The sequence below is a fragment of the Pelobates fuscus genome, chromosome 6, assembly GCF_036172605.1.
Source record: "Pelobates fuscus isolate aPelFus1 chromosome 6, aPelFus1.pri, whole genome shotgun sequence".
NCBI classification, from domain to species: Eukaryota; Metazoa; Chordata; class Amphibia; order Anura; family Pelobatidae; genus Pelobates; species Pelobates fuscus.
This window is the reverse complement of record NC_086322.1, coordinates 28,345,773-28,489,951: the sequence shown is the minus strand read 5'-3', so window position 1 is coordinate 28,489,951 and position 144,179 is coordinate 28,345,773. Positions and strand designations below refer to the sequence as shown.

Here is a 144,179-nt window from a genome sequence, read left to right as displayed (position 1 = left end):
AATCACAATGGGGGGGGCCTACTTTCCTCCCCCCCGGCCCCCATCCCTGCGCGGTGGGTGAGGGGCATAAATCACAATGGGACGGACCTACTGATAGGAGTGGAGTATTGTTCATATCAGTTTAATACCTTCCGCGTCTCCTATCAGTGGACGTGTAAATGGCAGAGATTTTTAATTGTTGAATCACCTCCCCTTTTTAGGCCAAGGTGGGAAGATGCTTAGACCACTGGTATATTGGTGCCATCTTGGAGGATTTTAATTTTTGGTTTGGTTTTTGAAGCCACAGTGCTGCACCAGTGGGCCTAAAAATTAGGCATGTACACATGCCTGAAAAATTTGGTATTGTTGCAGCCGCTGCTGTAGCAGCGGCCAGAAAAATTGATGTTTGTTTCACAGGCAGAAAATGCCCTCAAACATGGCGGCTTGAACCCTAGTTGGTGGCGGATAAGTCACGCAAGTCAAACGTCATTCAGAGCTAAAATACAGCAGCGTGTGGACCATTTTTAGCCCAAGGCAGCTCATCTCATCAGGCCTTTTTTAATCGAATGTATCGCCCAGTGTCAGTCCCTTCGGGATCCATCCCTCATTCATCTTAATAAAGGTGAGGTAATCTAGACTTTTTTGACCTAGGCGACTTCTCTTCTCAGTGACAATACCTCCTGCTGCACTGAAGGTCCTTTCTGACAGGACACTTGAAGCGGGGCAGGCCAGAAGTTCTATCGCAAATTGGGATAGCTCAGGCCACAGGTCAAGCCTGCACACCCCCCAGTAGTCAAGGGGTTCATCGCTCCTCAGAGTGTCGATATCTGCAGTTAAGGCGAGGTAGTCTGCTACCTGTCGGTCGAGTTGCTCTCTGAGGGTGGATCCCGAAGGGCTGTGGCGATGCATAGGACTTAAAAAGGTCCGCATGTCCTCCATCAACAACACGTCTTTAAAGCGTTCTGTCCTTGCCGGCGTGGTCGTGGGAGGAGGAGGAGGAGGATGACTTCCACCTCTCCCCCTGTTAGATTCCCGTTGTGCTGTGACATCACCCTTATACGCTGTGTAAAGCATACTTTTTAATTTATTTTGCAAATGCTGCATCCTTTCCGACTTGTTGTAATTGGGTAACATTTCCGCCACTTTCTGCTTATACCGGGGGTTTAGTAGCGTGGACACCCAGTACAGGTCGTTCTCCTTCAGCCTTTTTATACGAGGGTCCCTCAACAGGCAGGACAGCATGAAAGACCCCATTTGCACAAGGTTGGATGCCGAGCTACTCATTTCCCATTCCTCCTCCTCACTGATGTCATTGAAGGTATGTTCTTCCCCCCAGCCACGTACAACACCACGGGTACCAGATAGGTGACAACGAGCACCCTGGGATGCCTGTTGTGTTTGGTCTTGCTCCTCCTCCTCCTCCTCAAAGCTACAATCCTCCTCTGACTCCTCTTCCTCACAATCCTCTTCCAGCGTTGCCGCAGGTCCAGCAAGCGATGCTGATAAGGCTGTTTCTGGTGGTGATGGTGACCACAACTCTTCCTCTTCCTCTTCACGCTCATCTACTGCCTGATCCAGCACTCTTCGCAGGGCACGCTCCATGAAGAAAACAAATGGTATGATGTCGCTGATGGTGCCTTCGTTGCGACTGACTAGGTTTGTCACCTCCTCAAAAGGACGCATGAGCCTACAGGCATTGCGCATGAGCGTCCAGTAACGTGGCAAAAAAATTCCCAGCTCCCCAGAGGCTGTTCTAGCACCCCGGTCATACAAATATTCATTAACAGCTTTTTCTTGTTGGAGCAGGCGGTCGAACATTAGGAGTGTTGAATTCCAACGTGTAGGGCTGTCGCAAATCAAGCGCCTCACTGGCATGTTGTTTCGCTGCTGGATATCGGCAAAGTGAGCCATGGCCGTGTAGGAACGCCTGAAATGGCCACACACCTTCCTGGCCTGCTTCAGGACGTCCTGTAAGCCTGTGTACTTATGCACAAAGCGTTGTACGATCAGATTACACACATGTGCCATGCACGGCACATGTGTCAACTTGCCCAACTTCAATGCCGCTATCAAATTTTTTCCGTTGTCACACACCACTTTGCCGATATCCAGTTGCTGCGGAGTCAGCCACTTTTCCACCTGTGCGTTCAGGGCGGACAGGAGTGCTTTCTGCTTTCAAGCAAGTCAAACCCAAGACGGCGTGATACTGCTGTATCCGGGATGTGGAATAGTACCTGGGGAGCTGGGGGGGTGCCGATGATGTGGAGCAAGAAGCAGCGGCACAAGAGGACTCAGCCGAGGAGGTTATGGAAGAGGATGGAGTAGGAGGAGTAGAGGAGGTGGCAGCAGGACTGCCTGCAATTCATGGCGGTGTCAACAACTCCTCTGCAATGCCACGCATTCCTTGCTTGTCAGCCGTCAGCAGGTTTACCCAATGTGCAGTGTAGGTGATATACCTGCCCTGACCATGCTTTGCAGACCAGGTATCAGTGGTCAGATGGACCCTTTCCCCAACACTGTGTGCCAGACATGCCATGACTTCCTTTTGCACAAAAGTTGGGGATTGCCTTTTGTGAAAAGAAATTCCGGCCGGGTACCTTCCACTGCGGTGTCCCAATAGCTACAAATTTTTGGAACGCCTCAGACTCAACCAGATTGTATGGTAAAAGCTGGCAGGCTAATAGTTCGGACAAGCCAGCTGTCAGACGCTGGGCAAGGGGGTGACTTGGTGACATTGGCTTCTTACGCTCAAACATGTCCTTGACAGACACATGACTGTGGGCAGATGAGCGGGAACTGCTCAAGGCGGGAGACGGAGTGGCGGATGGTTGAGAGGGGGCAAGAAGGACAGCAGTGGTTGACGTGGCTGAAGATGCTGGACCAGGAGGAGGCGTGCTGCTTGTACTCATGTGTTGATCCCATAGGCGTTTGTGATGTGAGATCATGTGCCTACGCAAAGCAGTTGTACCTAGGAGGGTGTTGGACCTCCCACGACTCAGTTTCCTTTGGCACAGGTTGCAAATGGCATCGCTGTTGTCCGAGGCAGACACACAAAAAAAATGCCACACTGCTGAGCTCTGCAATGACGGCATTCTGGTGGTGGACACAGCATGCGTTGATTGGCGTGCTGTCGGGCTGACCCCGGGTGCCGATGCATGCTGTCTAACTGTGCCACTAGCTCCTTGCGACGACCCCCCCCTGCTTCCAACTCGTCTCCTCCTCCTCCTCTCTGTCTCCCCATCTGAACTTTCGCCCTGTTCTTCTTCTTGCCGAACGGGCACCCACGTGACATCCATGGATGCATCGTCACCATCAACCGCTTCGCTTGTATCTGACAACTCAGAAAAGGAAGCAGCAGCGGGTACAACATCATCATCATCACACCGTACCTCCATGTGTTTAATGCTGCCTGCCTGAGACATATCCCTGTTATCTACATCCTCTAGCAATAATGGTTGTGCATCACTCATTTCTTCAAACGGGTGTGTGAATAACTCCTCTGACATACCAAGTAAAGCGGCTGTGGTGCTAGTTTTGGTGGTGGCGGCAGGCGGGTGAGTGCTATCTTGAGAGGTGCCTGAAGCTAAGCTGGAGGAGGATGGTGCGTCAAGGTTCCGAGCGGAGGCTGTACAAGATTGGGTGTCCTGTGTTAGCCAGTCAACTAAGTCCTCAGAACTTTTCAAGTTCAGGGTACGTGGCTTCTGAAAACTGGGCATTATTCTAGGGCAAAAGGGAATCACAGCACCACGACCACGACGGCCCCTGCGGGGTGGCCTGCCTCTGCCTGTCATTTTTTGGGGGATTAGTGGTACTATGCATGCAAGCTACTGTGAGACCAGATATGATTGGCAATGTGCACTGGAACAGTTCTGCAGAGCACACGCTGAAGGAAGGACTGACAGAGCCGCTTGAAGACAAGTAACTGCTATTCAATCTATAACAGTGAAAAACAAATTTTGGTTTTAAAAGCACGCTATAGAGACACCAGATATGATTGGCAATGTGCACTGGAACAGTTCTGCAGAGCACACACTGTAGGCCTGAGACACCCGCTTGAAGACAAGTAACTGCTATTCAATCTATAACAGTGAAAAACAAATGTTGGTTTTAAAAGCACGCTATAGAGACACCAGATATGATTGGCAATGTGCACTGGAACAGTTCTGCAGAGCACACACTGTAGGCCTGAGACACCCGCTTGAAGACAAGTAACTGCTATTCAATCTATAACAGTGAAAAACAAATTTTGGTTTTAAAAGCACGCTATAGAGACACCAAATATGATTGGCAACTGTCAAAGCACGCTGGAACAGGTCTACAGAGCACACGCTGAAGTAGGCCTGAAACACAGACGCTTGCAGACAACTAACTGATCTTCTATTACAGTGAAAAAAAAATGATTTCTTTAAAATCTAAAGCTTAAGCTATTGTTAAAACAGATTCGAGTGGTGGCACTGACTGTGCAAATGGGCAAGGCATCCAACCTCACACAGAAGCTGGCAGGCAGGCAACTGCTCTTCTATTACAGTGAAAAAAAATATTTATTTTAAATGTAAAGCTTAACCAATTGTCAAAACAGATATGAGTGGTGGCACTGGGCAAATAGGCACAGTATCCAATGTGAACCTCACACAGAAGCTGGCAGGCAACTGCTCTTCTATTACAGTGGAAACAAAATTTTGGTTGTAGAAGCACGCAATAGAGACACAAGATATGAGTGGCAACTGTCAAAGCACGCTGGCAGGGTTGTGCAGGGCACACGCTGAAGGAAGGCCTGACAGAGCCGCTTGAAGGACACTGACTGTCTGCTATTAGCTTACACTGGAAACCTTTTTTCTTTGTAAAAGCACGCTAAAGAGACACCAGATATGAGTGGCAACTGTCAAAGCACACTGGCACAGGTCTGCAGAGCACACGCTGAAGTAGGCCTGACACCCAGACGCTTGCAGACAACTAACTGCTCTTCTATTACAGTGGAAAAAAAAATATTTATTTTAAATCTAAAGCTTAACCAATTGTTAAAACAGATATGAGTGGTGGCACTGGGCTAGTGGGCACAGTATCCAATGTGAACCTCACACAGAAGCTGGCAGGCAGGCAACTGCTCTTCTATTACAGTGGAAACAAAATTTTGGTTGTAAAAGCACGCTATAGAGACACAAGATATGAGTGGCAACTGTCAAAGCACGCTGGCACAGGTCTGCAGAGCACACGCTGAAGTAGGCCTGAAACACAGACGCTTGCAGACAACTAACTGCTCTTCTATTACAGTGAAAAAAAATATTTATTTTAAATCTACAGCTTAACCAATTGTTAAAACAGATATGAGTGGTGGCACTGGGCTAGTGGGCACAGTATCCAATGTGAACCTCACACAGAAGCTGGCAGGCAGGCAACTGCTCTTCTATTACAGTGGAAACAAAATTTTGGTTGTAAAAGCACGCTATAGAGACACAAGATATGAGTGGCAACTGTCAAAGCACGCTGGCACAGGTCTGCAGAGCACACGCTGAAGTAGGCCTGAAACACAGACGCTTGCAGACAACTAACTGCTCTTCTATTACAGTGAAAAAAAATATTTATTTTAAATCTACAGCTTAACCAATTGTTAAAACAGATATGAGTGGTGGCACTGGTCTAGTGGGCACAGTATCCAATGTGAACCTCACACAGAAGCTGGCAGGCAGGCAACTGCTCTTCTATTACAGTGGAAACAAACTTTTGGTTGTAAAAGCACGCTATAGAGACACAAGATATGAGTGGCAACTGTCAAAGCACGCTGGCAGGGTTGTGCAGGGCACACGCTGAAGGAAGGCCTGACAGAGCCGCTTGAAGGACACTGACTGTCTGCTATTAGCTTACACTGGAAACCTTTTTTCTTTGTAAAAGCACGCTAAAGAGACACCAGATATGATTGGCAACTGTCAAAGCACGCTGGCACAGGTCTGCAGAGCACACGCTGAAGTAGGCCTGACACCCAGACGCTTGCAGACAACTAACTGATCTTCTATTACAGTGAAAAAAATAGATTTCTTTAAAATCTAAAGCTTAAGCTATTGTTAAAACAGATATGAGTGGTGGCACTGACTGTGCAAATGGGCAAGGCATCCAACCAGGGCCGGCGCGTCCATAAGGCGGCACAGGCGGCCGCCTTAGGGCGCACCGGCCCGGGGGGCGCAAATGTCGGGGTGACCGGCAGGAGGGAAGCGCACAGCTCCCCTCTCCTGCCGGTCACTTCTTGTAGCGTGGCTGAGCGGCAGCAGCATCCCCACAGACCAGTTTTCCTTCCTGCCGCGGACTGTGTGGAGGGTGCGGGGATATGAACACGTCATATCCCTGCTCCCTCTGTAGCACACAGCGCGCCCAGCAGGGGCAGAGCTACCGCTGGCCACCTTCATGTGAGCATGGGAGGACTTCCTCCCAAGAAGACTGCAGATAGGAGGGGGGCTGGGCAGGACTAGCTCCAACTCCCAACTACCTGAGCCAGCAGTCCCCAGGTAAGCCACCCTCCTGTCTTTGGCTAGAAAAGTGTATTTTTTGATCAGCATGTGTGTGTGTGTATGTCTGTCTGTTAGTGTGTCTTTGTGTGTGTGTGTGTGTGTGTGTGTGTGTGTCTGGCAGTGTGCCTGTATGTCTGTCAGTGTGTCTGTGTGTGTTTCTGTCTGTCAGTGTGTCTGTGTGTGTTTCTGTCTGTCAGTGTCTTGTGTGTTTCTGTCTGTCAGTGTCCATGTGTGTATGTCTGTCAGTGTCCATGTGTGTATGTCTGTCAGTGTGTCTGTGTGTGTCTATATGTCTGTCAGTGTGTCTGTGTATGTCTGTCTGTTAGTGTGTGTGTGTGTGTGTGTGTGTGTGTATGTCTGTCAGTGTGCCTGTATGTCTGTCAGTGTGTCTGTGTGTGTTTCTGTCTGTCAGTGTGTCTGTGTGTGTATATATCTGTCTGTCAGTGTGTCTGTGTGTGTATATATCTGTCTGTCAGTGTGTCTGTGTGTGTTTCTGTCTGTCAGTGTCTTGTGTGTGTATGTCTGTCAGTGTCTTGTGTGTGTATGTCTGTCAGTGTCTTGTGTGTGTATGTCTGTCAGTGTGTCTGTATGTCTGTCAGTGTGTCTGTATGTCTGTCAGTGTTTGTGTGTATCTGTATATGTGTGTCTGTCTATCTGAATGTGTATCTGCATATGTGTCAGTGTGTGTATCTTCGTGTATGTGTATCAGTGTGTGTGCGTGTGTGGCAGTGTATGTGTATATGTGCATACATCTCAACATTCAAACACCAACACTACACACAAATAACCACCTGCATGCAAACTTCAACACTACATACAAACACCCCTGCATTCAAATGTCAACACTACATACAAACACAGACACCAAAAATATATATATAAACAAACACCTGCATTCAAAAACCCAACACTACACGTAAATGCATGCTTGCATTCAAACGCAAACACTACATACAAACTCACCCCTACATTCACACAAACATACTCTATACAAACACATGCTTACAGTCAAACACACAAATACTGCAACGTGCTAAATACAATCCTGCAAGCATGGGGAATCGGTAGAGCCCCAGCTTTCAAAGCATTGTTGAAGTTGCACGACAGATGGGGATCTATCTTTTAGCCATCCTGTGTACATACACAGACCGTCATACAGTCTGTATGTCTCTGTATGACGATCTGTGTATTTATTCAAAAGGAATAAACGCAGGCAACACTATAATAGTAATAATGGTATATTTATTGATAGGTGAACCACCCCAAAGAAAGTGCAACGTTTTGGCTCAGCAGAGCATTATTGCATGATTAAGGCTCTGCTGAGCTGAAACGTCACACTTTCTATGGGGTGGTTCACCTATCAAGAAATATACCATCCTTACTATTGGAGTATTGCCTGCGTTTATTCCTTTTGAAGACTTTACCGGTGGATCCAGCGATGACTGCCTGACACGGAGCATCTATCACTGTGGATGGCCGGAGCATTTACACGGTATCAGTGTGCAGGGTTCTTTGTTTGTCTGTGTATGTATGTCTCTGTATGCCTTGTCTGTATGTCTCTTTATGACTGTCTGCGTATGTATGTCTCTGTATCACTGTGTATGTATTTCTCTATATGTCAATCTCTGTTTCTTTGTCTGTGTCTGTATTTTTGTGTGTGCCTGTGTCTGTATGAATGTATGTTTGTGTTTGTACGACAATGTACCTGTATGTGTAAATTGTATGACTGTGTTTGTTTGATTGTGTGCCTTTTATGACTGTGTGTCTGTATATCTTTGTGACTGTGTGCCTGAATAATTATGTCTGTGTGCTTGTATGGCTATGTGTCTGTATGTTTGTGTATTTGTGCATGTATGTATTTTTGCCTGTATCTATGTCTATGTCTATATGGGAGAAAAAGAGAGATAGAAAAGGACTGGGGGGAAGAAAGGGGCTGACGGGGAAGAAATACATAAGATGGGTTGTATGAGACACACTAAAGGGGGGTGCATGCACAAAGGGACCAGAGGGGTAAGAGAGTGGATATGCAACACTAATGGGGTAAAATTCAAAAGGGGGGCTACGAGACACAGAGGTGAAGATGCATTGGATTGTTTTGGGTGCGGGGGAGGGGGGCGTCAAAATGCATCTTCGCCTGTGTAGTCAAAAATCCTAGCACCGGCCCTGCATCCAACCTGACACAGAAGCTGGCAGGCAGGCAACTGCTCTTCTATTACAGTGAAAAATCTAAAGCTTAACCAATTGTTAAAACAGATATGAGTGGTGGCACTGACTGTGCAAATGGGCAAGGCATCCAACCTCACACAGAAGCTGGCAGGCAGGCAACTGCTCTTCTATTACAGTGAAAAAAAATATTTATTTTAAATGTAAAGCTTAACCAATTGTTAAAACAGATATGAGTGGTGGCACTGGGCAAATAGGCACAGTATCCAATGCGAACCTCACACAGAAGCTGGCAGGCAGGCACCTGCAATTACATTACACAGGAAAAAAAAAAAAAAAGCAGCCTGATGTTATAGCCCTAAAAAGGGCTTTTTGGGGTGCTGTCCTTACAGCAGAGATCAGATGAGTCCTTCAGGATTGTAGTGGACACTGAATACCCTAGCCTAGCTATCAATTTCCCTATCTAATCAGCAGCAGCTAAACTTTCCCTCCTCTCACTAAGCATGCATCTTCCGAATGAATCGAAAATGGATGCTGGGAGGGAGGTTGGAGGGTGTGGAAGGGAGGGAGTGCTGCTGATTGGCTGGAATGTGTCTGCTGACCGAGAGGCACAGGGTCAAAGTTTGCCCAATGATGACGAATAGGGGGCGGATCGAACTGCGCATGTGTCCACCCGCCGCGGCGAACGCGAACACGCTAAGTTCGCCGGGAACTGTTCGCCGGCGGACAGTTCGGTACATCACTAGTCACTAGATTGTACAGCATAGAGTGCAGGTTTTTATTTTTTACTGGAATGTCCTCTGAGGAAATTAGGTGACATCCGATTCCGAGGGGCCCTCTGAGGCTGGTGAGTTTACCGCGTGTTCGTTGCCGGAAGTGGTTCCGTGATTTTAAGTTGCCTCGACAGTACCATGTGGACCACTGTGTCTTGTAAAACAATTAGTTTCTGAGATCTGTTTATCTCGCAATATGCATTATGGGCTCTGTGAAGTTACTCCATGTGACTTACGGATACTAGTTTTGAGATCAATCTGTCATCATAAAAGACTAGAAAAAAAGGTTCTGTTCCTGTAGGTATTTCTACTGCTGTGTATAATACTCAAAATCAACCACTAGATGGTGCAAGTTGTACTGACTAGCAATATTTGTGTGTTAGAAAATGTTATCAGAAGAACAGATGGAGAGTAAAAATGTTTAATTATTATTATTATTACTGTTATTTAAATAGCGCCAGCATATTCCGTAGCGCTTTACAATCTTATCAAAGGGGGAGATTTAACAATAAATGAGACAATTACAAAAACAATATATTGAAAAGGGCATTGATCAAACAAGCTTACAATCTATAAATAATTCTACTTACAATACAGATCCATCCTTAATGTTAGAAATAGTATATATGAATACCCTGTGAAGTCAGATCATCAGCAGAAAAAAAGGTAGAATAAAAAGAAAGTGCACAGAAACACTAATGAAACAAGTTTCGCCCCTTAAGCATGGAGGCAATTGTACAAGCTCAGATTAAAATAAAATCAAAACAACTCCTGGAATTTGACTATATGTTAGTTCAACCATATTTTTCCTCTTTCATATTAAATATACTCATACATATTATATATAATTGTGTTAAGGAGAAAGAGGCCTTTCATTTCCCATTAAATATTAAAATATGAAATATAATTTTATATGAATAAGATCTAAAAAAGTGTGATAATGTTGTTATTTGTTTAGTTGTTCTTGGAATTTTAACTGTGAATGTCACAATACTGTTAACTTTTAATTCAATAAAATACACATACTTGTGTTCCGGGATGTCTAATGAGTAAATTTGTACTCACCCATTGTAGATTTTTTATGTGGTTTTGAAAATGTACAGGATCAAATATAGGGCTTTTCTGAATTTACACATTGAATTTTCCCAGATTGGTTATGTTGCCTTTGAGACCTTATGGCAGCCTAGGAATGAGAATTACCCTAAGCATGGCATACTATTGGCAAAAGTAGGGTATTCAAAATGGGGTATGACCAGTCATTTTTAGTAGCCACTTCGTCACAAACCCTGGCCAAAGGTTAGCATTTATATTTGTCTTTTGCATTTTTAACACACAAACAACACTTTCATTGATTATATCATCGTCATGATACGTTTTACATATGTTTTACTGTTTTAAAACGCTTATATTTGTGTTCAGCGAAGTCTCCCTAGCACAACAGTAACCCCAATGTACAGGTTTTATGGTGCCTCTGAAAGTTAGGACGTGAAAAAATTTATATTCTCAGGACTTTCTGCCTGGGTTGTTAGGCAGGTCCTTCAAATTGTGACTAATAAATGTACTTACTTATGTAAAAACATAATTTATATATATATGTAGATACACACATAATTTATATATATATATATACATAATATTTATATATATATATATATATATATATATATATATATATATATATAGAGAGAGAGAGAGAGAGAGAGAGAGAGAGAGAGAGAGAGAGATAGTTTAAGTAGAGATTGTAGACGTATTAGTCCTTGAGAAAGGAAGGTTCTCCTGAAAGCTTGTCATTAAAAAATTCTGTTAGTCCAATAAAAAAATATATTACAAGCTAAGACTAAGGGAGGGAAAAATCTAAATAAAACAAAACACCAAACTAGTACCTAAATTGTGTATTAAAAAAACAAATGTGAACACATCAAACAGAATATAAATTAAATATTTGAAAAAGAAAGAACACTTTTTCCAAACTCATTAAGCTGGGCAGATCTAACAATTGATAATGCTTTAGGATAGTATTATTAGAGGACCACGTGATGGCCCTAGAAATAATGTCCAGCAAAACTTTTGCTGCTGCAGCCCAGGAAGATGAAAGGGCTCTGGTAGGGTGGGCTTTAAGTAGCTGAAACTATACATTGATCTAGGACTTCTTTAGAGGCACAGAGTCCTTTTCTAGCCCCACTAGGAATCACAAACAGTCTCTTGGAATAAGTCAATTTAGATGATCTGTCCACTTATATTTTCAAGCATCTGACCAGGTCTGAAGATAAAACATTTTAAGAATCTTCTGGATCTTCTCATTAACATGAAAGGATGATGGAACTTTAGGTCTAAATTCTGGGACCGTTCTTAGAACAATCTTGTTATGGTGAAAAACTGTAAAGTGCCATCAAAAGAACTGTTTTAATAGTCAATAAGTGAGGAGAAATAAGGGTTCAAATGGGTTGGATTTGAGACCCTTTAAAACCAAAGGAAGAGCCCAAGGTGCATATACTCGTATAAACGGAGGATGAATCTTCAGGACTGATGACATGAGTCTAGCAACATTGTAATTAAAATTAAAAGCCCTTTTAACATTGGTCAGAGCGGACAGAGCTGAGACATGCACTTTCAAGGTGTTGTAGCTTAAGCCTTTTTCCAAGCCTGCTTGCAAGAAATATATATTTTGTGCAAGGAATAAGGACATTCAGAGAATTAGGTTGCGCCCTGGCAAGAAATGAATCCCATACCCTGTAGCAGGTGGATGAAGTAGAACACTTGCATCATTATGTTTACTACTGCTGGAGAAAAAACTTTATTGATTAACCTCTCCCTTTCAACCTCTATGCCTTAAAATTTAGAGATGAGGTATTCAGATGATGTACTGGGCCTTGATGTAGAAGCCCTGGTGATTGTGGAAGATTCCAAGGAGGTTCCAGGCACATGCTCTCAAGCATTGGGAGGCCAGAAGGGGACTATTAAGATGACTCTCACCTCCTCTTGGCATAATCTCCTGAGGAATGGGGCTGACAGGGACACTGGAGGAAAGGCATAACACAGAATGAAGTCCCATTTACAGGATAGTGGATCCTTTCCGCTGGCTCGAGGTTCAAAGCTTCTTGAGAAGAATATTGGGACCTTGCTGTTCTTGGAGTTAGCCATAGAATCTATTTGAGGAAGGCTCCATTTCTTGACTAGGTATAGAAAGACTTTGCAAGAAAGATATAATTTCCCTGGTTGATTCTCTGTCTGCTCAGATAATCTGTGCTGTTTAAACCTGGAAGATGAATAGCCACTAGTCGGGTAAGATTTCACACAGGACATTATAGTTTTCAGAATGTTCATCATCCAATGACTCTCCGTACCTCCTTGGTTATTTATTTAGACTACTACTGTCGAATTGTTTACTCGTACCTTCACCCACTTTTGATAAAGGAGATTCATTCAACGTCCGAGGTTGATGTTTTCTATTTGCCTTGAACTATCTGATCTTGGAGATCAGTGACTGGTGTCTGTTGTCAAGATGATTCAAAGAGCCTCTCCTAGGGGGTGCAACGTTTATGGGGTTTTATGTGTTTTTAAGGTACTTTTTGGGGTTTCATAAAATTTTATGTTTTTCTGTGCTTAGAGATAATTGGGTTAGTACAGTTCCTGATTCAATTATCTACCAGGCACAGAGGAGGGACTCTATTGTTTGTGTATCGGAGTTTCTCACTGTATGACTCTGTTTTATTGGTTTATTCACTTTGTGTCACTGTGCCCAACAAGGTCAACCTGGGTGTCACCCTTGTTGGGAAACTTGCATAAAAGGCCAGTGTGCCTCCATTAAAATCCTGTTCCTGCTTACCCTCAATATAGAGTCTTATCTCATGTGTGGGAAACGACTGTATCTATCCTGGGGATTGCTATATCACTATATTCCCCAGGAATTATAATTACTAGCTCTTATAAGAGCTGTTCCTGCTGCGCTCTCTCAGAGTAGGAGAGGTCTGCCCACTGGAATCTGGATCCTGGTCTTGGGTCCAGGGTTGGTGCAGGACGGCGAGTCCCTGGAGCAGCTACATTGTTGGAAGTGGGGTCTGCAGTGCTTATGGTGTCTGGTGGAGTGCTAGAATTCCTTGGTGAGCACTAGGAGCATTGATTGGTGGAGTGCCAGGTGGTCCATCACATGGGGTTTCCCTTTTTTCTTATTTCTTCTATGAGGCTCACGATGACTTTGGTGAAAGTACATGGGACAGTTCTCAATCCAAATAGAAGGTATTCCTCTACTGCAAACCTTAAGAATCTTTGATGTTGCATGGCAATAGGGACATGGAAATACGCATCTTGCAGATCTATAGACATCATCCTTTGTCCCGGAAATATCACCTTCAGGATAGTGTGTAGGGATAGATTGTAGGGATTCCAGGATAGATTGTAGGGTATATTGTAGGTATTCCATCTTGCATTTTCTGACATTAAGATATTTGTTGAGTATGTGCCGGTCCAGAATCGGTCTTCAACCTCCAGATGCTTTCTTTGTGAGGATAATATGGGAATAGAACCATGTGTTATTTCTTCTTCTTGAACCTTTATAAGGACATTCTCTGATTGAAGCATTGTAATGAACTTCTCAAGAGCCTTTCTTTTTACTATGTCTGTGGGCCATTTTGTGACCTGAAAGCCATGTCTTGGAGGAGATTTGTCGAATCCCAGGACATCTTTCCACAATATTCAGTGCCCATTTGTCTTTTATAGTGTTCTCCCAGGCAGGAAAGAATAAAAGCAGATGGGACCCTATTCCTCCAACCTGAAAGTGTAGACCATCATAATGTTCTAGAGCTCTTAGATGGAGCTGATCCCCTGGATCTATTTCCTCTGGCGACCTCCTCTTCAAGATTGAGAACTCCCATACTCTGTGCCTGGATGGTAAGCTCTCTAGTCTTGGACAGACTAGATGGGCCGAATGGTTCTTATCTGCCGTCACATTCTACGTTTCTGTGTTTCTATGTCTCGAAAGGAAGATCCCTCTGTAAATCTTCAATCTCTGAAACTCTTTCTAGGTCTGCTATCCTGAGGTAGGAAAGCCTTCCTACCCTCTGCTGCTCTTTAAATGCAGTCATCCAGTTGTTTCCCAAAGAGCATATCTGCTTGTAAAGAAAGGGAGCAAAGGCAATTTTTAGATTATGCGTCTTATGTCCAATTTCTTAGACAGAGACCTCTTCTAGCAGACACAGAGAGGACCATATTTCTGGATAGGACTCTAACCAAGTCCAACTAAGTCAATAATTGATTTTCAGTTTCTTCCTTCTCTCAGATCTTCCTCTATATCTTCCACCCACAATATTAGAGCCCGAGATAAAGAGGTAAGGACTATGATGGGATGAAAGTCAGTGCTAGCTGCAATATGAGTTTTGGCCAAGTTCAAGTCCATTTTACAATCCATAGAATCACATATGGAGCCTGCATTGTCTAGTGGTAGAGTAATAGGCTTGGCCCATCTGACTATAGCAGCGTCTACTTTAGGAGAAAAAAAAACATGAAGCCACTTCAGAGGACTGTAAGGGGTATAGGCGTGAAATCCTGCCATGTGGAGAAAACATATGTTCTGTCTTAGTCTATTCCTCCATAATAAGAGCCTCTATAGTCTCATGAACTAGAAAGGTAGGATTTTTCCTTCTGAGAGCTGATAAGAAATTACTTCTTTGGTTGGCTCTTTCAGATCTTCTAACTCTAAAAATCAAGTGATTCACAATAGCTGAATTTAATTTATAGGGGGATATAGAAGAACTTCCTCTGAAGAAAATGACTCCTGCCAGCATTCTCTATCCATTTCCAACTCTGAGGAATCCTCATTAGACCATTCTGGTTCATTGTATCTGGGCTTTTTGTATGACTTACTGGCCTCTGTAATACCCTGTGACACCGCTTTATTGATGAAATTCATGATGTCAGAAGGATTGGATGGGCCTGCTGCTGCCTCAAAGCGACACTGTCATGCAGAACTTACCTTTCCCCAATCGCTTGCTCTTCTTTCTCAGGATCTGTTCTTCATTTCTTCCTCTCTGCTCTAGTTTTCTTTAAAACATAAGACAAAGTAGGGACAATTTTGTCTTATGCATTTTTCCTACGTTTGACCCACTCTGACCCAGGGGAAGAGCAAAGTCGGACCTGAAATAAGTCCAGGACAACATTATATACTCACAACCTTGCCATATGTGAGCAGTTTCAATATGAGATCTATGAAGGATATAATAAACTCACCTAAATAGATATAGGTGAACTGAAGTGCTCCATGTGAGATAAAGATAATGTACATAATGAGGGATTAAAATTACCCCATGCGATTGGCCAAATAAGGGTCTTAAGGATAGGTATGTTGTTGATACCATGTAGTATAATGGGGTAGTATGCAACCCCTGTAAGACAGCTGTAATGCAAATAAAAATTGCCAAAATTAGGTGCCGAATTAGGACGTGGCATGTCTCCCACTGTGGGGCATAGGACTGCAAATTGTAAAGGCCTGGTGAGGGCCATGAGTAGGAAGTTGCGTATAATACCAGAAGGTGTTCCAATTTGGGTCCTGAGTTACAGGGTGGCTGGGCAGCTGTGTTGGGATTAATGCAGGTGAATAAGATAATTTTATCACATGACAGGAGGCTTCGTATTTTGCATAATCTTTCTTTACTAACTCCATAGCAGCAAAGAAAAGAGTGACATAACTTTTAACCAATCACAATATAGAATAGGGTATAAGAGGTGTGACCTATGACATCATTTCCTCTTTCTTTGCTGCTCCATCACAAGCTAAGTACTATATTTTGTGTCTCTATACTTGACATATTTTATTCATGCATTTGTACTATTACTGTACCTTTTAATATTTACACTGTTACTTACTCATACCCTATCTGTATACCATGGGACCCTGACTGGCTCCCTAGGTGTCTTTCACGGCTTCACCGCCGTCTATATTTTCCCTCCATGTCTCTATTCCTGCCAACGGCTTTTCTGTGCGCTCGCGCACATCATTTTCGGTAGTTTTCTACCGAACGCGTTGTTCGGTAGTTTTTGCGCATTCGCCTGTTTTATGCGAATGCCGTGGTTCTTCTATGTGATCGCTCATTGACTTTCGTTTCTTTCTACCGAACGCTTCGTTCGGTAGTTTGACGCGTTCGCCTGTTTAAGGCATTCACATCCTTTTTACAGTTCGCACGTTCGGCAGTTTAACTATACGAACGGTAAACTTTCAGTTTTGCCGCCCAAACTAGGGGAGGTACTATCCTCCCCACACTAAGGCTGTCAGTCCGGCGGCCATCTTAAAGGGATTAACTGTGCCTGATTTTTCTGCTCCAGCAATCCTGCAAGCATTTGAATATCTTGGATCTTTTTCATTCAGTGGGACCAGGTTAGTGCCTTACTTTAGGGGTTGGTTTAGCCAGTTGGTCTACACCTTATTCTGGCCGGGGTGAGCCCCCATTTTTTGCTGCTAAACGGACCTGTTTAGGCAGGATTCCTATTACCTGGGTGAGCCCCAGTAAACAGCCCTCTCTTCTTTACGACCTACCGGTCTCTAAACTCAGGTTATTTAGTCCTGATACTATACCACCCCGGTCCCCAGGCCTCTCCACCTATTGTGCCTAAGTGCCCTCACGCAATTAATCGGGTGAGCCCCGAATTCTCATTATTTATAATGGAGGAATCACAAACCTCAGACCTCCAGGCCATGATAACAGCAGCCGTGGCTGCAGCTATGGAACAAGCCGCTTCCAAGTCGCTCCAGACAGACTCTGAAGTCCCCAAGCCCATCTCTAAACGGGTTCATTATAAAGCGGACTCCGACTCCTCCGACTCCTCCAGGGAGCGTTCACAGCGGCGAAAGCGCCATTGGAAGGGCAATGTAACCCCACGCAAGGCTAAAGGGAAAGCCCCTGCTGATCGCAGGAAAACCACGGTTCGTGCAACCCACGAGCTCACACAACTTTCCTCAGGTGAGGAAGATGTAGAACCCACCCAGGCATGCTGGATGAATGGCAGGCGGCAGCCTCCGACCAAGGGGACTCAGACAGGGATCCCACGGCCAACTCTGACCCTTACTGTATAAGGGAACAAGGTCTGGGTGAGCCCCAGGACTCCATGGCAACACCCATGAATAACCCACAGGAGGGCATGGAGATTTTCCTCGATAATTCGGGACTCCAAATGTTTGACCCACGAAACATCCGGCACCCCCGTTCGGAAGAATGGTCACCACCTGAGCATCTGGCAAGGTTTATGCACTTCTGGCTCAGAAAATCGTTGGACAAGGAAGTTAGAAACCGGATGAGATCCGAATGCCCTCGGCCTAGTCTCCCAGACAAAATAACGCACACCCCCGAATTTGACCCGCTCATGACTACATTCATGTCCCGAGGGTGTCGGGATCCGCGCAAAGGCATAGAGCGCGGTTTCAAAGGAGCGCAAGACAAACTGCTAGATGCCATTGGGCCACTAGCCAGAATAATGGATATGGCGGATGAAGCCTACGAGAGGGCTGATACTTTTACCCCAGATACGGTGCGTGAATGGGCACGAGATACCCGGGAATGGGCACAAAGGTGTTTCTGTTTCCTAGGGAACACCAACGTAGCGCTCTCTTCGGAGAGGCGCCGAGCAGCACTTTACCGTATCGACGAAAAACTGGTCGAACTGGGGGACAAGGAATTAGGACCCTTAGCACAGGGTAAATTATTTGGAGAGGCCTTCCTTAAGGAATTAAATAAAAGGGTCAACATATTCACATCCCTTAACAAGGCACAATCTTCGATGCGGAAAGTCTTCCGCGGCTCTCATACCCGTGGTGTTTTTGGAAGGGCTGGACGGCAGAGGGGCCGTGTCGCCAGCCGTTTTTGGCCATCTGGCCCCCGTACAACAAGGACTCAGCAAATGTACTACCCGGATTCATCTACCCGACATAGATTCCACCAATTCCGGGGATCTGATCGTGGCCGAGGCAGCCGAGGACGCTCACGGGCAAGATTCTCCAACGGTAAGTCGGAATCTTACTCTGTCTCTAACCTCCTGTCTTATCGCAGGTCGTGTTTCTCTTTTTTTCCAGAACTGGAAAGAACTATCTTCAGACGCGTGGATACTCCAGACGGTGCAGGGCTATCGAATAGAGTTCGACTCGAACCCGCTCCAGCGGGCCCCTCCACGCCCGATTCAGACTACACGGGCAGATGCCCGCCTCATAGACGCGGAACTCCGAGAACTTCGCTCCAAGGGTGCCATCCAACCGGCTCCGGATGCCACCGGTTTCTACAGCAATATCTTCCTGGTCAGGAAGAAAACTGGCGAATTTCGCCCTGTCATCAATCTCAGGGAGCTCAATTCTCACGTGGTATACCGTCATTTCAAAATGGAAGGTATACATCTTCTCCGGGACTTGCTTCGACGCGACGACTGGTTCACTCGTCTGGACCTCAAAGACGCGTAACTTACCATTCCGGTACACCGAAGCAGCCGTCCCTACCTCCGCTTTTTCTGGCACGGGATTCCCTGGCAGTTCACCTGTCTCCCGTTTGGCCTCAGTTTGGCCCCGTGGTGCTTTACCAAGATTATGAAGCCAGTAGTGGCGAAGCTCAGATCCCAAGGCATAAGATGCATCATCTATCTCTACGACATCCTGATCTTCGACGAGGATGCAGAGACTCTTCGGAGACACACGGAAAACACACTACACCTTTTGGACTCTCTGGGCTTTGTCGTCAACCATCCCAAGTCAGCATTGACCCCGGCTCAATCAGTCCAATTCCTCGGATTCGTAATAGACTCCACATCATGCACTCTCCATCTCCCGACTACCAAAATTACAGAAATCCGCAGGGAGATCCGAAAAGTTCTTCGTCGGACTACCATACCTCTACGATTACTGGCACGGATTGTGGGCCTTCTCTCCGCATCCATCCAGGCCATTTTTCCCGGACCCCTGCACTACAGGGCCATGCAGCGCCTCAAGGCAAGTTTCCTTCGGAGGCAACCAACATACGACCAACCGGTTCCAATGTCGGCCGAGGTTCGGGAAGAACTACACTGGTGGCTGAACTGCATGCAGGCTTGGAATGGCAGGGCCATATTCGGGAACCAGCCAGACTTCGTGCTGGAATCGGATGCCAGTCGTTCAGGCTGGGGAGCAACAGACGGGACCACCTCCACAGGAGGAGTCTGGACTCCAGAAGAGCTCTCGATGCACATAAATTGCCTGGAACTCTTGGCCGGGTCCTTCGCCATTCGCAGCCTGGCAAAGGATCGATCCAACTGCTGCATCCTACTCCGCATGGACAACGTCTCAGCGGTCAGATACATCAACCGCCTTGGAGGCACTCGTTCTCGAGCACTGGCGGATCTCACGAAAGAGATCTTCGATTACTGCCTTCCACGCAACATCACCTTGCTGGCAGAGCACTTACCAGGAGACTCCAATACGACGGCGGATTGGTACTCACGCCACAGGCGGGACGCCAGCGATTGGCAGCTAGACCCTCATATTTTCGCACTACTGGATGCACAGAGGGGCCCTCTCTCCATAGACCTATTTGCGTCCCACAACAATCGACAAACAGAGGTTTTCTTCAGCTGGCTCCCAGACCCAGAGAGCCTCGCAACGGACGCGTTTCTCCAACAGTGGCCAAGGGACGGTGCCTACGCATTCCCTCCTTTCACAATGATAACGAGGGTCCTTCACCGGATCCGTCTACAGGGAGTGAGAATATTTCTCATCACGCCGCTCTGGCAGAGCCAGCCATGGTACCCGGACCTTCTGGAACTTTCAATCGAAGATCCCCTCCTCCTTCCAGCTGCCCCAACCATCCTCAGGAGCCCATTGGGCCTACCTCACCCACTAGTCCTGCAGGAACGCTTGCCCCTTGTGGCCTGGACTCTTTCCGGGGCTCCTGGAGAACCGAGGAATTATCGCAGGAAACTAAGGACCTGCTATGGGATTCATGGGCACCAGGAACAAGGAGGTGCTACTTATCAGCATGGTATTCCTGGACAAGTTGGTGTATGGGACGGGACCTCAATCCCTTTACTGCACCTACTCACTCCATCATGAATTTCCTGACCTCACTCTTCACTGCCGGAAAATCATACCGTTCCATCAATGTGGTACGGTCGGCCATCTCAGCGGCTCATATTCCGACTCAGGGGACTCCTGTTGGTAAGGACCCGCTCATCTGCAGACTGCTCCGTGGCATGCGCCTACGGCACCCCCCGGAACCCAAAACTCTAGACTTTGGGACGTTGGTGTGGTCCTCCAATTCTTACGAAATTGGCCTCCCAACGAAGAACTGTCACTCCGCCAGCTTACCGCAAAATTCACCCTCCTGCTCTGTCTGGTTTCTTTCCGACGGGTATCGGACGTACGCGCATTTGATGCCAACGCGTTTACCTTCTGTCCGGCGGGTGTCACCTTTCGGATCTCACGTCGCACTCAAGTCCAACTCTCACTCGGTTTTCTAACCTTTCTTCCCTTCTGACCCTCAACTCTGCGTGGTCTCAACCCTCCGTCAATACATGGAAGCCACCGCGACGTTGCGGCAGCCTTCCACTCATCAGCTTCTCATCTCTTACGTCCGCCCGTATGGTCCGGTTTCGGTCACTACACTGGCCAGATGGGTTAGATGGCTATTATCCCTTGCCGGTATTGACCAAGCTTTCGGAGCACACTCCGTGCGTGGGGCAGCGGCCTCTTCCGCTTATGCGGCAGGCGCGTCCCTTTCGGACATCTTGCGAGCAGCGGACTGGACCAGAGAATCTACCTTTAGGACATTCTACTTTCGTCCTCTGGATAACCCAGCTTTTTCGTTTCTTTCACAGCGTTGAAATTGCAAAATACGAAGCCTCCTGTCATGTGATAAAATTGAAGATTATGCTAGCTTTAGTGTACAGATAATTTTAATTTTAATAATGACAGGAGGCGAGTATTTTCCCTCCCTGTTCTCTTTCGTTCTTCCCTCCCTTTCATTTTCACCTCTACTTATGACACTTGACTCTCTCATATGGGGGTATAATGCCTGACTCGGTAACACTTGTTGCAATGCCTTATTTTCATTCACTTATGGTTCTATATATATACTGTTTGGGGTGGGATACTTATGTAACACATTAGGGGAGGACGTTTAGTTTATTCACATTTATTAGTCAATAGTGAGTTGAATTAAGGGACAGACACTCATTGTTTTTAGACAATCATTTCTGGACTCTAACGCACCTTATACTCTCGTTTCAGCTTAAACAGAAGTTACACGGAATCATTAAAGTCTCCATACAAGATGTCTTCATCATCGCATCAGGAGATTTATCATCAGGTCTAGGGAGACCATCATTTGAAAATGGGATGCCTTCATCTGCATTCTACCTGTTCCGGTTCAATTTATTCTGATTGAGTTTCCAGTTTCTTATTTTATGGACTTTTCTAATGTTCTGTTATTTCTACATTATTACCTTGTGATGTCGCAATTTTAAAGAGGAAATGATGTCATAGGTCACACCTCTTATACCCTATTCTATATTGTGATTGGTTAAAAGTTATGTCACTCTTTTCTTTGCTGCTATGGAGTTAGTAAAGAAAGATTATGCAAAATACGAAGCCTCCTGTCATGTGATAAAATTCTCTTATTCACCTGCATTAATCCTTTGGACAGTTGCTGCCTCTTGAGTTCATAATTCAGGAGTAAAGTGCTGTGGGGGGTTTGGAGTGCCCCTTTGAGGTAGATTTCCCCTTTGAGTTAGTTTTCTCTCGTCATAAGCAATTTACAAGTGAGAAATAATAAGCCCTACATTACAAGTGTCTTAATGTGCTCTACAGGGCTTCTACCACATGGTATGGGCTTTCTATTTGAGTACTGCATTTTATGATTTGTCTGCTATGGCCTCATTCGACAACACAAGCACATCAATTTTCCACCTTCCATAAACTCGGCTTGCATTCCACAGCATAGGTTTTCCTTATACAGTACAACCTCATCCACTTTTTAGACTCGGTTAACATTTCGGCCTATTTAGGCCGCTTGTTTAATCGGTTGCACTAACATGAGTCAATCATGTTTGGCCATATTAGGCCAGTCCAGGTATTGTGATTACTTTCACTCTCTTATTTGTTTGCTCTACATGCATTACTTAAACCTCATTCAGCCATGTTCAGTTTAAGCATGAAGTTATACCTGATGTTAATATTACTGAGATATTCTACCATTGTTCTAGCATTTGCCATTGCTTTCAACCCTATTCTTCCAGCTGTGCATGCATAAGTGTTTATCATCCTCCTAAGCATTCCGCATGTAGGTCTTTTTAACATATATCTTATATCCCCTGTCTCTTCCTATGTATTTTGTATGGTTGTCATGGCCAATAGCCTGTTCAGCCACTGTGGCATTCCAGAGGCATTCAGGCTATGCTCCCTTAATATTAGGGAACTGGTGAAGTATGAGGGACCTCCAGTGATGCAATTCTGGATAGAAAGTAATGAATATTCTTGCCCACTCAAAATAAGAGGAAAAAATAGATAGTGCAGATTGCATAAAAATGTGACAATTTATTATATATATATCACTCACAATGTTTAAAAGCAAAGACAGCATGTCTCCACACCGAGGTGGTATCCACGTGTGTCAGCCAATATAATCATGTCAAAAAGATGCAAGCAGCACCAGCAACGATTAAATAAAAATAAAAGTTCATATGAACAAAATAAACAACTCCAACGCGTTTCGTCCTCTTCTGGACTTCCTCAAGGATGTATGTATTTAATTGTATTACAATAGTTTTATATTTCTCCCTATAGATATATATCTTAGGTAGAACACATCTACGTTATACAGTTTGTATTATTATCACTTTGTGGTGGATAACACAGTTGTTTCCCTTTGTTTTTTTTTTCATTTTTTTACTATTGTATCTTGAGTGTCTGTAAGGGAACACTTTAAAGACCTTTGGTACTCTGTTTAATACATATCACTAAATGTTAACACTTTGTTTTTTGTATTGAGAAATTTTAAATAACTATTTCTCCTCCGTATATATAAGGAACAACCTATGGCAATAGAGATGCAAATGATTGCTGCAAAAAACATGCAGAAAAATTGTTATCAGCAAAAATCAGCATGTTTTTATGAAGCACAGGTCATGTCAATCTAACTTGATTGCATTCTACGAAGAAGTAAGTAGAAGTATAGATCAGGGTGTTGAAGTGGATGTGATCTATTTGGATTTTGCCAAGGCATTTGATACAGTTCCAAACATTAGATTAGTGTTCAAACTCAAAGAAATCGGTCTAGATGAAAATCCTTGTTCCTGGGTAGAACATTGGCTTAAAAACAGAGTACAGAGAGTTGTCATTAATGGTACATTTTCAAGCTGGACAGAGGTGGCAAGTGGTGTCTCTCATGGTTCCGTTTTGGGACACCTATTTAACATATTTATAAATTGTCTTGAAAAAAGCATTGAAAGTCATGTTTCAGTGTTTGCAGATGACACAAAACTCTGTAAAGTAACACAATGTGAGCAAGATATTACTTTGCTGCAGAGGGATTTAGATAGACTGGGGGACTTTGTAGAAAAATGCAAAGTTATGCACTTCGGCATTAAGAATGCACAAGCAACTTATACCCTTAATGGAAGCGAATTAGAGATAACCATACACGAGAAGGACTTGGGAATTGTTATAGACAACAAACTATGCAAAAAGAAAAAAATAAATAAAATGCCCACCCCAATTTTACACGCTTAACATACCTACACACACACGCTGCATTCATTATATACACATATTTCACAAACACTCATGGCACAAACACACATACTACACAAACACTACACACACACACTCTGAATTCACTATACACACTACATACACTGCATTCACTATGCACGCACTACACAAACACACACACTGCATTCACTATATACACATTACACACACACACTACACAAACACACACACACACTCTGCATCCACTAAACAAACATACACTGCATCCACTACACAAAAACACTGCATTCAATAATCAAATACTCTCACTGTATGCACTACACAAAGATGTATTCTTGAAAACATAAACAATTCTGACTGTATTTTGTACATTTACCTTAATAAAAAAAAAAAATTAAATGGTAAATGTATCTCATCCATTCCTGGGACATCTGGTCCACCCAGAGCAGGTGAGTTTCGTCCCTGGATGACAACTCTTTGAGAATACGCAACGGAATATCGACCTAATCTGGAAACTGATGACATCACGAACGCCTTCTCTGGTGCTGTCCCTAGACGCCGCAAAGGCGTTCGACAGAGTGACGTGGCCCTTCATGTTCACCCTACTGGAGCATTTAGGATTCCTGGTTCCCTACATCATGGCAGTGAAAGCACTGTACACGAATACAGCAGCACAAATAAAGATCACTGTAGTGAACGCCAGACCCTTCCCCTTGACGAACGGGATGAAGCAGGGATGTCCCCTATCACCACTACTGGTTATCGTAACACTGGAACCCCTGCTCCAGTCCATCAGAGAACACCCAGAGCTACATGGAGAGGATGTAGCGGGACAGCAATATCAGGTTGCGGGCTATGAGGATGACGTCCTTCTCACACTGACACAGCCAGTGGACTCCCTGCGAGCCCTATCATCACTCTTAACCCCTTAAGGACCAAACTTCTGGAATAAAAGGGAATCATGACATGTCCCACATGTCATGTGTCCTTAAGGGGTTAACTACCTATGGAACACTCTCCGGGTATAAAATAAATATGGAAGAATCTAGTGCGCTCCCAACACGGCACTGGTACGAAACACTTATCAGGTACCATTGGCACTCAAATCCATCAAGTATCTGGGTATCAGTATCTGGGTATCAGGCACTCAAATCCATCAAGTATCTGGGTATCAGACTACCTGCAGACCCCACTAAACTATATATGCGCATGCATATTAATTTGAAGTGCGTAGTTATAGTGAAATTTAGCTTTGAGCAAGGTTCGAACATGAAGATACACCTGCAAGCTTCCTATAGGTTAAGATGTGAAGATAAGATAGATGATTTTGTTAGGATTGGATAATGCTTGTAAGACCACCCCTGTTTCCCTTTTGAACATAAACTGTTACACAGCTCATTAAATGAGAGAAGTCACTTTGAACCTTGTTTTGTATTGTTCATTGGGGGCTCCTCACCAGCTGGTTTGGGGACGAGGAGAAATACAGAGAGTTGCAAATTGATACAAAAGACCATGCCAAGGGAAAATTCCTGACAGAGAAAATTCCTCGCTATCAATCACCCCCATCAAACCATAGTAGACAACCCAGGGTATTTTAAATTGTGGCATTTTAACACTTTTCATGCATAGAATTTACCACCAGCCTTTGTCAAACTTTGGGGTAGTAATTTGGGTAGTAATTCTACTTTAGGCATGAATTAACATATCCTGTTATGTACCGTGTTTCCCCGAAAATACACAGTACCCCGAAAATAAGCCCTAGCTGGATTATCGGGGTGGGCTTCAATAAAAGCCCTACCCCGAAAATAAGACCTAGGCAATCTACGTGAAAAACTTTTTAAATGATTGCTATTGTTTCCCTTTTGCTCCTATATGTAAGAAAAACTTGTTTGCACCCACCGCTGCCCTGCCGGAGGTCCTCTTCTCTCCTCCCGGCTGATGTCTGCTGCTGCTTCCTCCTGTGCGCGCGTCAGCCAGGGATCTTGGCTATTCTGTTTGCTCCCCTCCTCCCACAGCACACTGGCTCTTCTTTTTCCTCCTCTCCTCCCGCGGACATCTGCGCCCCCTCCCTCTTTAGTGCACGGAGCGGGCTGAGGAGTGCGCTGACGTCATCACAGCCGAACTTCTTCTTCTACCGGCACGGTAATCATCAGAGAAGAATAAAGCTGTTAAACAGGTACCGTTACCGTTATGTATGCACTGAACCACAGTACCAGAATTGATTATCAAAAAAACTGAGAATGTAAAGGGTGGTGGGGGGAGACCTGAGGGGAAGACAGGACACAGAGTTTTTAGATTTTAACAGGTTTTTTTTAGAAAATAGAGAGGGATAAATGACACAGTGTTGTTTATCATGCGTTAAAGGAACAGGATTTTTCTTAAAGCAACAACCAGCCAGACTTCAGACTTTATGCGCACTTTATGCGTACTGTATACGGTATTAATACAGTACGGTATTTTGATCCCCAGCCAAGATGAGTGCAAAGAGAAAGAGCTATTCTGTCGAGTACAAGAAAGGAATCGTGGAGGACTCCCACAGCAAGAATCTGACCACTTTCTGCAAAGAGATGAAGTTAGATCTCCGAATGGTCCGAAAATGGCGAGCAGAGTATGGTAACCTCAGTCAAAAGGTGGACGAGGGAAAGGCTAAGAAGCGCAAGTGTGGATCAGGTCGCCAGCCATTATATCTTGAGCTGGAAGATGTCATCTGTGAATGGATTGCTGACAAGAGATCAAAGGCTTTGGTTGTGCGCAGGGCTGATATTCAAGCATTTGCCCTTGAAATGGCATCACAATTCGACATATCCCCAGAAGATTTCAAAGCATCACACCACTGGCTGGATGGCTTCCTTAAGCGATATGAACTGTCTCTAAGAAGATGGACAACACTGTTCAAGCTGGAAGATAATGAAGTTGTTAAACGTGCACTTGCATTCAAGTTCTGTATTGATGGCATAGACTTTTCTAAATACCAACTCTCCAACATGATTGCGATGGATGAAACTGCAGTGTATATGGGTCAAGGATCTCAAACGACAATTGATCAGAGGGGAGCCTCCTCAATCTACGTTCCCTCCACTGGTTATGAAAGTGCACGTGTTACTTGTGTTTTGGCAATTCGTCTGGATGAAACAAAAGCCACACCTCTAATTATCGCAAAGGGCAAGAAAGATAAGATTGAACGCGTTTTAGGCATTTATGTTCTTGAAACAGAAAAAGCCTGGTGCACACAAGCAGTTATAAGAAAGTGGATCGATTTAATGCTGCCACTTGTTCTGAGAGGTGGCCAAAGAGGTCTGCTAGTCTGGGATTCAGCCAGCACTCACCGCGCAAAAGACATTATTATTATTATTATTATTATTATTATTATTATTATTGCCATTTATATAGACCCAACAGATTCTGTAGCGCTTTACAATATTTTGAGAGGGGGGGGGGGGGGGGGTGGTATAACTAGGACAATTACAAGAAAACTTAAAGGTACAATAGGTTGAAGAGGACCCTGCTCAAACGAGCTTACAGACTATAGGAGGTGGGGTATTAGAAACATTAGGACAGGAAATATCAAGTAGGAGTGAAGCAGAGCTGGAGGAGAGAGCAAATCACTGTCCCATAGGAGAGAGCAAGAGACAGGTATGTAAGGTAGAGATTACTCTGGGAGGCCATAAGCTTTCTTGAAGAGATGGGTTTTAAGGCCCTTCTTAAATGATTGAAGTCTAGGGGAGAGTCTGATGGCAGCAGGCAAGCTATTCCATAGGAGAGGAGCCGCCCGCGAGAGGTCCTGCAAGCGTGAGTTGGCCGTACGGGTGCGAGCGGTCAGGAGGTGGTCACGGGCGGAGCGGAGGGTACGAGGAGGGGCATACCTATGGATCATTGAAGAGATATAAGAGGGGATGGAATTGTTCAGTGCTTTAAATGTATGGGTTAGCACTTTGAATTGACTCCTGTAGGATACAGGAAGCCAATGTAAGGACTGGCAGAGGGGCGAGGTGTGAGAGGACCGACTAGAGAGGAAAATCAGTCTAGCTGCAGCATTCATTACACACTGTAGCGGGGCAATACGGCTTTTGGGGAGAACAATCAGGAGAGGGTTACAGTAGTCCATGCGGGAAATTACTAGAGCATGGACAAGCTCCTTGGTAGCATCTTGCGTAAGAAAGGGGCGAATGCGGGCTATGTTTTTGAGTTGGAACCTACAGGACTTGGCAACAAACTGGATGTGAGACTCAAAGGTGAGACCAGAGTCAAGTATGACGCCAAGACAGCGCGCTTGCAGGGATGGACTTATGTGGATATCACTGACTTGAAGGGAGAGCGAGAGAGGAGGATCAGTATTAGTAGGAGGAAAGACAAGGAGTTCAGTTTTAGAGAGGTTAAGTTTGAGAAAGCGTGAAGACATCAAGTCAGAGATGGAGGAAAGGCAAGCAGTGACACGTTGGAGGACGTCAGGGGAGAGGTCTGGGGAGGAGAGGTATATCTGAGTGTCATCAGCGTACAGGTGGTAGTGGAATCCAAAAGAGGCAATACGTTTTCCAAGAGAGGCAGTATAAAGAGAAAATAGAAGGGGACCAAGGACAGAGCCTTGGGGAACTCCAATCGAGACAGGACGAGGGGAGGAGGTATCCTAGGAAAAGGAGACACTGAATGAGCGTTGGGAGAGATAGGAGGAAAACCAAGAGAGGACAGAGTCACAGAGACCGAGCGATTGAAGAGTTTGAAGGAGGAGCGCATGATCAACGGTGTCAAAGGCAGCAGAGAGGTCAAGGAGAATTAATATGGAGTAGTGACCTTTGGATTTAGCAGAGATTAGGTCATTAGTCACTTTGATAAGAGCGGTCTCAGTAGAGTGGAGAGGGCGTAAGCCAGACTGAAGAGGGTCAAGGAGAGAGTTGGAATTAAGGAAGTGAGACACACGGGTAAAGACAAGTCTTTCCAAAAGCTTTGATGAGAAAGGGAGCAGGGATATGGGACGATAGTTAGAGGGGGAGGATGGGTCAAGAGATGTTTTTTTCAGGATAGGTAATACAGTGGCATGTTTAAGGTCAGCAGGAACAGTGCCAGAAGAGAGAGAGAGCAGTTAAAGATGGTGTTAGGGTAGGCACAAGACAAGGGGAGAGAGATCTGATGAGGTGAGATGGGACAGGATCGAGCGGGGAAGTGGTGGGGCGAGATGAACGGAGAAGCGCAGCCACCTCTTGTTCAGTAGCTGGGGAGAAAGTCTGGAGGGCAGGGAAAGCATGATTTACGTGTGGTTGAGAAAGAGAATGGCAAGGAGGGGAGAATTGTTTCCTTAGCTGTTCAATCTTGTCAGTAAAGTAACATGCAAAGCTATCAGCTGTAAGGTTAGTTTGGGGGGTGGCTACAGCAGGGCGGAGAAGGGAATTAGAGGTGCCAAAGAGACATCTGGGATTGCGGGAGCATGAACTAATGAGAGAGGAAAAGTAGGACTGTTTGGCAAGGGCAAGGGCTGTGCTGTATGAAAGCATGAATCTATAATGGAGAAAGTCTGCCTGGGTGCGGGACTTCCTCCAGGAGCATTCAGCACAACGGGAGCAGCTCTGCAGATAGCGTGTTAATTTATTGTGCCAAGGTTGGGGTCGTGTCCTCCTTGAGGTGCATGTTTGGAGTGGGGCTGCAGCGTTCAAGGCAGATGTGAGGGTAGTGTTATATGTGGAGATAGCCAGTGAGGGACAGGAGAGGGAAGGGATGGATAGCAGTTGTGAATCAATGTCAGCTGACAGCTTCTGGAGGTCAATAGAGTTAGGGTTCCTCCTGAGCTGAGGGGGGTTAGGCTGAGGTTGTTGGGTGAGGGGGTAATTGAGAGCAAACGATAAGAGGTGGTGATCAGAGAGAGGAAATGGGGTGTTGCAGATATTAGATAATGTACATGAATAAGCGAAAATAAGTTCAAGGGTATTGCCAGCTACATGAGTGGGAGAATTAGCCCACTGCAATAGTCCAAGGGAGGAAGTAATTGAAATTAGTTTAGAGGCTGCTGGAGTTAAAGGTGGGTTAATGGGAATATTGAAGGAAATATTTTATGGGGCCTAGGCTCTGCAAGAACAGATCAAGTAATGATTCCCGCAGTAATGACTGCTTATCTCCAAACTCTTGATATTGCAATAAACAAACCATTCAAGGACCATTTGCGCACGGAAATCAACGAATACACTGAAAATAGATTGGTCAGAAATCAGCGTGGAAACTTTGTGAAGCCTAAACTGCTAGAGGTCGTGACATGGGTGAAGAATTCATGGGATAAAATCACTGACAGCTGTGTTGCCAAAGCACTACGAGCAGGCTACACGGACAAGAAGTACTCGTTTAAGGAGAGCTATATTGCTTTACATGAGAGATTAGGCCCAATGGTTCAAAAGGAAATGGAGATGCAAGAAATTCAGGCTGGCAATCAGAGTTTGGAGAGTTATGATGATATTCCAGAAGAAGATGACATGATTGTAATTGAATAAATGTTGTTTACGGTAGGGAGAGCTACTGTACCATATATTTCTGTAAATGAGAGATTAGGACCAATGGTTCAAAGGAAAATGAAGATGACTGTACCGGTATTTGAAGAAATGTTGCTTAAATGTTGTTTAAATGTTGAAAAAAAATTATATACTTAGATTATATATATATATATATATATATATATATATACAGTGGGACCTCGGTTTACGAATTTAATGCGTTCTCCGGGACGTTTCGTATTGCGAAAAATTCGTAAACCGAAACACGGTTTCCCATAGGAATGCATTGAAAACCAATTAATGCGTTCCGGAGGTGAGAAAAAAGTCAAATAAAGTATTTTATCTGTTCAAAACTCTTTATAAAGTGCACTTTAAAGGCATAAATACTGTACAGGGACATGATTACTCAAGCAATAACATTTCAAACATCCAACTTTATGTTTTAAAACATCACGCATCAACACACAGTAAAAGGCATGCAAACAACTAAGCTCAGCTCCCTACCTTTCCACTTCTTGAGATGCACCAAAAAGGCTCCAAAACCTGCTGCAAATGGCTCCAAAAGGCTCCACAACTTGCTGCAAATGGCTCCACAACTTGCTGCAAGTGGCTTCAAAAGGCTCCACAACTTGCTGAAAATGGCTCCAAAAGGCTCCACAAGGCTCCACAACTTGCTGCAAATGGCTCCAAAAGGCTCCACAAGGCTCCACAACTTGTGCAAATGGCTCCAAAAGGCTCCACAACTTGCTGCAAGTGGCTTCAAAAGGCTCCACAACTTGCTGAAAATGGCTCCAAAAGGCTCCACAAGGCTCCACAACTTGTGCAAATGGCTCCAAAAGGCTCCACAACTTGCTGCAAGTGGCTTCAAAAGGCTCCACAACTTGCTGAAAATGGCTCCAAAAGGCTCCACAAGGCTCCACAAGGCTCCACAACTTGCTGCAAATGGCTCCAAAACCTCTCCAACACCTCCACACTACACACTCACGTGCTACCCACACTTCAGTATGCAGGGGGCGGAGCTATAAACTGGGACACTTGTTTCGTATTGCGAGAAAAATACGTAAACCGAGGCATTTTTTTAAATGAATTTTTATACGTAAACCGAATTTTTCGTTTACCGAGGCATTCGTTAACCGAGGTTCCACTGTATATATATATATATATGATCTAAGTATATATATATATATATATATATATATATATATATATATGATCTAAGTATATATATATATATATATATATATATATATATATACAAAAATATATTAATGTACAGGCACTCTTATATCCATATTGGTGCAAAGTATCAAGGTGGCCCATTAACCTCCAAATAATATAATACAATACAATAATTGATACTGCACTCAAAATAAAGCAAAAAGATAGTAGGTATTTAATCATGGATAGTGAATCAATTTCATATATATTTAAATATGTACAAAGAATGTGAAAAAATGGCTACTGTGAATGACAAGTATCCTATGGCAACCAGTGTAATATCATGTAAAATACACAGTATCCTCACAAAAGTTAAATTCATATAAGTATAATAGACATTGTAGTAGTATGAGCAATTCTCAATCTGGAATATTGACCAATGTGGACAGAGAAGTATATACAGTATATACAATATATACAATAATGGAAAAAATGAAAAAATGGAAAAAATTCATAAAAAGAAAAAATCCAAAAAGGAAAAAAGAAAAAAGAACAAAATGAAAAAAATGTATATACAGTCACCAGTGTGTACACACTATTGTATATGGGTGGATCTCACCAATATGTTCTGCTGAAAAAAGGGGAAAATCCAGTTCCAGATGAAGCTGTCTTTGTTGTGGATTGTAGACTGTTCCTCCTCTGTTGGTTTGAAGTGGTGGATGTGGCAGATACTTGGTAAATCCTTAACTGGTCCGGGTCAGATATATCCAGGGTGTGGACGCTTGTGTAGGATAAATGGGCTGCGCGCTCGGGACCCTTCAGCCCCTTCAATGGCCCTGTGTAGGAAAGAAGGAGTGATGAGTCTATATTTATGTCCGTTTTCGGCGCGCCCGCTTGTTCGCGCGGGTCGCGACCGAATGACGTAATGACGCACATGACGTCATTACGTGCTCCTCTCCATGTGCGCATACATGTGGTAGTTTCACCCGCGCATGTGTCCTCCCGCTGACTGCGCTATGCCGGAGGAAAATGTCTTCAAGCAAAGTACATTATACCAAGTTTATGATATTAAATACTATAAAATAATGTTTAATAATGCAAAATACTAATGTATCAGAATACGAGGTATAAAGAAATAAAGTATAAATCAAGAGGACTTAAAGAGAACATAAATACACACTTTTAGTATATTATTTATAAAAACAAAAATACATGACAAGACCTGCAAATTATTTGCAGGATATATAGAGGGGTATTTCTTCAAATATGAGAAGAAATCCACAGTGGCAGTATTTGTTTATGGGAGGGGAGGACAGTCTCCTCATTCCCCAGGGGCAGAATGTGTTACTGGGAGGGGAGGACACTCCTTCTTTCCTACACAGGGCCATTGAAGGGGCTGAAGGGTCCCGAGCGCGCAGCCCATTTATCCTACACAAGCGTCCACACCCTGGATATATCTGACCCGGACCAGTTAAGGATTTACCAAGTATCTGCCACATCCACCACTTCAAACCAACAGAGGAGGAACAGTCTACAATCCACAACAAAGACAGCTTCATCTGGAACTGGATTTTCCCCTTTTTTCAGCAGAACATATTGGTGAGATCCACCCATATACAATAGTGTGTACACACTGGTGACTGTATATACATTTTTTTCATTTTGTTCTTTTTTCTTTTTTTCCTTTTAGGATTTTTTCTTTTTATGAATTTTTTTTTCACTTTTTCCATTATTGTATATATTGCATATACTGTATATACTTATCTGTCCACATTGGTCAACATTCCAGATTGAGAATTTCTCATACTACTACAATGTCTATTATACTTATATGAATTTAACTTTTGTGAGGATACCGTGTATTTTACATGATATTACACGGGTTGCCATAGGATACTTGTCATTCACAGTATCCATTTTTTCACATTCTTTGTACATATTTAAATATATATGAAATTGATTCACTATCCATGATTAAATACCTACTATCTTTTTGCTTTATTTTGAGTGCAGTATCAATTATTGTATTATATATATATATATATTATATATATATATATATATATATATATATATATACACACATATACATACACACACATACACTGTCTAGGTGTATTTTACTATTAATATATATATATATATATATATATATATATATATATATATATTAATATCAAATTACATGTAGACTGATACTGATTAAATATATATATAAAATTATTGTTATATGTATATTTATATATACTATAAAAAATTTAAATACGTAAAAAAATAAAATTAAAAAAATAATTAAAAATAAATAAAAAATATATAGATGTGTGTTTCATTATAACTGTATTTTGATATTAATATATATATATATATATATATATATATCAAAATACATGTAGAACGAAATAATATATACATAAATATATACGTATATATCACTATATATACCAATATATAAATAAAAAAATATATAAAAAAATAAATATATATATATATATATATATACATAAATATACACATATGTGTATATATATATATATATATATATATATATATATATATATATATATATATACATACATATATTAATTCTACACATATATTTATGTAATATTTTTACATAATTAGGTATCCTAATTAATTACAATTAGTGGGACCTGCCTGACAACCCATGCCGAAAGTATAGGGAATTTAATTTGCTAGCACTATATTTAACCCTATACCTTTCCAAGACACCATAAAACCTGTACATGGGGGGGTACTGTTGTACTCGGGAGACTTCGCTGAACACAAATATTAGTGTTTCAAAACAGTAAAATGTATTATATGGTATCTGTATGATATCGCCAGTAAAAGTAAAGTTTTTTGCATTTTTCACGCACTAACAGCACTTACAAGGATGATATTATTGCTGTGATACTTTTTACTGTTTTGAAACACAAATATTTGTGTTCAGCGAAGTCTCCCGAGTACAACAGTACCCCTCATGTACAGGTTTTATGGTGTTTTCAAAAGTTACAGCGTCAAATATAAGGCTTGTGTTTCATTTTTTTCACATTCAAATTCGCCAGATTGCTTACGTTGCCTTTGTGACCCTATGGTAGCCCAAGAATGAAAATTACCCCTATGATGGCATACCATTTGCAATAGTAGACAACCCAAGGTATTGCAAATGGGGTATGTCCAGTCTTTTTTTAGTAGCCACTTAGTCACAAACACTGGCCAAAATTGGCGTGTTTTGCATTTTTCACACACAAACAAATACTAACGCTAACTTTGGCCAGTGTTTGTGACCAAAAGACTACTAAACAAGACTGGACATACCCCATTTGCAATACCTTGGGTTGTCTACTATTGCAAATGGTATGCCATTATGGGTGTAAATTTATTACCTGGGCTATTATACATTCTCAAAGGCAACGTAACCAATCTGGCGAATTTCAATTTCAAATGTAACATGCTATATTTGACCCTGTAACTTCCCAAAACACCATAAAACCTGTACATAGTTGGTACTTTTTTACACGTGAGACTTTGCTGAATACAAATATGTGTATTTTATTGCAGTAAAAGCAAACAGTATTATGACATTGACAGTTAAAATGTCATGTAGAACTAAAAAAATAACATTTCTTATTTTCTCCCATTTTTTTCATATTAAATTATGTTTCATAGTTAAATGTTTGATATTAATTGAAAGCCCTGTTTCCCCTGAATAAAATGATATATAATAAGGGGGGGGGGGTGCATTTAATATGAAAGTGATACCGGAGAAACTGACGGAAGCCAAGCACAGAGAGATGGACACAGGTTTCTTCAGGAAGGAAGAGATTCTTTATTGGATCACCGATCGGGACTCAGAGGGACTAATGCCACCAAAATACAGCAAGTTCTGAGCCCCGGACAATAGTGCAGGCTCCTTATATAGGCACATAACTCCTCCCATATTAAGCTCCACCCGCACATTCTCTTGACCAATCAATACCAATAAGAATTAACTTCCTGCTTGACCGCATGGCCTGTCCAGCCCAATGGAGGAGGGGAATACTACATCCTGTATTCTTGCACATGCTCCGTACACTACTGATCGTATCTTGCCTCGTGCAACCAACTGATCGATACGTCAGCATATGCACGTACACATGCCACGTGGTAATCTCGGCCTACTAAATTTATTTTTACCGAGATTCCACCACAAAAGAGGTGAATTACGGTTGGACAGACATATAGCGCAAATGCCAGGTTTTGTTTATGTTTTGTTCTGTTCACAACGTGTACATTTGGCTCAGTCCTTAAGGGGTTAATTAAATTGTTTTACAGACTGCTAAGTCCTGCTGTTGGGTCTGTTGCGGTCACATTCGGTATAATTGTTAACAAATATTTGTTCCTACAGCAGTACTTGCACCCATTCTGGATATTGGCAGCTTATATCAGCTGCACATTCAATTGGTGCTTATAAGGTATATGTTTTGGCCTTCTATGGCTTCTCTAATTTTCTGGCTACATTGCATTACATACTACATACTATTTTGGTTCATACAGATATTAATTTATTTGCATGTTTATTATCATGGATACTCCCATGCCACTGCCTGCTGGAGAGGCATAACAGATAGCCTCCTGCCCACAGAGTATGGGCCTGGTCAAAGACATTAAAATGATATATAGGATGTGGGGATACATTGTGTTATTGTTGAGTTATCATGTAAAATGTTGAGCAGGAAATTAAATTATCATATCTTGATCTAGTTATGTCCCAGACACCAAGACACCAGGGAGTGGTTTTCATTGTTCTGGTTGTGTGTTGGAGGATAAATACATTTGATTACCCTGAAATAAACAGGTCTCTTGTTTTACCTAGCAATATTCCAGAGGGCTTTATTCACTGTATGCTGAAGCAGAAATTCAAGACCGTAGGAGGATTGAAGAAGCGGTGACCAAGAGACATTAAGATATCTTAGTACCAGTGACACTGGTGTCAAAAAGTGGTATCCTCCATGCAAAGCAGTCCAGACGAATGTTCAGCAGAAAGTACAGCACCCAGGATGCAGACAACTATAGGTACCTGGCCATCCTAGCCCTACGGGAGCTACTTGCTCACAGCGCTTACAATCCATCAGGGCTAAAAAAAAACCTGAGCTAATCACAGCCCTAGTAGACCTAGACCAGGAAAAGGCTAGCCAGCCCTCCCAGCGAATCACCGTTTTCAGCACAAGACAGGATGTGCTCTCACAGAGGGCCATCTGAGCTGGTTGATCGGATTATGGTGGTTGCGGAGACAGAGCAAGCCGAAGAACTTGCCATAAGCCTAGCTGAAGCCTTTGGCAGTATTACCGTGGATATCGATCAAGCTAGCGACCCTGCAGCGTCCTTATACGAGGTAGAGTTCCTGTGCAGAGCTTTAGAGAGATGCCCCTACTTTGGAGGCAATCCCTCAGGAGATGGAGGAGTGCATAAAACCTAGGTTCCTTACCTCAGAGTTTCAGCAGCGACTACAGGAAGCTCTGTTCCAGTATAATGGCACAATCCTTGGATAGTGTGAGAAGGTACTTAAGGACCAGATCCGAAAGCAACTCTGGAGTGAGGTTCTCAAGGTTGTACAGTTTCTCTGGAAAGAATATATCCCAACCCCAGAACAGCGATATCAAGGTCAACTGAATATGTGGATGTTTTTTCTGGGAGAACAGCCCCTGGGGGAATGGGTGACTAAACTGGAGAGACTGGTCTGGAGAGAACTGTGGCTACACAACAGGTACCGGGACTTAAGGTGGTATGCGGTCCAGCAGTACCCGTGGCTCGCAGATGACCCTTCGGAGGGTGATGACTATATTGGCCCTGGTTGCGAGGCCTTTGAGGAGAGGAAAGATTTTGGAAGTTCAGCACTGTTCTGATTCTGGGACATCTGGAAACTTAAGGGAGACCTGCTGGATCTTGCAGCAGCAACAAACCTGGAGCCCAATCTGAACTACTCAGCCAACCAGGAGTGGGATCGCAAGCAGGACTACAGGCAACTTATCGACTCTGTACAGCAACAGCAAAGTATTTTCCTAGGTCAGGAAAGGGAGGTCAGTATCCTCACTCCCCAGTGCCAGAATGTTTACAGGAGAAGAGAACTGGAGCCTTACTTCACAGCGGCAGTATTTGTTTATGGGAGGAGATGACAGAACCCTCGATCCCCAGCGGCAGGATCTGTTCCTAGGGAGGGAAAGGGAGGTCAGTTTCCTCATTCCCCAGCACCCGAATTTTTTTGGGGGGAGGGGAGGAAAGTACCCTCACTTCCCAGGGGCATTATTTGTTTATGGGAGGGAAGGACAGTAAGCCCACTCCCCAACGGCAGGATGGGTTCATAGGAAGGGAAAGGGAGGTCAGTCTCCTCACTCCACAGTGGCAGTATTTGTTTATGGGAGGGGAGGACAGTCTCCTCATTCCCCAGGGGCAGAATGTGTTACTGGGAGGGGAGGACAGTACCCTCACACCACAGTGGCAGAATGAGTTCACCAGGGGGGAGGACAGCAGCCTCACTCTTCAACAGCCGGATCTGTTTACAGGAGTGATGGACCAAACCCTCATTCTCCAGCCAAATAAGATCTTTCCACGAGGAAAGGACAGTAGCCTCACTTCACAGTGGTAGTATTTGTTTACGGGAGGGGAGGAAAGAACATTTACTCCCCAGCAGCAGGAAGTGTTCCTAGTGAGGAAGATCAGATTCCTCACTCCCCAGTGGCAGTATGCATTCCTAGCGTGGGAAAGGGAGGTCAGTCTCCTCACTCTCCATCGGACGATTGTGTTTATGGGATGAGAGGACAGTAGCCTCACTCCCCAGGGGCAGTATTTTGTTTACGCAATGGCAGGATGTGTTCCTAGGGAAGGAAAGGGCGTTCAGTCTCCTCACTCCCCAGTGACTGAATGTTTTTATGGGAGGGGATGACAGTAATCTCGCTTCAAAGCGGCAGCAATTGTTTATGGGAGGAGAGGACAGTCTCCTCAGTCCCCAGTGGCAGCATTTGTTACTGGGAGGAGAGAACAGTCCCTCACACCACAGTGGCAGAATGAGTTTCCAGGAGGAGAAGACAGAAGCCTCACTCTCCAACAGCCGGATGTGTTTACGGGAGGGAAGGACAGAACCCTCACTTGCCAGCTGAATAAGGTTTTTCCAGGAAAGGGAGGACAGTATCCTCACACCCCACCGGCAGTATTTGTTTATGGGAGGACAGGACAATAAATATCCTCACTCCCCAGTGGCAGTATTTGTTTACAGGAAGGGAGGACAGTACACCCACTTTCCAGTGGCAGAATGTATTTTCAGGAAGCAAGGACAGCATCCTCACTTCTCATCAGCAGGAGAAATCCCAAGGGCCAAAGGCAGTCGACGTCCCATCCCAACAACACAGTGGAGCTATCAGGGGGAGTTTTGTCTAGGAGGCTGCCCATGTGGATTTATATTTTCGGGCCTGACTATTTAAGGCACAAGTAATTTGGAGGTATGGTACTGTGTTAGTCTACTCTTTGGGGGGGAGATATGTCATGGAAGCTTGCATGTCATGAGCTGACCCATAAGGAAGAACATAACAAGGACACATTGTTCTGGACTGAATACTGCCATACAACACGACCTCGATAGACGTCTCTAGATAAGACTTTCTCGTTTTACCCACTTATTTTATCTGGACTAGTCACTTAGTTTTATAAGGTGCAGCCCTTACTTTTATTTGCTTTTTTCTGTGTTGTGTCTAAGGGTTCTTGAGGGATTCCCTTATAGGGTAGCTGCCGTACTGTGTTATCTAGCGCTTACTCGTTGTCTTGCTTTTTCCCATGTCACTGCCTGCTGGAGAGGCATAATGTCAGGATTGGGAGAGGGATCCAACACGCAAAGTACAAACAGGACAGGGTACGTATACCGGACCTTAGAATGGCCGGACTAACGTACGAGAGTAAAGAGAATGGTCAGAAACAAGCCGAGGTCGAGGGAACGAGAGGACAGGTGAGCGAGGAACAAGCCGGGTCAAGGATACCAGAGGAAAACAGAGTAAGTCAAACTAGCCGGGTCGGAACCAAAGGAATAACTGAAATCGCCAGAGCACTGTGTGACTAGACAGGCTAGAACCACGACAGGGCAATGAGTGAATGGGAGAAACAGGTTTAAATACCCTGGTTACAGTGAGTATGCCCGCCTCCGACGAGTCCTGAGTGGCTTCCAGTCTCTTGAGTGACAGATTGGTCCGGACTGACGTCATGACGTCGGGCAGCGCGCGTGACATCATAAAATGAGACGGATCCCTCGCGGCCGGCGTGAGAGTGTCTAGAGGAGCCGCGAGGGATGGAGGGAGCCGACCTGCTGGAGGAGTAAACTACTAAGTCTCTACCTCTTTCGGAGGTAGAGGCTTCAGGTACCCTGACAGTACCCCCCCTCTCAGATACGCCCACCGGGCGGAAGGAACCGGGACGAGACGGAAAGCGTGAGTGAAACGCCCTGCGAAGGCGAGGAGCATGAACATCCTCTTGTGGTACCCAACTTCTCTCCTCAGGACCATATCCCTTCCAGTCGACCAAATATTGTACTCTCCCCCGAGAGATACGAGAATCAATGATGGAGTTAACCTCATACTCCTCCTGACCCTCCACCTGAACAGAGCGAGGAGGGGCGATCGTGGAGGAGAATCTGTTACAGACTAGGGGTTTCAACAATGAAATGTGAAAGGAGTTAGGGATGCGTAAGGCAGCTGGGAGAGCTAGACGATATGCCACTGGGTTAATTCGAGTCAAGATCCTGTAAGGACCAATATATCGAGGAGCGAATTTCATGGAAGGAACTTTAAGCCGAATATTCCTAGTGCTTAACCATACTCTATCGCCTGGAACGAAAATCGGAGCCGCCCTTCTACGTTTATCGGCGTGTTTCTTAACCAGCATAGAATTGTGTAGAAGAATTTGTCGAGTCTGATCCCACAACTTCCTCAAATTGGCAACATGTACATCAACCGCCGGTATACCTTGGGAAGGAGAAACCGAGGGAAGAATAGATGGATGAAAGCCATAGTTCATGAAGAAGGGGCTTGAATGAGTAGAGTCACAAACGAGATTGTTGTGCGCAAACTCCGCCCAAGGAATCAAACCGACCCAATCGTCCTGGTGTTCGGAAACAAAACAACGTAGATATTGCTCAATCTTTTGGTTAGTACGTTCAGCAGCTCCGTTAGACTGGGGATGATAGGCAGAAGAGAAATTTAATTTAATACCTAGTTGAGAACAAAAGGATCTCCAAAAACGGGAAACAAATTGGGACCCTCTGTCAGATACGATTTGGGAAGGTATCCCATGTAAGCGAAAAATCTCCCTCGCGAATATCTCTGCCAACTCTGGGGAGGATGGAAGTTGAGGCAAGGGAATGAAGTGGGCCATCTTGGTGAATCTGTCAACCATGGTGAGGATAACAGTCTGTCTTTTAGAGATAGGTAGATCGACAATAAAGTCCATGGCCAAACAAGACCATGGTTTCTCTGGTACCTCTAAGGGATGCAGGAATCCACTTGGGAGCGTATGAGGTTGTTTGGTCTTAGTACACACTTCACACGCAGCGATGAAATCTTTAGTATCTTTACGTAAAGCAGGCCACCAGAAGTCTTTAGAAAGAAAAAGCATACGTCTTGCGGATACCAGGATGTCCCGCCATCTTGCTGTTATGGAAACATTGCAACAGCTCCAGTTGAAGAGTAAGAGGAACGAAATGTCGACCCTCAGGAGTCTGTTTAGGTGCTAGATGTTGCAGCTTAATGATCTCGGCCAGTAACGGGGAATGAATCCTGAGATTCGCATTAGCAACAATCTTGCATTTAGGAACTATAGAAGAAAGAATCGGTTCAGATACAGTGAAAGGTTCATATTGTCGAGACAAAGCATCGGCCTTAGAGTTCTTAGAGCCAGGTCTGTAAGTAAGCACATAATTGAAATGAGTCAGGAATAAGGACCAACGAGCTTGCCTAGAGGACAAACGCGTAGCCTCCCCAATATAGGACAAGTTCTTGTGGTTCGTCAAAATAGTAACCGGATGTAAGGTGCCCTCCAATAGATGTCTCCACTCTTTCAAGGCTTTAATGACTGCTAACAATTCCCTGTCTCCGATGTCATACCTGCTTTCAGGACCAGAAAGTTTCTTGGAAAAAAAACCACAAGGATGTAACGGTTTATCCACCCCCAACCTTTGTGAGAGAACGGCACCTACTCCTGTCTCAGAGGCATCGACCTCAAGTAGGAACGGCAAGGACGTATCAGGATGGACTAATATTGGAGCAGAAGCAAAAAGTTATTTGAGATTTTTGAAAGCAACGAGAGCTTCAGTAGACCAAGTCTTAGTATCAGCCCCTTGTTTGGTCATATTGGTAATAGGCGCAATAATAGAAGAGTAACCCTTAATGAAGCGCCTATAATAATTGGAGAACCCAATAAACCTCTGGATAGCCTTGAGTCCCTTAGGCAATGGCCAATCTAGAATAGACTGGAGTTTGTCGGGATCCATCTTAAAGCCTTCCCCAGAAATCACGTATCCAATAAAATCTATCTGGGTCTGGTCAAAGCTGCATTTCTCCAATTTGCATTATAAGCCGTGTTGTAGAAGTTTGTGTAATACCTTTCTGACTTGTCTATGGTGGGTCTCAATCTCTCTAGAGTGTATGAGAATGTCATCCAGGTATACAATAACACAATCCTGTTGAAATTCCCTAAGAACTTCGTTAATCAGATCCTGGAATACTGCCGGTGCGTTACAAAGGCCAAAAGGCATGACCGTGTACTCATAATGCCCGTAGCGGGTATTAAACGCAGTCTTCCACTCGTGACCTTGCTGAATTCTCACCAAGTTATATGCCCCTCTGAGGTCCAACTTGGTGAAAATCTTAGAACCTTTTAGCCGATCAAAGAGCTCGGTAATCAAGGGGATCGGATAGGCATTCCTAATGGTTATTTTATTCAAACCTTGGTAATCAATACATGGTCTGAGTGAGCCATCCTTCTTTTTAACAAAAAAAAATTCAGCCCCGGCGGGAGAAGAGGATCTCCTAATGAATCCCTTGTCTAAATTCTCCTGAATATACTCCTCTAAAACAGAATTCTCTTTAATGGATAGAGGATATACATTACCCCTGGGGGGCATGGTGCCGGGCAAAAGATTAATTTTACAATCAAAGGTCCTGTGTGGGGGTAGTGTATCAGCGTTCTTCTTATCGAACACTGCTTTTAAGTCTATGTACAGAGGAGGTATCTGTCTCCCTGTAGACTGGGTAGAACTATCTGGTGTGTTAATCATAGCCAATGGAGACACCCTGCGTAAACACCTCTCCTGACAACCCTGGCCCCATGAGATTATCTCCCCTAATTCCCAATCGATAATAGGGTTATGTCTCTTTAACCATGGGTAGCCCAGGACTATGGGAACAGAAGGAGATGAAATGAGCATAAGTGATAAGTTCTCCTCGTGTAAGATACCAATAGTTAAGTTAATGGGTATAGTCTCACGAGAGATAACAGGCTCAAGTAAAGGTCTACCATCTATGGCCTCGACGGCCAAGGGTGTATCCCTTAACTGGGATGGGATAGTGTGTTTAATAGCAAAGACTTGGTCGATAAAATTCTCAGCAGCTCCGGAATCTATCAAGGCCATGGTCTTTAGCATTCCCTTCTCCCACGTTAAAGAAATTGGTAGCAGAAGCCTGTGATCTTTATAATTATGCGTAGAGGACAAAATAGAAACACCCAAGGCCTGTCCTCTAGAGAAACTTAGGTGCGGGCGTTTCCCGAGCGAGTAGGACAATTCAGACGCAAATGACCTCTGGCTCCACAATACATACATAAACCTTCCCTTCTCCTGTACTGCCTCTCCTCTTCAGAGAGGCGAGTATTGCCTATCTGCATAGGTTCAGGATACAGTGAGGTATTGGAATCAGGACTTTGAAATGTAGGGGCTAATTTAAAGGCAGGTCTGAAGTTCCTCTCCTTAGTGTTCTGTCTCTCTCTTAAATGCTCATCAATACGAGAAATGAACGAAATTAAGTCCTCTAAATTCTCAGGAAGCTCCCTAGTAGCAACCTCATCAAGGATAATATCTGATAGCCCGTTCATAAATACCTCTATATAAGCCTGCTCATTCCACTTGACTTCTGCCGCCAGAGACCTGAACTCTAGTGCATAATCCACAAGCGTCCGGTTCTCCTGTCTCAGGCGCAACAGTAATCTGGCTGCATTAACCTTTCTACCAGGAGGGTCAAAAGTTCTTCTAAATGCAGCTACAAAGGCATTATAATTATATACCAATGGGTTATCATTCTCCCATAGTGGGTTGGCCCATCTCAGAGCTTTTTCAATGAGTAGGGTGATAATAAATCCAACTTTCGCCCTATCTGTGGGATAGGAGCGAGGTTGTAGTTCGAAGTGGATACTAATCTGGTTCAAAAAACCATGACACTTCTCCGGTGAACCACCATAACGTACAGGTGGGGTAATACGAGAAGAGGCACCTACAGTGGCTACCTCTAGACCAGAACTTACAGGAGAGATGGAAGTAGTATGGATCTCCTCAGGTGGGTTATTGGCATGAGATAATAGCGCCTGTAGTGCTAGTGCCATCTGGTCCATTCTGTGTTCCATGGCGTCAAACCTGGAATCAGAGGGACCAACCTGACTGTTTGTACCTGCAGGATCCATTGGCCCTGTCGTAATGTCAGGATCGGGACAGGGATCCAACACGCAAAGTACAAACAGGACAGGGTACGTATACCGGACCTTAGAATGGCCGGACTAACGTACGAGAGTAAAGAGAATGGTCAGAAACAAGCCGAGGTCGAGGGAACGAGAGGACAGGTGAGCGAGGAACAAGCCGGGTCAAGGATACCAGAGGAAAACAGAGTAAGTCAAACTAGCTGGGTCGGAACCAAAGGAATAACTGAAATCGCCAGAGCACTGTGTGACTAGACAGGCTAGAACCACGACAGGGCAATGAGTGAATGGGAGAAACAGGTTTAAATACCCTGGTTACAGTGAGTATGCCCGCCTCCGACGAGTCCTGAGTGGCTTCCAGTCACTTGAGTGACAGATCGGTCCGGACTGATGTCATGACGTCGGGCAGCGTGCGTGACGTCATAAAATGAGACGGATCCCTCGCGGCCGGCGTGAGAGTGTCTAGAGGAGCCGCGAGGGATGGAGGGAGCCGACCTGCTGGAGGAGTAAACTACTAAGTCTCTACCTCTTTCGGAGGTAGAGGCTTCAGGTACCCTGACACATAACAACTGCCCACACACTAAAGGCATGATCAAAAACTTTAGAATGATATATAGGATGTGGGGATTGGTTGTGGTATTGTTGAGTTATAAAGTAAAATGTTGAGCTGAAAGAAAGCTATGGTCTTAGCGTAAAAAGCTCTGTACAATGTGTCTTGGTGTCCAGCAGGAAATTAAATTATAATTTCTTTACCTAATTAAATACCAGACACCAAGACACTAGGGAGTGGTTTCCATTGTTCTGGCTAAAGACCACCTGTTGGGTGTCAGAGAAGTTATTGGCTTATGGCGGATCTTTGTCCTAAATTGTCCTATCTCGTAACACTCATAAAGCTTACAACAGGGCTATGGCCATATTTCTCAGAATTACCACAGATTTTCATATCAGCAATAATTATCCACTTCAAACTATAGTTTGCTTTGCTGCCTTTGGCCACTTTTATCTCAAACTGTCCCATAACACCATTAAACTTTATCTTACAGGCATTCAACACCATTTACTTAGCTCCTTACCAAATCACAAATCTTTTCTCTCTGCCTATCCAATAAAACATTTCCTAAAAGGGATATAAAAAGAGGAACGCCTCGCTATTTCCAATAGACTCCATATTGATGGACCAAAATATGTCTTTGTCAGACTTGCTGCATTCCAAGCTATTTGAAATTAAAACCAACAAAGTCATAAAGGATGCTATTTGCAAAGCTTTTTATTGATTCCAAAGACCAATGGAATTTACAGTAGTATCCCAGAGAGATACAAACCTAAGTCTTAAAATAGATGACATTAAGAAAATCACAGATCACTATGTAATAATCCTTAAACGTTCTAAGGCCAACCAATCCAGTCAACCATCAGAATTACCGTTGTTTCTCACAGATAATACTGTATTTACTTGAATGTAACGCGTACCTCCATTTTTGAAATCTGGAAGCTGAAAAATCTTTTTGCTGGTGAATGTAATGGGCATTTATACAAGACGATACTACTAGACAACATTGTGCTACAATGAAACTGTTTATTGGTATATACCATAGTAACATTGATGCTATTTCAATTTTAGTGTTACATGTTAAGTCTATTCTTTCTTAAACACAAGGACGTATATATAAACCCAAAGGTGATATATACAAAATAGAGGGTGGTTAGGAACAATACAACCTGAATATGGCTGGTAATAAACGTGGAATCTACAAAATAGTAAAATACAAAATATGGTGAAGTAAATAGGGCAAAGATAAATGTTGCAAGTGGTAGAGAACTTACAAGAGAGACATAGTCATCGCGCCTGTCACCCTGTCAGGGGTACTTTCCACACCGAAGATCGGGTATATATGATGAGGACTGGCAATGTCACTTTTTCTTCAGCTCAGGAATAAAATATCCCTTTTTTTCCTTGGCTCAGGAATAGAAGAAAAAAATAGATAGTGCAGATTGTATAAAAATAACAAGATTTATTCCAAATATTGCACTTACAAGAAATCAGAAGTAAAAAAGCATACCTCCATAATGAAGTAGTGGCCAGGTCTCCAGATGAAGGTGGAAAGAGATACCAGAATGGAGATACACAAAATAATAAAGATAAAAATAAATGGACTATAATGCTAGTAATTAGCATAAAAAGTCCAAGGTAGTATCCAACGCGTTTCGTCACTATGGTGACTTCCTCAGGGTTATAGATGTGTTGTAATCTTCATGGTTTATATACCATGCCAAATTTTCAAATTCGCGGGGAAATTTGCGATCACGTGTTACTTCTGGTTTTCGGCCATTCGGCTTCCTGCGTTCCACCTTGGAACGCATAACGTCACTTCCGGTTTCTGGTCTAATCCAATTGAGAGGGCTTCTTGCGTTCCACCTTGGAACTCATGATGTCACTTCTGGTTTCAGATCTAATCCGATCGAGGGGAGCCCTCCTCTGTTAGCACTAATAGAGGTGCAGCAGAAAAAGCTTCCCCTCTGGAGCTACAATAGGTTCCCATTGTACAAATATGGGACAAAAAAGGGAATAGAATGACCCTGTAATATTGTGGGAATAATGGAGTATGAAAAACCTTCTAGCAGAATGAGAAAGGGGATGACTATAAAATGGACTGGGTGAATATAGTATAATCCAGACTAATGTATGTCAGGTATAAGACATGACATGTAAACATAATGGAAAGGGAGAATTATAGTACAGTAAATATTCTGTTATGTCAGAATACATAATTATTGTATGTATGAAGCACCAAAAGGGTACAAATTGAAAAATGATGAAATAAAAATATATACAATGCAATTTTAGCCCAATTCATGTATAATGGGAACAGCATACACAAATATTTAATAATAATAACTAAACATGTATCAAAGATAATATATATATATATATATATATCTCAATTATAAAATATATATAAAAAAAATTAATTAATTAAATAAATACAATGAAACAATATACAAATGTAAAGTGGAATAGGTTCAGCATCCATCTATAAGATAGAGATATGGATTAATATCCATATAATACATGTAATACAATATATCCAGATATGGAACTTATATAAGTGAATATAGATACATTCCAAACTGTTATCACTAAGACCAGAATATAGAAAAGAGGAAAAGCAATCAAAGAAATTTGGAAGGTGAATAATTATTAAATTAATTTGTATATCATTAAATTAAACCGGTTAGATCAATATCTTGATTTAAACCGGTTATGAGTGTTCTTAGATTATATATCCATTCTGCTTCTTTTTTAATTAACTCTTGCATTCTATTACCTCCCCTCCACCTATTTTGTATATATTCCTTGTGTTTACTTTGTATAGTGTGTATGATGTACACTTTTTTAGGGGTGTGTTCTTCCAGTGTATTATATAGTAAGCATATCCTTTTTCTCTATTCTTTCTTAAGCCCTCTTTCAGGAACAAAATATGCCTGTGTGAATTCGCCAGTTTGAATTTGTCTGTGTGATTTCACCAGTTTGAATTTGTCTGTTTGAATTTGTCTGTTTGAATTTGTCTGTTTGAATTTGTCTGTGTGAATTCGCCAGTTTGAATTTGTCTGTGTGATTTCACCAGTTTGAATTTGTCTGTTCGAATTTGTCTGTTTGAATTTGTCTGTTTGAATTTGTCTGTGTGAATTCGCCAGTTTGAATTTGTCTGTTTGAATTTGTCTGTTGAATTTATCAGTTTTCACCAGATGTATGAATTTGCTTGAATGCAATTTGTTGGAAAAATGTAAATTTTTGCCCCGAATTTAATGTGGCATGGATTCTAATGGGCATTTAAATGTTGGAAACTTCCAAAAAAGGTGTGCATTAGATTCGAGTAAAGTGTTAGACCTCTACTGACAAATCATTTTGCATAACCTACCTAATACACCCTTTTTTACACTTCAAAGGTTATCCACTCTCCACATCTAAATTCACATTTTATGTTAGGACTCTGTTCCTATGACTTGATCTGAACCTTGCTTCTTTCTTTGGGCATTCCTTCAGAATTTGGGGCAGCATCAGCAGCTTCCAGTGTTGATACCCTGGTTTATATCATTATAAGACTGGGAAGATGGAAATCATTAGTATATAACCATTGCAGAGTTCAGGGGAGCTTTAAAATGATTAGCATTATACAGGGCCGGACTGGGAGAAAAATTCGGCCCGGGCATTTTTTTATCCCAGCGGCCCACTAAGAAGGGGGCGGGTCAGAGGAGGTGTGTTTTGTCATCACTAATGACAAGCACGCCCCCTCTCAAAGTGAGCATGTTGGTTCAATGCTCTTCCAGGGCAGACCATGCGCAGAGCTCTGCTGAAGAGCTCTAGCATGAGAATAAAAAACCTGTATTTGTTCTGCACAGTGCAAGCAAATTTAATAACATGCTTGCACTGTGTTTCCTTGCAACTTGTCTCTGGTGTCTCTATAACTGGATACCAGGAGACAAGAATGCCAGGAAAGAGTATTGTGCATGTGTTTGGAGTCTGCTTGTGGTATTGCGTGTGTGTAGAGTGAGCTGATTGTGGTGTGGTATTGTGTAATAAGGTTAGTTTTAGACATGTTGTGTCTGTGGTGTATGTGATGCATATGTGGCTAGGGGCTGTAGAGAATGTATGTAAAGGGGATGTAGCATGTGTGCAAACAGGCTATAGAGTGTGTGTATAGGTGATGTAGTGCTTGTAGAAAGTGTGTGTTTAGGGGTGTAGTATGTGTTTGCTTACAAGGAATCTAGTGTGTGTGTGATTCAGAGTGTGTATGTTAAGAGTGTAGTGTGTGTGTGTGTGTGTGTATAGGAGTCTAGTGTGTGTTTGAAGGACCCAGAATGTGTAAGAGATCTAGTGAGTGTGTGTTTATAACGGATTCAGAGTGTATATAGGGATCTAGTGTGTATATGTGTGTAGATGATCCAGAGTTGGGTAAGGGATCTAGTGTGTGTCTGGAATGTAATGTGTTTAGGGGTGCAGTATGTGTGTGAGGGGTGCTGTGTGTGTGTATGTGTGTATATATATATATATATATATATGTGTGTGTTTGGAACTATTGTGTATGTGTGTGGTGCAGTGTGTTGGGGGGGTTCTGTGTGTATGTGAGGGGTGCAGTATGTGTGCGTGATGGATGCTGTGTGTGAGGGGTCCTGTGTGTGAGGGTGCGGTATGTGAGGGTGCGGTGTGTGATGTGTGTGAAAGTGCTGTGTGTGGTGTGTGTGAGAATGCTGTGTGTGATGTGTGTGAGAATGTGGTGTGTGAGAGTGCTGTGTGTGATGTGTGTGACAGTGCTGTTTGTAATGTGTGTGAGAGTGCTGTGTGTGATAGTGCTGTGTATGATGGGTGTGAGAGTGCGATAGTGCTGTGTGTGAGTGCTGAATGTGCTGTGTGAGAGTGCTGAGTGTGATGTGTGTAAGAGTACTGTGTACGATGTGTGTGAGAGTGCTGTGTGTGTGTGAGAGTGCTGTGTGTGATGGGTTAGAGAGTGCTGTGTGTGAGAATGCTTTGTGTGATGGGTGTGAGAGTGCTGTGTGTGATGGGTTAGAGAGTGATGTGTGTGATGGGTTAGAGAGTGCTGTGTGTGAGAGTGCTGTGTGTGTGTGTGTGAGAATGTTGTGTGTGAGAGTGCTGTGTGTTATGTGTGTGAGAGTGCTGAGTGTGATGGGTGTGAGTGCTGTGTGTGAGAGTGCTGTGTGTGATGGGTGTGAGAGTGCTGTGTGTGAGAGTGCTGTGTGTGAGAGTGCTGTGTGTGTGTGAGAGAATGCTGTGTGTGAGAGTGCTGTGTGTTATGTGGGTGAGAGTGTTGAGTGTGATGGGTGTGAGTGCTGTGTGTGATGGGTGTGAGAGTGCTGTGTGTGAGAGTGCTGTGTGTGTGTGAGAATGCTGTGTGTGAGTGCTGAGTGTGATGGGTGTGAGTGCTGTGTGTGATGGGTGTGAGAGTGCTGAGTGTGATGGGTGTGAGAGTGCTGAGTGTGATGGGTGTGAGAGTGCTGAGTGTGATGCTTGTGTGAGAGTGCTGAGTGTGATGGGTGTGTGAGAGTGCTGAGTGTGATGGGTGTGTGAGTGCTGAGTGTGATGGGTGTGTGAGTGCTGAGTGTGATGGGTGTGAGAGTGCTGTGTGTGATGGGTTAGAGAGTGCTGTGTGTGATGGGTTAGAGAGTGCTGTGTGTGAGAATGCTGTGTGTGAGAGTGCTGTGTGTTATGTGTGTGAGAGTGCTGAGTGTGATGGGTGTGAGTGCTGAGTGAGAGTGCTGTGTGTGATGGGTGTGAGAGTGCTGTGTGTGATGGGTTAGAGAGTGCTGTGTGTGATGGGTTAGAGAGTGCTGTATGTGAGAGTGCTGTGTGTGTGTGTGAGAATGCTGTGTGTGAGTGCTGAGTGTGATGGGTGTGAGTGCTGTGTGTGATGGGTGTGAGAGTGCTGTGTGTGATGGGTGTGAGAGTGCTGTGTGTGAGAGTGCTGTGTGTGTGTGTGTGTGAGAATGCTGTGTGTGAGAGTGCTGTGTGTTATGTGGGTGAGAGTGCTGAGTGTGATGGGTGTGAGTGCTGAGTGTGATGGGTGTGAGTGCTGTGTGTGATGGGTGTGAGAGTGCTGTTTGTGATGGGTGTGAGAGTGCTGTGTGTGATGGGTTAGAGAGTGCTGTGTGTGAGAGTGCTGTGTGTGTGTGTGAGAATGCTGTGTGTGAGTGCTGAGTGTGATGGGTGTGAGTGCTGTGTGTGATGGGTGTGAGAGTGCTGTGTGTGAGAGTGCTGAGTGTGATAGTGCTGAGTGTGATGGGTGTGAGTGCTGAGTGTTATGGGTGTGAGAGTGCTGAGTGTGATGGGTGTGTGAGAGTGCTGAGTGTGATGGGTGTGTGAGTGCTGAGTGTGGGTGTGTGAGTGCTGAGTGTGATGGGTGTGAGTGCTGTATAAATGTTAGAATGGATTTTGTTTGTAGGGGGGTGTAAACAAATAATATAACAGGCATTATTATGTCCCCCCTCCCTTCTTACCTTTAGCCTGGAAGGGGGGACTGGTACCTGGGGCTGAGAGGCAGAATGGCAGTGTTCCCTGGTGGTCCTCGTGGTGAGTGAACTCTAGCCTGCGGGCTAGAGCTCACTCTCGCGAGATCCGGTCGTTGCCATGGCAACGCTCCAGATCTCGCGAGAGGAACCCGGCGGAGCTGCAAGTTAGAGCTCCGCCGGCTCCTCTCTCCGGGAGGGCTGGCTCCCTCCCTCTCTCCCCGCCGGCGGCCGCATATCTATTCAAGTGGGCCGGTGAGGGAGATCTTTGATCTCCCCACCGGCCCTCCATGGAATACAGCGGGGCCGGCGCTCGGATAGTGCCGGCCCTGCATAGACCGGCAGGGGAAGTCCTGGGACCTTCCCCTGCCAGCCTCGGCCCCACGGCCATCGCGGCCCACCGGGCATTTGCCCGGTGTGCCCGATGGCCAGTCCGGGCCTGGCATTATGCACTGCTCAAAAAATAAAGGGAACACTTAAACAACATAATGTAACTCCAAGTCAGTCACACTTCTGTGAAATCAAACTGTCCACTTAGGAAGCAACACTGAGTGACAATCAATTTCACATACTGTTGTGCAAATGGGATAGACAACAGGTGGAAATTATAGGCAATTAGCAAGACACCCCCAAGAAATGCAGGTGGTGACCACAGACCACTTCTCAGTTCCTATGCTTCCTGGCTGATGTTTTTGTCACTTTTGAATGATGGCGGTGCTTTCACTGTAGTGGTAGCATGAGACAGAGTCTACAACCCACACAAGTGGCTCAGGTAGTGCAGCTCATCCAGGATGACACATCAATGCGAGCTGTGGCAAGAAGGATTGCTGTTTCTATCAGCGTAGTGTCCAGAGCATGGAGGTGCTACCAGGAGACAGGCCAGTACATCAGGACACGTGGAGGAGGCCGTAGGAGGGCAACAACCCAGCAGCAGGACTGCTACCTCCGCCTTTGTGCAAGGAGGAACAGGAGGAGCACTGCCAGAGCCCTGCAAAATGACCTCCATCAAGCCCCAAATGTGCATGTGTCTGCTCAAACGGTCAGAAACAGACTTCATGAGGGTGGTATGAGGGCCCAACGTCCACAGGTGGCATTTGCCAGAGAACACCAAGATTGGCAAATTCGCCACTGGTGCCCTGTGCTCTTCACAGATGAAAGCAGGTTCACACTGAGCACATGTGACAGGTGTGACAGAGTCTGGAGACGCCGTGGAGAACGTTCTGCTGCCTGCAACATCCTCCAGCATGACCGGTTTGGCAGTGGGTCAGTAATGGTGTGGGGTGGCATTTCTTTGGGGGGCCGCACAGCCCTCCATGTGCTCGCCAGAGGTAGTCTGTCTGCCATTAGGTACCGAGATGAGATCCTCAGACTCCTTGTGAGACCATATGCTGGTGTGGTTGGCCCTGGGTTCCTCCTAATGCAAGACAATGCTAGACCTCATGTGGCTGGAGTGTGTCAGCAGGTCCTGCAAGACGAAGGCATTGATGCTATGGACTGGCCCGCCCGTTCCCCAGATCTGAATCCAATCGAGCACATCTGGGACATCATGTCTCGCTCCATCCACCTACGTCACATTGCACCACAGACTGTCCAGGAGTTGGCAGATGCTTTAGTCCAAGTCTGGGAGGAGATCCCTCAGGAGACCATGCGCCACCTCATCAGGAGCATGCACAGGCATTGTAGGGAGGTCATACAGGCACGTGGAGGCCACACACACTACTGAGCCTCATTTTGACTTGTTTTAAGGACATTACATCAAAGTTGGATCAGCCAGAAATTTGTTTTTCCACTTTAATTTTGAGTGTGACTCCAAATCCAGACCTACATGGGTTGAAAAATTTGATTTCCATTTTTAAATTTTTGTGGGATTTTGTTGTCAGCACATTCAACTATGTAAAGAACAAAGTATTTCAGAAGAATATTTAATTCATTCAGATCTAGAATGTGTTATTTTTGTGTTCCCTTTATTTTTTTGATATGTAATATGTCAAATAATAAAGTGTGTTTTCTTTGCAACCTTTTTTGTCCTCTTTTATTTACAGGTCTAACCAAACGTTGGTTTCAGCACACGACAACTGACTTGCACTACTATTAGTCTACATTATGTTTCTGACCACACATTTTAAGGCCATAAGCCTGTATTTATGGAAGGAGTTTTTTTAATTATAAAAACCCAATTCCACCATTCTGTTCAGGTCATTCCACCCACCTCCTCCCTTGTTTATTTTACTTAGATTTATTCTATATTACAGCTTTATGTTTCCAACCACAAATATATATTTGATGTGAAAGAAAAGTCCTGTTTCTCATGAACAAAATTATTTATAATAAGTAGGGGTATACGTAATACAAAAAAGGTAAATTATGGTTGAACAAACATATAGCTCAAATTCAAGGTTTTATTTTGATCAGAACTTGTACAATTGCCTCTGTCCTTAAGGGGTTAAGTATAGATGTTTTACTTTCACTTTTGAAAAGCAAAAATAAAAAAAATAATAATATTGGTAAAGTGGGAAAAAATGGTTAAAGATTATGTTAAATTATTGTAATGGAAAGGAATAGCGGAATTGGTCCAGGCACTCAAGGATGACTTATTGGCCGTTTTAATGATGGAAACTACATATTACAATTGGGTAGCACATTTGATAAAGACCTCATTTAGAGGTTGAAACATTGCTGCGGCTTTTAAAATGCATTGAAATCCATGAAAGCTACCATTTATCTCTGCTGTTCTAAGTATGTATGGGGTTTGCTAGCCTCGGTCTGTAGTTGCACCCTTTATTGATAATTTTGAAGAATGAGGACTCATTCGACTTCAAACCAACTTGATTTTGAAATGAGATATCCAACAAACTCATATCTGTGTGATGGTGCGATGTTTGGCCGCATACATGTATTTACATAGTGTAGCAATGTTTCAGTTACAACATGGATCTTTAGTAAGGTTGTGCAATTAATTATGTAACCATATCTGTAACTTTTTTCTTTCCAATTTTTGAAGTAAAGGTCTGTAAAGGCTTTATATATGTATATTACATATATTTATTATCCCATGTAAATGTTACTGCATTTAAAAAAACAACTAAATAAAACTTGACAAGTTTAAATGCAAGCTATGATCATGTTTGTAGGCACCATTGGGGCCTGAGTACAGCTGTGACAAACATCCTGATTACTGTATTTATCTTTACATTTTGCTAACTTGTATCATTCTGTAATACAGCATAAAAATGAACCAGCATTCCCCAGACAATAAGCATGTCAATCACTCCTCCATACCTTCAGGTGTATTAACTGGTAACTCTATAAAATGAGGGGAGATGGTTTGATTTCACTTTAGTCTCACACGCATGCTATATATTTCACTGCATTGTGTTATGGCTCCTCTGTTAGTATGCATTATATTAGGTTACTTTTTGTTGTTCAAAAGAACAACCCTGAAATCAACAGCTTTGTCCAATTCATGTAAAGTTCTGAGGTGTCTCATAGTCATTTATGTTACACCTGTGAGCAGAATCTCAGCATCATTATGCGAACTTCAACTAAGAAAGGAATACAGACAAGATTGTAAATATTTTCAAGACGGAGACATCATTATCGGAGCAGTGATGGGTGTAAATAAATTCTCAATAGATAAAAAGTCTCCAGATGATCCTATTTATTGTATGGGGTAAGTAACTTTCTTTTTAAATATCAGGACCTTTGTTAAAAATTAAGTTGTGTATGTATTTATTTTATTTATCTATTTACCTATTTCTAAGTATTATTTGATTTATAGGCAGTTTGAATGGACTTTTTTTTTTTAATATATGATTTGATTGCATTTAGTTGATGTGGACATTGTGCTCAAATGCAGACATTCTTTTTACATTCTATTGGCATTTTTAGTAAGCTGTTCTACTAGTATTGCTTCAGGGTTCTTACACATAGTTATAGAGCTACTGTATGCAAGAAATTTGCAATTTCTGTGTTATACTAACTGAGTGTACTAACTGTACACGAAATGAAACACAAAGCGTTACATTTTCCAAATATTTTTAGAAAGGCTGAGTGAGTGAAAAAAAGTTAAACTTTACATAATTAAAATTTTTACATAGAAACATAAAAACATAGAATGTGATGGCAGATAAGAGCCATTCGGCCCATCTAGTCTGCCCAATTTTCTAAATACTTTCGTAAGTCCCTGACCTTATCTTATAGCAAGGATAGCCTTATGCCTATCCCACGCATGCTTAAACTCCTTTACTGTGTTACCCTCTACCACTTCAGCAGGAAGGCTATTCCATGCATCCACTACCTTCTCAGTAAAGTAATACTTCCTGAAGTTATTTTTAAACCTTTTCCCTCTAATTTAAGACTATGTCCTCTTGTTGTGGTAGTTTTTCTTCTTTTAAATATAGTCTCCTCCTTTACTGTGTTGATTCCCTTTATATATTTAAATGTTTCTATCATATCCCCCTTGTCTCGTCTTTCCTCCAAGCTATACATGTTAAGATCATAGAAATATAGAAACATAGAATGTGACGGCAGATGAGAACCATTCAGCCCATTTAGTCTGCCCAATTTTCTCACCCCTAAATACCTTTCCTCAGATGTTGAGGTTAGGACTCTATCAAATATTCTGTACTCTGCCCTTGGGTTTTTAACGTCCAAGATGCATTATCTTGCACTTATCCACATGAAATGTCAGTTGCCACAACTCTGACCATTTTTCTAGTTTACCTAAATCATTTGCCATTTGGCTTAACCCTCCTAGAACATGAACCCTGTTTCATATCTTAGTATCATTAGCAAAAAGACATAACCTTACCATCAAGACCTTCTGCAATATCACTAATAAAAATATTAAAGAGAATGGGTCCAAGTACAGATCTCTGAGGTACCCCACCGGTGACAAGCCCATGCTTCAAATATACTCCATTGACTGCAACCCTCTGTTGCCTGTCACTCAGCCACTTCCTTACCCATTCAACAATATGGGAATACAAACTTAAAGAGTGCAGTTTATTGATAAGCCTTCTATGTGCAACAGTGTCAAAGTCTTACTGAAATCTAGGTGAGCAAAATATACTGCACCTCCCCTGATCTTTTATTTTAGTTACCCAATCAAAAAAATAAATACAATTAGTTTGGCACGATTCTCTGAAGTAAACCCATGTTGTCTCTGATCTTGAAATTCATGTGATTTTAGATGTTCAACAATCCTATACTGTAACATGGTTTCCATTACTTTCCTCACTACTGAAGTTACAATCTTCTGGGACTACTCCTTATTAACAATGATTGGTTAAATACATCTGTCAATGGTTTTGCTAGTACACAACTAAGCTCTTTTAATAACTTTGGGTGTATTCCATCAGGTCCCATTGACTTATTTGTCTTTACTTTTGACAGTTGAAATAGAACATCTTCCTCTGTAAACTCACATGTAACATGTTTTTGTTTTTAATCTAACTAATCCTTGTTTTACTTTCCTTTTCTCATTTATGTATCTAAAAAATGTTTTGTCACCTCTTTTACTGACTGTGCTATTTTCTCTTCTGTGTGTGATTTGGGAGCTCTTATAACTTGCCTTTTTCTGCCTAATCTTATAGACCATTCTGTCTTCCTCACTCTGGGTTTTTTATATTTACTAAATGCTAACTTTAGTTTTTTACTATTTTGGCCACATCTGCGGAGTACCACAGTGGTTTCTTGAATTTTTTGCTTTTACTGAAAAGCCTAATACAAATTTTTGTTGCTTATGGCAGTGCAACTTTTAAATAATCTAATTTCTCTTGGACTCCATTTAAATTGCTCCTTTAATCTTACCTTGTAAGTTTTATCCTGTATTCCATGAACCAGTTTAGTAGTCCTTCTCTGAACTCTCTCTAAGGTATCAGTATCCTTCTGGAGATAATGTCTCCAGTACTTCGTACAATACTCCAAGTGAGGTCTCACTACTGTACAATGGCATGAGCACTTCTCTCTTTCTACTGCTAATACCTCTCCCTATACAACTAGCATTGTATTCTGCTAGTATTTCCTGCTGCTCTATTACATTGCCTGTCTTCCTTTAACCCCTTAACGACCGCTGACGGTTCAGGACCGTCAGCGGTAAAATGTGCGTTTGGACCGCTGACGGTCCTGAACCGTCATAACGGTTTTGGGCTACTTACCTGATCGCCGTCGGTCCCACGGCGGCGATCAGCTCTCCTCCCGGTCCAGGGGGGTTGCCTGTCTGCCCAGGCAGTCCCCCCTCGGCAGATCAGGACCCCACGGCCATGTGATCACTCGATCACATGACCGCAATAGGGGTCTGTGTATCTGCCTGCAGGGGGACTGTCTGTGCTGACAGGCAGTCTCCCTGCAAGTGAAAAATCAAAAAAATAAAGTTAAAAAAAAACAGTGTAAAAAAAAATTAATAATATGTGTATATATATATGCTATATATACATGTATTATATCTATATATACCTATATATAATATATGTATATATATCATATATATAATGTCACACTAAGTGTATTTTTATATTTATATATACGTATATAATTATAAAAATACACTTATATTTAAATTACACACGAATATATACAATATATATAATAACTATATATATGGTATATATATATTATTATAAAATACAAATAATATGTTAATAAAAATAAATAACAAAAAAAAAAAATAATTTTTAATAATTAAAAAAAAATTATATATATATATTCAGTTTTATTCTAACAGTATTTTGATATTGATATATATATATATTTATATCAAAATACACTTAGAATGTAATGATATATATATCTATGTATAAATAAATAAATAAAAATAATACGAAATATACATATGTCCACATACATAATTACATAAATAATTTCCTAAATATACACGTAGACGTCAAATATATAAATATGTATATATATTAAAATTCTACGTGCATATTTATGTAATATTTTTACCTAATTAAGTAATTTTAATGATTGCAATTTGAGGGACCTGCCTGCCAACCCAGGCCAAAAGTCCAGATAATTTAATTTGCTAGCACTGTGTTTAACCCTGTAACTTTCTATGACACCCTAAATCCTGTACATGGGGGTACTGTTTTACTCGGGAGACTTCGCTGAACACAAATATTAGTGTTTCAAAACAGTAAAACATATCACAGCGATGATATTGTCAGTGAAAGTGAAGTTTTTTGCATTTTTCACACACAAACAGCTCTTTCACTGAGGATATTATTGCTGTAATATATTTTACTGTTCTGATACACTAATATTTGTGTTCAGCGAAGTCTCCTGAGTATAACAGTACCCCACATGTAGAGGTTTTATAGTGTTTGTGAAAGTTACAGGGTCAAATATAAGGCTTGATTTTACTTTTTTTTTTTTAATTGAAATTTGTCAGATTGGTTAGGTTGCCTTTGAGAGCGTATGGTAGCCAAGGAATGAGAATTAGCCCCATGATGGCATACCATTTGCAAAAGAAGACAACCCAAGGTATTGCAAATGGGGTATGTTCAGCTTTTTTTAGTAGCCACTTAGTCACAAACACCGGCCAAAGTTAGCGTTTTTTGCATTTTTAACACACAAACAAATATAAATGCTAACTTTGGCCAGTGTTTGTGACTAGGTGGCTACTAAAAAAAACTGGACATACCCCATTTTGAATACCCTGGGTTGTCTACTTTAAAAAAATGTACATGTTAGGTGTGTTTCAGGGATTTATGACAGATAACGGTGTAACAATGTCACTATTGATACATTTAAAATATATATATATTGAAACAGCAATTTCCTACTTGTATTTATAGGCCTATAACTTGCAAAAAAAAGCAATAAAGCATGTAAACACTGGGTGTTTTTAAACTCGGGACAAAATTTTGAATCTATTTAGCAGTTTTTTTCATTAGCTTTTGTAGATAAGTAAAAGATTTTTCAAGTAAAAGTCCAAAAACATGTTTTTTTTTTTTTTTCACCATATTTTATTATTTTTTTTAAATACAATATATGACATAATATATATACTGGTATGTAAAGAAAGCCCTTCTTGTCGTGAAAAAAACAGTATATAACTTGTATGGGAACCGTAAATGAGAGAGCGGAAAATTACAGCTAAACACAAACACCACAAAAGTGTTAAAACTGCTCTGGTCCTTAACGTACAAACATCGCAAAAACAGGCCGGTCCTGAAGGGGTTAAGTCATTTTCTGCAAAACAATACATAAACAAATTGCTCTGTTATGATATGTTTATATTGTATGTTTTATACTAGCAATACACCCTGAATTCAAAAACATGTTATGCTAATATATATTTTTTTTTTTTTAAATTCTTTATTTTTGACGTGCATGAGATTTACACGAATTCACACTTCGCCATACCAGTAAAAGCAAGACACATTTTTACATTATGCTGAACAGTGGTGGCATATAAGAAATACTGGTGCACATTTTTTTTTTTTACAAGAATCAAGATTGGTACATCTGTAAATATAGATATAATATGAATATAGACAGCAACCGATTAATTAGCTAACACGCTTGTACGTAAATGTGAGTAGCTTGACAGGGTAAGCTACGTTTTTCTAGAAGTACTTCACACACGAATGTTTAATAAGGCAGAGTAGCGTAGTATATATAGCACAGTGCTGGACACTTTAAGACACGTTAAGGGAAATCTAGTTGAGAGGGACAGCTTACACTTGAGGTTATGCATGCTTGATTTAAGTAAGTGTGGCATAGACCTATAGGTAAATGCACAGGGTTTAATACACAGAGATTGCAGCCAGATAAAACTAATGTTGCATGAATATGGTAGTGCCTGAGAGGTCATGGATCTGCTAAGTTGGGACATGTTAAATTAAACATCAATATGCGGTGGATGTAGGAGACAGAGCCCCAGGCAGAGCTTTAGTCCACAGATCATTACAATGTCCCGTAGAGTGGCCAGCTGCTCAAGCATGTCCCCAGCTCCACATAACTCACGTCCCATCTCCTTTCAACTTATGCCCGTGGGGTTTACCGGAGTGTCCAGCATGGTGATGGTCTGCCTGTCCGTGGCTCTCCCGCTTGGTGAGTGGATGCCTAGGTCCGGTCTGCTGAGGGGGAGGCCAGGAGGTGGTCAAAAGCCGTTTAGCAGGGCGTCCGGTGTGGCGGTCGTAGGGCCCGCTGTGGCAGTGGTGAGTGAGGTCCTAGTACAGTCCCTGGGAGTTGTGGATGTCGCAATTCTTGCCTGGTTAGTGCTTGTCCCGGTGGGCTGTTCAGCCAGTGCCCCTTAGTGGGAGGCCGCCGCTGTTTAACTGCCACAGTCCAGTTGTGTTGTCTCCCTTGTTGCAGGTAAGTACAGCAGTATGGCTGAGGGGGAGGTGAAGGTTATGGAGTGGGTCCAGAGGAGGCCTGGAGCACGCTGCCTGAGCCTCTTTGCTGGTGCCGGTCCTCCGATGTGCTGGTCCACCGTTGGGCTAGGGCTTTTTGTGGCAGCCGCTGCGTGTTGTGCACAGGATGGGTGCTGGACGGCCATCTTGGGATCCTATGTACGGACCTCGGTGCTCGGTGTGGCCGGAGCGAGGGTGGTACGGTTTGCGGTGGCCGCTGCCCATGGATACCGGGATGACCCCCCCGGTCCAGAGGGGGGGGGGGAGCAGCCGACCGCCGGCCAGAGAACCGGGAGAGCGGCCGTCTCTCTCGGCTCAAGCTCGTAGGCCTCAGGCCTCGGCCGGGTTACTGTGGCGCCTTTGTCGGTCCTGTTGGGTATCCCCTGGATCGCAACCGTCTTGGTGGTGCAGTGAGCACGGTGTCAGGTCGGTTTCCCGCAGTTGGCTCCGGTATTCCAGCTCAGAGGCCGGAGCTCAGACAAAACGTGTCTGATCCGACCGGCGGTCAGGCCCCGCCCCCCTCTATGCTAATATATTTTTAATCAAAAAGTGCTTGGTGGTGAAGGGGTTATAAAAATATTTGGTAAATCAAATCGCTTTGACTGTATGCAGGGTCCTTAATCTTGTAATGTTTTACACATTGTCTGAAATGTTGGTAGCAAAGCAAAAATGCAATTGTCTCTCTTAAAGTATGTCAAGAAATAAATGTGAATTATGTGTTGAGGTCTTATTGAAATACTAATGTAATAATATACAGGCATAGTCTTGTGAATATTAATCGCAAATAATCACAGTTTCTAAAGAATAAAAGCAAAATACTTTCACAATGAGGTAACACTATACATAAAAGTATGAAACAATTACGCCTAAATGTAATATTTTTCTAAGTAATTAGATATTTTTGAAAAAAAAAATATTAAAGAGACACTATAGTCGCCTGAACAACTTTAGCTTAATGAAGCAGTTTTGGTGTATAGAACATGCCCCTGCAGCCTCACTGCTCAATCCTCTGCCATTTAGGAGTTAAATCCCTTTGTTTATGAACCCTAGTCACACCTCCCTGCATGTGACATGCACAGCCTTCCATAAACACTTCCTGTAAAGAGAGCCCTGTCAATCAACGCCAGGGGAGGAGTGGCTAGGGCTGCATAAACAGAAACAAAGTGATTTAACTCCTAAATGGCAGTGAATTGAGCAGTGAAATTGCAGGGGAATGATCCATACACTAAAACTGCTTTATTTAGCTAAAGTAATTTAGGTGACTATAGTGTTCCTTTAAAATTATTTATTATGAAAAATATTTAATTGTGTTGGTATCTATATATCTATCTATCCACTAAAACAAATATATTTTTATATAAATTGGCCCCAGCAGCATCCCATTTATGCATGTTCAGGTAAGTGCAGCCGGCCCCCTGGTTTCATGTATATATTTGGTAGTCTAGGCCAACTCCTTGGAGTCACAGGTGCCTCATCCCATGTCCCTATTTACCCTTGTACTGCAGAGAGCCCCAGATGGATTTGTCCCCCCAAGTAAGTGGGTTAATCTCAAAAGAGCAGACATTAGGCTGTTAGAGTAGGACCCTGCCAAGGATGGGGTACATGGACGTTGTGGCAGGCGTATGCAATGTATGATCATATACTGTAACTAAACCCCCATTAATATTATATATAAAATTATTTTGCCTAGATTAGGTGTTAAAAAAAAAAAAAAAATACTATCTGTTATCTTTGAAGTTGCTATTTACTGGATGAGCGAATGCACTGAATTTTGTATGAATTGGCCCCAGCAGCACCCCATTTATGCATGTTCAGGTGAGTGCAGCCCCCTGGTCTCATATATATATATATTTATATATGTAAGTATGTATGTATGTTTTTTTGCCTTGATTAAGTGTTTTTAAACAATATCTGTGAGCTTTGAAGTTGCTGTTTAGTGATGTCCCGAATGGTTCGCTAGCGAATGGTTCCAGGCGAACATAGTGTGTCGCGTTCGCCATGGATGGCGAACATATGCAATGCTCGGTCCGCCCCCTATTCATCATCATTGAGTAAACTTTGACCCTGTACCTCACAGTCAGCAGACACATTCCAGCCAATCAGCAGCAGACCCTCACTCCCAGACCCTCCCACCTCCTGGACAGCATCCATTTTAGATTCATTCGGAAGCTGCATACATTTTTTTTTTCATCATATTTTTTAATTTTTTTTTTTTTTTAAATTCTTTATTTTTGTAGTGCATGGAGGTATAACAAATGAGCATGTGGTACCCCAACGGCATTCCTCATGCTTTTCAAGTAACAATTGTAACAATAGGGTATATGTTAATACGTGCACATTTTATATGTTAAATTATTATGAGGTTTGTCAGTCAGATTTAACAACTTGGTAATGTTAAGACAGGCTTAGACAATTTAAGAACATCTTTGAATCTAAACAGGCTTAAGCTTACGTCATAGTGAATATGTTATATTAAGCAGTGCGTGAGTATATATATCTACATTTAGATAATTTAAGAACATCTTTGAAATTAAAGCGGGACTGTCATGCCGAATCCCGTTTTTTTTTTAACCCCCCTCCCGCCTCCACTACATCCAATTGACCCCTTAGTCACCCCCAAATGCCCCTAAGCCCCCCAGATTACCTATTTATTAATCTGTATTTTCTGCCCCGATCTATATTCAGGGCGCCACCATATTTGTGTAGGTAGGTGAAGTCCCTGTGGCCTTCCCCCGCCCTGCAGAGCTCAGTCTGCGCGGAGCCCTCGATGGGTGAAGATGGATTAATTTTTTGAGCGTCGGGTTTTTTTCTTTTTCGTCAGGAATTTTTTTTTGCGCTCAGGTTTTTTATTTTATTTTTAAGTTCGACGGGTATGATGGCTTTTTATTTGGCCTTTTTTGGGGCTGAAAAATGAAGATTTTAGAAATAAGAAGACGTTGAATGGTAAGTTGAATTTTACTTTACAGGGTAGTAATTTTATTCCCCCCTCACTATTTTTTAGGGCGAGGGGGGTAGGTAGAGGCTTTTTTATTTGGGTGGGGGGGGGGGGTGACTAGGGGCTTGGGGACCCCTAGTCACCTGTGATGGGGGGGATTAATTTAAATATTTTTTATAATATTGAACCCTTTAGCATTTTTTATATTATTTATGTTTTGATATTGTAATATGTTGAAGAACATAGCGTGGAGACACTCTGTATTGAAAGTACCTATGGCCATCTAAGTGACTGCAACTAGAGGAAATACTAGGCAGAAATGTACAAACTGCTTTTTTATCTAAAAAGGCAGCATTTACATTGAAAACATCATGAAGCTGTATTGGCTATGGTGACTATAGTGTCCCCTTTAGGATCCAATGATAATTATGTTATGTACATTTTTACCAGCAGAGACTATTTCCCTGTTGGTAACAGGGTGACCCCGGATATAACTGATATGCAAGGCTGACATCTGTCAGCTGGAGTCAGAATTCATAATTCCATGAAACCACAGTGATCTCTGCTCTTTAAATGGGGATGTAAATACCCTGCAACACAGCAATAAACCTCAAGATATATGATATGAGATACCATGTAGTCTTTACTTTTGCAAATAATATGCATGTATGGGGTAATTTAAATTGTCAAATTGCTACAATTACCCAAAATGAGACATAGGCCCATGATTCAATAGCTTGTAGAACCAATTTAGCAGCAATAACTTGAAGTATTCATTGTATGCATATTTTTATCTGTCTCTCACATAGTTGTGTTGGAATTGTCCCGCTCTTTTTTACAATGTTGCTTCACTTCATTAAGGTTTCTGGTATTTATTTATGCACAGGTCCTGCCATAGCATTTCATAATAGGTCTGGACTTTGATTGGGCCATTGTAACTTTGATTCTTGACTTTTTCAGCCACTCTGTTACATTCAGTTTTTTGCACACGGAAATTTGCCAGACTACCGTATATACTCGAGTATAGGCCGAGTTTTTCAGCACATTTTTTGTGCTGAAAAACCCCAACTCGGCTTATACTCGAGTCAATTGTCTGTATTATGGCAATTTGCATTGCCATAATACAGACTGGGGCTGTGGGGGCTGCAGAGAGATGTTACTTACCTTTCCTGCAGCTCCTGTCAGCTCTCTCCTCCTCCGCCGGTCCGTTCAGCTCTTCTGTCAGCTCACAGTGTAAATCTCGCGAGAGCCGCGGCTCTCGCGAGATTTACACTGGGAGCTGACCGAGGTGCTTTTCTCTCAACAGGCACGACAGTATGAAAGACCCCATTTGCACATGGTTGGATGCCGAGCTACTCATTTCCCGTTCCTCCTCCTCAGTGATCTCAATGAAGGTATGTTCTTCCCCCCAGCCACGTACAACACCACGGGTACCATGGCTGTGTAGGAACACCTGAAATGGCCACACATCTTCCTGGCCTGCTTCAGGATGTCCTGTAAGCCTGTGTACTTATGCACAAAGCGTTGTACGATCAGATTACACACATGTGCCATGCACGGCACGTGTCAACTTGCCCAACTTCAATGCCACCAACAAATCTGTTCCGTGGCACCAACCACTTTACCAATCTCCAGTTGCTGCGGAGTCAGCCACTTTTCCACCTGGCCGTTCAGTGCGGATAGGAGTGCTTGTCCGGTGTGACTCTCTGCTTTCAAGCAAGTCAAACCCAAGACAGCGTGACACTGCCGTATCCGGGATGTGGAATAGTACCTCGGGAGCTGGGGGGGTGCCGTCCATGTGTGTAATGCTGCCTGACTGAGACATATCCCTGTTATCTACATCCTCTGGCAATAATGGTTGCGCATCACTCATTTCTTCAAACGGATGTGTAAATAACTCCTCTGACAGATAAAGTGAAGCGGCTGTGGTGCTAGTGTTGGTGGTGGCGGCAGGCGGGTGAGTGGTATCTTGAGAGGTGCCCGAAGCTAAGCTGGAGGAGGATGGTGCGTCAAGGTTCCAAGCAGAAGCTGTAGAAGATTGGGTGTCCTGTGTTAGCCAGTCAACTCTGTCCTCAGAACTTTTCAAGTTCAGGGTATGTGGCCTCTGAAAACTGGGCATTATTCTAGGGCAAAAGGGAATCACAGCACCACAACCACGATGGCCCCTGCGGGGTGGCCTGCCTCTGCCTGTCATATTTTTTTGGATTAGTGGTACTATGCGTGCAAGCTACTGTGACACCAGATATGAGTGGCACTGTGCACTGGCAGAGGTTGGCAGAGTACACGCTGTAGGCCTGACACACACGCTTGAAGACAACTAACTGCTATTCAATCTATAACAGTGTAAAAAAAATGTGGGTTTTAAATGCACGCTATTGTGACACCAGATATGAGTGGCAATGTGCACTGGCAGAGGTTGGAAGAGAACACAATGTAGGCCTGACACCCACTTGAAGACAACTAACTGCTATTCAATCTATAACAGTGTAAAAAAAATGTGGGTTTTAAATGCACGCTATTGTGACACCAGATATGAGTGGCAATGTGCACTGGCAGAGGCTGGCAGAGTACACGCTGTAGGCCTGACACCCGCTTGAATACAATTAACTGCTATTCAATCTATAACAGTGAAAAAAGTTTTGGGGTTTTTAAATACATGCTATTGTGACACCAGACCATATATTAATTGCAATGTGCACTGGCAGAGGTTGGCAGAGTACACGCTGTAGGCCTGACACCCGCTTGAAGACAACTGCTATTCAATCTATAACAGTGAAAAACGTTTTTGGGTTTTTAAATGCACGCTATTGTGACACCAGACCATATATTAATTGCAATGTGAACTGGCAGAGGTTGGCAGAGTACACGCTGTAGGCCTGACACACACGCTTGAAGACAACTAACTGCTATTCAATCTATAAAAGTGAAAAAAGTGTTTTGGTTTTAAATGCACGCTTTTGTGACACCAGATATAGAAACATAGAAACATAGAAACTTAGAATGTGACGGCAGATAAGAACCATTCGGCCCATCTAGTCTGCCCAGTTTTCTAAATACTTTCATTAGTCCCTGGCCTTATCTTATAGTTAGGATAGCCTTATGCCTATCCCACGCATGCTTAAACTCCTTTACTGTGTTAACCTCTACCACTTCAGCTGGAAGGCTATTCCATGCATCCACTACCCTCTCAGTAAAGTAATACTTCCTGATATTTATTTTAAACCTTTGTCCCTCTAATTTAAGACTATGTCCTCTTGTTGTGGTAGTTTTTCTTCTTTTAAATATAGTCTCCTCCTTTACTGTGTTGATTCCCTTTATGTATTTAAATGTTTCTATCATATCCCCCCTGTCTCGTCTTTCCTCCAAGCTATACATGTTAAGATCCTTTAACCTTTCCTGGTAAGTTTTATCCTGCAATCCATGAACCAGTTTAGTAGCCCTTCTTTGAACTCTCTCTAAGGTATCAATATCCTTCTGAAGATAGGGTCTCCAGTACTGTGTACAGTACTCCAAGTGAGGTCTCACCAGTGTTCTGTACAATGGCATGAGCACTTCCCTCTTTCTACTGCTAATACCTCTCCCTATACAACCAAGCATTCTGCTAGCATTTCCTGCTGCTCTATTACATTGTCTGCCTACCTTTAAGTCATCAGAAATAATCACCCCTAAATCCCTTTCCTCAGATGTTGAGGTTAGGACTCTATCAAATATTTTGTACTCTACCCTTGGGTTTTTACGTCCAAGATGCATTATCTTGCACTTATCCACATTAAATGTCAGTTGCCACAAATCTGACCATTTTTCTAGTTTACCTAAATCATTTTCCATTTGGCTTATCCCTCCTGGAACATCAACCCTGTTACATATCTTAGTATCATCCGCAAAAAGACACACCTTACCATCAAGACCTTCTGCAATATCACTAATAAAAATATTAAAGAGAATGGGTCCAAGTACAGATCCCTGAGGTACCCCACTGGTGACAAGCCCAAGCTTCGAATATACTCCATTGACTACAACCCTCTGTTGCCTGTCACTCAGCCACTGCCTTACCCATTCAACAATATTGGAATCCAAACTCAAAGATTGTAGTTTATTGATAAGCCTTCTATGTGCAACAGTGTCAAAAGCCTTACTGAAATCTAGGTAAGCAATGTCTACTGCACCACCCTGATCTATAATTTTAGTTACCCAATCAAAAAAATCAATAAGATTAGTTTGGCATGATCTCCCTGAAGTAAACCCATGTTGTCTCTGGTCTTGAAATCCATGTGTTTTTAGATGTTCAACAATCCTATCCTTTAACATGGTTTCCATCACTTTCCCCACTACTGAAGTAAGGCTTACTGGCCTATAGTTGCCCGACTCCTCCCTATTACCTTTCTTGTGAATGGGCACAACATTCGCTAACTTCCAATCTTCTGGGACTACTCCTGTTATCAATGATTGGTTAAATAAATCTGTTAATGGTTTTGCTAGTACACCACTAAGCTCTTTTAATAGCTTTGGGTGTATTCCATCAGGTCCCATTGACTTATTTGTCTTTACTTTTGACAGTTGAAATAGAACCTCTTCCTCTGTAAACTCACGTGTAATAAATGACTCATTTATCCTTTTACTTAACTGAGGTCCCTTTCCTTCATTTTCATCTGTAAATACCGAACAAAAATATTCATTGAGGCAGTCAGCTAGACCTTTATCCTCATCTACATACCTTCCTTCTTTTGTTTTTAATCTAACTATGAGTGGCAATGTGCACTGGCAGACTTTGGCAGAGTACACGCTGTAGGCCTGACAACCACTTGCAGACAACTAATTGCTATTCAATCTATAACAGTGAAAAAAGTTTTTGGTTTTCAAATGCAATCTATTGCGACACCAGATAAGAGTGGCACTGTGCACTGGCAGAGGTTGGCGGAGTACACGCTTTAGGCCTGACACACCCGCTTGAAGACAACTAACTGCTATGCAATCTATAACAGTAAAAAAAAATTGTTTTTAAATGCACGCTATTGTGACACCAGATATGAGTGGCACTGTGCACTGGCAGAGGTTGGCAGAGTACACGCTGTTGGCCTGACACACAGATGCTTGCCGACAACTAACTGCTATTCAATCTATTACAGTGAAAAAAAGTTTTTGGGTTTTTAAATGTACGCTATTGTGACTCCAGATATGAGTGGCACTGTGCACTGGCAGAGGTTGGCAGAGTACACGCTGTAGGCCTGACACACAGACGCTTGCAGACAACTAACTGATATTCAATCTGTTACAGTGAAAAAAAAATTGTTTTTAAATGCAAGCTATCCACTGTGAGCCTGACACAGAAGCTGGCAGGCAGGCAGGCAGGCAACTGCAATTAGATTACACAGGGGAAAAAAAGCAGTCTGATGTTCTAGCCCTAAAAAGGGCTTTTTGGGGTGCTGTCCTTACAGCAGAGATCAGATTAGTCATTCAGGACTGTAGTGGACACTGAATACACTAGCCTAGCTATCCATTTCCCTATCAAATGAGTAGCAGCTACACTTTCCCTCCTCTATCTAAGAATGCAGCTTTAGAATGAATCTAAAATGGATGCTGTACAGGAGGTGGGAGGGTCTGCTGCTGATTGGCTGGAATGTGTCTGCTGACTGTGAGGCACAGGGTCAAAGTTGACAAATAGGGGGTGGATCGAACCGCGCATATATTCGCCCGTGGTGGCGAACGCGAACACGCTATGTTCGCCACGAACTATTCGCCAGCGAACCGTTCGGTACATCACTACTCTAGAATGTAAGCTCATTGAGCAGGGCCCTCCACCTCTCTGTTCGTGTAAGTCCAATTCTCTGGTTACAATGACATGTCTGCTAGTCCACCCATTGTACAGCACTATGAAATATGATGGCGCTATATAAATAATAAAATAATAATAATAATAATAATAATCAAGTTTATGAAATAAACATTAAAATAACCCTGAGTACAGATATAAACATAAAAAAACATTTATTTTTTTTACTACAGATTTACCAGTTTGTAGTTTGTGACCTTTTCAGAAAAATAAATATTACACATTTAAAAATCACCTTAAATAAATTAAATTATCTTGAATTGCTTTCCTAAAGCTGCAGTAATTATGTGCACAATAGTATTACCAAAACTCTAAAAAATATGTGCTTATTTACATTTTGTTACAATAAAAAGGAATGTAGATATGGATATGTCAGATTCAATCAAAGCTATTTTAGTCAGTATATACATATGTTGGTAGAGTAAATTAGAAATATGGAAATTGCATTTTAACACACACAGCAAAAAATGCCAAAATTACTTGTCTTTTAGTAAAAATCAAACAAACAGAAGCTGTGTACTTAAGGAGTTAAGAATGCAGTATCAATGAATTTTCAATGACATATTATTGTGTCATATTGACAATCCCCTATATATCCTACAATGCACCTACCGCTTTTTTAACTTGCACTGGATCCCTCTTTGGCTCCTGAAACGCCAAATATATGGAACCTAATGCACATGTTTTTTGAGTGCCGCACACACATTAGGACTTCCCCATAGGAAAACATTGATTCATTGATTTTTTATCAGGATTTACAAGACACTTGGTGTCCTTATACAAAGTGCTAGGATGTCCAGAGTCATTTCACAGAGTTAAACTTTGTGCAAGACCAGAAAGTGCCTCTAGTGGCTTCCAGACAGCCGCTAGAGTCACCCTTATTCGAGCAATGTAAGCATTGAAATTTTGCTAAAACTACAATGTTTTTACTTGTTGGGTTAAGCAAACAGGATCACTGCATCCAGACCCTTTCGGTGAGATTAAGTAGTCTAGGTTCCTATAGGGTCCCATTACTTTTTACATGTTTCAATATAATATTACTAATATTATTATAATTAGAAGTATTATTAGTATGGTGTTTGCCTTCAAAATATTCAAGAGTGTTGTACAATTATACAGTTTGGAAAATATCACAGCACATCATTGACAGATACAATTAACTATTGGCTCATGCATGAGGTGAAGAGATCTCTTCTTGAAAAAAACTTATCAGAGTTATTCACTAAAGTGAGAATTCCAAGGGAATTCAAAGAGAATTTATAATCTAAGACCAGAGTACCAAACTAAGAATTGCTCACTTAGATAAATTGTAGTTTGGCTATTTTGACCTTAAAGTTGAACTCCATGTTGATTTCACCTTGTATTCTCACTTAGTATATAACCAATGTATACGTTTTCAGATTATTGATAATATATTTTAAGTCCTTTCTTTACCAATTTTTTTTCATTAAAAAGGAGATCACTAGTTGAAAAAGTGAGATGTAAAGTTATCACAAAATTGTAAGATAAAACACCAATTTCGTGTGTAGATTTCTTTTCACAGAGAGATAAACATCAAGTTCAGTACATGTATTCATATTATTAATTTGCTTTAATTTATGGCAAATGTCCTAATATATTTTTATGAGCGTCATGTACTTCAGTTCTACAGACTACTGTGCCATCCATGCACCAAAGTATAGATTCAGTGATGAGATGTGCAGATGCAGATCCCATCTTTAAAATTCTTAAAGGAACACTGTAGTCACCTAAATTACTTTAGCTAAATAAAGCAGTTTTAGTGTATAGATCATTCCCCTGCAATTTCACAGCTCAATTCACTGTCATTTAGGAGTTAAATCACTTTGTTTCTGTTTATAGAGGCCCTAGCCACACCTCCCCTGGCTATGATTGACAGAGCCTGCATGAAAAAAAAATGGTTTCACTTTCAAACAGATGTAATTTACCTTAAATAATTGTATCTCAATCTCTAAATTGAACTTTAATCACACACAGGAGGCTATTGCAGGGTCTAGCAAGCTATTAACATAGCAGGGGATAAGAAAATCGTAATTAAACAGAACTTGCAATAAAGAAAGCCTAAATAGGGCTCTCTTTACAGGAAGTGTATGTCTGTGTAAGTCTATGGAAGGCTGTGCAAGTCACATGCAGGGAGGTGTGACTAGGGTTCATAAACAAAGGGATTTAACTCCTAAATGGCAGAGGATTGAGCAGTGTGGCTGCAGGGGCATGTTCTATACACCACAACTGCTTCATTAAGCTAAAGTTGCTCAGGTGACTATAGTGTCCCTTTAATACTTAGAGTTTGGTGATTAGTTTACAGTCCATTATAAAAAAGCCTATATGGGACTGTTCAATTGACATACACTACCATAAAGAAGAAAACATACAAAGACTGATTAAGCTTTGCAATTAAATGTATAAGATTATTACATGTTCTATTCTGTATATTTGACATCATTTTTTAAAGATTTTTTTTTCAAACTACGTAATTTATAAAAAGCTGGTCTTCAGAAAGAAAGTGCTTAAGGTAAAACTAGTTCCTAAGTTCAAACAATAATATTTCAAATAGAACGATATATTAGAAAACAACTAAAAACAAAGCAATTGCAAGTATTACGATCACTGTCACGATATGCAAAAACAAAAAAAGAAACATAAATTGGCATGTGTTCACATAGAATTAATGTTCATGCATCTTTAGCATTAACAAATACATCTCTATTCTTTTTGCAGTGCTACTATGAAGACTTATGTAAACATTCTTATTTTTATTTTTGCTATTGAAAACATAAACAAAGATTTCAATATTTTACCAAATATCACACTGGGATACCATTTAGTAGATTCATGTTCAGACACAAGTAAAGCTGTGAAAAGTGTTCTACAGATTTTATCTGGACCCGAGAAGACGGTTCCTAATTATTACTGTAGCGATTATAACAAAGTGGCTGGTGTTATTGGTGATCATGTTTCAACGACAACTCTTGCCATAGCAGAAATACTGGGGATGTATGGATATTCTCAGGTGAGTGAACCTAGGGCATCTTCAACTTGCCCTTTAATGATACCATGTTGTGTAGAAAGCAAAATACAACAATTACATACTATGCAAAAACAAATCAGCTATATGTGTTCATTTTATTTCTGTAACAAAACAATTTTGCTTTGTCTGACTATTTAATCATATTATTTATAAAAAAATATATGTATAATGTTTCTGCTGTGCATGTATGTTGTTCTGTTGTTCTGCTGTCTATATGATCAAGGGCCACCCAGAACTCGCTCAACTCCCAACAAGCCAAGTCCCCGGGGGAGATCACCCAGCTCTTCATGCTGGAACATTTTTATAATGGGCTCACCAGCAAAGTGCAAGAGTTTTGAATTCACCAGACCAATCCAAACGACACTGTGGAACTGATTTCGGGATGTACAAAGCCTTGAGCCCCAGACTTTAGATGCTGGTATCTTATGCTCTGTACACCCAATAGCCCTGCTATTTACAGGGATCCCAGATGGGACCCGGGGCTATCTAACGATATATGCTACCTGTGGGAACCCTTCCCTTCTCGGGGCACCGAGCCCCCAAAGTTTACCCCCGTATGTAATGTGTTCGAAGATGTAACCCTATGTGCTGTTGGTATCTCCCAGAGCGGAAGATGGTTATCTGTAACCCAACCCCCTCCTGCCTGGGATTGTGTTGAATGGAGACCCCCTGTGGGGGTATGTGCTTAAAAAAAAAAAACTGTTTCCCAATAAAATTTGTCAGTGCTTAAACCTCCAAAACTGTGTGTCGTCCAGTTACTGGGGGTAATGGGTCTCTTAATACATTAATAGCGGGGGTAACCAGCCGGGTTACCCAGGTCCCACTACACTCACATGTTTAACTTTTCCCACTAATCATTTCCCGAAACCAAGCCATAATCCAATCTCTAATCCAACCCCTAGTCCAACCCTATAACCTAACCATGATCCAATCTTTAACCATATCTAATATCTACCTATATCCTATAACCATACTCATAATCCAACCTATAATCCCATATAAAATTAAACCCAAAATCAAATCCATTTTCCTACCCCTAATTCAGACGCTAATTCTACCCAAAACAAATCCTAACCCTACCAATAATCTAACCCAAAATCTTTTCCCTAATCTAACCCCTAATCCAAACCTTAATCCTACCCATCATCCAACCCTTAATCCTACTGATAATATAACATATAACCCTACCAATAATCCTAACTATAATCCTACCTATAATCTTATATTTATACCATTTTCTCAACCCTTAATTTAGCCCCTAATCCCCTATATTCATACCAATAATTCTAGATTTAATACCACCATCTAATTCCACCCCTTAATGTCACATCATAGAGACTTTATGAACCTTCTGTACTGTGCGATTGCAGCACAAAACCAACAAAAGACTTATATGTCTAATTAAACTATGGTATCAATTTCTGCATGCTGTATACATAAAACAAGACTGAGATAAACATGACTAGAGGAAAGGTTAATGTTTACAAAATGTGTCAAAGTGCTAAAATGTTAAGAAAATCATCATGCTTACGATTAAAAGGTGACTAGAACATCATAAAGTACATAAAGTGAAAAATGGAAAGAAATGTAGTGAGTGTGCGGTTTCCCATAGTGTAAAAAAAAAAACAGACCCATATCTAAAAAAATAATGTAAAAAATGAATAAATTAAAAACATAAACATAAAAATTTAAATTAATTGTATTCACAATTAGGAAATTTTGGAGTAAGTGCATCTAATTTCCTGATCCAAAAGGCCTCACATAGTTAAGTCTTTTAACTTGGTCCCCAAATCTCCTTGGTTTGGGTATATGTTCAATGATCTGATATTTTAACTTAGATATATTGTGTTTATACTCTTGGAAGTGTGCTGGAATTGGCAGGTCACTGAGACCTATTCTGATTGATGATATATACTTGGAGAATCTCTCCCACATTTTTTGAGTAGTCTCTCACACATAAAGGGTATTTCAAGAGGTATACCACAATGTGGTTACGTGTGACTAGTCATTGATCTTGTATCTCTTTTCACTGTAAGTGTGGCAAAAATAATTCCCACTTATCATGGCATTACAGCTAAACAATTGTGACGATGGAAGTTGCCTTTCTTTGCTTCATTAAGTTTTAGCAATCTTAACTCCAGTAGATCTTTTGAGTGATGGTACAGATGGGCTAGCTTTCTCTCCCCACATGCATCAATGAGTCTCGGGCTCCCATGAACCTGACACCAGCTCACTGGTTGTCCTTCCTTGCACCATATTTGGTCAGTACTAACCACTGCATACTGGGAACAACTCACAAAACGTGCCATTTTGGAGAAGCTCTAACCATTTTTTTTTTACCAATCACTATTTGGCCTTTGTCAGAGTCACTCAGATTATGTTGCTTTCCCATTTTTCCTGCTTCTAACACATGAAATTCAAGAACTGACTGTTCACTTGCTGCCTAATTTATCCCACTCATTGACAGGTACCATTATAACGATATAATGAATGTTATTAACTTCACCTGTCAGTGGTTTTAGAAACATAGAACATAGAAACAAAGAATGTGACGGCAGATAGAAACCATTCGGCCCATCTAGTCTGCCCAATTTTTTTAAATACCTTCATTAGTCCCTGGCCTTATCTTATAGCTAGGGTAGCTTTCTGCCTCACCCACACATGCTTAATGCGCACACATTTAGCCAGTCTCATATGATTGGCTAACCTCCAATTAGTGTTAACCACAACACGTGGGAGGAGTTTCTTCCCTCCCTTGTGTTCTCTGAGGTCATCACTGTGTGCCGGGTCATCACACATGACCGGGTGCAGCACACATATAAAGAAGCTGCTCTGGAGCCAGTCTGGAGACAGGGACCAGATGACTCCACTCACAGTGATGAGGTAAGCAAGGTCACAGCAAGCAGCGCGGGGGCAGGGGACCTGACAAACGTATAAATATAATCCATGTAACGGAACCGCTGGCATCCCGACCAGGTACCCTCCGCTGACGGATGCTCCTAGTGCTTTCCGAGGTCTCCAAGCACTCCGCCTGACACCATAACCACTGCAGACCCCATGAACCGCCGCAGCTTGGTTGGGGTCTCGCCGACTCCACCCCCTCTGGACCCAAGACCAGGGTCCAGCTTCCAGTAGGTGGACCTCTCCGAATTCCAGAGAGCAGGAACAGGAACAAGCTCTTAGCAGAGCTCAGCAATTATACCCTGGGGAGTATAGTGATTATAGCAATCCCCAGAGTGTAGTTCTCCAATCCCCCAAACATGAGCCGAAACTTCATGAAGGTACAAGATGATCTGAGGTGCGAGCACACCCAGTCTGGCTTTTAATACAGTTGTTGCAAATACAGGACCGCTCACAGGGAGGGATAAAACAACCAATCATATCACAGTTACATCCCACATATCCCCTCCCCTTATCCTGAGAGGAAACTCAATTATACATACAGTTAAAACATACTTTTTACCCAACTTTCATAACTCTAAAACCATACATCCAATTTCTATAAAAAAAAATACATATTCACAATCAATCCATTCAGGGGAACAACATATAAAAAAATGGTGCGAATCAGACCAGTGGTTCAAAAGTTAAGGGAAAGTCCTTTGTTACCAAATGAAGCATGGCTTTTTTTCCCAAAACAGTTCCACAGAGTCTCTATCCTGGAGATAATTGGGAAGTAATCCAATTATCTCCAAGGACAGAGGTAAAACTCCATTAGCCACATGGCAGACAAAGGACAATAAAAGACGTAAAAATACATACTGTTACATTTATCACATAGAACCTACACATTTACAATACCTAACACATAATAGCATACATAATATTGAAGACAGCCTGAATGCAATCTGCTACACAGTCTTAAAGGGACATTGTTCCTAAAAGTCATAATATCTCCATGGATGGTTTTTAAAGGGCCAGCAGCAGCACCATACAAATCCAATATGCCCAAATGTTGCACCTGAAGGGCCAAATCTCTCAGGGACCATAGTCAACAGGTAAGAGGCTGGCAATCAGGCTCCTCCAACAGCCAGGGGTAAAGGGCAGCTTGTCACCAATAAACCCAGTGACAAAAGGTATTTCGTCACACATCTCCCCTTTGGGGGGGAGACTAACCAGGTACCTGGCCTCTCAGTCAGTGCCTGAGTTAGTCGATAAACCCACCCACAGTGAACAAGTACATGAGTAGCCCACCCACAAAACACATTTACTGCACCTGGTGGTTCCTCTGGTGCTGCTGGGCAACACGCTGTGGAGACTGGGGGGGCAGAGGCCAACTGCGCTCTGCCCCGATGCCAGCGCTTCTGCTGGGGTAGCCTGGACGCAACTTGGTTGGGGAGGAGAGACATCGCTTACCTCTTCCGCCCGGTGTTCTTGTGAGGGTAGTTGGGGATCTGGATAGACCGTCCAGCATCCCTGTATGTCGGGTGCATAGACTACGGTCTCATCTGCACCTTCTGGGGGATTAGGGTCTCCCCTTTGTGGGGTAAGTTGCCACTGCGAAGGGAGACCGGTTGCCTCCTCCCCGTGGAACTCACTCTGCTGCTGGGGAGTAAGGACAATACTTTTGGCTTCCTGGAACTCACACTGCCGCTGGGGAGGAAGGACGACACCTTCAGCTCCCTTGAACTCACACTGCCGCTGGAGAGGAAGGACGACACCTTCTGCTCTCTGGGACTCACACTGCCGCTGGGGAGGAAGGACGGCACCTTCGGCTCCTTGGAACTCACACTGCCGCTGGAGAGGAAGGATGACACCTTCTGCTCTCTGGGGTACACACTGCCACTGGGGAGGAAGGATGGCACCTTCGGCTCCCTGGAACTCACGCTGCCACTGGGGAGGAAGGACGGCACCTTCGGCTCCCTGAAACTCACATTGCCGCTGGAGAGGAAGGACGACACCTTCTGCTCTCTGGGACTCACACTGCCGCTGGAGAGGAAGGACGACACCTTCTGCTCTCTGGGACTCACACTGCCGCTGGAGAGGAAGGACGACACCTTCTGCTCTCTGGGACTCACACTGCCGCTGGGGAGGAAGGACGACACCTTCAGCTCCCTGGAATTCACACTGCCGCTGGAGAGGAAGGACGACACCTTCTGCTCTCTGGGACTCACACTGCAGCTGGGGAGGAAGGATGGCACCTTCGGCTCCATGGAACTCACACTGCCGCTGGAGAGGAAGGACGACACCTTCTGCTCTCTGGGGTACACACTGCCGCTGGGGAGGAAGGACGGCACCTTCGGCTCCCTGGGATGCTGGTTGCTGCAGGGACGAGGGACTGACAATCTCCTCTCCCTGGGACGCTGGTTGCTGCAGGGACGAGGGACCGATAATCTCCTCTCCCTGGGATGCTGGTTGATGCAGGGAGGAGAGACCGATTGGCCACAGCCCCAATCTCCGAAATCGGAGCTCCAATTCCCATGCCGCTCGATTATCCTCATCCAACTTGAGCACGGTGGCCAGGAGTGTCTCTACCAAAATTTTCGGGCCATACCTGGTTAACTGCCTCTCTACCTCCTTCCTGTAAGCCTCGCCCTCAAAGCGATAAGTCATGTTTGCTGTGAATAGGGGCGCTGTACGAATACTAGCGTTGCCCTCAAATTGCAATTCCAAACGAACTGTGTCTCCGAGCTGCTTCTCCTCGCACTAGGACGCCATCCCACCGCTGCCACCACTGTAACGGAACCGCTGGCACCCCGACCGGGTACCCTCCGCTGACGGATGCTCCTAGTGCTTTCCGAGGTCTCCAAGCACTCCGCCTGACACCATAACCACTGCAGACTCCATGAACCGCCGCAGCTTGGTTGGGGTCTCGCCGACTCCACCCCCTCTGGACCCAAGACCAGGGTCCAGCTTCCAGTAGGTGGACCTCTCCGAATTCCAGAGAGCAGGAACAGGAACAAGCTCTTAGCAGAGCTCAGCGATTATACCCTGGGGAGTATAGTGATTATAGCAATCCCCAGAGTGTAGTTCTCCAATCCCCCAAACATGAGCCGAAACTTCATGAAGGTACAAGATGATCTGAGGTGCGAGCACACCCAGTCTGGCTTTTATTACAGTTGTTGCAAATACAGGACCGCTCACAGGGAGGGATAAAACAACCAATCATATCACAGTTACATCCCACATATCCCCTCCCCTTATCCTGAGAGGAAACTCAATTATACATACAGTTAAAACATACTTTTTACCCAACTTTCATAACTCTAAAACCATACATCCAATAACTATAAAAAAATACATATTCACAATCAATCCATTCAGGGGAACAACATATTAAAAAATGGTGCGAATCAGACCAGTGGTTCAAAAGTTAAGGGAAAGTCCTTTGTTACCAAATGAAGCATGGCTTTTCTTCCCAAAACAGTTCCACAGAGTCTCTATCCTGGAGATAATTGGGAAGTAATCCAATTATCTCCAAGGACAGAGGTAAAACTCCATTAGCCACATGGCAGACAAAGGACAATAAAAGACGTAAAAATACATACTGTTACATTTATCACATAGAACCTACACATTTACAATACCTAACACATAATAGCATACATAATATTGAAGACAGCCTGAATGCAATCTGCTACACAGTCTTAAAGGGACATTGTTCCTAAAAGTCATAATATGTCCACGGATGGTTTTTAAAGGGCCAGCAGCAGCACCATACAAATCCAATATGCCCAAATGTTGCACCTGAAGGGCCAAATCTCCCAGGGACCATAGTCAACAGGTAAGAGGCTGGAAATCAGGCTCCTCCAACAGCCAGGGGTAAAGGGCAGCTTGTCACCAATAAACCCAGTGACAAAAGGCATTTCGTCACAATCCATATCAAAGATGAAGATTAAAAAACAATGTGGTCCTGATATCAAGATATATATATATATATACATATTATAGGATACAGCAATAGGAGGACCCTAGCAGCTGAGCAAAATGGCCACCAGCTTGGCAGAAATCAAACACAACAAAAAAGAGAACTATCTTAAGGACAAGCTTACAGCCATATCACATAAATCCACACAATCTTTTGAAAGGGTGTGGGCTCCATGCTTGGAGTTGAAGGGATAGGGGGGATGGGAATGTGGGGGCAGGTTTGGCCCTTTTTAATTTTTCTTTTCTATGTACATATTTAACTAAATGGGTCAGTTTCTCTCTTTTTTTGATGTTACAATGAGATTCATTTAAGGTTATGTACCTTTTCATAGAGCGCATAAGCAGCTCACTGCCTCAAATGTCAAAGCCCTGTCCAACATCTCAGGAGATGCTTAATGTGTCTATATAGCCTTATATTATGTAGAAAGACTGGGCCATTTCTTGGGCATAAGGCCTAAATTAATACTAATATTAATATTAAAAAGTATGCTGCACAATTTTATTGTGGGTTACTAGTGTCATGGTCATGTGGCCTGTTACGACTTCACCATGTTCTAATATTTCTTTATTACCAAAAAAATAAATAAAGTAACACTGTAAATTGAGGGGGGATACAAGTTATAAATGGGACACAGTTGAAATAGGATGAATCTAATCAACAATAATAATATAAACTTGAATAAAATAAGGTGTAATAAACAGCTCCAAAGTGAATTAGCCCATTTTGTTCCTGACTAGAACAGGGGTGTTGACACAATAGATATAAACCTCTAACAGTGAGTATAAATACTTTTGAACAATGAACAATACTAGTATTATTAGAATGCTAAGGTTAACAGAACACCTTAGTATCAAGAGTAGCTTCTACCAAATAAAATACATGAACCTTACTTGTCAGATGCCTTATCTGCTGATAGGGGTATCCATGTAGCCCCCTTTTTCATCTTATGTATGTATGAGACATATCAGGGGGCACATGGATACTATATTTATCAAAATTTGTTAATTTTACTAGGAAAGTGCAGCTGAGATTTCCCTCGTTTTCATTTCTGTCTCGTAGAGCACATGCAAAAAAATGTTTTGCACATATTATAGACATATACAATACAAATATGAATTAACATTAATTTAATTTCCATTTTAATAGACAGCAGAAATATACAAATGTTGTAGGTACCATTTACATTTTAAAGGGACACTCTAGGCACCCAGACCACTTCTGCTCATTGGAGTGGTCTGGGTGCCAACTCCCACTACTCTTAACCCTGCAAGTGTAATTATTGCAGTTTTTTATAAACTGCAATAATTACCTTGCAGGGTTAACTCCACCTCTAGTGGCTGTCCATTAGACAGCCACTAGAGGGAACTTCCTGGTTTCTAGCACAAGAAACCTGTGCTAGAGCGTCGCTGGACGTCCTCACGCTGTGTGAGGACCTCCAGCGTCGCTCAAAACCCCATAGGAAAGCATTGAAATGATTTTTCAATGCTTTCCTATGGGGAGACGTAATGCGCATGCACGGAATTGCCGCGCATGCGCATTCGGTCCCCTCGGCCGGTGGGCGAGATCAGTCTCGCCCACCGGCCGACGCAATGGATAGGAGGAGCGTTGCGGAGGCGGAGACAGCAGCGAGAGACATCGCCGCTGCCTCAGGTAAGTCACTGAAGGCTTTTTATGTTCTTGATTAGTCATGAAACTCATTTTTTTAATGATGTGAATTAAAGTATCTAATAATGTAACAGTAATATTGTTGCTTTGCAGATCAGTTATGGAGCAACAAAGTATGCTCTTAGTGATAAACATTTGTATCCACACTTTTTCCGGATGGTGCAAAATGACCATACTTATTACAAGATTTTATCCCGCCTTCTGAAACAGTTCAACTGGAATTGGATTGGAATTTTAACAACATATGATGATGCTGGAGAAACAGAGCAGCTAGCTTTTATGGAATACTTGTCCAATGATGGTATCTGTGTGTCATTCACCTTCAAATTGTCTGTCTATAAACTCACCATTAAAGAGAGTGAAGTACAGAGCATGTTATCCACTATTGAAAAGTCATCTGCTCAAATTATTGTACTTTGTGGATCATTTGATATTGCAATTGTTTCAGTGATTTCTATGATACAGTCATCAACCAAGAAAACGACGATAATTATTCCCCCATCCTGGTCCATAATTCATAATTCTAAACCAAATAAGTATACTACATTACTTAATGGCAGTTTGGCATTAGAGGATTATTACATACCTTTCCCAGAATATGGAGACTTCTTTGATAATATTAATCCCTCAAATCGTCCAAATGAAAACATTCTTTCTTATGTATGGACTACAGAATACCTTTTTCGTTATGAAGATCCATCAAATTGCTCTAACATCTACTCTGATATCATTGCTAAGGACTATCTAACACAGGGAGCTTCTCCTCGAGTATATTACACAGTTTTTGCCATGGCTTCTGCCCTGCATGAGATGCACGTAGATCTTAATGACAATTACATAGGTTATAATTACAGATATCAGGTAAACACAATGACATTGTCTACTGCATATTACATTTAATTAACATTTGTACCAGGGGTTTGACAGCATTTCAAACAGGCAACCTATAGGTTCACTGGGTTTCAATATATGAAAAGTCAATCAGCAAGCAATTATAAGTATAAATGACTCAAATTATCTCAAATATCCTTAATGAACCAGAACTAGAGGGAATAAGATATTGTCTAATCAATTTAGTGAGTTATCTGCTAAACTGCTAAATTATCAAAATTAATAAAAGTCCTTTTCTTATGATCTGTTGAGCTGTTTTGTAGATAACTCCCTAATTGTTATCCTTACCTGGAGTTGCCAAAAGCATATTACCAAATAAGCTAGCTATCTGCTAAATAGCTAATTTGGTATCCTTAAAATGGTAAACCAATGTAAAGACACCTACTAGGGGAGCTATCTTCTAAATAGCTTAATAGCTTATCTTCTAATTTACTTAATTTTGATCTTTCCACTAAAAGATAGCCAGGGCTGGACTGGCCCACTGGGATACCGGGAAATTTCCCGGTGGGCCGCAGCACCTGGGGGCTGTGCAACTCTGACTCTTTAAGTAATCGCGGCCACCGGCTGAATAAATGTGCCACCGAGTGGCCTGTCCGGTAGCACATTTTGAGGGGGCCGGTCACGTGTGATAGTTAACTTGTGGCCAGCGGTCACAACTCCTGTAGTGCATGGTGGTGCCGCCGGGCCGGGTGGCGCCTATCCGGTCCGCCGGCACACTCACTGATACTGACAGCCGTGCAGCTATCAGAAAGCACAGGAGGACTGAGGGGAGGGTCAGAGCTGATTATCATGCTCCCTCGTGGCTCGCACAATTAAATTCCCAGCACAGCCACATTATAGAGTAGTGATTACTCTATGATGTGGCTGTGCTGAGAATTGTGGGAACCCCGAGGAAGCATGATAATCAGCTCTGCCCCCTCCCTCATTCCTCCTGTGGTATAAGACAGCCTGTAAGACAAGGTCAGTCTAAGGGGGTGATGAAGGGAAGAAATAGACATGGGAAGGGGTGAAAAAGAGACACAGGGGGAGGGGGAGAAATAGACAGAGGGACAAGAGAGAGACACAGGAGGAGAAAGAAACAGAACGGGGAGAAAGAGACAGAGGGACAAGAGAGAGACACATGGGGAGGGGGGAGAAAGAGACAGAGGGACAAGAGAGAGACACAGGAGGAGAAAGAAACAGAATGGGGAGAAAGAGACAGAGGGACAAGAGAGAGACACAGGAGGAGAAAGAGACAGAAGGGGGAGAGAGACACGGGGGAGAAAGAGACAGAGGGGCAAGAGAGAGACACAGTGGGTGGGGAGAAAGACACAGGGGCAAGATAAATACATAGGGGTATGGGGGAGAAAGAGACGGGGTCAAGAGAGAGGCACAGGGGTAGGAGGGAGAAAGAGACAGAGGGGCAAGAGAGCAGTGGCATCAGTAAGGGGGGCCAGAGGGGGCCATGCCCCCCTTCTGCCCCCCCAATAAAATTTAAGTCAGGAGCACTGGGTCTCCCAACACAAGCTGAAGCAGCACTGTCACTGTGGATCTGTGTTCCACCCTTTTCCCACGAGCGGCAAGAGGGGGCACTGTGCTGGGAGGACTCCCTCCTGGGTCATAGAGGGCAGTGCTGGGGAGAAACAGTGAGAGGAAGCTCAGCTCTGCACAGAGACATCCAAGTAGCTGCTGGTAAGTGTGAGTCAGTGTGTGTGGTTCAGTGTGTGTGTGGGGGGGTGTATGGGGGGGTCAGTCTGTGTGTATGTGGTCAGTCTGTGTGTGGGGGCTCATTCTAAATGCGGGGGTCAATTTGTGTGTATGGTCAGTCTGCGTGGGGTGGATCAGTCTGTGTGTGTATGGGTCAGTCTATGTGCTGGGGTTCAGTCTGTGTGTGTATGAGTGTGGGGGGTTCAGTCTGTGTGTGGGGGTTGGGGGGTTTCAGTCTGTTTTTCTGGGGGTCAGTTTGTTTGTATGGGTCATTCTATATCGGGTTGGTTAGTCTGTGTGTGTGTATGGGTCAGTGTGTCTGGGGGATCAGTCAGTGTGTGTGTTTTCATGGTTCAGTCTGTGTGTGTGCATGGGTCAGTCTGTGTGGGTCAGTTGGTGTGTGTGGGGGGCAGTCTGTGTGTGGGTGGGTAAGTCTGTGTGTGGGCGGGGTCAGTCTGTGTTTGGGGGTATCAGTCTGTTTGTGTGTGTGTGTATGGGTCAGTCTGTGTGTGGGGGATCATCTGTGTATGTATTGGTCAGTCGGTGTCGTGAGCAGTCTGTGTGTGTGTGTGTATGGATCTGTGTGTGGGGGCAGAGTGGGTGTGTGCGTGGGTTTGCATGGGTCAGTCTCAGTAAGTGCTTGAGTTTCAAGAGAGATACCTCTAATCTTCTGACTTACCCTGTACCCGATGGATAGGCAGCCTTCTCAACCACCATGGATCTGATTTTGCCATCCACTCCCTGCAAGGTAAGATGAGGGAAAGGGGAATATTCATTTTTTAAAGAACAATTATTAAAATAAAATTTGTAAAGCTCTTCCCTATCCCACTCTCTACACCCCCTGAACACAGTACACCCTCACAGACAGTGAACCCCGCACATACAGTACACTCCCACCATCACAGAGTACACCTTTGCATACACACACAGTGCATCCCTCACACACATTATCTCTTCATCCACATACACACTTATTTCCCATGTACCTTCACCTCCACACACACGTACATACATACATACATGCTCCACCCCATTACACACCAAATATCATATATATATATATATATATATGATCTCAATATCAGCCGCGGCGAGGGAGCTGTGAGCTTTCTGCTCCCTCTCGCCGCGCGCTGCTTGCTGATGCTGGGAGCCGGAATATGACGTCATATTCCGGCTCCCAGCTACAGCAGACAGCCCACGCGGCGAGAGGGAGCAGAGAGCTCACAGCTCCCTCGCCGCGGCTGATATTGAGAGAGCCGCCCGACCCACTGGACCCCAGGGACAAGTCCACGCCAGCACTCCATAATAATTTGTGTGTGTGTGTGTGTCTGTGACTGTGTGTGTGTGTCTGTGACTGTGTTTGTGTGTGTGTGTGTGGGTGTGTCTGTGCGTGTGTGTGTCTGTTTGTGTGTGTGTGTGTGTGTGTGTGTCTTTGACTGTGTATGTGTGTGTGTCTGTGTGTGTGTATGTGAATATGTGTGTGTGTCTGTGAATGTGTGTGTGTATGTGAATATGTGTGTGTCTGTGAAAGTGTGTGTGTGTGTGTGTGTATGTGTATCTGTGAATGTGTGTCTGTGAATGTGTATGTGTGTCAGTGTATGTGAATATGTGTGTCTGTGAATGTGTGTGTCTATGAATGTATGAGTGTGTGTGTGTCTGTGAGTGTATGTGTGTGTGTTTGAGTATGCGTGTCAGTGTGTGTATATATATATATATATATATATATATATATATATACACACACACATATACATACACACACTGGAGTGTATATTATTTTTTTGGCGGGGTGGGAATCTTGGTTCCCACACTTTATTCCCCAGGACTTTATTCTCCCCTGTCGGCTCACACAGAACCGGCGCTGAGTGTCGGCTCTGCTCTAAGCCTCCATGGGCCGGCGGGGAGATCAAAGATCTACCTCACCGGCCCACAGCAGCATGAAGGGAGGTAGGAGAGGACCCGGGGAGCTCTAGACGGCAGCTCCGCCAGGTTCCTCTGGCGAGATCTGAGCATTGCCGCGGCAACGCTCAGATCTCACGAGAGTTAACTCTAGCCCCACAGGCTAGAGTTCACTCTCCACTGGACCACCAGGGATGGCACATGGCAGCAAGGATCCCCCCTCCCTAAGGTAAGAAGGGAGGGGGGATATTTACTAATCTGCCCCCACCTCCACAATCTGTCCAAACATACAGCACACACACACACACACACATACAGCACCCACACACAAAAAGCACCTACAGACATACAGCACTCTCACACAAACAGCACACACACAGCACCCTCACACACACATACAGTACACATACAGCACCCTCACACACACAGTACACTAACCGCACCCTCACAAACACACACACAGCACCTTTACAAACACACAACACCCTCACACACAGCACACTAACAACACCCTCGCAAACACACACACACAAATAGCACCCTCAGAAATACACGACACCCACACACATCACACAAACAGCACCCTCACACACACAGCACCATCACACACACATCACACAAACAGCACCCTCACACACACAGCACCCTCACACAGCACACTAACAGGACCCTAACACACACACACACACAAACACCCTCACACACAAACAGCACCCTCACACTCACACACACACACACACACACACAAACGCCCTCACCCACATAGCACACTACCAGCACCCTCACACATACACACACACACACACAGCAGCACCCTTACACACACCACCCTCACACAGCACACTAACAGCACACACACACACACACACACACACAGCAGTGTATGTATATATGTGTGTGTGTATTTATATATATATATATATATATATATATATATATATATATATATACATATACATGCGGCGTGTGTTTGTGCTTTAGGGTGCACACCCTAATGCAATAGGCTGCGCACGCCTATGATCCAACCCAGGTGCTAGTGGCCACAGTCTAATATGTACTTGTATCCTGATCTGTGCCTTCAAGGGCACCTAGCTTCTGGTCAGGCTATGGTAGTACTAGATATACTGTGCCTTCGTGAGCACCCAAATAATAGTCGGAGATATATGTAACAGAGATATCCTGTGCCTTCGTGGGCACCTACGTGGTTAGCGGAGCTCTGCTTCCTATTGGCGGCTGTTCTAAACTGTGCCTATCATGAGCACCTAAATAATAGTCAGAGAATTATGTAGCAGAGATATCCTGTGCCTTCGTGGGCACCTACGTGGTTAGCAGAGCTCTGCTTCCTATTAACGGCTGTTCTAAACTGTGCCTTCGTGGGCACCTAGCTATAACCGTAAAAATTAGCAAACTAGAATGCTGAGTTGAATCTAATGGTCAGAGTCCAACGATCCTCGGTGTAACCGAGATGGCTAGAATACTGTAAGGTTTAGCGTGTAAGGTCACACGAGAATTCATGTAGGGTCAGTAACACCGGATCAATTATCGAGCCCCGACGCGCGTTTCACCAAACACAGGCTCTTCAGTACACATACACTCACAATGCAGCCCCTAGATGCACACGTACACGCACACACTCTACAGGCCCTTGCAGAGCACACACATTTTCCCACACATCCACAAATTGCTATTTTTATTTTAATCTAAATCCACCCAGACTTTGGGAGAGCTGAGTAGATCTTTCCCTGGCGTCCAGTGTGTCTCCTCTCAGTTTTCCTGCAGTTTCACAGTGCTCCTCTGCGCTCTCTGTGTAGTGATGCCAGGGCCAGAGTGACGTCATGTCACTAAACAGCGCACAAGGGAGCATAGAGGAACTGCAGGAAGGTTGCTGCTCCTTCTCGTGGACGGTTTTAATGTTTCCTGCATGGCTTAGAGCTGACAACTGCCAGGCGCCAGGAAGAAATGTCTAGTTGCCGTGGCGACCTGGTGCCTGGAATTTGTCGAGCCCTGTGTATGTATGTGTATATATATATATATATATATATATATATATATATATATATATATATATATATATATATATATATATATATATATATATATATATATATATATATATAACGGACCACCTGGCACCCCAAATGGGTACCTCCACCAATCACTGCTTGCTAACTGTAGTCAAGTTCCATTAGCACTGCACTGGACACCATAAGCATCATAGCCCCTTAGCTGCCGCAGCTTGGCAGGGGTCTAGCAGGTATAGCAGTGTATCTCTTACAATAGCTAGTGATTATAGCAATCCAAAGAACAATCCCAAGAGCAGGGATTATAGCTGGTATCACTTTCCCCTACAAGCCGAGGCTCTGTGTTGAGGGTAAACTGGAACTGCGTTATTAGTAGCCACAGCTGGCCTTATATGAAGGTCACCATGCAAGGGGTTTACTTTAACATATAACAGGGGCATTCCCCACTGGACCTGAGAGTAGACTATGACAAAGTACATACTGTATTTACATTGGCTCTCAGGTCCAGGACACTCCCACACAAAACAGGATAATCCCTCTCCTGTGCCTTGGGTCAAGAACTGTATTAAACTCAATTATGTCCAGACACAGAAAACATACATTTTTGCAAAACCTCAACAATACCTTTAAACACACAAAACCCCTGGGTGACCAACATATCCAAAAATCACCCAGTGATTGGTTCAGGGGTTCAGGAATTTCCTGGAAGTCATAATTATACCGACCGCATGCATGGTCCCATGCCCAAAACAGTTCCAGAGAATCAGGGCTTGTGGTCGATCTAATTCGGTAGTTTAAAACAAACTAACGAAAATAGTCAATGTTCTTACCCTGCAGCTTGTTAGTGCCCTTCTAAGTTGTGTGGAACCGAACGCAGGCGATCCTGGAAGTCCAGTGGTGTTCGGGAGTTTCAGTGTCCGAAAACAGTTCCATGAACTTGATGACCAAACACTGCTGCCTGCGTTCACGGGAACAAGATGGCCACCACCTCGTGGACATTCATGTGAACAGTAGCCACCCAGACAAACTATTAGAACACTGTGGTGAAAAGTGTTACAAACTGTCAATTAGGCTTAACAAGCTCCCGTTTGGATCGTGCGCCTGTTTGGTTCCTGAACCAAATATAAAACCCCATGTGTAACGGAATGGACTATTGTTCAGTACCCCTTTTTGGTGCTAGAAGCTGTCCATACCACTGTGTGTGTATTTCATTCTGTTATATTGTATCCCTCCATTGCAACACTGGGTTCCTGTGTATTTGTTCGGTACTAACACCATGTATATTGGATTCCCCTATATCGTATGCCAAACGAACAAAGTACCGAACAACCCGGCCACCCAGGAGGGGAGTGTGGCACCAATTGACCCTATTAACCTTCACCATACCTGGTTAACCACAAATGCCCGAAACCCTGTGTGATAGACTTGGGTGTTTAGCACTTCATCTCCTCACTTACTTAGGCATTGGAGTTTGTTATGATATATGATTTACATGTTTTCTTCTATGCCTATCTAGTAAGTCTCACAAGGAGAGAGGCTTTTTTTAAATCTTATTTTACTTTATCCATCTGTCTACTTTTGATTATTAGGGCTGCCATTCTTTTAGACAGTGACCTTTCTCCCTTTGGCACTTTTTCTGGTGCTTAGGTACTAAGTGGAGATTTACTAACACCCTAGGCATTAAAGGGCCAGGACTAATAAAGCCGATATGAATATTGCAGACTTAGGTGTTTAGTAACTTTATCCCCTCACTTACTTAGGCATGGGAGTAGCCTTATAAGGCTAGTTTGGTATTTATTATTATTTGGAGTTAGTTTAATTTTGTGTTGATACTTTCTGTTACTTCAGATATTTAGTGGTCTCCCTCTGGTTACATTGTTCCATACCACTGGATGCTTTGGTGCCTACGTTTTTATCTCCAGTTAGCATTATATTCAGTTTGTGATTTTTTGCATATCCACTAAGCACTGACCCTTGTTTTAGGCATTTAAGATTATTGACATTTGGCGACATTTTTTATGTGTTATTATTTGTTATTGTTAAAATATTATTTTTAGTATTTGTATTTTTGTGCTCTCTTACATTTTAAATGTAATTGTGCACTTTTTATTTATGTTCATTATTACCTCAATAAAGTTCTTTATTTTATAATATTGCTCCTTTTTTTCGTTTTTCTTAACTCCCCCTTGTAGACCCTCTTTTTCTATTGGAAGAAGGGGATTTGAGAATATTTTTATATATTACAGAGAGCACCTATACCTTTTGCATATCAGACTCCCATAAGGGCAGTGCAGATCTGAAATACTGGCAAGTTTCCTCTGAATGAGAGAAACAGCAACCCCGGACAATCGTTTCACCCTTTTCAGGGCCTCAACAGTGAGCTGAGATCCTTCTAGGCCAGTGATGGCGAACCTATGGCACGCGTGCCACAGGTGGCATGCCGGGCCCTTTCTGTGGGCACGCGGCCATAGGTTCACCAATAATGCAGAGTAGGCACCTGCCTGCCCGAAACGGCAGGCGCCTACTCTGCTTCCAGGTCGGGAGGCAGGGGAGGGATCTGTGATGCAGCTCCCTTGTCCTCCCGCGAGCAAGCTGTGTGGAGCGTTGCCGCGCGTTACCATGGCAACGCTCCACACAGCATCGCGCGGGAGGACTGGGGAGCTGCTGCAAAGATCCCTCTCCTGCCTCCCGACCCGGAAGACTGCGTGCCACCACCGGACCACCAGGGATGGCTGTGTCCCCCCCTTCCTTCATTAGAGGTAAGAAGGAGGAAGGGGGGGACTGATTTAATATACTTTTCTTTATTTTTTATTTTATTACTTTAGCCCTACCCCCCCACACAGCACCCCTACCCCCCCACACAGCACCCCTACCCCCCACAGCACCCCTACCCCCCACAGCACCCCTAACCACCCACAGCACCCCTAACCACCCACAGCACCCCTAAACCCCACAGCACCCCTACCCCCCACACAGAGCACCCCTACCCCCCACACACAGCACCCCTACCCCGCACACAGCACCCCTACCCCCCACAGCACCCCTACCCCCACAGCACCCCTACCCCCCACAGCACCCCTACTCCCCACAGCACCCCTACCCCCCACAGCACCCCTACTCCCCACAGCACCTCTACCCCATCACACAGCACCCCTACCCCCACAGCACCCCTACTCCCCACACACAGTACCCCTCCACAGCACCCCTATCCCCCAGCATCCCTCCCCTCCCCCACACCCAGCATTACACCCCTCCCCCCCACCCAGCTTCCCTCCCCTCCCCTACACCCAGCATCGCTCCCCACCCCTACCTCCACACACAGCACCCCTACCCCCCACACACAGCACCCTTACCCCCCCCCCACACATAGCAGCCCTACCCCCACATAGCACCCCCACAACACACACAGCACCCCTACTCCCCACAGCACAGTACCTCTACCCCTGCACAGCAGCCGTACCCCCCACACAGCACAGCACCCCTGTCTCACACACACACACACACACACCACCCCTCACACACACACACCACCCCTCATACACACACACACACCACCACTCATACACACACCACCCCTCACACACACACACCACCCCTCACACACACACACACACACACACACACCACCCCTAATACACACCCCTCACACACACACAGCACCCCTCATACATACACACACACACACACAGCACCCCTCATACACACACACACACACACACAGTACCCCTCATGCACACACACAGCACCCCTCACACACACACACAGCACACGCAGAAACCCTCAGACACACACAGCACCCCACACACAGCGCTCACACAGCACCCCTCAATGTCCCTTAAACTACACCCCTCAATGCAGTATGTGTGTGTATTCAGCAGTCTGTGTGTGTGCGTGTATTCCGCAGTCTGTGGGTGTGCGTGTATTCAGCAGTGTTTGTGTGTATTCAGCAGTCTGTGTGTGTGTGTATTCAGCAGTCTCTGTGTGTGTGTGTGTGTGTGTATTCAGCAGTCTGTGTGTGTGTACTCAGCGGACTGTATGTGTGTGTATTCAGCGGACTGTGTGTATGTATTCAGCAGTCTGTGTGTATGTATTCAGCAGTCTGTGTGTATGTATTCAGCAGTCTGCGTGTGTGTACTCAGCAGTCTGTGTGTGTGTACTCAGCAGTCTGTCTGTATGTGTATTCAGCAGACTGTGTGTGTGTGTATTCAGCAGTCTCTGTATTCAGCAGTCTTGTGTGTGTATATTCAGCAGACTGTGTGTATGTATTCAGCAGTCTCTGTGTGTATGTATTGCATTTGTTGGAGATACTAATAAATATAAGCTTAATTTGATCTATTTATATCATTATTTAAAATTTGTATTATTGAACTCTCTGCTGTTGTGTTTTTTTAAAACAAAAGTTGTTAATTAGTTCGGACAACAGTACGAGTTGTTTTTTCTAAACTTAAACCTCAGTATTGAGGTTTAATTGCCGTGTTGGCACTTTAAGGAAAAAAAGTTGGCATGTATTGCGGTTTGGGCACTCGGGCTCAAAAAGGTTCGCCATCACTGTTCTAGGCACAGTGAGCTTGGGGCCCATATCTGAATTGCCCTTTTCACTAATGGAGACCCTAAGTAAATGTATTTCAGCAAGAACAGAGAAAATAAAAATTGCCAAAAACTCAGAGAAAACTCAATAGTAAGAATGATCATCCAAGGTTGCTGTATCTCTCGTGATAAAGATAAAGAAGCATAACTTACGAAATTACAAAAATTCAAAAAAGTAATAGTTCTTTTATAATGTGTAGTGTATGAGAATTGTATGTAACTAGTGTGTTAAAAAGTGTCCTTATAAGTAAAGTGCACCTAAGAAAAATGCTCTTTTGGAATTCAAGGGTGCAACTTATTTTCGTGTTAAATGTGACATAGTCAATTTAAATAGAAGTAAAACAATACTCTAGTAGTGTTTCAACATATTTATATAATGTTGCTGATTTACCTCTCACTTATAACTTGAGTTTATATCATATATGCTCTAATCCCTTCAATTTTGGAAAATACAGAATGCTTGGTTGAATAGGGAGAGGTATTAACAGTAGAAAGAGGGAAGTGCTCATGCCATTGTACAGAACACTGGTGAGACCTCACTTGGAGTATGTTACGCAGTCAGGGCCGGATTAACATAGGGGCTGATGGAGCTGCAGCTCCAGGCCCAGGCCCATGGAATAGGCCCATTAAAAAAAAAAAAAAAAAAATTTTTTTTTTTTTTTTTTTTACACACTACTCTTAGGTTTACCACCTGACTGGTATTTTACTGACACAGACGGTATTTGAGGCTGCCTGGCCATGACGGTATTGCAGTAATAAGTAATACCGGCAATACAAATGCAGGTATTTTTCTCAGAATAAATGAGAAAATAAATAAATAGATTACGCTGCAATACCAGCACCGGCCAGTAGGGGGTCACTGTGTGTGGAGAGAGGCAAGGATAGGAAGTTACAGCATAGCCCTGCCTCTCTCTACTACTCACTGATCCATGGGGAGCAGCAACACAGCACAGAGTCCAGACAGCAGCTCTACAGCTCAGGTAAGTGAGGGATGGGGGGAAAGGCAGCAGGGACATATGGGGACACTAAGACACTAGGAGACACAGACACATGGGGACACATACACTGGGAGACCTGGGAACACTGAGACACTTGGGGACACTGGAAAACATGGGGACACTGAGACACTAGGGGACACAGACACTAGGGGACACAGACACTAGGGGACACATGGGGACACAGACACTGGGAGACCTGGGAACACTGAGACACTTGGGGACACTGGAAAACATGGGGACACTGACACACTAGGGGACACTGAGACACTAGGGGACACTGAGACACTAGGGGACACTGAGACACTAGGGGACACTGAGACACTAGGGCACACATGGGGGCACAGATACTGGGAGACCTGGGGACACTGAGACACTTGGGGACACTGGAAAACATGGGGCACTGGAACACTAGGGGACACTGGGACACATGGGGATGCTGGGACACATGGGGACGCTGTGAGACATGGGGACATTGGGAGACACTGAGACATGACTGGGTCTCACCATGTCTCCCAGTGTCCCCATGTCCCCCAGCCAGTGTCCCTAGTGTCTGTGTCCCCAAGTCTCCCAGTGTCTGTGTCCCATGTCTCTCAGTGTGCTTAGTGACCCCATGTGTCCCAGTGTCCCTATATGTCCCAGTGTCCACATGTCTATGTCCACAACTGTCCCCATGTCTCCCAGTGTCCCCAAGTGTCTGTCTCCCAGCCAGTGTCCCCTAGTCTCCCAGTGTTCCCATGTCTCTGTGTCCCTAGTGTCTCAGTGTCCCCATTTCTCCCAGTTTCCCTAAATGTCCCAGTGTCCCCATGTCTCCCAGTGTCCCCGGGTCTCTCAGTGTCCCCGGGTCTCTCAGTGTCCCCGGGTCTCTCAGTGTCCCCATGTTTCACTATGTCCCCAGTATCCTAGTGATGGGGACACACTGAGACATTGGGATACTGGGAGAAATGGGGACACTGACACTGGGAGACTAGGGGACTGGGCGACATGGGGACACTGACACTGTGATACATAGGGACACTGAGACACTGGGTGACTTGCGAGACTGTGACACTGGGAGACACTGGGAGCAATCCATCTATACAGCAGAATCAAACTGTGAGTAGTTTGTTGGTGATTTTACAGAATTTTCTCTGATGTCACTACTTGTGATTTACATCATGTGATGTCATGCATAACTAATTAATTATACAAATGATTAAGGCTGGTATTTTTTTTCCAAGAAAGGTGGCAACCTTAACTACTCTTCACATACTCTTGCTTAAAGGAGCACTATAGGGTCAGGAACACAATCATGTATTTCTGACCCTATTATGTTAAAACCACCACCCTGGCCCCTTCTTGCCTCCCTAAATATAGTAAAATATTACTTGTATTCAAGTCTGCTGGCTCTGCCTCTCAACTTACTTTCTGCTGACATCATCAGAAGTGGTGGTCTGAGCAAATTACAATACTTCCCCATAGGATTGGCTGAGACTGTCAACTAGGCAGATCAGGGACAGAGCCAGCACAAGTCCAACATAGCCCTGGCCAATCAGCATCTCCTCATAAAGATACATTGAATCAATGCATCTCTGTGAGGAAAGTTCAGTGTCTGCATCCAGAGGGTGGAGACACTGAATGGCAGGAAGCACCTCTAGCAGCCATCTAAGGAGCGGCGAGTGGAGTTATTTTCTCTGAAAAGACAGTGTTTACTGCAAAAAGCCTGAATAGAATGATTTACCAAAACAAATACAATAAACTGTAGTTGTTCTGGTGACTATAGTGTCCCTTTAAGTTTGGAAGCTTAAGAGGGATGTATGGGAACAAAACTTGTGTGGATTGGCTGACAATAAAATTAGTTTAGGTAATGCAGACGTTGGTCTCTCTAACACTGTGGCATGTCCCCTTTCTTCTACACTCACTACATACACCTTTTCTCTGTCTCAGACTATATACCAGGAACTTCTGCCTGCTATTAAGAAGGTAAGGAGACTAGTGGACCAGCGAGTGCTAGGGGACAGTCCTTAGAAAGCATAGAGTGAGCGCATCATTAGACGCATTTATGTCAAGCTCAGGGTGCTGCCTGCATAGTATGCCCTTAGTTGGACAGCCTGCAGGATTGGCAGGCAGCCTGACATGCATTCATGCCAGGCTGACCTTCCAATTCTTTGGACAAACATGCCCCCTTTTTGGGCATGTTCACCCCTTTTGGCAGGTCTGGTCACGTGATTCGCGCCAGTGGCACACCCTTTTACCGCGCCCATTGATTTCCTGCTTCACTGGACACTGCTGTTAGGGGTTATGGATTTACTTGAAGGATGAAAGCATAAATTAGAGAGAGATAAGCATAGAGTATGTGTTTTCTTATAGCTGCATCCTATGAGTTTCCCTCTAGCACCATCTCCATCAGATACATGATGCTTGGGGGGTTTGACTGTTTTAGTGTTTTTGGTCGATAAGATTCCGTAATTAGGCCCATCATAATTGTCAGCACCAGGCCCACTGTGCTCTTAATCCGGCCCTGTACGCAGTACTGGAGACCGTATCTTCAGAAGGATATTGATACCTTAGAGAGAGTTCAGAGAAGGGCTACTAAACTGGTTCATGGATTGCAGGATAAAACTTACCAGGAAAGGTTAAAGGATCTTAACATGTATAGCTTGGAGGAAAGACGAGACAGGGGGGATATGATGGAAATATTTAAATTCGTAAAGGAGAAGGCTATATTTAAAAGAAGAAAAACTACCACAACAAGAGGACATAGTCTTAAATTAGAGGGGCACATTTTTAAAAATAATATCCGGAAGTATTACTTTACTGGAAGGGTAGTGGATGCATGGAATAGGCTTCCAGTTTAAGTGGTAGAGGTTAACACAGTAAAGGAGTTTAAGCATGCGTGGGATATGCATAAGGCTATCTTAACTATAAGATAAGGACAGAGACTAATGAAAGTATTTAGAAAACTGGGCAGACTAGATGGGCAGAATGGTTCTTATCTGCCGTCACATTCTATGTTTCTATGTAAACTCTGTGTCCAGAATTGAAAACAACATTGTTTGCTTGTTTTGCATTTTTCTGGATAAATAACAATGGGTTGTTGGAAGCTGAACCCCACTATGCTGTGATTTTTTAAAATCCAATTTCTTGTATGATTATATCTATCTGTTTTTTCTTTTTCTTTTATAGCTTAATCATTATATAAAAAATCTCAAAAATATGTTTGAAATGAATCGCACCATGCTTTTTGATGATGCTGGAGAATTTCCCTATCATTATACATTTACAAATTGGGTAAGCGTTCCTTGTGAGTCAGTAGAAAGAAAGGTTGTGGGCAACTTCTCAGAATGGGTACCGGAGGGACAGCAGCTGTTCATCGACCCCAAACGTATAACATGGCTCAACAATAATAACGAGGTGAGAGTAAATTGTATACAGCTGCATATCATAACTCCTAATATTGAGAGGTAAGGATGAGGGACAGGGAGAATGGGGGAATTAATGATATGGATGAATTGTCAGCAAGAGGGTTGAGCAATGCATTCTTAGCTAGCCTCACTCAGAGCTGCATATAGGCAAATCATTTACTCTCCCATGGGGTAACTTTATTCAGCACAGGAATATCTAATAATATTCTGCACTGTTCTTCTGGGGACACAGAAAGGAATCCTGGGGTGGAAAAAAGTGCTCCAATTTAGCTCTTTCTAGAGGTTTTGTAGGTATGATATACAACATATAAATAACAACCAAAAATAATAATTAGATAAAACAGGCGCCAACAAATATTTAACAATTAAAAAAAAACAAGTGAAATAAAATTAGGTGTATATCCCTTTAAATTGTAAAACACTCTCACTATAAGGGCCCTGGAGGGATGAAGCTCCTTGAGTTTGGTGGATCCACAAGGCATAAACCGGACCGCAGACAGAGATTGTTGGTATTTCTGAATTTCTCAAGTAGAGTTATAAACATTTAAAACAAATCAAATATTAAAATCCTTGGAAGGCTCTCTGTAGCTCTTTAGTCACTCAGCAGCTCTTCCTTTCTCACAGTCTCGTCTCACCTCACATGCATAATGCGTTTCTCTTTATCCCTGGGGGTCCTAAAGTGACAATGGCACACAATCCACTCAAATGTAGTGAGTTTGATATCATATGATTATATCTGATTATATGTTTTTAAAGTGTGTAGATGTTCTGCACTAGATGTTCTTATATGTATGGTAGGCAATATTTGTATAAATAAAATGAGACCACACAATAACCACAGACAATGTTTAATTACTTTTCAATGGGCTTGGCCATCCTGTTTATTCAAAGCTCAAGGGGCATACAACCATAACTGTGTAACCATAACGTTGTAACCATAACCATATAACATATGTTTCACCAACTTTCAAAACTGTTAACTTCATTAACTACTAAATAGCTAGTCAGTCATAACTAACCTGACCGCGTTTTACTTAAAACCTTTAACTTTATTAACCACCACATTGCTAGTCAGTCATAACTAACCTGACCACCTTTTATTTAAAACCATTTACCACCATATCCCTCCTCAGAACTTGACCCTGAGGATGACTTTTGCCCCACCGCCTCAACTGGGGTAGACACTAACCCAGCTGAGGCCCCCCACAGCCAAGGCCCTTCCATCATGTTTTGTAACTCCAACTTAAGTATATTAACTCCAATATTTGCCAAACCTGAACTTTACTATATAGGTATATGTAAAACACACAGCATAATGCGCACCTTCTCCAACACCGTTACTCTTGCAATTCTAACCATAGCAATCGCGGGACCAACTCCTGAACAAAATAAAAAACGTTGAAGGAAATAATGCACGGAACTAAAATCATTGAACAATGCAGTAAGAAGAGATTTAACAAAATCTACACCACAACCTATTTGCCCTATTCTATGGCTGGAGCTGGCCATTTTGCTCTCTGATCAAACTAAAACAGTTACAAGAAATAATTCCTTACTGATCCAATAACTCAAACCATGCATTAAACAGACTTAACTAAACCTACACTTTTACCACTATGTGAATGGATTTTTCACCAGTTGATGATGCTGCACCACTTCTGAGTACACCCTGTAGTACTCGGCATCACCCAACACGCCCAAGACAACAGAGGCCTTACTGGTACCCTGGGAGGAAAGTGGCATACAGCTGGACATCGACACTGAACACTCTTCAAGCAATCAAAGGGAGTAAGCTGAGGGATACAACACTGAGAGGGATGCCATTCTGTTCAAGGGAACATCTGCTACTTTTGGATTTGGGCCTACACACTAGTACCTTCAGATGGGTCTGTACCATATCCATAGCGGGAATAGGCTGATCGCGCGTCTGAGTAGCTTATGGCATTCCTACCTATAGTCTATTAACCACTAATGCAGCATTCTAATCATTATTCTATTATATTTTGCAGCTTGATATCCTCATACACAACAAAATGGATGCTTTCTTTATATCCCTAGAGCTCCCTATGTTTATTTCATAATTGTTTTCTCATGTATACCTAGCCTGTGTTATTATTATTTTAAAAATAAGGTTGAATGTTCTAGAAGTTAACTCATATGTTTATTTACATTGACATAGTCATGTTTTTTTATATGCTAAAACTGGCTATGTATGTACACTCCTGCTTTAACTCTGTTCTGCTTGTGATGTCATTTGACCTCAATAAAAAGAGATTGATAAAAGAAAAATAAGGATCACTAGCAGTTCCAAAGTGTGATTGCACAGCATAAACAATATGTAGGCGGCATATGGATGCTAGCTTCCTTTAAAAGAGAACAAATAATCTCATGGTGTAGAATTATATAACAATTTATTGACAGCAAACCACAAACCTATTTTACAAAGCACCATGAAAAATGTGTCTCATTTACAAATTACTTCATACAACTAAAAAAAGTATCCCGTAGATGAACCACATTGACAACCCCTCTTTAATGTTATGGCTTGCTATTATAGTTTTTAAGTGCTTGTTTTTTTTCTTTAAGGACAACACATAAGAACACTTGTATGCTTTGGAGTTAATTTACAGATGCTTGTCTTTTCCTTCTACAGCAAAGGCATCTCACACCCCCAAAATAAAATCCAGCATACTATTTTCTTTCCAATAAATGAGTCTTTCTCAAACAAAGTTAAAAGAATACTCAAAGCACCAAAAGAACTTTAGAACTCCTACTTGCAGATAATTGACATCTACTTGTGGTTTGATAGGATCTCACACAAAACCTTGCCTAGATATGACTATTAATAAGAAAATAGTTTGTAATATATTTTTTCCTAAGTTGCTAGATGCTAGTATCAGACTATTTTTTTTAAATTTAGTTGCATTAAATTAGTTTACATTTGAAATCAAAAAGTTAATCGAATATCATATTCAATCCTTCTGTTTTAGATTCCAAGGTCTCAATGTTCAGATAACTGTTTACCAGGATTTAGGAAAATGCCCGGGACTGGAATTGTAGTTTGCTGTTACGACTGCACAAAATGCCCCGATGGAGAAATATCCAATAAATCTGGTATTGTACCTGAAGCCTCACAAAAGGACATACAAATATACTGTCATGGGTATTTCATTATATAATTGCAATTGCTGCTAGTTTTGAGGGTATTGCCAAAGCATCGGGTTTAATAGAACAAACGATAAAATAAATCTCAATGAATTCTAAATATTACGTTGCTAGGTAGACCTGAACTTGCCTGGACCACAGTTGCTTGGATCACTTTTGTTCGATGGTCAACGATAGACTCATTCCCAATGAGTTTTACAGACAGGCAATTCATCCCTAAAATATTTTTCACTAATGTTAGAAACTAGCAGCTGTTTTCATACTAGAACACCTTGTCAATATTGACTTGGATTATGCTCTGATTATTATTATGTGTACTAAATTACGCTTTCTAAATACACAATGCTCTTATATTAGGCCGGTGCTCCAGTGCAATTCTTGTTTCTACTTCAATCTATTTGACAAATGCATGGACATCTGTGATCAATTAGTGGCAGCACTGGGAAAGTGTAAATTAAACGTTAAGGCACTGCAGCGCTCTGTTTTGTGTAAATTCTTGACAAATGCAATTGGTGAATTGTACATAGTTGATGTATGAAAAATATAAATTGAAAGTTCAGTCTATTTATATTGTTCTGTTTAGTAGTTTTAAAACATGTTAAAATGCTGTTTTTTATCTAAATTATTATAACTGTGTTTTTCTTTTTTTTTTTTTAAATAAAAATATGAATAAAAATTGCATTTTTTTTTCGGTCATCTTTCAGATAGTGAAAACTGTATAAAATGCCCAGACAACGAATGGTCCAATGAGAAGAAGAATAAGTGTATTCCCAAAGTGGAACAATTTTTATCCTTCAAAGATGATGCTATTACGATTGTGTTCGCATTTGTTTCAGTTTTACTTTTCCTTATAACTCTTATGATATTAGTGATTTTTCATTTATTCAAAGAAACAGCAATTATCAAAGCCAATAACAAGAATCTCAGCTTTGTTCTCCTGGTTTCCGTCATGCTGAGTTTCCTTTGTGTGTTTTTGTTCCTCGGTCGTCCTGTGGATATAACCTGTAAGATGCGTCAATCTACTTTTTTTATAATTTACTCAATAGCAGTCTCTTCTGTTTTGGGAAAGACTGTCATGATCTGTATAATTTTCAAAGCTTCTAGGCCTGGTAGTAACTGGAAAAATTGGGTCAATATGAAGGTATCAAACTCTTTAGTTTTGTTTTTCTCTTTAATTCAAATCATAATTAATATTACTTGGTTGATTGTTTCTCCTCCATTTCATGAGCTGGACATGCAATCATATCCAGGAATTATCATTGTTCAGTGTAATGAAGGCTCGGTTATTTTATTTTATTCGGTCCTGGGTTACATGGGTTTCCTGGCAGCTGTTAGTTTCATTTTAGCTTTTCTAGCCAGGACATTACCGGACAGTTTTAATGAGGCCAAGTACATCACCTTCAGCATGCTGGTATTCTGCAGTGTTTGGATTGCAATGATCCCGGCCTATCTGAGCACCAAAGGGAAGAACATGGTGATTGTAGAGATTTTTGCCATATTGACTTCAAGTGCTGGACTTCTGGGCTGTATATTTTTACCAAAATGCTTTATTATTGTTTTTAAACCTGAAATTAATACAAAAACAGTTATGCTTCATGGGACACAAAGATGAATTTATAAACATGTATATTAACAATGATAAACATTGCAAAATAAAACGATTTGCAAACTGGGATTCTTCTATTTTATTTTTCTTCAATAATTTACACAGTGCTCGACTAAGTACCTAAAGTGTATTAAAGAGTGGAGTACAAATACATATTTTACCAGTCATATCTTCTGCCACCTGTTAGACTAGAAATATTAAATAGAAATAAATATACCCATCAATATTTTAGTACGGTCAGGTTCTCAAGCCATTCAAGGCAGAGCATATGAGATGCGCAAGGAGTGAAGAGTTGTTGGGTTGTTATTTAATGATGAACACATACATCTCTTGGGGAGATATACAATTTTGGATCTTAACCCCTTAAGGACTGAGGCAGTTGTACAAGTTGTGATCAAAACAAAATTTAAACAAAACCTTGAATTTGCGCTATACATCTGTTCAGGCGTAATTCACCTCTTTCATTTGAAGTGCACCCACACTTATCATATATAATTTTGTTCAGGAGAAACAGGGCTTTCATGTCACATCAAATATTTATATATTAAACATAGAATAAATATAAAATAAAAATGAGAAATGTAAGAAATTTAAGAAATGTAATTTTTTTAGTTTTACATGGCCTTTTAACTGTGAATCTCACAATACTGTTAGCTGTTACTGCAATAAAGTACACATTTGTATTAAGCGATGTCTCACGAGTAAAACAGTAGCCCTAGTAGTCTTTTCTATTAGCCACTTAGTCACAAACACTGGCCAAAAATAGCATTCACATTTGTTGTGTGTGAAAAATGCAAAAAACTAAATTGAACACTAAATTGTCCCCTACCACACCATCCTCCCCGGCTGCCAGCGCTGGATTGCAGGCCGGGGGCGGTGGGCGGCGGATTCAGCTCTCTGGGCAGCAGGCGGCCGCCCGGCACCGGTCTAGGTCCGCCCGTGGCTGGCGGGGGGTTGGGGCGGTGAGTAGGCCGGGGGGGTCTCCTTGCCCATCGGGAGCCTCCTCTGCCTCCTCTCCTCTCCCCTTCTTTTTCTCCCAGGGGGCCCAGCTTACCCTTTCCTGAGCCCCCTGGTCCCCCCTCCTCTTCCCCATTCTCTGCTTCCTTCCCCTCCTCTCCTCTAGTGGGCCTGCCCTCTCCCCTCCTTTTTCCCCCTCCTGTGTTTTCTTTCCCCCTCCCCTGGGCCTCCATTCCCTTTCTGTCTGCCCCCCTTTCCCCCCCCCCCTCTACCTAGCCTGGACCCCTCCCCCCCCTGCAGGTCACTTACCTCGGCCATCTCTTCTGGGGCGTGGGCTCTCCCCTTCTCCACTGCTCTCTTCTCTGGACTCTGCTGCAGTTCGTGGACCCGTCCAGCAGGTGGCGCCTGGATCACACCTGTTGTCTTCTGTGGATGCTGGTACTGCTGTTTCTTTGCATCGTCCTTCTGCGTCTGGTGAGTACTTTTCCCCCCTCTTTTTTAGCGCCTCACATGCATACGTTGTTCCTTCTTTATTCAGTCTAGTCCTCCTAGCACGGAAAAATAAAATCAATTAAAAAAAAAAAGTTATTTACAGTACAGAAATAACTTGTGTCAATTACCGAATGGAATGAATAAAAAAAATAAAAATAAAAAAACGTGAATACACTGTCAAGTACAAGGTGGTGGATAATCAAAGCAAAAAAAAAAAAATATATATAAAAAAAAAAAAATAGGAATGGTGAAAGTTTGGGTACATGGGTACTCTCCCCCCTTCGTTTTCAGTATGTCTTATATGTTTAGGTACGCTTTCCTGCAGCGTCTGGCGCAGCTGATAGCGCCGGCGGTGCCTCCCAGGTTCACGTGACTCTGGGTGTTGCTGAGCTAACATGGCCCGCTTGGCTTGCGAGCACTACTAGGGAGCAGATGGGGGAAGGGGCTTTTATTGCAGGTATGTTCCCTCCTGCCACGGGGGTCCCTTGGCTAAGAGGGACATTAGGGGCTGCGGGAGGGTCGTGGGGATCATGCTGTGGTCGGTTACACCCTAGGGCGCATATTCGGATGCACCCCGTGTTCTGGATAGCATGGTCGGGGTGAGGGCTCCACAAGAATGTGCTGTGTGGTTCTGCGATCAGGTCGCTCTCGGGACGCATATCGTCCCTGGAAGGCGCGGGGTTGGGGAGGTACGTTTTGCACATTCGTCCACGGTTGGCAGTGCGCCCCTTCTTGGCCAGGGACCGGATGGGCTTTCGGCCTCTGGTTTGCTTGGGGCTCACCTGGCGCCTCTGCACGGTGTGTTTTCGATCCCTCTGCAATCCGTCGGGATGGGGGATGTGGGTGCTCTCGGTGTGGGTCCCTCAGTCAATGTGTGAGCTCCATTGGGCGGTGTGGGTCCAGTTTCCCAAGACCGCTTGATAGGCTTACTTCCCGATCGTTTAGTGTGCCCCTGAAGTCCGCTCTGCTGGTCCCCCCTTTGGGATATGGTGCCCATGGGGGAACGGGGTCGATATTGCCGGATTCCTTATTTACTCTGTTGTTGTTTCCTTCCAGGGTCTGGGTTTGTGAGTGTGGGGCTGCGGGGCCCTGGGACCTCGCTGCCAAAGGCGGCTGTGGGATCGGTTTTCCGGCTGCTGCTGGTACGCCCCGTCAGGTTATTGTTTCCAGGCTGTGTTTCTGACGGTCCAGTTTAGGTGGCTATGTACCTCCACGTTAGTTGCTCCCGATGTCGCTTATGTGTGGGGCCGTCAGTGTCGCATGTCCGCGCTCTGCTTCTGCAGTGTTTTTCTTGGGGTAGTGTTTTGGAGTTTTGGAGTTCCGTGGCCCAGGCCTTATCCGTGGGTCGGGATACGTGCTGTAGTCTCCTGGATGGTGGGATCGATTCCTGCAAGGGGGACGTCCATTTCCCCTGACTGCGGTTTGGGACGTCAGGCGGGAGGCAACGGTGGTTGCACGGCTGCGCTACCCGTGGGCTCTCCTGGGTATGCTGAGCTTTGCCTGTTGGGGTTGCCCTTGGGAATGTATGGGGTTCCTTCTGGGCCTCCTTTCATGATGGCTTGTGCAATCTGGCCCCCTAAGTCCTTTCCGAGGACTTCCTTCTGTTTGCCGCTGCAGCAGGTTTGTGGGTTTTGGGCCATTTGGGCTCTTGGTGGGGTGCTGACTCTTGCCCATTAGGCTGGCTCTGGCGGACTCTGGTGTTCTTGGAGCTTCCCCTTTCTGGTGGCATGGTAGCATGGCATGGTAGCATACCCATGTGGGTACCCAGCTCATGGACAAGTGGGTAGTTTTTCCTTAGGGACCATCGTGGGGTGGTGCTGGCTGTCTTTATCGTGTGACGGTATCCTCTACCCCGGTGGTACTCTGGTTGTGGCACCTGGCTCGGCGTGGTTTGAGTCTAGGGGCGGCTGGTCAGGGTTTTTTGGTCCGGTTATTCCCATTGTGATGGCCGATGCTCTGTCTTGTTCATTGTAGAGCGTACTTCGGGCGGAGGCGTCGCAGGGTCGATTTCTAAGGCAGTGGAGGTGTGGTCGCTTGGTCCACCAGTCCGACGAGGCTGGTAAGTGGGTCGATCTCTGAGGCGGCGTGGGGCCCGCTCCAGTACGGTGGGAGTGATCAGGACGGATGGGAAGGTTTCCTTGGGGGTTCCGGGATTGGACTGCTTATCTACATGTTTGGTTCCGTCTATTACGGGCGTTGGGGGCGTTTTCTGCGATTAGCAGGGCTCGGCTTCCCGTTCATGTTACGGTCGTCGGCAAGTGGGAGGGTGTTTTGGTGGAGTTGGGTAAGCGTTGGGACGGACTTCCTTCCGGTTTTGACGCACTACGGCTGTTGTCGTTGGGAAGGGTAAGTCGGTTGCGGTTGGCTGACTCGTCGATAGAATCTGTGCAATTTTGGATGTTGCGGGGTTGACTTTAGGCATCCTCCTAAGGTGGATGGAATAAACGGGGTAATGGTTGGGCTCCTACCATGATGGAGTGGGTTCCCAGGATAGTCTCTAATATACCGTTCCGATTGGGGGCGGTGCAGGGTTCCGTAATTTGCCTGTTTTCATTGGGAGTGCTTTTCCGTCCCCTGGATTATTTGGCCTCCTCACCCCTGTGTGGTTCTCGGAGATGTGTTTTCACCCCGGCGTCCATTTAGTTGGGGTGTTCCGCTTGGGGGCTTGAATTCATGGTTAAGGATGGTGGGTAGTTCAAGGGGCATTCATTCTGGTTGTGGGCGGCTTCGGATGCCGCCGGGCTTGGCGTGCCTGCACCAATGGTTCAGAGAGCTCGAATGGTGGGAGTCAGGGTGGTGGGTTCCTTAGGTTCACCCTGCTGGTCTCCGACTGGATTTATCTCCGCGGTTACGGTCGCCCCCGTCCCGGAAAGGGGATGGTGGGATTCTCGTATGTACTTTGGGCCAGGAGGCAGGGGTGAGTGGTTGGATCTTACACCTTCGGGAGCGGAGGTTCGGTGGTCTGGCACCGATGAATGACGGGGCTGTGGCTCCTCCTCATGCGGGGTCAGCTGTCCCGCCTCATGGGGGTACCAGGGGTTTTGTCATCCTTGGGTGGAATGACATGGGTTCGGTGATGGTTTAGGACTTGGGTGCTCTTCAATGGGCATGTTACACATTCTGTTTCTTCCCCGAGGTTCTCAGGGGCTAGGCTGAGGCTATCGCCTTTTCCTGTTGGCAGTGCGCTCCACAATGTGAGTGCCCTGGTGCGCTGCCGTCGGACATGGGACTAGATGGGTTTCTAGGTTTGTCGTGGGAGTTTGGGGGATTCCAGTTCGCCTTTAGGGTTTGGCCAGATGTGGCCTAGTTATCTCGAGGGGATGGGTGCGCTTGCTGGAGGTCGGACTTGGCCTCTTTTAATCTAGCGCTGCAAGAAGTGGTGGAACAGGCCATGGCTGGTTGTGGTGGGGTCCCCGCTGATTTTAGGTGTAAAACAGCGGGGATGTGGCGGGGGTATGTGAGTTTGAGGGGTTACGTTTAAGTATATGGAATGAGATGAACAAGTTTTTTAAGGTCTCAACCTCCCCTGCTTCAAAGGTTAAACAGTAGTTTGCCTGAGGTCTCGTGCCCATCGAGCGTGGATAAGGTTGGCTGATGGCGGGCATTGGAAGATATGATTTTTATGACGAGGAGGGAGGTGAGAGGAAGTGGTGATTAGGAACCATTCTATGTTTATTGGCAAGGAGGGTTGGGTCACTGTATAACACTATGTGTGGAGTTATATATGTATATATGTTAATTTATGCTTATTTATGTCTAACGTTTTGGTTACAGAAAAAGAAGAGATTTAATAAATAAAGTTATGGATGTGTTATGCAGTAATTTAGTTTGTGATAATAAATGCTGTGGCCTGTTTCATCCATACTAAGTGGTCTGTCGTTATTGGGGGGTTGAATGGGGTTAGATTTTGTTCTAGGCTGCATCGCAATTCCCCACTGCGTACATACAAGTGAATGCAGGGTGTGCATAATGAATGCAGAGTGTGTGTTTGTGTAGTGGATGTAGTGTGTGTATATAGTGACTGCAGAGTGTGTAGTGTGTGTATAGTGAATGCACAGTGTATGTTTGTGTTGTGGATGTAATGTTTGTATTAGATGCAATGTGTATAGTTACTGCAGTGTATAGTGACTGCAAAGTGTGTGTTTGTGTGGTGAATGTAGTGTGTATAATGAATGCAGTTTGTGTGTTTGTGTAGATGATGCTGTGTGTGTTTGTGTAGTGAATGTGGTGTGTGTGCTTGTGAAGTGAATGAAGTTTGTGTGGTGGATGATGTGTGTGTGTGTGTGGTGAATCTGTATTTATGTTTGACAAATACAGTGAGGGTATTTTTTTTTCCTTTTAATTTTGATAAAAAATAAAATGTATATTAATTTTATTAATTTAAAATAAAAAGTATTCCCCCTTCCCTGCCTCTTACCTGTAGCCAGGGAGGATTCCCTGGTGGTCCAGTCGGTGGCTCAGAAGTTGGTCCAGTCTTCATCTTTCCTCTTCAGGCGCTACAAAAAGACCCTCCAGTCTTCATCTCTCTCCTCCAGGCTCTACTTCTGTAATGAGCCCGGCATGCTTTGCGTGCCGCGGAACGTTGCCACGGCAATGCTTTACAGCCTCGGCAACGCTTTTCGCGAGAATGCCGGAGCGGGAGGTGAGTATGAAGCCAGAAGGGCCCGCAGATGCATATATATATAGCACTACTTGCTATATATATATACAGGGCCGGATTAACATAGGGGCTGATGGAGCTGCAGCTCCAGGCCCAGGCCCATGGAATAGGCCCATTAAAAAAAAAAAAAAAAAAATTTTTTTTTTTTTTTTTTTTTACACACTACTCTTAGGTTTACCACCTGACTGGTATTTTACTGACACAGACGGTATTTGAGGCTGCCTGGCCATGACGGTATTGCAGTAATAAGTAATACCGGCAATACAAATGCAGGTATTTTTCTCAGAATAAATGAGAAAATAAATAAATAGATTACGCTGCAATACCAGCACCGGCCAGTAGGGGGTCACTGTGTGTGGAGAGAGGCAAGGATAGGAAGTTACAGCATAGCCCTGCCTCTCTCTACTACTCACTGATCCATGGGGAGCAGCAACACAGCACAGAGTCCAGACAGCAGCTCTACAGCTCAGGTAAGTGAGGGATGGGGGGAAAGGCAGCAGGGACATATGGGGACACTAAGACACTAGGAGACACAGACACATGGGGACACATACACTGGGAGACCTGGGAACACTGAGACACTTGGGGACACTGGAAAACATGGGGACACTGAGACACTAGGGGACACAGACACTAGGGGACACAGACACTAGGGGACACATGGGGACACAGACACTGGGAGACCTGGGAACACTGAGACACTTGGGGACACTGGAAAACATGGGGACACTGACACACTAGGGGACACTGAGACACTAGGGGACACTGAGACACTAGGGGACACTGAGACACTAGGGGACACTGAGACACTAGGGCACACATGGGGGCACAGATACTGGGAGACCTGGGGACACTGAGACACTTGGGGACACTGGAAAACATGGGGCACTGGAACACTAGGGGACACTGGGACACATGGGGATGCTGGGACACATGGGGACGCTGTGAGACATGGGGACATTGGGAGACACTGAGACATGACTGGGTCTCACCATGTCTCCCAGTGTCCCCATGTCCCCCAGCCAGTGTCCCTAGTGTCTGTGTCCCCAAGTCTCCCAGTGTCTGTGTCCCATGTCTCTCAGTGTGCTTAGTGACCCCATGTGTCCCAGTGTCCCTATATGTCCCAGTGTCCACATGTCTATGTCCACAACTGTCCCCATGTCTCCCAGTGTCCCCAAGTGTCTGTCTCCCAGCCAGTGTCCCCTAGTCTCCCAGTGTTCCCATGTCTCTGTGTCCCTAGTGTCTCAGTGTCCCCATTTCTCCCAGTTTCCCTAAATGTCCCAGTGTCCCCATGTCTCCCAGTGTCCCCGGGTCTCTCAGTGTCCCCGGGTCTCTCAGTGTCCCCGGGTCTCTCAGTGTCCCCATGTTTCACTATGTCCCCAGTATCCTAGTGATGGGGACACACTGAGACATTGGGATACTGGGAGAAATGGGGACACTGACACTGGGAGACTAGGGGACTGGGCGACATGGGGACACTGACACTGTGATACATAGGGACACTGAGACACTGGGTGACTTGCGAGACTGTGACACTGGGAGACACTGGGAGCAATCCATCTATACAGCAGAATCAAACTGTGAGTAGTTTGTTGGTGATTTTACAGAATTTTCTCTGATGTCACTCCTTGTGATTTACATCATGTGATGTCATGCATAACTAATTAATTATACAAATGATTAAGGCTGGTATTTTTTTTCCAAGAAAGGTGGCAACCTTAACTACTCTTCACATACTCTTGCTTAAAGGAGCACTATAGGGTCAGGAACACAATCATGTATTTCTGACCCTATTATGTTAAAACCACCACCCTGGCCCCTTCTTGCCTCCCTAAATATAGTAAAATATTACTTGTATTCAAGTCTGCTGGCTCTGCCTCTCAACTTACTTTCTGCTGACATCATCAGAAGTGGTGGTCTGAGCAAATTACAATACTTCCCCATAGGATTGGCTGAGACTGTCAACTAGGCAGATCAGGGACAGAGCCAGCACAAGTCCAACATAGCCCTGGCCAATCAGCATCTCCTCATAAAGATACATTGAATCAATGCATCTCTGTGAGGAAAGTTCAGTGTCTGCATCCAGAGGGTGGAGACACTGAATGGCAGGAAGCACCTCTAGCAGCCATCTAAGGAGCGGCGAGTGGAGTTATTTTCTCTGAAAAGACAGTGTTTACTGCAAAAAGCCTGAATAGAATGATTTACCAAAACAAATACAATAAACTGTAGTTGTTCTGGTGACTATAGTGTCCCTTTAAGTTTGGAAGCTTAAGAGGGATGTATGGGAACAAAACTTGTGTGGATTGGCTGACAATAAAATTAGTTTAGGTAATGCAGACGTTGGTCTCTCTAACACTGTGGCATGTCCCCTTTCTTCTACACTCACTACATACACCTTTTCTCTGTCTCAGACTATATACCAGGAACTTCTGCCTGCTATTAAGAAGGTAAGGAGACTAGTGGACCAGCGAGTGCTAGGGGACAGTCCTTAGAAAGCATAGAGTGAGCGCATCATTAGACGCATTTATGTCAAGCTCAGGGTGCTGCCTGCATAGTATGCCCTTAGTTGGACAGCCTGCAGGATTGGCAGGCAGCCTGACATGCATTCATGCCAGGCTGACCTTCCAATTCTTTGGACAAACATGCCCCCTTTTTGGGCATGTTCACCCCTTTTGGCAGGTCTGGTCACGTGATTCGCGCCAGTGGCACACCCTTTTACCGCGCCCATTGATTTCCTGCTTCACTGGACACTGCTGTTAGGGGTTATGGATTTACTTGAAGGATGAAAGCATAAATTAGAGAGAGATAAGCATAGAGTATGTGTTTTCTTATAGCTGCATCCTATGAGTTTCCCTCTAGCACCATCTCCATCAGATACATGATGCTTGGGGGGTTTGACTGTTTTAGTGTTTTTGGTCGATAAGATTCCGTAATTAGGCCCATCATAATTGTCAGCACCAGGCCCACTGTGCTCTTAATCCGGCCCTGTATATATATATATATATATATATATGCACATTGAAGGGCTGGGGGCCCGGACATGCAGAGCATTAGCAGTGCAGTCCGGGCGCCCCAGGACCGCCGGGCCCGTGACAACCGTCATGGTTGTCACCCCCTGATGGCGGCCCTGCCTTTGTGCATTGTGTTTATGATGTGTGTGAGTGTATGATGAATGCCTTCAGCTGGTTACTGTGACTGGGTACCCGGTAACAGGGTAACTGTAACAGAGTAAGTGTGACAGAGCGAGGAGGTGATTGAGACAGGGCAAGTTGAGGTAAGTTTTACAGGATTAGGGGGGTTTATGTGACAAGGTGAGTTTGGCATTGTTAAAGTTGTGAGTGTGACAGGATTGACGTGGTTAATGTGACAGGGTGAGTCTAGCATTTTTGAATGGATTAGTGGCACAGGTTTGGGGTGAACTCAGCATGGTTGGAGAAGGGGATTTGAGGGGTCGATTGTTTAACAGGATTAAGTGCAGTTAATGTGAAATGATGAGTGTGACATGGCTGGCGAAAGAGTGGTGAGTGTCAGTCTGCCATATGGTGATTTAGGCAGCCGCACCAGTCAGCGCAAGGCCTTAGGTGGCCGCCTAAATCGCCTAATTAGAGAAATTCTATATGTTAGAAAGCAATTAAAAAGGCGTTTACTACTTTGAGGCCTCATTCGGCATGGAGCCTTTGGTGGGGTAAAGGTGCAAAATATTTTAGTGTTGCAGTTGTGAATTTTTCTGGCAGGTTTTTTGTACTTGTTTTTTATTTTATTTTTTGCAAAGTTATGTTGTGGGTTTTATGGGTTTTGTTTTGGCCTTGTTTGGATCTGACAATAAGACAACTTGGAAGAAAGAAGACTTTGGATGGTGAATTCAATTTATTTTGTCACAGCTATTAGTTTTCAGCAGCCCTCCCTTTACTAATATTAGGGTGAGGAGGGTAGGTAGGGCTAATTAATTTTAAAATGGGGAACAATAGTCATTCTTGGTGGTACAGTAGGTAGACCATGCCACTAATTGGTGGTATAAACAATCGTTTATCCATCCCACAATTGTTTAACGACTTCGAGCTCTGACCGTCTACTAGTGGGTGTGGTACAAAAGGCTGCCTTCTTTAATTGGGTAGTGGGTTTTAAACATTTAGTAGATATGCTCCAAGTTACCATTTCAAACCTCCCTTATGATAATATGGGGGTCCTAATGACCCCCGTAGGATATTTATTTATTAACTTTTTTAACGTGGAAACTGACTAGCAAATAGTGTAAACCATGTTGGTAATTTTCTTAATCTACACACAGTCAAGAGAAAACACCGAGGTTTAATTTAACAAAAACTTTTTAACCCCTTGACGACCGATGATGGTTCAGGACTGTTATCGGAAAAATCCCCTTGGGGACCGATGACGGTCCTGAACCGTCATAACGGTCTGGGGCTACTTACCTGATCACCGTCGGTTCCCCGGCGGCGATCATCGCTCTTCCCGGTCCAGGGGGACTGCCTGTCTGCCCGGGCAGTCTCCCCTCGGCAGATCAGGACCCCATGGCCATGTGATCACTCGATCACATGACCGTAATAGGTGTCTGTGTATCTGCCTGCAGTGGAACTGTCTGTGCTGAGTGTAAAAAAATAATATGTACACTGAGTGCTCAGTATAAAAAAATTATAATATGTCATACTAAGTGTATTTTCATATTTATATATACGTATATTAATATAAAAATACACTTATATTTAAATTACACACGTATATATACAATATATATAATAGCTATATATATTGTATATATATATATTATTATAAATTCTAAATAATATGTTAATAAAAATAAATAACAAAAAGTAAAAATAATTTTTAATAATTACAAAAAAAAAATATATATATATATATATATATATGTGTAATTTTATTCTAACAGTATTTTGATATTAATATATATACATTTATATCAAAACACACTTAGAATGTAATAATATATATATCTATGTATAAATAAATAAATAAAAATAATACGAAATATACATATGTCCACATACATAATTACATAAATAATTTCATAAATATACACGTAGACGTCAAATATATAAATATGTATATATATTAAAATTCTACGTGCGTATTTATGTAATATTTTTACCTAATTAAGTAATTTTAATGCTGGCAATTTGAGGGATCTGCCTGCCAACCCAGGCCAAAAGTCCAGAAAATGTAATTTGCTAGCACTGTGTTTTACCCTGTAACTTTCTATGACACCCTAAAACCTGTACATGGGGGTACTATTTTACTTGGGAGACATCGCTGAACAAAAATATTAGTGTTTAAAAACAGTAAAACATATCACAGCGATGATATCGTCAGTGAAAGTGAAGTTTTGGGCATTTTTCACACACAAACAGCACTTTCACTGATGATATTATTGCTGTGATACATTTTACTGTTCTGATACAGTAATATTTGTGTTCCGGCTAAGTCTCCTGAGTATAACAGTACCCCACATGTAGAGGTTTTATAGTGTTTGGGAAAGTTACAGAGTCAAATATAAGGCTTGATTTTTACTTTTTTTTTTTTTATTGTTGAAATTTGTCAGATTGGTTAAGTTGCCTTTGAGAGCGTATGGTAGCCAAGGAATGAGAATTAGCCCCATGATGGCATACCATTTGCAAAAAGAAGACAACCCAAGGTATTGCAAATGGGATATGTTCAGCCTTTTTTAGTAGCCACTTAGTAACAAACACTGGCCAAAGTTAGCGATTTTTGCATTTTTAACACACAAACAAATATAAATGCTAACTTTGGCAATGTTTGTGACTAGGTGGCTACTAAAAAGACTGGACATACCCCATTTTGAATACCATGGGTTGTCTACTTTAAAAAAAATATATGTACATGTGAGGTGTGATTCAGGGATTTATGACAGATAACGTTGTTACAATGTCACTATTGATAAATGTAAAATATATATATTGAAACAGCAATGTCCTACTTGTATTTATAGGCTTATAACTTGCAAAAAAAAGCAATAAAGCATGTAAACACTGGGTGTTTTTAAACTCGGGACAAAATTTTTAATCTATTTAGCAGTTTTTTCATTAGCTTTTGTAGATAAGTAAAATATTTTTCAAATAAAAGTCCAAAAACATGTTTTTTTTTTTAATTTTTCACCATATTTTATTATTTTTTTTAAATAAAATATATGACATGATACAAATAATGGTATGTAAAGAAAGCCCTTCTTGTCCTGAAAAAAAAAACAATATATAACTTGTATGGGAACCATAAATGAGAGAGAGGAAAATTACAGCTAAACACAAACACCACAAAAGTGTTAAAACTGCTCTGGTCCTTAACGTACAACATCGCAAAAACAGGCCGGTCCTTAAGGGGTTAATAATAATGATAATAATACTAATACTAATAATAACATCACTAATAATAATAATAATAATAATAATAATAATAATCGTAACAAAAAAACTGAGATAGGAGAAAGCATCCATGGTGCAAATATAACTAGGATGTTCCACAAATTGACATTTGGCAAAAAGGAAACCCATTTCGGATTTCATTTTGAGTATGACGAAAATGTGTAAAGAACACCATATATGTCGACAAATGCTTTCTGATCTGAGGAAGAAACATTTGACTTGGCTTAAGGATACACCTAGTTTCCTGGGATCTTTATATAATATTATAATACCCAAGAGGGCCTATGAGATGCATAGTCTCCTGGACCCTTAACTAATAGTGGACTTTATAGGTCATGGGAGATGCCCAGCCTTCTGTGCCCTATTTAGGCCACAATTAATGTAGAACACTTCCCTAACCCATAGGGATGTACATTGGCAAATAATTTTGTTCAGTTTGGAAATTGGGGTAAAAAAATGTGTCTGCTTCGAGAATTCGGACCAATGGCATTCGGGACTTCAGCAATTAGGTAATTTGGACCCTACCCCTAAACCATAACCCACTTCGGCAATTCGGAACTTCAGCAATTCTGGAATTAGGGACTTCGGTACTTCAGATATTCGGCACTTCAGCAATTCGGAAATTCAGCAATTCGAACTTCGGACATTCGTAGGCATCCGAATGTCAGAATTTCACTAAATTTTTCCAAATGTACATTCGTATGAAAGGGAATTGCACATGTCTACTACCTCATATATTTTGCATCTTCTGTGCCCTCTTTCATTATACTTCACCCCACTGCATGTGTGGTTAAGAATTGGGTAGGGGATACTCTACTGATATTTCTTAATATTATTGGGGCTCAGAGGACCATAAACCTTTTTAACATATTTACATTTTGTTCACTGATGGTATTAACAATAGAGTGTATGAGCAAATTGTCCTTCTCTATTGGGTGTTAGCAGGCATTGTTAGCAGGACTTGTCTTGTGTGCTCGCACCAGACAGCCAGTAAACTATTGTGGGAGGCTTGTAAACCAGTTAAAACTGCTTGTTAAGTAGTGATTAATTACTCCTATGATAAATAATGGGTGCTGTTAATGGAAATGGCATCCAGTAATTCCCAACCATGTATTTCCAGGTAAGATATAACCGCTGGACCATCCACTACTTTTTGAAGTTAACCATAGCAACCACCATTTCCAGTACAGTGATTTAAAGTGATAATGGTGGCAGGATTCTGAATTTGCAGTGTTTCTGCTTGAATCACTGCACATTCACATTTCGTTTTAATTGTGTGTAAGGGTCTAGTTACACCCTTGACACATGTGACCTAGGAAGCCCAGAACTCTGTTCCAGGCTGCCTAATATAACTTATGTGCAAATGTTACATCTATTATCAGTGTGCTTGTAACAGACATACAAATATTCTCCCATGCAGGCAAAGGTACGATAGCTGTCCTCTCCCTCCACTACTTGATTTTTTATTTTTTTGCAATTAAATTAAATTCCCCTTTCCTTCTAACTCCCATTGCCTGCTTAGATTGTGCACATGTGCTATGAGCTGGCAAAACGGCCCAATAGCAGGCTTCTCATTAAAAACCTTGAGACTGGACTTCACAAGTGTATCGGATGACACCAGGACAGGGCATGGAAGACAATGTCGGGAGCTTTGACCAACACTGGATGCCAGATAAGTTTAAAACCTTTTAAGGGAGGAACCTATAATGCAATGTAAAAAAAAAAAAATACATTATATATGTATATATATGGGTTGAAGTAACCATTCTAGCGAGCAAAACTTGCAGACAACAGTGGAAAGGAGTACTGAGTTTAAAAAAAAAAACTTTTTGAATATCAAAATATACCAACAGATTGTTCTATAGATTGTTGATAGTGGACTGAAAAAGCAATATTTTTAGCATGTATTTTAGTTTATTATGATTTCTGTTCTGCATTCTGCATTTGCATTCTAGTTACAATGAAGTTTAATTGGGCATATATACGGATAAGAGCACAATCTCAACATACAGATCAAAAGCTGTTTTAGGTTTAGGCAATGTTTCATAAAGAAAATAATGTTAGGAAAATGAGCTACAAGAAAAAGAGAAAATGATGAAAATTAGCAAGTATACAAGTGTATACATAAACTAACAGATGAACAAATAGAGATACAGGGAACACAGATGTAAGGAGAGGGCAGACGTAATGAGCATTAAAGTCCTCATTTAATTCTGAAAGTTCAATAGTTTGAAGGTAAAAAATCCATTGTGTTACTTGGAAATCAAATTGTGCCCCCAAGTCTCCTCCCTGATATAGAAAAATGTTGTGCTGAAGAACCTGGAAGAGAAAAGAAGTGTGTTTATTTAATTGTTTATTTTCCAATTTTCTCTTTCTTTTCTATTTCTTTGCATTCATATATGTTTCATAGCTATGGCATGAACTAAATGAAACGCTTCACTGGGTATACACTATGTTGTGTTTATGCTTATAATTACGTTTTTACTATTGAGACTTTAATCTAAAAAAAAAAAAAAATTACACAAAATAAATAAAACTGCAAATGATTAACCTTTGAGAAAAAAAATAGGCTTTCCTGTCAGAGCACTCTGATTGGTTGGCTTAGAAGTCAATCAACCAGACATCTATGACTGAGTTTGTGGAAGGGAAAACCTCATTGTGACTTCATTCATTTTTTGGGGGTCTATTTTAGGGTTGTAAAACAAAAATGTTATTAAGAAAGAAAACATCTAATGGTAAGTATAACTTTCTAAAATCAGGAAATATATTAATTGGGCCCCCCATTTTTTTAGTGTGAGGGGGTAAGTTGCTTATTTATAACCCAGGAGGTTAGTTTTTTTTTTACACTGCCCGAAAATTGGGATGCACAAAAATTATAGAGGATATGAATGCTTAAAAAGCAGTGGCTATAGTGGAGTTGGAGTTTAAAAAATTCCCCAAATCAACTATTTTTGCCTTAAATTGTCAATTTAATTTTAATTTGCTACGATTTTGAGTTTGCTGAATAACCCTGACAGTAATGAGCTTGCAGATCAATTTTAATAAAATAATTATATATAGAATTTTTATTGTTTTAATGTGGACTATAGCATATATCATGCAGCCTACAGCGTTTAGGCACAGTAGTATATAAAAAATAGATGAATGTGTGCAAGATAGGCACTTTAGATGTTGTAACTAGAATAAGTATATAGCAGCTACCACATAAATATAGGTACTCTCCTTCCCTATGGAAATATGCATGAAATGGATTGTCAAAAAGTATTCAAAAGTAGTCACAAATCTTCCTTCCCGAAACGCGTTTCGCTGTGTAGTAACATCTTGCTGCAGATCAGCGGTTTAAATATCCCTCTCTGCTTCCTGTTTGGTGATTCACGTGCATCCTGATCCAATTAGGTGTTTCAATTCCTTGGGTGTGCACTTGAATCGGCTGTGTTCAATGTGTTATTATGGCCCGGTCCTGTGACGTCCCACATGACACATATCGTCACGCACGGTGTCACAAGTAGGGCGCGTTAACAATTGATTCGTATAGGTTTGTATTTGGCCATATTCCTTGAGATAAATGCCCTTACATGCCTTTTGGCACATCCATATAAAGGGCAGATTCAAAGAGACCCAATTGAATTAGGAAACCCCAGGGAAAAGGAGACGAAGTTTGGAAGGGGAAGTAGAGGAGGTATACATTTACAAAAAAGGAAAAAAGACAGGTTGTAAAAAGTACAAGCATTTTTAATTTATCCACAAAAACACTCAGCAATCCACAAGAGAAATTATTGGAAAGGGGCTTAAATTTTGCACCCACAAAACCATTAGATAAATTCAGTATTTATGTGGATCTCAATAAATGTAAAAGAAAAATGTGCCTTAAAAAATTATTTTTAAAAAAATCCAATTGATAGGCCAGTAATTCATACAGAAAACACAGGATTTGTACATACAGAGAGAACTCATCGTTCTACCCCAGATTTTGCATCTCTGAGGAAATTACCACTTTCAAAAAAATGGTTATGAGAGATATAGATAAAATCAATAAACCCCATCAGAGTCAATATAATTTAAATTTTGGAGAAAGATAAGCACTTAAAGAACTAAGACATGATGAATCTATAGTAATCAAACCGTCAGACAAGGGTAGGGGAATAGTGATTTTAAATAGTGAAGGCTATAAACAAGAAGATCTCAGACTTCTGAGTGATGTTAGCACCTACAAAATATTAAGTAAAGATCCAACTAGAGATATGGAAATTGAATATGACAAACTCATAGAGGAAGGAAAAGATTTGGAAATTTTTAATAAAAAAGAATATACATTTCTAAACATCGTATACCCCAAGATACCGGTATTTTATCATTTACCGAAGATCCATAAGGATAGAAACAAACCCCCCAGGGACCCATAGTCTCATGGAATTGGGTCAATTTCAAGTAAGTTGTCCCAATATATAGACAAGTGCCTTCAACCAATAGTATGCAAATGTCCCAGCTAGCTTAAAGATACTTCAAATGTTCTTCAGGTATTGTCCGACCACCAGTGGAATGAGAATAGTTTTTTAGTAACGTTTTTTAGCTTGCTGTATACTGTCATTTCCCACGAAAGAGGATGTCAAGTGGCCAAACATTTTTTAGAACAGTCACAGACATTTCTGGATGTACAAGTAGATTTTTAAATTAAAGGCATAAAATGGATTTGAAATAATAATTACTTTTGGTTCAGGGACAATTTTTAATTGCAGACGTGTGGAACAGCGATAGGCATGAGGTTCGCGCCCAGTTATGCCAATTTGTTTATGGCACTATGGGAACAAGAATTAATCTATAAAGACCATAGCTGGGCCGCGAGCCTTGTTAAATTGATGTATATTCTTTATCTGGAAAGGTGATGAGACATCCCTAGAGTTATTTTTAACAAATCTTTACAATAATGATTGGGGAATTAAGTTTAAGCAAATCCTCAAGAATTTCTAGATTTCCACATTTATGTTGATAATGCGCAACTTAAAACTTGCACATTTTTTAAACAAGTAGACGTCAACAGCTACATAGGGGAAAGCAGTTGTCACTTTTCCCCGTGGCTGTTGAACGCACCTAAGTCACAACCCATTAGAATCAAACGTAACTGTACAGAAGATATAAAATTCCAAGAACTAGCCCAGAAAATCATGAATGATTTTAAGGAGAAGGGATATAAAGATCAACTTTTCGAAAGAACCTTTGAAGAAGTCAGAATAAAGGATAGAACATATCTAATCGAATATAGAAATCCAATGAACAGAATGGAGTCCCCACCATTAAATGTAATATGTAATTGTAATTGTAAAAACAAAGATCTTAAGAAAATGATTTCCAAATATTGGCCTATTTTAAGAAACAATACAGTTTTAAATAGCATCCTCCGAGAAAGTCCCAAAATTACATATAGAGGAGTAAGGAATCTGAGAAGCACCTTAACACAAAATCATATACCACCAAAAAGATTACAGAAGGAATTTTTTTATGAGTGTAAGGGATTCTATGGTTGTGGACACCGTGGAGCATGTAGAAATTCAAATAACAAAAAAAGGTTGATAAAAGAATTCCTACACCTTCAAGATAAAAAAAAACTAAATTTAAGATAAACTAATTGATTACATGTTACTCATCAAAAGTGATTTATTTACTTACCTGTCCTTGTGGTCCCTCTTATGTGGAACGTACAACAAGGAGTCTGCACATAAGAATCCAAGAGCACATAAGAAATATCAAGAAAGGCTTCGAAAAACACAGTGTATACCTACATTTTAAAAATAAACATAAAGAAGACCCTACCCACCTCCAGTTCTTTTTGATTAAAAAAACACTAACAAACGGGAGGGGTTGTAATTTCATTAGGAGAAATAGGCAGCAAGATAATGGATTTTTAATTTAAATACAATGATGATTTTGAGCTGTGCCATTTTTTTGTAAATACGTTTTATTCATTTTTTTGTTTTTTTGAATGAAATCCATTTTTACAATAGGTTTATACTTATTTATTAGAATATGTTTTATATTATACTATTTTTTTTATATCATATCATGTTTTAAGGTTACAAATGTGATCATTTTAAATAGCTCCAACTGGCTATTTTTCTCTGACCCTGCACTTTAAATATGTTTGATCACACTGTATTCACTTTCACTTTAAAGGAATGGATAAGATTTAAATTCTTAGACTTTATTGCACAAAGCTGTTTTTGTATTTGTAAATATTTCAACTGTGCATCTGCACACCACTTATACAGTGAAGTTATATTAATATATTATGTTTCTGCTATTTATCCTCTTTTATATATGCATTTCCAATGAGCCATATCATCCCCAACTTGCTAGGAGGATGGACAATTAAGTACTTCTATTTCCCACACCGGCTTGTAAGGGCATTTACCTCAAGGAATATGGCCAAATACAAACCTATACTAAACAATTGTGAACACGCCCTACTCGTGACGCCTTGGGTGATGATATGTGTCACGTGGGAAGTCACAGGACCGGGCCATTATAACACATTGAACACAGCCGATTCAAGCACACACCCAAGGAATTGAAACACCTAATTGGAGCAGGATGCACGTGAATCACCAAACAGGAAGAAGAGAGGGAAATTTAAACCGCCGATCTGCAGCAAGATGGACTACGATTGAGAAAGTTTCGGGAAGGAAGATTTGTGACTACTTTTGAATAGAAACATAGAAACATAGAAACATAGAATGTGACGGCAGATAAGAACCATTCGGCCCATCTAGTCTGCCCAGTTTTCTAAATACTTTCATTAGTCCCTGGCCTTATCTTATAGTTAGGATAGCCTTATGCCTATCCCACGCATGCTTAAACTCCTTTACTGTGTTAACCTCTACCACTTCAGCTGGAAGGCTATTCCATGCATCCACTACCCTCTCAGTAAAGTAATACTTCCTGATATTATTTTTAAACCTTTGTCCCTAATTTAAGACTATGTCCTCTTGTTGTGGTAGTTTTTCTTCTTTTAAATATAGTCTCCTCCTTTACTGTGTTGATTCCCTTTATGTATTTAAATGTTTCTATCATATCCCCCCTGTCTCGTCTTTCCTCCATGCTATACATGTTAAGATCCTTTAACCTTTCCTGGTAAGTTTTATCCTGCAATCCATGAACCAGTTTAGTAGCCCTTCTTTGAACTCTCTCTAAGGTATCAATATCCTTCTGAAGATGGGGTCTCCAGTACTGTGTACAGTACTCCAAGTGAGGTCTCACCAGTGTTCTGTACAATGGCATGAGCACTTCCCTCTTTCTACTGCTAATACCGCTCCCTATACAACCAAGCATTCTGCTAGCATTTCCTGCTGCTCTATTACATTGTCTGCCTACCTTTAAGTCATCAGAAATAATCACCCCTTTCCTCAGATGTTGAGGTTAGGACTCTATCAAATATTCTGTACTCTGCCCTTGGGTTTTTACGTCCAAGATGCATTATCTTGCACTTATCCACATTAAATGTCAGTTGCCACAACTCTGACCATTTTTCTAGTCTACCTAAATCATTTTCCATTTGGCTTATCCCTCCTGGAACATCAACCCTGTTACATATCTTAGTATCATCCGCAAAAAGACACACCTTACCATCAAGACCTTCTGCAATATCACTAATAAAAATATTAAATAGAATGGGTCTAAGTACAGATCCCTGAGGTAACCCACTGGTGACAAGCCCAAGCTTCGAATATACTCCATTGACTACAACCCTCTGTTGCCTGTCACTCAGCCACTGCCTTACCCATTCAACAATATTGGAATCCAAACTCAAAGATTGTAGTTTGTTGATAAGCCTTCTATGTGCAACAGTGTCAAAAGCCTTACTGAAATCGAGGTAAGCAATGTCTACTGCACCACCCTGATCTATAATTTTAGTTACCCAATCAAAAAAATCAATAAGATTAGTTTGGCATGATCTCCCTGAAGTAAACCCATGTTGTCTCTGATCTTGAAATCCATGTGTTTTTAGATGTTCAACAATCCTATCCTTTAACATGGTTTCCATCACTTTCCCCACTACTGAAGTTAGGCTTACTGGCCTATAGTTGCCCGACTCCTCCCTATTACCTTTCTTGTGAATTGGCACGACATTCGCTAACTTCCAATCTTCTGGGACTACTCCTGTTATCAATGATTGGTTAAATAAATCTGTTAATGGTTTTGCTAGTACACCACTAAGCTCTTTTAATAGCTTTGGGTGTATTCCATCAGGTCCCATTGACTTATTTGTCTTTACTTTTGACAGTTGAAATAGAACCTCTTCCTCTGTAAACTCACGTGTAATAAATGACTCATTTATCCTTTTTCTTAACTGAGGTCCCTTTCCTTCATTTTCATCTGTAAATACCGAACAAAAATATTCATTGAGGCAGTCTGCTAGACCTTTATCCTCATCTACATACCTTCCTTCTTTTGTTTTTAATCTAACTAATCCTTGTTTTACTTTTCTTTACTCATTTATGTATCTAAAAAAGGTTTTGTCCCCCTTTTTTACTGACTGTGCTATTTTCTCTTCTGTGTGTGATTTGGAAGCTCTTATAACTTGCTTAGCCTCTTTCTGCCTAATCTTATAGGTCATTCTGTCTTCCTCACTCTGGGTTTTTTTATAATTACTAAATGCTAACTTTTTGTTTTTTACTATTTTGGCTACATCTGTGGAGTACCACAGTGGTTTCTTGAATTTTTTGCTTTTACTGACAAGCCTAATGCAATTTTCTGTTGCCTTCAGTAGTGCAACTTTTAAATAATCCCATTTCTTTTGGACTCCATTTAAATTGCTCCAGTCTGAAAATGACTCCTTTACACATATTCTAATTTTGGAAAAGTCTGTTTTTCTAAAGTCTAAAACTTTTGTTTTTGTGTGGTGTGACTCAGTCACTGTTCTTATATTAAACCACACTGACTGATGATCACTGGATCCTAAACTTTCACCTACAGTAATATCTGATACCAAATCTCCATTTGTTAACACTAAATCTAGTATGGCCTCTTTACGAGTTGGCTCCTCAACGACTTGTTTTAGAGACAATCCCAGTAGGGAGTTTAGAATATGTGTGCTCCTGGCACAAGTAGCTATTTTTGTTTTCCAATTTATATCAGGAAGATTAAAGTCACCCATGATGATAACTTCCTCCTTCATTGTCATTTTAGCTATTTCTTCAACTAGTAGATTATCTAACTCTTCAATTTGTCCTGGGGGCCTATAAATTACACCTACACGAGTTACTGTGTGATTACCAAATTCTAACGTAACCCAAACTGACTCTATGTTCGCCTCACTAACCTTTATTAGGCTAGATGTTATGCTATTGTTTACATACAGGGCCACCCCTCCCCCTTTCTTGCCTTCCCTGTCTTTTCTATATAAAGAGTACCCTGGTATTGCTATGTCCCAGTCATTTTTCTCATTATACCATGTCTCAGTAACAGCGACTAAATCTACACTATCAGTTGCCATTATTGCCACAAGTTCATGGATCTTATTCCCTAAACTGCGAGCTAATACTTTTTGATTATTTTTAATACTTTATTAAACATGTTTTAATACTTATGTTAAATAAATTTTATTTTTAGTAAATGATCTTCTACCTTGCTGCTCAAAGAAGGGTTGTAGCCCCCTTAAAGGCACATTTACCTCTACACCAGGACCCAGGTCTAGGCTCCTAAAAAGGAGAGAAGCCATTTATCTATTGCTTATACTACTATTTTGTGGAATATATTACACCAGAAGCTATTCTGCTTCCCTTGTCTCCCCACCCTCCCTTCTTCTATATATATGAGGATCAACTGACTGTGAAACAATTCAGTGGTACAGTGTCACCATAGTTCACGCACACCCAAGTGATTTGAGCCTATCCTAAGTGGCTCTGGACCATGTGAGTGAGATCCTTGTGACCATTTGTTCACATAACTGTCCCACTACAATATTGCACTATATTTAGTTTTATTCACATATATATATACACTGTGGTATTGTCCTGTATGTTGAATGTTGTGTTAACCCATAGAGGTAAGTTTATATATTTTTAAGCGCTCTATATACTACACTAGTGGTGGATTATATTATATATTTTCCTATACACTTTGTGTACAATACATTATTATATAAAGAAGCATTGTCAGTAAGTATAGATGGCCCGCCATGTCTTCTCCTCCCCTGTAATGTGTACTACCACCTGGCTATTGCTTCAGTATGCATCCCAGTCACATCATTAATATTATTATAGCAGGTCTCCCAACCATCTTGATTTCTGCACAACAGTCCTGATCAGGGCTGCCACCAGAAATTTTGGGGCCCCTAACTCAGCTCAGGGTTTGGGCCCCCTGGGGCCCGCCTCATATACCGCCCACTGGGTCCGCCTCCAAATACCGCACACACAGACACAAACACACACACTGATAAAAAAGGACACAGATACATTCTAACAGACACACATACTGAAACAGACATACACGCATACAGGCATACATACTGACACACACATACTGAGACATACACACAGGCATACATAGTGACAGACAGACACATACTAACATACATACAGACACACATGCATGAGGACATAAAGACACATACATGCAGACACCGACATACATACATACATACACACACACATACATACATACATACACACATACATTCATACATACAGACATACTGACAGACATACAGACACTGACATCCATACACACATACATTCATAATGGCATACAGACATACACAGACATACACTCATAATGGCATACAGACATCATTGCATACATACATACAGACTGACATAAATGCATATATACAGACATACTGACAGACATCCAAACACATATACACACAGACATACGTTCATAATGATACGCAGACATACATTCATACTGACATACAGACATACTTATATACATCTATAATGACATACAGACATACATATATACATATATAGACATACATACAGACAGACATACATACACAGACAGACGTAGACATACATACAGACATACATACGTAGACATACATGCATGCAGACAGACAGACATGCATACAGACAGACATACATGCATACAGACACACACACACAGCTCATTTTCCAGCCACCCTCCTGTCTCTTACCTTTTCTTTGCAGGAGGGTGGCTGGGGATGATGGGAGTCGGCGTGGCTCCCTCTTCACTGCCTGGCTCTCCCTCTTCACTGGCGTGCGCGCTCCTCCCGCGCGGAGTGAGCTGGGAGGAAGCAACCACTTCCTCCCAGCAGCACTTGCGGCTGTTTTTTTTTTTTTTTTAAAGGGGCACGGTCGCTCTATACCACGGCCCTAAGTGTGTGGGCCACCCAATGGTTGTCACCCCCTGATGGCGGCCCTGGTCCTGATTATTGGGCCCTGTCTCACTGCCCCAACTTTGTTCACTGGAGTCCTGCTTTTGGAGACACCAGGCAACTGTCTATACAAGCATAGAGTATGCGTAAAAAATGCTCATGTCATTAGTACTCTTCAGAGAGCTCTGAAACCATGGTGGCATAGCTTTTTTGATTGGCAGGAAGCCTGGCGTGTCAGCTTGTCAATTCTACAGGTGTACCTGCCCCCATTCTGTGCCGATCTGTGCCTTTACCCCTACCATCAGCATCCTACTTCACAGGATGAGGAGGTTGGGAGGTATGTTATAGATGGATCTAATTACATAACTCTCAACCCCCCATCATGCATTCTATGTGAATTCAACCTGTGTAAATACTCCTTTCTAACATGTAAATAGTAGGATCAGGGAGTAGCGCCTGTAGCAAAAGCCACTTCGCCACTGTGTTTTGGAGGGGGCTGCTTGCCCGCCTCTTACCCTGTGACTACGGTCCCTGGGCGATTTGGCCCTCTATGCACGGTATTTGGGCATACTGTGGGTTATTGGGCTGCCCCTGGATTATGGGCCCTCTCAGCAGCCCATACGAAACTTAAACCCCATGGCGTTTGAACTGTGTTTGTGGCATCTAAACGCTGTTTGGATATGTTGAGCGCTCAGATCCAAGCCATCTGGGGATAGGTTGAATGTGGGGGTTCTGTTTAGTATAACAGGAGTTATGTATTTTTATGTCTTTTGGTGGTTGCTGGTAACATGTGCTTAATGGAGGCTGTGTTTGTCCCTGGATATAATTAAATCAGCTTCTCCATTGTCTCCAGGATAGAGGATTCTGGGGAACTAGTTTGAGCTTCTAAAAACCATGCTTCCAGAAGGTCAAATGCACATTTGTACTAACTTTTGAACCCCTGGTCCAATTCGTATGATTTTTGAGTATGTTGTTCCCCCGAATGGATTGATTGTGTATATGTATTTTTATGCGAATGTGATGTATATTTTGGGAGTTATGAATGTTGTGTAAAAACTGTATTTTCCCTACCTAGGATAATTGTATTTCCTGTGTGTACAGATAATTAGTTTACAGGTAGAGGGGAGGGCTATGTGTGGGATGTAACTATTGTGTGATTGGTTAATGTACGTTACTGTGTGTGTCCCTCCCCTTCATGGGAGCACCTAATAAAAAGGGCTGCAAGCTAGCAGCCAGAGAGTTCTATTTTTACCCTCAACTTGAGTCCTGTCTCTTATTGGGGGAATCTGCTACAAGGGATTGCTATGCTAGGCATATTCCCTTGCTATAATCACTGAGCTCTTGTAAGAGCTTGTTCCTGCTTCGTTCTGAAGGGAGATAGCTGCAGCCTGCGGTGCTTATGGTGTCTGGTGGAGCGCTTGGAGTCCTCTGGAAGCGCTAGGAGCATCTTTCAACGGAGGTACCCAGTCGGGGTGCCAGGTGATCCGTTACATTGGTGGCAAGCGGTGGGATGGCGTCCTAGTGCGAGGAGAAGCAGCTCAGAGACACCGGTAACGTGTGGAGTTGTGCAGCGTCCCTATCTTCAGCAACATAATGGAACCAGCAGTGGCTACAGCAAGCATGGCGTATAGCTACTCCGTACTAGAGTTTGGCACGATGGTAGGGTTGCGCCTGAAGTTTTACGGACCCAATCCAGAGGAGAAATACGTGCGGTTCGTGTGGGACATGGTGACCCGGAACCTACAACACAGGGCGTTGAGGGAAGGCCAGTGGGCACGTTGGGAGAAACTCCAGCCACACGTAGAGTGGGACGAGGAAGAAACCGAGTTGGCCGGTGGAGATGGGACCGAGGTCTCTCTACCGGCCCTACAGGGATGCTGGGCACCCGGCCCAGATCCCCAGCGGCAGTATGTTTTACAGGGAGGGGAGACAGTCGGTCTCACTCCCCAGCAGCAGAATGGGTTATTGGAGGAAGAGACAACCGGTCTCCCTCCCCAACAGCAACCAGAGGTACCCGAGGTAGAGGACCTCATAGACTGGTCCTGGGAGGACCCCCTGCAGGCAGGTGGAGATGGGACCGAGATCTCTCCACCAGCCCTACAGGGATGCTGGGCAACCGGCCCAGATCCCCAACTAGAGCTGGAGTTACAGAAAGTGGAGAGCATCGACCTCCCCCCCCAGCAGCAGCCGGAGTACCAGGGGGAGGTAAGTGATATTTCTCCTCCCCAGTCAACTCCTTTGTTCCCTGACTCCCCAGCAGAAGAGCTGGCAACTGGGCAGAGTGCCGCTGGCCTCTGTCCTCCCTTGTTTCCTTCCCCTGAGCCTGACTTTCTACAGGCTGCCCCAGCGGAAGAGCTGGCAACTGGGCAGAGCGCCGCTGGCCTCTGTCCTTCTTTTTTTCCTTACCCTGAGACTACCCCAGCTCTGACCCCGGAGCAGAGCACATCGGGCATCTGGCCCCCAAGTACTCACAGCCATTTGCCTAGCAAGGCCGAGGGTGCCACAGTTTCACCCCACAACTTGGGACCTACAGGCCAGTATGACTTATTGTGGGGGGGCTATTCTGTGAATTCTTTATTGTGGGGGGGCTACACTGCTAAATTTGTTTTGTGGGTTAGACCCTCTGTGAACTATGTACCGTGGGTGGGCCATTCTGTGAATTCTTTATTGTGGGGGGGCTACACTGCTAAATTTGTTTGGTGGGTGGCCTACTCTGCTAATTTTGTTTTATGGGTGGGCTGCCCGACTAATCTAGGTACTGACCGGCAGAAGGTCAGGTACCTGGTTAGTCTACCCCCGAATGGGAAGATATGTAGCAAAAGCCACTTCGCCACTGTGTTTTGGAGGGGGCTGCTTGCCCGCCTCTTACCCTGTGACTACGGTCCCTGGGCGATTTGGCCCTCTATGCACGGTATTTGGGCATACTGTGGGTTATTGGGCTGCCCCTGGATTATGGGCCCTCTCAGCAGCCCATACGAAACTTAAACCCCATGGCGTTTGAACTGTGTTTGTGGCATCTAAACGCTGTTTGGATATGTTGAGCGCTCAGATCCAAGCCATCTGGGGATAGGTTGAATGTGGGGGTTCTGTTTAGTATAACAGGAGTTATGTATTTTTATGTCTTTTGGTGGTTGCTGGTAACATGTGCTTAATGGAGGCTGTGTTTGTCCCTGGATATAATTAAATCAGCTTCTCCATTGTCTCCAGGATAGAGGATTCTGGGGAACTAGTTTGAGCTTCTAAAAACCATGCTTCCAGAAGGTCAAATGCACATTTGTACTAACTTTTGAACCCCTGGTCCAATTCGTATGATTTTTGAGTATGTTGTTCCCCCGAATGGATTGATTGTGTATATGTATTTTTATGCGAATGTGATGTATATTTTGGGAGTTATGAATGTTGTGTAAAAACTGTATTTTCCCTACCTAGGATAATTGTATTTCCTGTGTGTACAGATAATTAGTTTACAGGTAGAGGGGAGGGCTATGTGTGGGATGTAACTATTGTGTGATTGGTTAATGTACGTTACTGTGTGTGTCCCTCCCCTTCATGGGAGCACCTAATAAAAAGGGCTGCAAGCTAGCAGCCAGAGAGTTCATGTTTTACCCTCATAATGGAGCTTGGTCTCGTTATTGGGGGAACCGGGAATACAAGTGACTAACGACTGGGTCTGGAGCTCGGAAGGTGGTACCGTAACAGCGCCTGTGATGGAATTCCCACGCTCCCTGATCCTACTATTTACACCCATCGTACCACCAGAAAAGAAGAGACTCTGGTTTTCGGGAAGTTTCAGCAGCCACATACTATAATTACAAGTACTGATAGTCCACCTACCCCTACTCCTTTCTAGCAGTCAGCAGAATAGAGACCAAATGTTACTGCAAAAGGTCCTGCCCCTCACCTGAATAGTGTGCATTCAATTAAAAATGATAGTCTGCACATGCCACATATTTTGCTCTATGCAGTATGCAGTACTTGACATGAGAGCAAGTTTAGAGTTATTTAGTATGCATAATTAATAATAATGATACTTATGTCACAATGTTCCTTACTGTACGGATGGTATTTTTTGAGGCATGTACATTGTTTGTTTTGGGACACATGTAGCATTTAATCTTTTTGCCTGACTGTTCTATCAACTCTAATCTGATAAAAAAAAAAAGTCTCCTTCTCTCTCACAAGCCTTAGCTGTCAGAGGGTTGCCGTTGTGAAAACAAGGGAATGTAGATTCACCCCTCTCTGGCCACTGGTAAAAAGTGGGAGTATAAAAAAACAAACCTAAAACACTGCATCCACTACACACACACTATATTCACTATACACACATAAACACTGCATCAATTATACACAGGGCCGGATTAACATAGGGGCTGATGGAGCTGCAGCTCCAGGCCCAGGCCCATGGAATAGGCCCATTTAAAAAAAAAAAATTTTTTTTTTTTTTTTTACACATTACTCTTAGGTTTGCCACCTCACTGGTATTTTACTGGCACAGCAGGTATTTGAGGCTGCCTGGCCGTGCCAGTATTGCAGTAATACCGGCAATACAAATGCAGGTATTTTTCTCAGAATAAATGGAGATTACTCTGCAATACCAGCACCGGCCAGTAGGGGTCACTGTGTGTGGAGAGAGGCAGGGATAGGAAGTTACAGCATATCCCTGCCTCTCTCTACTACTTACTGATCCGTGGGGGAGCAGCTACACACCACAGAGTCCAGACAGCAGCTCTACAGCTCAGGTAAGTGAGGGATGGGGGGAAAGGCAGCAGGGACACATGGGGACACTGAGACACTAGGGGACACTGAGACACTAGGGGACATATAGGGACACTGAGACACTATGGGACACATACACTAGGACACACTGAGACACTAGGACACATGGGGACACAGACACTGGGAGACCTGGAAACACTGAGACACTTGGGGACACTGGAAAACATGGGGACACAGACACATGGGGACGCTGTGAGACATAGGGACATTGGGAGGCACTGAGACATTGGAACACGGAGACACTATGTCCCCATTTCTCCCAGTGTCCCCATGTCCCCCATCCAGTGTCGCTAGTGTCTTGGTGTCCCCATGTCTCCCAGTGTCCCCAAGTGTCTGTCTCCCAGCCAGCGTCCCCTAGTCTCCCAGTGTTTGTGTTCCCATGTCTGTGTCCCTAGTGTCTTAGTGTCCCCAAATGTTTCAGTGTCCCCATGTCTCCCAGTGTCTGTGTTCTTAGTGTCTTAGTGTGCCTAGTGTCCCCATGTCTCCCAGTGTCCCTATATGTCCCAGTGTCCCCATGTCTATGTCCACAACTGTCCCCATGTCTCCCAGTATCCCCAAGTGTCTGTCTCCCAGCCAGTGTCACGGGGACACGCTGAGACATGGGGACACTGGGAGACTAGGGGTCTGGGTGACATGGGGACACTGACACTGTGATACATAGGGACACTGAGACACTTGGGTGACTTGCGAGACTGAGACACTGGGAGCAATTCATCTATACAGCAGAATCAAACTGTGAGTAGTTTGTTGGTGATTTTACAGAATTTTCTCTGATGTCACTCCTTGTGATAATACACATGATTAAGGCTGGTATTTATTTTCAAAAAAGGTGGCAACCCTAACTACTCTTCACATACTCTTGCTTAAAGGAGCACTATAGGGTCAGGAACACAATCATGTATTTCTGACCCTGCCCCTTCTTGACTCCCTAAATATAGTAAAATATGCTGCTGGATCTGCCTCTGAACTGACTGCCTGCTGACATCATCAGAAGTGGTGGTCTGAGCAAATTACAATACTTCCCCATAGGATTGGCTGATACTGTCAACTAGGCAGATCAGGGGCAGAGCCAGCACAAGTCCAACATAGCCCTGTCCAATCAGCATCTCCTCATAGAGATGCATTGAATCAATGCATCTCTATGAGGGAAGTTCAGTGTCTGCATGCAGAGGGTGGAGACACTGAATGGCAGTGCTGCACACTAGGCAGTACTGCCTCAGGGTGCTGCCTGCATAGTATGCCCTTAGTTGGACAGCCTGCATTATTGGCGGGCAGCCTGACATGCATTCATGCCAGGCTGTCCTTCAAATTCTTTGGACAGACATGCCCCCTTTTTGGGCATATTCTCCCCTTTTGGCAGTTCTGGATATGTGATTTGCACCAGTGGCCCACCCTTTTACCCCGCCCATTGACTTCCTGCTTCACTGGACACTGCTGTTAGGGGGTATGGATTTACTTGAAAGATGAAAGCATAAATTAGAGAGAGATTAGCATAGAGTATGTGTTTTCTTATAGCTGAATCCTATGAGTTTCCCTCCAGCACCATCTCCATCAGATACATGACGCTTGGGAGGTATGACTGTTTTAGTGTTTTTGGTCGATAAGATTCCGTAATTAGGCCCATCAGAATTGTCAGCACCAGGCCCAGTGTGCTCTTAATCCGGCCCTGATTATACACATACTTAATCCACGGTATGCACACTGGGTCCACTATACACACATCCATGACTGGGTTACCCTTTAAACTTAGAGAGAGCAAAAAAAACAGGGTGCAAGAGAATACTAAGAACAAACAAAAGCTTAATTACCTTTCCCATTGGTAGGTCCTGGCTCAGATCACAAGCTGGTTTTATCTCATATTGTGCAATTGCAAAGAAAATCTAATCCATGTGCATATCAGACTGATCCCACCCAAAAGGGTAATCCAAACATGAACCCCTTGCTCACTGTGCCAAGAGGGGTAGTGGATACATCTCATTGACAAGGCATACCAAGCCTGAGACAATTGTTTTGGGATGCTGTATCTCTTTTGCAGATAAAGCTGGCCTTCGTTTCAGATCTAGACTATCCTCTTGGGTGGGATTAGGCTGATATGCAAATGGCTTAAGTTCTCTTTGTAATAGCATTACATGTGCTAAAACCATCTTATGATCTAAGTGTGAACCCACCAAAAGGCAAGCTACTTGAGCTGTTGTCCGTTTCCACTATTCTCTTGCACCCTGTTTTTTTTGGAGTTGAACAATTTCCACCAGTTAGCTATGTCTGCCTTAAATTGTCAATTTGATTTTGATTTGCTACAATTTAGAGTGTACTGGATAACCCTGACAGTAATGGACATTGTAGATCAGTTTATAAAATAATTATATATACAGTTTTAATTGTCCAGTGCCCCTCCCTCTCCCGGGCCTCCCATTGAGAAAAATAGTACACAATGTTTCTCTAAGTGAAAGACCATTGATAGGCTTAGAACATTTGCTAACTGCTCTCAGCCTATCACCTTTACCTTGCTAAACCTCCCCATATTGTGGAAGCAGAGAGGGGATGATGCTGCAGGGCAGCGGTGTCCGGCGCTGGAGTCCCAAAACATTTTATACTTTTGAGGTAAGACTGCATATGGACACTCCTGCTCCCATAACAATTTAAAAGTAAATATATTGGGGTTAAGTGATGCTTTAAGTATATATATATATATATATATATATATATATATATATATATATATATATATATATAAAACTTATATAAAATGAAAAATAACATATGGATGGATTTCCCTGGTGCACACCCTAATGTTATGTGCTGCACACATTTATGTTCCTGTCTGATGCCTTAATCACAAAGAGCTCTGTAAACAGACATCCCGACACACCTTCCATTATTCATTTTCAGAAGAATGGTTTCAGGCTGCAACCCACAACCCTCTTTCCAGGTCTCCCATGATAGTGTCCCAGGTGCCAAATGACCCCTGCCATGCTCCCCTACTCTTCCATGATCATGAATATAGCTTCAAAATTAGAAGTTCACAATTTAAGGCCAAAAAGTAAGGTCCTTAGTGCAAACTTGCCAAGAGAGATGACTGATCCAAATCATTTTTTTTAAATAAAAAGGTTAATTATTAAATAATGTGGACATATGCCATTCCTTTCACTAAAATTTATATTATGTTATGGTATTTTTCTCTTAATTTTTTTTTTCAAAACAATGTTGAATAGAAAACCCATGCTACATTCTCTGAACAGTTATTTTGACAATGTATTTAACAAGCACTCAACGTTTAGGTGATATCCCTCTAATAGCATAACGTGCAAGTGCAGCGCTTCAGATAAACAGTCGGAACTTACACCTCAAAATACTTAAAGGGATTTGCTACTGTCCACATACAAAAAATATAATAAAAATGGCTATTTAGATATAACCCCAATAAAAACATGCATGCATTTAATTATGCATATTTGTTTTTAAAATAAGGGTATATCTAAAAAACGTTTGCAAAAGCTGCAGATCTCTTGTCTAAAACCATTGTAAGCCCTCTTCTTCCACAGCCCAGACTTTCGGTGGCTGTCCAATCACTGACTTCTCAATGCAGCTCAATGAAAGTCTTTGCAAGGAAGGAAAATTGGCCAATTTAGCGGTTTGCTGAATAACAAACAACCAAATTGCTAGATGACCGAATCAAAAGAGTCCTGAAATACAAGATGGATGCACTTCTTCCATGCTATTTGGTCATTTGTTGATTTGGAACAACCAATTTATGATTGCGTATGGAAATGACACGAATGTAACAATGACAAATTAATGTCATTCAGTTTTATATTTGTGTATATATATATATATATATATATATGGAGCTGTTTAGTAGACTAGACTGGTATGGTAACTGTCATTGCTGACTCTATATATATATATATATATATATATATATATATATATATATATATATATATATATATATATATATATATATATATATATAGAGTCAGTAATGACAGTTACCATACCAGTCTAGTCTACTAAACAGCTCCTTAAAACACTTTTTTGAATATATAGCAATCCCACATAAGGATACCAAATTAGGGAGCTATCTACTAAACATGTGAAATTACAACAATAATAAGCCTTTTTATTAATTTTAATATTTTGTTTGTTTAGTAGATAGCTCCCTCATCTTTTATCCTTATGTGGGATTGCTAACTTTAAGGATAACAAATAGATGAACTACGTATATATGAAACAGGTCCATAATTTGGTTTCTTTAATCACTTAAGGATCTAAATGTAAATGTTGCTGTCAACTCATTTGGGTTCCTATACCTTATGTCAGCATGGTGTTCCCTGCTTATTTAATGTTGGCAGCTCTTTTCAGCCTTTTTATTAATAACTGGACTTTAATTTACGTTTTAGAATCAGATCTAATAAGAACAAATTATTATGGTGACATAGACTGCAGTTGGTCCGTTAGGAGTTAAATATGACATTTCAACAAAAGGGTACCAAATTAGTGAGCTAGCTACTATACAGGTGAAAGATACAATCTCCAATATGGTCTTTAAACTATTTAGAAGCAATATGATATTTAAACTATTTAGATTCAATATGATATTTAAACTATATAGTGCATAGCTTCCCAAACTTTATTTTCCTTGTAGACATATCTAAAGGGACACATAGTAAACAGAAGCACTACAGCTTTATGTGCTGGTGCTGGTGTCTACAGCTTGCCCCTGCAGGCTTTTCAATGTAAATGCTGCCTTTTCAGAGAAATGGCAGTGTTTACATTGCTGCCTACGAACACCTCTAGGTGCAGTCACTCGGACGGCCAGTAGACGAGCTTCCTATCTTAGTGCTTCAGATTGTTCAATGCTTTCCTATCGGGATCTTGTTTGACACTGGACTCCGTGAGGACCTCCAGTGTCAAATAAGTGCGATTTATTCAGTGTAAATCACAGAGGCAGCCTCTAGTGACTGTCAGTAGACAGTCACTAGATGCTGATTTAACCATGCAGTGTAAACATAGCAGTTTCTCTACAGTTGCAGGGTTAAAACTGGGGGGGACCTGGCACCCAGACCACTTCATTGAGCTGAAGTGGTCTGGGTGCCTATAGTGGTCCTTTAGCAGCCACATGCACTGTAGTGTCAGGAATACATATTTGTATTCCTAACAATATAGTGTTCCTATAAGGATACCAAATTATGGAACTATCAACTAGCAGATTTCCAGGGTCAATCCTATGGTCACTCACTGATGCCTGGGTACAATAAAATGTTTGGTAGGCATGGCTATATCAGTAACCAATCCCCCTCACAAATAAAACACTTTTAACCATACCCATTTTGTATGGACACCACTCCAAAATAGTTGCCTCCCCAACTTCACCAGGTTGCATGTCATCCACTTCCTACAGTGCCAGCTATGTCCCCAATAAGCTTATCAGTGCTATCTTTGTGGCCAGCTTCCCATGACCATTTCTGTCCCTCATATAGGCAGATCCAGAATCTAATCTTGGGCGGGGCACTGTAGTGGTGTGATTTGGGCTGTAATTGAGGAGTTTGAGGCTGTAGTAGGTGGCCAGGGGCTGTAGTGACAGGACAGGGGCTGTATTGAGGGGATAGGGCACTTTTAATGACACCCATTTTCAATGGACACCACTCCAAATCTTTAGGCCCCCCTAACTTCAGCATGTCATCCACTTCCTACAGTGTAATAGAAGCTGAAGTGGGAGGGAGGGATACTGAAGTGGGAGTGATAGAGGCTGTAGTAGGAGAGTTAGGGGCTACAGTGGGAGGCCAGAGGCTGCAGTAAGGGATTTAGAGGCTGTAGTGGGGGATATGGGGTGAAATTGGGATGATAGGGGTTGCATTTGGGAGGTTGGGACTGTAGTGTGAGATAGGGGCTGCAGCCTGGGTAAAGGAGTTAGGGGCTGTAGTTGGGGACTTAGTGGCTGTAGTATGGATGTTGGGCCTATAGTAGGGATAGGGATTGCAGTAGGGTAATAATTGCTGCTGTTGTGTTAAATGTCTTTATAGGTCAGATAGGGTGTGTAGTCGAGTATAGAGGTTGCAATTGGGGGTTTAGGGACTCTAGTGGTTGTTAAGGTGCTGTAGTAAGGTTAAAGGCTTCAACTGGGGGAATATGGGCTAAAGAAAAAAAAACACTAGTTTATTATCCCCCTTCCCAAGACTCACCTTGGTCCAGGAAGTTGGGAATCCTGATCCCTGGTGCTCCCAGGCGCCGAGTGTGAGAGGCAGAGCCTAATACATGAGACGGAGCCAAGCCCAATTGGCACTTCTATTTGCAGAGCGCCTGGCCAATGTGCCCCCGCCCAAGATTGGCCATGCATCTCTCTAAATTGGTATCCTTAAATATGGCAATCCAACATAAGGGTATTGATTACAATAACTATTTACTAAATAGCTGAAATATCACAATTAAGAAAAGTTGTAGAGCATGTCATTTGATTCATCCAAATCAAAAAACATATGCAAAAACTGTATTGCACAATGGATGAAATTCAGTTTGTCTGAACCACATTTTTTTCTCAGACAAATTGATTCAAATGAAGTAAAATTTTCTTTTGTGCACAAGTCTACTGAAACAATAAATAGAGCAAATCCAGATTATTAATGTCATATCATTAAAGGACCAGTAACAGGTTGATGTTTTACTAACCTGGCAAATTCCACATGCCCTCAGTATCTGTCCTCTGGAAACCGTAGCAATAGAATTTACATTACTAATAAAGCCAGCCACTTTTTTAAGATCCACGGAGGAATAAATCGAGACTGATATTCTTGGTCTAGATAAAATCTGTAGAACATTTTTCACAGTTTTCCTTGCATTTGATGTGATATTTGGCAAAATAGCTTCCCCATTGTTCATTTTCACAACAGCAAAGCAAAATATAATATGGTTTATTAAATTCTTTGCAAAACGCCTGTGAAAAGAATTCATTATTTAAGATTAATGACTTTCATTTATACAATACTGTAGACGTTCTTTATGAATTAAATACATACAGTTGTATATTTAGTTAAAGATTCTTGACAAGTCATGCAGAGAATAAGTGACTATAATCAAAGAGTACCGGTGACAGCAGATATACTTCATGTATCCCTGTTTAAATTCAATGGGAATTATAGGTTTAGGCAAACACAATGAGACCATGTCAAGCCATAGCTCATTGGAGGTAGAGCAGGATTAACCATTAGAAGACCTAAGGAGGCTGCCTAGGACTCAGGGGTTTCCCAAGAGTCCAGAAACCAGGAATTTGCTTGACCTATTTACCATCTCTATGTAAGGAATGAAAAGGGGGACATCAACCTGTCTAGTTCCCTGTGGTGTATTAATCCTTCTCTGATTTGAAGCTCCTCTGGGCTGTTTACCGTGGAAGTTAGTCACAGCATTATGCTACTATCTATGATTCAAAAATACTTAAAGCATTTTTCAGTGATGAAATGAGATGAATGTCTCTAATTGTGGCATATTAGTCCATACAACCCACCCTTTGGTCAATGAATTGTACCACAGCTATCCTAGCAATACATTTCCAAATTTGTATTAATGGAGCTACATACTGTGTTCTTTTTTTCCCAGGTAACACAGCTGGTGCCAGAAAAGTCTATATAGACTATTCACACAGATTAGCAGTCATGTAATACATACAGGATACCGTATATTATGGAAAAATGATGCCAGGTACATGTTGTAGAAATACCATAAACCATGAGACTAAACATTGAGTGATTTATAAATTTCACCAGAAATCCAAGATGGCATTATTTCCCCCAAAATATGCTTCCTGATTATGTATATTTTATATTAAATTAAATGTTTAAGCTTCAGTTAGTTAGAGTTAATGAATGTAGAACAGAGTAGTAGGGATTACAAAGTTAGTGTAAGTATTAGAGGAGTGTATTAGTTAGGGTTAGTGTATTAAAGAGGTTACAGTGAGTGAATTAGGATAGGTTAAGGGTTAAGGCAGCATTCTGACATACATGTTCCAAAGCTGCCCAAGATTAGTTTTTTTAGAATTCATATTGTAGCCCAAAATAGCAGAATAAAAAACATTTTTTTTTTAACTAATTGAGCAATTTCAAAATGTGGCTATTTTTCCTTAAATTTAGCAAAGCAATTTTATTAGAGCTTGCCTATTGACAGTCAGGCTCTGGTCTTCTTTTGATGAGAAAATATTTTTCTATATCTACCTATTTGTTACAGTGACTGAGGTCAGTTTCAACAAATTATTGTTTTTACACCAGGGGCCAAGAGTCACTGTTCGGAACATTCACACAGACTCTAAAATAATAATGATACGAAAATGTAAAAAGCACTACAAAATTACAGAAGGGGGTAAAATAGGGGACAAAAAAGTTCTAAACACCTCTGAATACAATTCCAAATAATGACCAGATGGTCTAAAAAAATTAGAAAAAAAGTATTAAACTGGGCATCTTCACACATTAGTGCTGTAACCTCATGGTCTTCTTTTGATGAGAAATTCTTTTTCTATATCTACCCACTGGTTACAGTGACTGAGGTCAATTTCTGTGAATTATTGTTTTTACACCAGGTTCCAAAAGTCACTGTTAGGAACATTCACACAGACTAATAGACACATCTAATAACACCAAATGATATATCAAGTTTCAGCAGACACTGTATTGATTAACCTTCCAGGCTCACAGACACAACGGACAACTTTCAGCAAAGCAATTGTGATATCCAACAAAGATCTAATTTTAAGGAGTAACCTTGACTGTACTGAACTTTCATACCAACTGACAGACATATCTAATAATACTGAGTTATAGACCTTTTGAGTTACATCGGGTTCAAGGAGACAATGTTTGGAACATTCACACAGACTTACAGGTACATCTGATTATACAGAGTTATAGAACAGGTACACATAACTATAATAATAAAGGATTTTTCTATTTTAAAACACAGTGTAAGTGAATTTTTGGTCATTTTATGCTAAACAGAATTAGAAGATTTCTGTGTTTGTGTACTCTGTTCGAGTTTGGCTATGAACAGTCAGGCTCTAGTCTTCTTTTTTTGTGTTGTGCATCAGAGGGACAAACAGTCGTGCGCTACCCCAACAGCAGTGGCAAGAGAATTAGTATACATGGTAAAACAGTGAAGGGCAATTGATATTACAGCACATTTTTTGGTAACAATAAGTTTTGCATGCATAGAAAGACATTTTAGCAGATCATTTCAAGATTAAACGTGAACAGTTTATCTAAATAATGTAATCGAATAGACACTGCACGTATTATGATATGTACAGGGAATAGCTTACGACAGAACAATGGTTTTGGGTTTAGGTATAAAGCGTGACATGCAGTTAAAGTCACAAATACCTGGTGGATAATAAGTTAGGGGTTAACTACGACTAGAGAGACATCAAATACACCTTTTGCAGGTTATAGTTACATGGGTAGTTATTGAAAACATGCTTAACTATGCAAAGATTATAAATGAGGGTAACCTCCAAGGCTATACTCCCTGAATTATGCATTGCACATGTTAAAACAAAACTCCTAGCAAAATCATTAGTAGAATTGTTATGAAAAATAAAGAATAAAAGACACATAAATAAAAACATAACACTCTGAGCCATGTTAGCAGGCTTGTCGATGTCAGAATAAGGATAGCCCAGGCCAGAAAGTCCAACGTCAGCCTATTCCCTGACTTGGGGATGCATGGAGGCTGTCTATGGGCTGTTCAAGGCAGGAGTTTAGCGTGGAGACCCTCCAGCCCCAGGCTATCTAGACCGGCATCACAAGGCCACAGATGTGGATTCTCTGACTGGAGGCCAAGTCGCTCCCAATCAAGGGATGGCAGATATGTCTGTTGTTACGTTGCCCCCAGCGGCGTTGGTTCTTCAGCTTCCATGGCAGATGCAGGGGTAGCATATCCCCGGTGGACTTCAGCCAAGGCGGGCCTAATTGAGCAGTTGCAGGTGCTTGACGAGGGGAATCGCCCAGAGGGATCCCGCTCACCTCCCAATACTGTGTTCTCCCTCCTGGTTCTTGCATGGTGTCTCCGTACCACGGTCCTCCAATGTTGCCCAAAAGCTTGTAAAGAGCATGTCTACATTATGGAGTAGACGTTCAAACGTGTCTTTGTGTCTTGTCAGGCATATGTAGATTAGCAGTAGCCACCATTTTAGGAGTGATAGCAGCAGCTCGAGCTCGCATCACGGTAGCTTCATGTAGCCAGCAGGGAGGGGACACACACACATTTATCAATAGGCTTCCCAGAATTTTTCTGAGACAATAATTATTCAAAACCCTGAAAGTGGATAGGAACTTGAGGGGCAGTTGGAGCATTTGCAAGTGATAGTTCTTGTGACGAGAGCAATCTCGCCACATTGCATTGGAGAAGCCTGGTTGCCCGCCTGCTGCCTTTGGACTATGGACCTGGGAGATTGGGCCCTTTAAAAAACGTATTCGGCCCTAACAGAGTGCATGTCACTCATTCTGGCCCTTTAAATACAGTGGGGTCATTCGGTACTTGCCCTGTGTGAGCAGTGATACCCCAGATAGCTATGCCATGGAGCCCATTCATATAATGAAAGACTATGGGAAAGACTTTAGCTCCATGGCAATTGAACTGTATGTGTGTGGTCTGAGCCACATTCAATAATATGCGCTCAGACCTAAGCTATCTGGGGATATGTTGCATGTCTTTATTTTATGTAGTAAATGTAACCTTGTGTATTTTATTGTATTTTATGTCTTTTTGCAACCATGTGCTCAATGGAGTCTGCCTCTATCCCTGGATATAATTGGATTATTTTCCCATTGTCTCCAGGAGAGAGGGCTCTGTAAAACCGGTTTGAGCCAGATAGCCATGTTCCAGCCAGGGCCCAAAAGATACTTTTACTAACTTTTGAACCCCTGGTCTGATTCATGCCATTTTTTCATATGTTGTTCCCCTGAATGGATTGATTGTGAATGTGTAATTTTAATGTGAATGTGATGTATGGTTTTAGAGTTATGAAAGTTGGGTAGAAAGTATGTTTTAACTGTATGTATAATTGAGTTTCCTCTCAGGATAAGGGGAGGGAATATGTGGGATGTAACTGTGATGTGATTGGTTGTTTTAGCCCTCCCAGGCTGGGTGTGCCAGCACCTGAGACCACTGCTTGACCCTCAACAAGGAGCCTTGTCTCGTTCTTGGGGGGATTCACTGTATGCTGTTGGAGACTGATTGCCAGGAGTGTAAGCGGATTGTATGCATTTTCTGTTCGTCTGCTGGCAGCTATTCATGAGGTTCCAGTTCGGGAGTTGGAGTGCTATTTTGTATCCAGTTCGGGAGTTTGGTGTTCTGCCGTAGCTGTGCCTGTCTCAGAAAGGGGATTATCGCCTAAACGGATTTTAACCCCTTGTCTGCTGAAACGGTCCGTTACAGTTCTTATTACAGCAGAACATGGAGCCCTGTTACTGAGATTCAGGTTTTAATCCACAGATTTAAAAAAAAAAAAAAAAAAAATTAAAGTGAATTTCTCATTTAAGGTCAATGTAGCCAAACTGACTTGCTTTCAATTCCACTACGCTGGCCTTTAATTTAAAATTCACTTTGTTTCACTATGAATTCTCACTTTGGTTAAAAGCTTGATGTCTCGATTCATCAGAAGGAAAGAGCAGTAGATTGGAATAAAGCCTTAAAGCAATTCTACAGAAAAAAAGAATGAATTGCATCCTTCCTTTACAGGCTACATCCCTGTGCTTAACAAAATAGTCTGTGCAATGAAAGTATTAGGTGAGAGGGATTATCCTAATGATAACAGTTAAATTATAACATGAAACCTTTTATGAAAGTGTAAAATCCTAATGTATAAAGCCAGTATTTTCAGCATATGGTCACAGATTTTTTTAAACGTATTACATGCATTCTAATTGGATACTTTAATGCAATCATTAAATATATATATTTTTTATCATATGTGAATGTACATTTGTAATTTTGAACATTATAATATTTATCTTTTTACAACAAATAGAGGTGGGGTTATTTTGTAGAATTTTACCAATAACAAATACAGTGACAAATAGAGATTTACTCACTAAACAGTGCTTTGTAATGCAGCAAAAATAAAATTTAAAAAAAGGTAACCTACAATGAGCTTGAAAATGTTCCAGTTATTTTAGCATAGCTTTTACAATTTTATATTAAATTCACTGTAACGTATTATTTAATCAATAAACTTAAACAATTCCAAGTCTTTCTAGAAAAATATTAACATTGAACAAAATATAATTGAAAAACTTAATTAATATAAATAAAAAGTGAATGAAAGGGAATTTATCAAACCAGATAAATATAGAAAATTAAATAAAATGCTAGTAAAAAAATAAATAAAAGCAAGATTTTAAATAACAAAATTCAATTTACCAACAGATCTTGCTCAGAATAATGTATGCATTTAACATATTTGCATTGATTCCATCTGCAATGTTTAGTTTTTAAATAAGCCAACTTACCCTGTACACAAAATATTGGTATATGTAAGAGTGGCTATGCATGCGTTCACACACTTAGCTTCTTCAAAAATAATTTCATAATGTTCATAATCATTATATAGCTCTGGTAGCTTCAGGTAATATGTCAATGCTAGTATTTTGCTCACAGCTGAAATAGAAATTGCAAGAAGACATAAGAGCACGTTTCATAGTTTAGAAGAAGTTGTTGATCTCAGTATTGTGTTTGAGAATAGTGGAAAATAACTTAAAATAATGCATAAGAGCAGATGAATCGGAGACACAATCATCATGAATAACACAAAGAAACGGTCAGCATCTGTGTGTCAATAAGGTGAAGCTAAGTCAACTCCTGTCAATTTATAGAAAAAAAATATGCCTTAAGGTTGTGGAAATGCATGCATTGCATTTGGGAACAACAGTTTAATTTTTGCTCTCTATTGCAGAAGGTCAATACCGTATATACTAAACATACACATATAATTATATTTTGCACATATAAATGCTCAGATTTTCGTTATAGTATACTTAACAACATTTACTAGATAGAAAAAGTATATATTTATATATTGCAAATAATTTCCAATACGTGCTAATTTATATATATATATATTGCCTGTAATTGTGGGAGAGGTTTTCCCGGGGATTACCCGGCATATATAAACATGGTCACCCTTATTACTGGACCGATAATGTCTGGTTCATTGCAGAACCACTACTTCCAGTTCTGGTCCCTCACCTTACTTGCATGATTCAACTCTCCTGACATCTCTGGCCTCCTCCTGTTCCCTGGAGTTCCTCTGCAGCTCCCTCAGACACACCACAGTACCTTTTTGCCACCTGCTTACCAAACGCACTGCTGCAACACGTCAGTAGGTCAAATCCAGGAAGGACAAAGCCATTCTGGATCACCCTCCCCCTTCCCTTCAGCCAAAATTCGTACAACAAGCTGTCAGTCTAGGCTCTGTGCCTTACACCAGACCGCACTTGTCACATGTCAGATCTATTTTACTTACAATATTACTGATTTAACATATTCAATGAATATATGTTGTGACGAAGTGTCCTTCGCCACTTGGTACTGGAGAGGCCTGCTTGCCAGCCTCCTGCCCTGTGACTATAAGGTCCAGGGGGTGTACCTCTGGCCTGAGGAATTGTATAAATTGTGAGTGCTCTTGCTGCCAATTCTATGGAACTCTTTGTCGGATTCAACCTAGTGACAACCCGGTCAAACTTCCACATGGTGCTGTTCGAAAACTACCAAAGGAATTTGTCTGAATTTTTCATATGTTACTCCCTTTAAGCTCAGCTACCCAGGGATATGGTTTGTGTGTGTGTGTGTGTGTGTGGGGGGGGGGGGTTATGTATTGTAATGGACACCTTCCATTGACAGATGTTTCTAGTGCTTCCTGAGGACTCCAAGCACTGCAGCAGACACCACAACCACCGCAGACTCCACAACCGCCGAAGCTTAACTGAAGTCTCGCCGTCTTCCTTCCACCCTGTATGAACCTCCAGCATCCAGGACCGTGTGGGGGAATACCTCTCCCCCAAGGAGAGCGTAACAGGAGCAAGCTCTCAAAAGAGCTAAGTGATTAAAGCTCATAGCAATCCCCAGTGTGAATATAGCTGTCC

General features: G+C 42.5%; 1 protein-coding gene across 1 annotated transcript; it reads left to right on the top strand.

The window, feature by feature from the left end:
* Positions 1 to 79,566: 79,566 nt before the first annotated feature.
* LOC134566030 (vomeronasal type-2 receptor 26-like) lies at positions 79,567 to 101,432 on the top strand. Its single transcript, XM_063425744.1, has 5 exons — positions 79,567 to 79,668; positions 81,266 to 82,033; positions 96,417 to 96,644; positions 99,646 to 99,769; positions 100,525 to 101,432. Exons 1-5 carry the CDS (start codon positions 79,567 to 79,569, stop codon positions 101,430 to 101,432), a joined length of 2,130 nt encoding a protein of 709 aa, XP_063281814.1.
* The last annotated feature ends 42,747 nt before the right edge of the window (positions 101,433 to 144,179 follow it).

Bases quoted from the DNA above. Each gene is read 5' to 3' on its own strand.
- LOC134566030 (XM_063425744.1), top strand. From the start codon at position 79,567: ATGGCCACCAGCTTGGCAGAAATCAAACACAACAAAAAAGAGAACTAT. The intron at 82,034-96,416 runs GTAAACACAATG...TTTCTTTTATAG, and splicing joins GTTATAATTACAGATATCAG to CTTAATCATTATATAAAAAA. The intron at 96,645-99,645 runs GTGAGAGTAAAT...CTTCTGTTTTAG, and splicing joins GGCTCAACAATAATAACGAG to ATTCCAAGGTCTCAATGTTC.